This window comes from Ursus arctos, unplaced genomic scaffold (assembly GCF_023065955.2).
Source record: "Ursus arctos isolate Adak ecotype North America unplaced genomic scaffold, UrsArc2.0 scaffold_4, whole genome shotgun sequence".
NCBI classification, from domain to species: Eukaryota; Metazoa; Chordata; class Mammalia; order Carnivora; family Ursidae; genus Ursus; species Ursus arctos.
Window position 1 is genome coordinate 26605493 of NW_026623056.1, and position 115660 is coordinate 26721152.

The following is a 115660-nucleotide window of genomic DNA, read 5'->3' on the forward strand; positions in this document are numbered from 1 at the left end:
CCCTGGGGGACGAAGACAAGGGCCTGGGGACGTACTGGGCAAAATCCCAATCCAAGCAGCTTCATGGCAAACTGCCTGTGGCCACCCCACGTCCTTCTCCCCACTTCCTTCCTGGCAGTTTGGCTCAGGACGGCAATGTGCCCAGCCACAAAGATTCACTGCGGGTGACGCCACCCAGTTCTGGCTGGTGAAGCCTCAGCGCAAGTTCCAGGGTAGGGATTTCAGGAAGGCATTTTAAAAGGAACAGGGCTAGCACAGGCTTTGCCCCTTCCGGCCCAGAAAGCAGAGGCGAAGCCCGGAAAACGGAGCAGCCATCTTGCCATGTGAGGCAGCAAGCAAACAGAGGAAGAGCGGTGAGCAGAGCAAAGGAGAAAGACCGAAACCCTAGGGTCAAGCGGTGACACCCAGGCCTAGACTGGCCTAATCCAGTTCCCTGACTGCTAATCCAGGGTTCTGTTGTTTTGGCTGAAAGTATTCCTGACTGATAGCCATGGTAAGTGTGGAAAGTCCACAAGATGGGCCCCTGGGACTTGTCCTGGCTTTGGAACAAACTGTGTGACTCAGGGAAAGTCATGGGCCCTCTCTGCGCCCCTGTTTCTTCATCTGTGGGGATGGATCACGCAGTCTTCAGGGTCTCTTTATGTTCTGGGGCTCAGAATCAAGACCCAGAGCCTCTTCTAGGTGAAAGGTCTGGGCATAAGGTCGAGACTCCAGTGACAGGGCAGGAAGTCACCTTGGGAATGGTGACATTCTGGGGTCTTATGGGTGGCCAGCCAAAGGGAGATACTAAAAGAATAAGGGGCACCTGGTGTCTCAGTTTGTTAAGCATCTGACTCTTGAGGTCGGGTCATGATCTCAAGGTCATGAGATTGACCCCTGCCCGAGTCGGCCCGGTGCTGGGCATGGAACCTGCTTAAGATTCTCTCTCTCTGGGGCACGTGGGTGACTCAGGTGGGCATCAACTCGAGGCATCTCTCTCTTTCTCAAATAATAAGTCTTAAAAAAAAATAGATTTAAAAAACTGGCCTTGACCGACTAAGATTTAGGTGAAAGTCTGTTCATGGAGTAAGTACCCCCAACAGCCCTCCAGCCCTGCTTCCTCCCGCCAAGCCCATGAGAATTGTCTGTCACCCTCTGGTTCTCTGTGATCTCTCCCCTACCATCTGTGAGCCTTGTCCTCTTCGATCCCACGTCCCGGCCCTAGTGCTGTGGACAAGAACGAGTAACAGCATGAATCCACGGAGAACCGAGCCCAGACCTCCCTCCTGGCAGGCGCTCCGCTGCTCCCCTGGCAGGCCTCACCCGAGTTTCCTCAGCCCCTGCCTGGCCCATTTGCCTCCCTGAGGGCAGATCTAAGCCCCTCGGAGTTGCAGGCCATCAGAAGCCCCACCAGGCTCTGGCAGCACTGATTCTTGTAGACTGGCCGTGTCCTTAGAGTTGGACTTGGAATTTCGCAGCTCAGGAAGCAAGGGCGCATCCCTGCCTCTTCCCCAGGGCTGTGCAACGGTAAAGGGGCATTCCCGAGCCCATGTGTCTGCTGACCTGCAGGAGGAGCACCGGGGGAAGGCCCCTGGCCCCCAGGGAGAAGCTCCTGGAAAACAAGAATGTGCTACTGGAATGAGGCAGCAAAGTAACGGCCAGGGCTGTGGGAAATTTTCTGTAAGATCGGCAAGCTAGGATGTGCCCGAAGACGGTCGGTGGACCTGTAATAGCATTCGACCTAGAGTTTTTGTGCTAGCAAAATAGTGGAAACAATCTAAATGCCCTGCCGGATTGGGTTGGATCAATAAAAGATGGTACGTGCTTTTATTTGCAAGGAAATACAATGGATAGTCTGCAGCCATTAAATAAGGGATAGAGCTATATTTACTGATGTGGAAAGATTCCCATGACATATTGTTGAGTAAAAAGAGCAGGTTATGAAACAGTATATGATCCCATTATAAAACCACACGTACACACACACACACACACACAGAGCCGTCTGGAAATCTGTTCACCAAACTGTTAACAGTATCTCCAGTTGGTGGAATTTAGGGTAATTTTTACTTCTTTAAACTCTGTATTTTACATTTAAAGCATTCAAGATAACTAATCATTTTCACTTGGGAATGAATACGTAACAAGCAAACAAAAAACAAGATAAAACCTTCCCCTGTCTCGATCACAGTCTTGAGGCTTCCTGTCTCCTCATCGCGTGCATACAGCTGTGAGGTGACCCCACCAGGAAGCCGCGCAGGGCTGCCGAGGGAGCCAGGCTTGGAGCCATGCAGACCTGGATGTGGCTCTACCACGAGCCGTGAGACCTCCAAGAAGCCACTTAACCGTTCAGAGCCTCCACTTCCTCCAGGAGAGTCTCTTCTTGGGCTGGTGGGGAGCCGTGCCTAAGAGGCAGGTCAAGAGCCCACATGGTCTTCTGGACAGGACAGAGTGAGGCCCCTGCCGGCCCTGGCCAACCCAGGAACTCAAACCCAAGGCCTCACCGACCAGAAACAGAAGCCTTAAGCATCAGACATTCGTATGATTGTTGGGATTGAAGTGTGCACCGTAGTTTTGACCTTTCCAATGGCTGCAACTGCGTGTGACCCTGAGCCCACAGCTTCCTGCCAGGCTGTGGATAGGCATGGAGGGAAGAAAGGGAAGTCTGTGAGGCCAAGGTCATCCTGAAGGACGTAGATGAAAATCCAAGCTCAGCGGGGCCAGCTGCAGGTGCCCTGGCATCAGAACGCACCGGCGAGGAGAAGGGCTGAGGGGCAGGGGTGAGGCTGAACCAGGGGGCCTGGGCCCCGGATCAAGCAGGCTGCCTTAGGCAAGGTGGGCTGCAGAAAATCTCCTCGAGCCCCTCCCTCCACCCACCACCCTCGATTATTCACACTCTTGGCTCCAAGGAACTCCCATCCCACCCAAACCCATCCGAAGCTCAGGGCTGATGTCGGATGCTGGAATGGGAAGGACCTCAGTGAGTCAGCTTGTCCAGTCCGTTTGTCCCATGCCCTGCTGTTTCGGGACCAAGGCCTGTAGGAGACACGGCTTCCTCCTGACGGGGGCTTGGCTCCAGGCTCAAACTCAGAGTCTGGCTCCCGGCTCTGGCTCACAGGACACCATGGACAGCGACCTGCACCCACCAGTGCATCCCCTGCCGCAAGCACCCCACCCAGTCCACCCCTGGGAGAGTGTGTACCTGGGCTCCTCACTGCCAGCTCACCCCAGGAGACCGGCACCAAAACCCTATTTTGGAGGCCATTCCTCGGATCTTCCCGGCACCACTGACCACTGTCATAGGTTGAGTTCCCCAGAAAACACACTCTGGGACAGAGATGTGGGTGCAAGTCTATCGGAGAGTGCTTTCCAGCAGGGACCGCGAATCTGGAATGGGCCGAGAGGAGTGGAAATGCAACGCAGTAGCAGGGGAGACCCCAGCCGATCCTGCAGGGAGGCACGAGTGCCGAGTGCCGTTTATACCCCTACCTCGACCACCCAGCGGATGCAGGTTCAGGGAGAGGGGGCACGACACAGAAGGGAAGCGATGTGCCCAAGATCTCATGGAGTAAAGGATGGAACGAATTCGAATCCAGATGGCCAAAGCCCACGGTTTAATCCCAATAATCATGTGAATGGCGAACACTTACGGGTGTGTTTACTGTGCTGGACATTGTACTGGACACCATCTGTAAGTTACACGGTCCACCTCCCAACCCTCAGAAGCAGAGCCATAGTTGACAGACAAAGAAACCCAGCCTCGGAAATGATAAGTAACTTGCTCATGGTCATTCAGCTGATAAGCGGGGATTTGAGCCCAGGCAGTTTGATCCCAGAGCCACTACATGATAAGGCCACAGTGACAAACTGGACCCTTGTGCCTTGCCCAGGGGCTTGTAGATAACAGGCATTTTTTTGAGTGTTTTTTCGGAGAGGAGAGCATGGTGAACCTTGACCTCCACAAGCCGTCCACTGGTGTGCAGACAGCCCACGGAGGAGGCTGAGCCTGCCTGGGGGCTGTGCTGCCCCACAGCCTCCCTGCTCTAAGCCCTCACGGTCCCCCAGGCTCAGGGAGTGCACCCGGGCTGGAGGAGCCCAGCTCATAGCCCAGGTCTGCGGAGAGCCCGTAGAGGAGCGCCAGCCAGGAAGCTAGGGCTTCAGCCCCAGGATCTCCGCAGAGCCCTGCCTAGACTCTAGGCACCTCGGTGTCCTGAGCTGTAAACAGAGGATCGTTCCTATCATCACCCCTGTATTGCCCCACCGGGTCTCTTTGAGAAGGCTGCCGAAGAAAAACGATTATAATACGCAGTGCAAACACCGCCAGCCCCAACAGAAGTTAGCCTTTGACAGCCGGCTACCCCACATTCCTCAGAGCAGTGTGAGTCCGCCCTGTGCGGGTGGGTGGAACCCAGAGCCTCGTGTCCAGAGCCCGCAGCTGCACAGCGGGAGCAAGCCTGGCTCTTCCCCGCCCCGCCCGCTGACCTGTCTCTCTTTGGGAAGGGTCTGCCTCCCCAAACAGCTCTTTACGGCAGAGACTGAGGCTGCCCTCTGCCCAGTGCATGCCCAGGGCCAAGCTTCACCTAGAATATAGCTGGGATCCAATAAGGGATTTGCTGGGGGAATGAGTGAATGAGATAAGATGTTAATTTTGCATTCTGGAAGGCGGATGCTCCCAGGGGAGCTCCAGGAGTGCTCAGTGGCCTGGTCCTCCCTGGCAACCCCCAGACTGTGGCGCTGAGAAAGAAAGGGTTACTGTTGGCATTGGGGGCTGGCCAGTGTCCACCCCTGTCCTGACGATCAGTCACCAATGTTCCTCAGCATCTCGTCTTCTCCCTCGCAGGGGAGCTATTAGTATTGCCTCCATTCTACGGGACAGGCAGGGGGAGGCTTTGAGAATCAAGGGGCTCAGTGGGATGTGAACGCAGGCCCAGCCAGCCGAAGAGCACATGGGGGCAAGTCCGCAAGGGTCAGACCACACTCCGAGTGAAGCTGCCCCCCCACCCCCACCCCCGTGCTGCCTGGGCGGCCTGCCTGCAGCCTGCAGGACAGCCCGGCCAAAGTCCGGGTGCAATCACCCTTATCTCCCGTGCTCCAGATCTCCTTCATCTCCTCAGGGCCCTGGTCAGGTGGGCCCCTGACCCAGAGCAGGAGGCCGGGGTCAGCGCTTGTCAGAGCCTGCACTCGCCACTGATAACAGAAGTGCTGGCCCAGCTGAGGTTAGAGACGGGTGGAGGATGGGGCTTATCTCGGAGAGGTAGGAATTCCGAAGCAAAGCTTTTTCAGGCTGCTGGATGCTCAGCGGAGCTCCACTCAGGGCATAAGGTCCCTTCCTCCCCTTGCAGGGGGTCCCAAGAGCCGAGAGCAGCTTCTGCCTGCAGATCTGCTCTGCCATCAGCCCTCCTGGCTGGGGCGTCTCTGGCCCCACGGCGGAGAGTGGAGATGGCTCCAGGCTGATCCTCGCCCCAGCTCCTAAGACCCAGAGGGCAGTTTAAGCTGATTTCTTCCAGTAAGACGCCAGCTCTGAATGAGTGCGTGCGCGAGCACCCGTGCATACGTTACAGATGCACGTCACAGACACCTGTTTCCAGCCTTCCTCCTGCAGCAGGACAGAGGAGCGGGGTCCTGCCCAGCAGAGGACGACAAGAAACGTCCTCACCCAAGACCACAACTTTTGAAGCTCTCACTCTTCTCCCTATTCCCATTTCCATCAGAGGCCAAACAACCTTTTATTTATTTTTTTTCAAGATTTATTTATTTACTTGAGAGAGAATTCTTGAGCAGACTCCTCGATGAGCACAGAGCCTGACACGGGGCTTGATCCCAGGACCCTGAGATCATGACCTCAGCCGAAATCAAGAGTTGGCCATGTGACCAGCTGAGCCACCCAGGCGCCCCTAAACCACCTTTTAAAAGCCAGGCTTCCTTGATTCCTGCCCCGACCTCCGATGTCCTCCAAGGCTGAGAAGGACCCCCAAGGGGCGGGGTGGCGGTGGTTGATGGAAATGCATCTGCTTTGCACAGTCGCCTCTTAGTCACCTTTGTATTTTTTTATTACAGTAAAATATACACATAAAAACTTGCCATTTCAACCATTTTTAAGTGTGCAGTTCTGTGGCAGTGATCACGTTCACATTGCTCAGCAACCATCACCACCATCCGTGTCCAGAAGTTTGCCATCTTCCCAACTGAAACTCCATGAACATTACACACTAACTGTCCATTTCCCTCTCCCCCCAGCCTCTGGGAACCGCCATGCGACCTCCTGCCTCTGTGAATTTGACTACTCTCGTCACCGTCTGTAAGTGGAACCATACAGTGTTTGTCCTTCTGTGACCAGCGTGCAGCATTCAAGGTTCATGCATACGGGAGCATGTTGCAGAATTTCCTTCCATTCTAAGGGTAAATAATATTGCATCGTATGTAGATAATACAGTTTGCCTGTCCATTCAGCTGTCGGTGGGTCCTTGGGTTGTTTCCACCTTTTAGTCATCGTGAATAATGCCGCTGTGAACACGGGTGTGCAAATCTCTCTTCGAGACCCTGCTTTCAACTATTTTGGGTGTGGACCCAGAAGTGGAATGGCTGGATCATATGGCAATTCTATGTTTAAGTTTTTGAGAAATCACCCCACTGTTTCCACAGCGGCTGCCATCAGTCCGCATTGCCACCAGTCATGCACAATGGTTCTAATTTCTCCACATCTTCTCCAACACTTGTTACTTTTTTTCCTCTCTTTTTCTTTTTTGGAAGAGCCATCCCAGTGGGTGTGAAGTGCTGTCTCATTGTGGTTGGATTTGCATCTCCCTGATGGGGTGTTGAGCCTCTTTTCCTGTGCTTACTGGCCATTTGTATATCTTCTTTGGAAAAATGTCTATTCAAGTCCTTTGGCAATTTTACATTTGCAAAAAACTCCGTTTTTTGATGGAGTTTGCCAAGTTGCCATTTGGGACCATTTCTCTCTGAGGTTTCTTGCTGGACCTGCTCCCCTCCCATACCTTCCTGTGGGAACAGGAGGTGAGGGGGAGAGGGAGCCGCAGGAAGAACCCTCACCCACCTGGGTAGCTGGCCTGGAGGATTTCACACTTACTGCTTACAAAATCCGGAGGCTCATGTTGAGCTGGAGTCAGGTTCTGGAAGGCTCCAGCTTAGCAGGTGGGGCTCCCCCAAGACAGACAGATGCAGTTTGAAGGGACTTTGCCTGGGCTGGGAGGGCAGCTGACCCGGTGCCTGGTGCCAGGAATGGGCAGTGCCCACCTCTTGAGCTGCCTTCGGGGCCCCAGTTACTTACGATTTTGTGGGGGAGAATTTCCTGTCCGCAGGCCACATGATCACTAGAATCATTTACACAGGCACGAACCTTTCTGCTGATAGGCAAGATTTGCAATCAGGTTTGTGTGCAGAAAGGACAGGGCTGAGCTTATCATGGGCCTCAGCTCGGAGTTGAACACCATCAGCCCCAAGGCCTTCTCCTCTTTTACTTATTTATCACCTCCCTTTATCCCTTGGCCCAGTTCCCAGGGGACCCCTCCCCAACCCCACCATGGGCATCCGTTCTGATATGTTTGAGGGGTATCCTTGCATCTTTGTAAAGCAGGCATGTTTTCATATGCATGTAACTTTAACTAACCAACCTTGTCCCCGACAAATAAATCTCATTCTCCTACTCACTTGATCTTTCATTTAACACTGTTTTAAAAATCAATCCATATCCATTGTGTGTTTCGATGTCAGAGGATTCCATCCTGCCTTTCGCCTCCGGGAGAGGGAGACCGGTGCCTCCATCTCTTGATACACCTTCACTTTCAAGATTATTAACTGAGTCAATCAAATCATCTGTATCTTTGCTTCCATACATCTCTTCCTGAGGAGGTGGCTTCATTATAATCCAACTATGGGGCACCTGGGCAGCCCAGCTGGTTAAGTGTGCAGCACTCGATTTCAGCTCAGGTCATGATCCCAGGGTCGTGGGATCGAGCCTCGTGTTTGGCTCTGCGCTCAGCGGGGCGTCTGCTTAAGATTCTCTCCTTCTCCCTCTCTCTCTGCCCCTCCCCACCACCCACCCCAAGCACTTGTGCTCTCTCTCTCTAAAATACATCCTTTTTCAAAAGATTTTATTTATTTTAGGGGCACCTGGGTGGCTCAGTTGGTTAAGCATCTGCCTTCAGTGCAGGTCATGATCCCAGGGTCCTGGGATGGAGCCCCGCATTGGGTTCCCTGCTGAGCAGGGACTCTGGGATCATGACCTGCATCAAAGGCATACGCTTAACCGACTGAGCCACCCAGGTGCCCCTAAAATAACGAAATCTTTTTCAAAAAATCCAACTGCAATTGTTGAGCTCTTTCTTCTTATAACTCCGTCAGTTGCTCCTTCATATATTTTAAAACTATTGTTCGATGCATATGTCTGGGGCCATTTTGCTGTGTGTTATATCCCTCTTTGGTAATATGATGGTTTTTACCTTGAATTATATCTTGTTAGGTATTAATATTGCTACTCCAACTTTCTTTGGTTTGTATTTACCTGATGTATCTCTGTTTCTCTCAGTCTCTTTTCAATTTTTCTTTTTGTTTTAAGTGTGTCCCTTGCAGTCAAGGTATCAACACTAAGAGTTTCTGTCTAGATATCTACGGCCTTTATGTATATTATAATTAGTGACATTGTATTTGTAATTATTGTTAATGCTGCTATATTAGGACTTCTTTCTTTTTTTTTTTTTTTAAGATTTTATTTATTTATTTGACAGAGAGGGACAGCCAGCGAGAGAGGGACAGCCAGCGAGAGAGGGACAGCCAGCGAGAGAGGGAACACAAGCAGGGGGAGTGGGAGAGGAAGAAGCAGGCTGCCAGCGGAGGAGCCTGATGCAGGGCTCGATCCCAGAACGCCGGGATCACGCCCTGAGCCACCCAGGCGCCCCCAGGACTTATTTCTATCTTATTTTGTATATTCTATTTACCATACATTTTATTGTTGGTTTTTCCTTTCCTCCCTTCGATTAAATAGTCCAATTTTTTTCCTGCTGATTTGAAAGCCTTTTTTTATAACCATGTAAAATACACACCTGTGAGTGACTGAATAAATAAATGGGAGGAAAGGGACAAATCTTCCTTACAGAAGAATTTCAAATAATAGATGTAGAAGGAATGAGTGAAATAGAACATCACCATTAGTATACTAGTAATAATTCCTGCAGGTAAGACCCACAAATAAAGGCTCGTGTTAGTGAGCCAAACTCTAAGGAGAAGCAGGATATTTGCATAGACTCCAAGTATCGGTGTTGGGCTCTGCACTCAGCGGGGAGTCTGCTTGAAGATTCTCTCCCTCTGCCCCTCCCCCACTCTCCCTCTCTCTCTCAAATAAATAATAAATCTTTTAAAAAAACCAAATCCTTGACCAGTATTCTGCAAAAGTCAAGATCATGAAAAACAAGGAAAAACTGAGATACAATCTCAGGTGTAGGAATCTGAAGAGTCATGAAGACTCAGTACATCACAGTATCCTGATGGGATCCTGGAACAGATAGTGAGTGAAATCTGAATAAAATCTGCGGTTTAGTGAAGAGTGTTGCACTGACGTTAATTTCTTAGTTTTGGTAACTACGCCGTGGTCACGTAAGATGTTAGCCCGAAGGGTCGCTGTGTACCTGTTCTGTCTACAATTCTTCTGCGAATGTGAAGTTATTTCTAAATAAAAGTTTCAGACTACAACCATATATGAAAAGTTTAAAGCAATCACAGAGGTGAGATAATGAAGTAGTCAGAGTTTATCAGACATGAACAGATTTTTAAAATATTTTTGAAATGAACATCTAATTCTCATAATAAAATACCAATCAGGCACAAAGAAAGAACAGGGGACCTGGGAGTAAATAAACTAACAAAAAGCAACATGGAGACAAGCAGAGGGGAAACATAAAGAAGGCACTGAGTAAGAGACAGGAAGGTGAGAGGACAATGCTCTAATAAATTCTATGTGCCTAACCAGAACCTCAAGAATGGAGAATAGTGAGAATGAAGGGGAAAAAGTATTTAAAGAGCAAATGGCGTTGAGATCCTTAGAACTGGTAGAAAACATTATATCAGAGATCTAGGAAGGAAAACAGGATATACTTAGTAGGATAAATGAAAATAAATCCATACACAGCTCAGTAAAACCGAAAACTGAAAACAAAAAGAGAAGGATACGATGGTAAAGACAGCCAGAAAAAACAGGTCACCTGCAAAGAACAATCAGGAAGACAGCCAACTTCTCAACAGCAGAAGTCAGAAGGTGGTGAATACAATCTTGAGAATAGAGATACAAAGTAACTGTCAATGTAGCATTATGAACTCTGAGAGCCTATCTTCCAAGTTTGAGGGTGGTAAAAATTGAGAATTTACCATCAAGAGACCTGCACTGCAGGGGAAACATGATCTCAGAAGAGCAGTGTAAGACAGAAGATAAAGGAGGGAACGATGAGTAAACGCATGGAAATAATATATATAAAACCAAACCTTGTCTTTAAAAATAATAAGAATAGTCATTGTTATGGAAATTAGGGAATTGCACTCCTCAGAGATTGCCCTGATTGAGAAAACCACCAACAACATAGGAAAATACTCATTTCCTCCTCTCTCTGACAACCTATTGCCAGACTTTATGATTTTTCCTAAACAAATACGTAAAAATGGTACCTCAGTGAGTTCTAATTTACATTTCTCTTAGTATGAATCTGTTGCTATGTCCATGATTCCTTCCTCGTTTTTTGACTTTGCCTGTGACTATGTTGTGTTTTGCATAGTGAATTTCTTTTCTTGTATGTAGCGCTGTTCTCTCCTTTTCTCTCAAGGCTTACAGGTGCTGTGCCATACTGAGAAGTGTTCCCATGCCCAAAGTTATTTTTTCATTCTCCCATTGCTGCTTCAGTATTTTGTGGTTTCATCTTTTAACAATTACATATTTGGTCGGTCTCGGAATTATTTTGCTGGGACGTAGAGGGCATGGATAGAACCCTGCTTTTCAGATGACCGTCCTGTTTGCCCAGCAGTTTCGTATTGAATAGTTTCCCTCCACTGATTTGAAACTTTGTCATATCCTGAATTCCCTTGTATTCGAATTCTATTCCTGTACTTTCTCTTCTGTTCCACTGATCTGTCTATTGCTGGCCCAGCATCACACTAGTTTAATTATTTTAGCTCGATAAGATAAGACATTTTAATCTCTAATAAATCTGGTCCTGGATAGTCTTAGTTGTTTGGTTACCAAGAAAAGCTCCTGTTGCTATTTTTATGGGACTCCTTAAAATTATACAACCTAGAATAAATGGACTTTCTAAAAATGAGCTGTCTTTCCATTTGTTCAGATCATCTTTTGTATCCCTTAGTAGAATTTTAAAATTTTATTCATAAATGTACTGCATAAATCTCATTAGGTTTATTCCCAGCTGTTTCATTTTGGGGGTGTTATTGTTTGTTTCTGTTATTGTTTTTGTTAGTATATGTAGATTATTTTCTTCCATTAGTTTTTAAACTAGTTGTTTGTAAATGTGAAATCTATAGTTTCTGATTATTTTTAAAAGATTTTATTTTATTTATTTTTTAAATATTTATTCGTTTAGAGAGAGAAAGAGAGAGTGTGCAGAGAGACAGAGGGGGAGGGAGGGGGATAAGCAGACTCCATGCTGAGCGTGGAGCCCAACATGGGGTGGATCCCACCACCCTGAGATCATGACCTGAGCCCAAACCAAGAGTTGGACGCTCAATCAACTGAGTCACCCACGTGCCCCTAAAGATTTTATTTTTAAGTAATCGCTATACCCAATGTGGGGCCCCAACTCAACCCCAAGATTGAGAGTTGCACGCTCTACCGATCAAGCCAGCCAGACACCCCACTGAATACTAATTTTAAATCCAACGTCTTACTGAACCATTTTGCTGTATGTAATACTTTCTTCTTAATTCATAGATTTTTTTTTTTAGAGCGATTTTAGGTTCACAGGAAAACTGAATGGAATGTATAGAGTCCCCACAAACCCTCTGCTCCTCCCCTCCCCCAGCACACCCAGCCTCTCTCACCATCAATCTCTTACATCAGAATGGTTCATTTTTTGTAAGTGATGAACCAACATTGACATGCTATCAACCAAGGCCCATAGTTTACATTAGGGGGTCACTCTGTGTGTTGTATATTCTCTGGGTTTTGACAGATGTATGATGACATGTATCTATCTTATAATATCATACGGAACAGTTTCCCTGCCCTAAAAATCCTATAAATACCTATTCATCCCTCCCTCCCTCCCCAGCAGCCCTAGGAAACACTGATCGTTTCACTATTCCTGTAGTTTGGCCTTTCTGAGAACGCTATACAGTTGCCTTCTCAGGTTGGCTTCCTTCACTTTGCAATACGCATTTCAGCTCCCTCTGTGTCTTTTCATGGCTCGAGAGCTCATTTCTTTTTAGCTCTGGATAACATTCCGTTGTCTGGGTATGCCACAGTTTGCGGACCCGTCCACCTAGTGAAGGATATCTTGGCTGTTTCCAAGTGTTGGCAATGACAAACAAAGCTGCTATGAACGTCCACGTGCAGCTTTTTATGTGGTATATTTTAACTCGTTTGGGTAAATACCAAGGGGCACAACTGCTGGATTGTACCGTAAGACTTTGTTTAGTTTTGTAAGGAACCACCAGACTGTCCTCCAGAGTGGCCGTTCCATTTTGCATTCCCACCAGCAATGAATGAGATTTCCTGCCGCCTTACATCCTCGCCAGCATTTGGTGTTTAATACGTTTTGAGTCAGATCTTTCGGGTTTTCCAGGTATAAAATTATGCCATCTGCAAATAACAATAATGGTTCCTCCTCCTCTCTGATTTCTGTAGCTCTATGTTCTACTCGTATCAAATCATATTGGGTTATTACATCCATAAAAATGTTAAATAACAGCTGTAAAAAGGGACATATCTCTCTTGTTCCTGACTTCAAGTTGGGGCGAGCTTCTAGTGTGTCCCATTAAGGACAATGCTGCCTTTGATACCAAAATAAAGATCCGTTATCATGTTACTGAAGTATACACCCATTCCTACTGTATGAAGGGTGTTCATCAAGATGAAACTGTTGAAATGTCAGCAGTTAGGGCGGTGATCATGATTTTTCTCTTTAGATCTATTAGTATGGTAAATTATATGCATAGATTTCCTAATATGAAACCATTTTTATATTTCTCGAAGATAGCCACTTTTTAAGAAATCCACTTGAGTTCTTCACACACAAACTTTTTCATCTGAACTCTTGTCTCTGAAAAAACAATGTTAAATGCACAAATATGGAAAAGCTAGTCATCAAGTGCTCCTATTCCTTCAACAGATCCAAGTTCATCTATAGATGAAAAACCCGGGGTCCCTTTGGCTGGAGAGCCATGGACAGATGGCCCAAAGGACCTCCCCCCCACACATACAAATATGTAGCCTTGCTTAGCTTTAGGTCAGATAGGATGGGCTCTTTTGCCTGAGGACTTGCACCCCCCACCCCGGTCCAGAAGTATGGAGCCAGGAGCCTCACCCAGCCTTCAGGTGAGCCACTCCCACGTCTTAGGTTCACCAGTCAATTCTGTTAATGATCTGAGATCTTTCTGTTTCTCAACTTCTTTCACAATGCTGGGGGGTACAAGGCCGGCATCCCTCGTGAGAGAGAGAGGGAACGGGAAGCAAGGAACAGAGGTCAGGGTCATCTGGGCATGGTGTGTAGAATGTAGAATGGGGGACCTCTGCTTCTGCAAATGAGATCCCGTGATCACCAGCCTATGACTTCTCTGTGTGTCTGGCTCTGTCCTTAACTCTGACGCTCTCTTTCTGGCTCTCTCTTTCCAGTTTGGATGGGTCCTTTGACCCCCGAAGAGTCTAGCAGCAATTCCTAGCTGGCAGCGAGTTCTCCACAGGCTCAAACAGGGACACAGCCCAATTTTCCTAAAAGCTTCAGGGGGCGAGTTCCTAAAAAGGCTCAGGGTATAGCTGAGACAAAACCTAAACGAGGGGTGCCTGGGTGGCTCAGTCAGTTAAGCATCTGTCTTGGGCTCAGGTCATGATCCCAGGGTGCCGGGATCGAGTCCACATCCAGCTCCCTGCTCAGCGGGAAGTCTGCTTCTCCCTCTGTCCCTCCCCATTGCTCATGATCTCTCTCTCTTTCACGTACTCTCTCTCGTTCTCAAATAAATAAATAAATAAATAAATAAATAAATAATTAAAATCTTAAAAAAAAAAAGGCAAAATGAAACAGCCTAGGGCAAAACGCATTGCAAGCTTAAGGTAGAACTATATGAAACGGCTGATAATTGGTTGGTTTTGACCTACAAAAAAAACTGTGGTTCAAACCCAAAAGCTGCCTTGGAGAAGGAAATAGTCACAGACTCAAATCTGTGGTGCCACCCAGTGGTCAGAGCGGATAAACAGAACTCGTTTCCTGAACGATGATGGTTAACTGCAGGACTACAGGGTAACGTTCCGGGGGCTCTCACTACATGCTGCGATCAGGAGCTTTACATGAGTGATTATGCAACGCTACTACGGTTTATGGCAATAATTACTTATTTTGATATGCTACAAAGAGCTCTTCTGTAGTGGGCGATAGGTATTTATCCCCATTGTAGAGGTGGGGAAAATGAGGCCCAGGGGACTGAAGTGAGTAAAGCAAGATCGCACAGCTGATCACCCAGGTTTGAGCTGAGTCTTGACTTGGAGTCACGCGCTTCACATTCGGCGGTTTCCCTTCCTATTTTAGAGAGAAGATGAGGCTCCCGCGCTGGAGATACAAATCGTCGGAGGTCCCAGCTTGGGCTGTTCCACGTACACACTCCCGAATGTCTGAGTACTTTGTATCACACAGGAGCAGAAGATGTTAATAGAACCAAGACAGGCCGTTAATTAGTAGTTTTTAAAAACCGTATTAAAAATAGTTCATTAAGGGGCTTCTGGGTGGCTCAAGGCGTTGAGCATTCCGCTGCTGATTTTGGCTCAGGTCACGATCCAAGATCCTGCCTGGGGAGTCTGCTTTTCCCACTCCTGCTGCCCCTCCCCACCGCTCATGTGCTCTCTCTCTCTCAAATAAATAAATAAAATCTTTTAAAAAAGGAAACTTTAAAAAAGAGTAGTTCATTAAAAAAGAAAACTGTATGCTAAAAAGAACATTGATCAAGTAATTGTCAGCTTAGTGAAGTTTGCTTTGGAAAATTCTCTGTCCAAACATTAACCAGTATTTGTGTAATTCAGATTAAATGTGTTGATTCAAATCTTCACTGGGGATAAGAATGTCCTCTGGACCAAACAGTATATCCAAATGGCAAGATCCAAACATTCCTTCCCCTGATGCCGGGGCTGCTTCCTCCCATCCTGTGAGACGCGTGGGCGCAGGAGAATGAGCTGCTTTGTTAGGTAGCTGAGGACATGGCAGAGGACACAGGACATCCGCCATCGCTGAAGGCTTGCGAGCTGGGTGCAAGAGTCAGGAGGACGCCGGGACAGCCAGAGAGAGGAATCATCAGCCTGCTCAGGGTCACACACCTCGCTGGCACCGGAGCCAGCTCATTCCCCAGGCACCGACTCCGGCCCCTCGAGGACCTGGGGAGCACTGCAACACAGCTGACCTGCCACTTTCGAGTCAGGAAAACCAAGGAGGACCTGCGCCAAGACCTCAGCTATTCCTGAGCCTGCACAACCTGAGAACTTTGGTCCCACCCCATGCGGACCAAGAACAGAGGAAACGAAGATAGTTTCCGCACAGGTGCTACTACGCCTGCCTTCCAGTTTCCCACAGAATCTAGTCCTGTTTCAAGATGGAGGCACGGAGGAGGAGGGAGATGGAAGAGGAGGGCGGACAAAGGAAGAGGCAGGGGACTGGAGAACAGGAAGATGGGAGGCGGAGCCCTGACCCAGAGAAGAGAGGGCTTCAGCCTTACTCCATTACATCTTCGGGCTTAGGAAAGGCTCTCATACCGGCTGCTGTTTCTCATGTAAGCTTTTGGTGTCCATCTGAACTTCGTAAACTGTACATGTATATTACTTTGATTAAAAACGTACAGTAAAGCAGGAAAGACTTCAATGAGACACAAAGAAACTGAAGGATGACAAAGTATTACCCTGGCAGCTAGAGAGCCAAACATCCCCGCGGCAGACAGTACCTTCCAGCTGCTGGACCACAGCGGGAGACATGAACCCAGGTCTCGTCTTGCCCTGACAGTGTTCCCATGGATCCACCACTGTCTTCCAGTGGTTCTTAGCCTTTGTAGGGTCCCGGGCCCTCTTGGGGTTTTTGGTTTTGTTTTTTTGTGTTTTTTTAAAGCAGATTTATTAAGATATAATTTACATAACATAGAGTTCACCCATTTAAAGTGTGCAATGTAATAGTTTTTGGTATATTAGAGCCCTTCCCCCCTTGCCCACTGACCCACAGCGGACTGTGACAACCAGGGAGAAATAAACCTTTATTATGGTAAGGCACTGAGATTCGGGGGTTGTTTGTTACGGCATTTAGCCTCCCCTGACTAATTTGGCTCCACCTTTGGAGAAACTGCCTTTACCTCCTGGAGCTCAGTTTCCTCATCTGAAAATGAGGGGTTCAAAATAGGGGTTTTCTGGGGCGCCTGGGTGGCACAGCGGTTAAGCATCTGCCTTCGGCTCAGGGCGTGATCCCGGTGTTGTGGGATCGAGCCCCACATCAGGCTCCTCCGCTGTGAGCCTGCTTCTTCCTCTCCCACTCCCCCTGCTTGTGTTCCCTCTCTTGCTGGCTGTCTCTCTCTCTGTCGAATAAATAAATAAAATCTTTAAAAAAAAAAATAGGGGTTTTCTTGGGTGCATTTCAGCTGTAACATTCCATTTATAAATTGTGTGGTTATTTCCACGTGGTTTAAAACTCTGCAAGGACTAATTATAGAATTTCTCAACTATAATAAGGAGTAAGCTCTCCACTTACAGAAGCGTTGTGCTCCAAAAGACCAGGCCCGGGACCCTTTTGAAACTAGAAACCATTCTGTGCCCCAGGAAAAATAATACCGATACATGCATACACACGAAACTCCCTATATAATTTCCTGGGTTCAGAGGCCTCAAGTTAGAAACCACTGTTCCCCGTGCTGATGGACAACCAGACCGTTTTTCCAATTCCGAACCTTTTTTTCTGAGCTTCAAAAGTTCAACTACCTTCCGCACACCTTCCTGGAAATCTCCCAAGTGCCAGGTAGCCAAAAACAAACTTATTAAAATCTTCCCCCTAAATCTGCTCCACCTCCTGTATTCCCTGTCTAGAGACTAGAACCTTCATTCACCAGTTGCCTAAGTCTCCAAGACCTACCATCATCCTGGACCAGTGGTCCTCAATGGTGCCTGAGAAGCTGGATATCCACGTGGGGGGTGGGTGGTAAAAATGAACCTTAATCCTTACCTCCCATCGTATATGAAAATTAAAATTAATTTGAATGTATTATAGACCTAAGTAAAAAGCTAAAACTATACAATTCTAGGAGAATATCTTTGTGACCTCATCTTAAGGTAGGCAAAGATTTCCCAGGGCAAAACAACATAAACCACCAAGAAAAATTTTTGATAAATTGGACACAGTCATAATTAGAAACTGGCTTTTTACCTTTAAGAAAATGCAGAAATGGACTACAATGGACTTTCATGCGTTGCTGGTGGTAATATTACAATAGTATAACTGGGGCTCCTGGGTAGCTCAGTCGGTTAAGCGCCGAATCTTGATTTTGGCTCAAGTCGTGAGTTGGAGCCGGCCCTGGGTTGAGGTCCCCGCTGGGCATGGAGCCTTTTTGGGATCCTCTCCCTCTCCCCACCCCCACCAGCCTCACATGCGCTCTCTCTCTAAAATGAAATAGTATACCCACTTTGAAAAACAGTTTGGCAGTATAGAGAGCGAGATGGGGTCACTCATGTCAAGCAAGGGCCTGTGTCAAGCAATGACGCAAGCCATTAAGGGTATTGCAGCTAGGAGGTGTTGCTGAGACCAGCAACACCTGAGGCCCCAGAACAGATAACGAGCGGAAGCAGAGGAAGTCTGCAGGAGCCCGGCACATGAAATCCCTTTGAAAGGGGAAGGATTTTAGCAGCAAACTGTCAGACTCTTCAGACCTGACTTCTATGTCTGATCACTTAAAAAAGGCAGCTCCTGCCCAAGCCTCCCCCCGATTGATCTCCCTTCGGAACTGAGATCCATCACTGCTGGAACATCAGAAGCAGTAAGTGCGGAGAGCTGGCCCAGACCAGCCCCAGGCCTTATCTCAACTGCGCGCCCACAGACGGACTTCCCGGTTGGTTTGTTTACTTCCTACCCCCATCTGTTATCTTGCTTGTTGTGTGGCTTGTCCTGTGCTCTGCTCTGTGTGCTGTGTGAGAAGCCAGGTTTAATCACATGGTGAAATGTCATTGAGCTTGGAATCCTGAACCCGCTTTATAATTGTTAACCTTGCTTTATGATTGAAAAAAGCTGACATTGTGGAAACACACAACTCCTGTGTGTGCCTTCGTAGTGTGCTCATGACACACAGCTTCCTCGAAAGTTAACGACGCTGTACGACCAAGCCATCCCAGCCACTGCAGGTGTTTTACCCGTAAGTCCACACAAGGACTTTTGTTCAAAAGATTTATTTATTTATTTGAGAGAGAGCATGCGCGAGCAGGGGAAGAAACAGAGGAAGAGGAAGAGACACAGACTCCCCACTGGGTGCAGAGTCCAACATGGGACACCCAGCTGACCGTGCCACCCAAGCGCCCCCACAAAAAGATTTTCATAGGAATTTTTAAGGCAGTTTTATTCACTAAATCTCAAAACCAGAAACAGTCCAGATGTCCAGCAATAACCCAAATGTCCTTTAGCATCGTCAGAGGATACCTCCCCACCAGCCCAGCTGGGCCTCCCCAATCCACCCACCAATGTCCAAATGGATAAGCAGCTTGTGGTATATGCACCCAATTGGGTACTACTCTCCCATGAAAGGAGGGAACTACCGATACACACAACCACGTGGGTGAGTCTCAGAAGCATTGTGCTGAGTGAGAAGAAGCCAGGCACAAAAGACCACATCCTGTATGGTTCAATTTCTATGAAATTCCAGGTTAAAGAAAGTATAGAGATAGAAATCAGATGCGTGGTTGTCTGAGGCCAGGGAAGAGACGGTAAAGGATTGGCTGCAATGGGGCAGAAGGGAACTTTCTGGGTAATGGAAACGTGCTATATCTTGAACTGGGAGAGTGGTTAGCCTGCTGTTTTCATCTGTCAAAAATTATAGAACTGTATACAGTATGTAAAATTTCTGGTATTTACTGTATGTAAACGATATCTCAAAGTAGGGTTTTTGTTTTGTTTTTTAACGAGAGAGCTGCTGTGAAGCATTAAGGAGCACGCAGGTGAAGGGATTCTGCTAAAGACCTTCCCAAAAGCATTTGATTTGGAAAAGGAGGGAGGCTCTCTTCTTTGCCCCGCCGGCCTCAACCGGGAGGGTTAGTGAAACATTCCGCCCGCTAGGGGGCAGTGTCGCAGCCAGCCAGCCACCACCGCGCGTTTACAGCCCTCCCCCTCCCCCCCGCCGGCGTCCGCAGTGGCCGGGAGGCGGTGAGACCCCCAGGACGCGCCGAGCTCCGCCCCGCAGCCCGCGGGTGGGAGGTGCTCTCCCCCGCGGGGGCCGGTAGAGGTGGTGCCCGCGGCGCGTCCTGCGCGGACGGGGCCTGCGCGGTGCGGCCCCACGCCCTCCGCCCAGCCCCCCTGCGGCCCAACCGCCGGCTTGCAGTCCCGCGCCCGAACCTGCAAGCTCTGCTCGGCCAGCTCCGGGGGCCTGGCGTCCAAGAGAGGAGCCTGGGTTCCCGGGCACACGATGACCCCCCCTCCAGCCCTGGCTGTCGGGCAACGTGGAGCCAGCCCTCTGGCCTCGACTGGAGGAATGCAGGAGGGGAGGAGGGGGAAGCGGCGCCCGCCGCGGGACTGCTTCCAGGGTGGAAGGCGCCGCAGCGCGCGGCTGCCGGGACCGAGCTGCGTCCCGGCTGAAACCGACCCTGCCTCTCTGGCGCCGCTTTTGCGACAAGGCCCGCAGAAGAGGCGGCGGCGCCTCTTTCCTCCCGCACCTTCTTCTCAAGCAGCCTTAGCAAATCCCCACCGACACAGAACACACAAATTGTCATTTTGAAGGACAAAAGAAGTGTGGCCTAGAGATGTTGTGTTTCACTGTCCCTCGTGCTAAAAAAAGCTCCCCAGGCGTGGCGCGCCAAGTAGGGGGCAGCTAGGGGAATGAGCCGGAATGCGGGGAGGGGAGAGCTCAATCACTTCCCGGCGTGCCAAGGCCCCGGGGACACCTGGACCCTCCGTAATCACCTTCCGCCGTGGCCACAGCCCACCCCGGGACCTCGGGACGCACTTGGGCGGCCCCGCCCGCCGGCGCACTCGTCTCCAGCCCTCTCCGCCCCGCCTGGCGCACTGCGTGGAGCGCCTAGTTCCCCGGCCCCGCAGAGCGGCGGCTGCGTTGAGGACACACCGCACCCCTCGCGCCCTCTGGTCGAGGCGGCTCGGGGCCCACCCCCAGTGCAGGCCCTCGGGGCGGGGCGGACGCCGCCAGCGCCGCAGGTGCAGCCCAGAGGCCGCGCGCGGGTGAGTCGGCCCGAGAGCTCCAGAAGAGTTGATGGGGGTCAGGGAGGCAGGAGGGCAAGGCAGGGAGGACGCGCAGCTGCTTCCCCTCCTATTTTGCTAGCTGCCAAGAGACCGGCAGATGCTCGAGACTGGTGAGGCGGGCAGGGGAGCCCACATTACCGCGGGCAGTTCCCCCCAGACCCGGGTCTGTGGGCTCAGCACTGACCTGCCCCAGCCTAGGGGAGACAGGAGGCTTGCGGTGACGCTTTCTCAGGAAAGGGGCGAGAGGCCGTGAGTATTCTTAGAGTGCTAGCTTTGGATCCAGGCAGAGGCCTAGGCTTGAATTCTCTCCCGGTACCAGCTGGTGTTCTTGGGTGGTTCTGCAACTTTACTGAGCCTCACTTTCCTCATCTATAAAATGGGAATATCATGCTACCTCCCAGGGTCCCCGTGAGGACGAACCCTGCCGCGGCAAAGTGCTGAGCACTAAGTCTGTGATAGATCTGCATTAATTCAGCGGAAAAGAATCTCCACTTCCGGCCTTGCCGAGTGCACTTCAGGTCATGCCTGCCGTTTCACAGACTGGGAGGATGGGCTCCTTGCCCAGGAGTCGCATGGGGGCAGGGACAAGGGCAAAAGCTTGTCCAGGATGCTGCAGGCAACCCTGCGGGCGAGCACCTACTGCTCGGGTTGGTGGCAGTCTGGACCTTGGCGGGGTAGGGGCATGGTGAACATAGAATATGACAAAGATAGTTGCAGTGTCCTTAAGGAGGACATCCCTCCCCGTTACTTCTGAATGTCATTCTTCACCCTCACACTTCCGCCTCATAAAACTGGGAACCGCTGTCAGAATTAGTAACACCTAGTCCCCACTACAGAGCAGAGTTCCCATTTTGCAGATGGGAGCCCCGCGGTCACAGTTAATAGATACATGCCACACAGTGGAGACACCTACCTGTCTTCCACCCTTCCTTAGGTGTTCAGGGCTGTGTGTTGCATTCCCTGTTCACGAAAGGAGAAGGGGCATGTTTGGCTACGGGGGAAGGAAGAAGCCAGAGTTAGGCCTTCCTGTGCTTCCAGGGTGGGGCGCCCTGCACGGCTTACTGTGGCCATCAGGGTCGGTATGAGGATGAATTCGACGCCAAGGCAAATGGGCTCAGGAGAGCCACTCTTCCCCTCTGGCCCTGGATGGACCTCAGAGTTTGGAACCAGATCTTGGCCTTGAGGAACGTGGTCCTTGTGCGTCTCATCGGAAGGTGCCTTTGGCTGTTGCGCAGGGGCCGCCTCCTCTGACGCTCGCGGCCCTGCTGTCGTTAAAACCTGTTCCAAACGCTGGAACCCCAGAAGGGGCCGAACCGTGGGATCACTCCCTGCACACACACCCCCCCCCCCCGCACACACACTCCCGTAAAGCAGCGCCCCAGAGCTTTGTGAGGGAGCTTGAAGGTAGGGACACTCCTTGTTAGAAGCCACCATACAATGGCTACCTTTGTGGACCACGCTGACTCCCAGCTATGTCCCCGGGGCCGACACGGTGCCTCGCACACAGTGGGCGCCTGCGGGGGGGGGGGCACAGAGAGCCGGCTCCGCCCTCTGACTTAGCGAGAAGGACAAGTGTCTCCGCACAGCCGCGGCTCGCGGGAGCCGTGCGGCCTCCCTTCCCGTCCTCTCGCCCCTTTGAAGCGATCTCTTCCCTGGCTTCCCCCCTGCGCCCGGCGCGGTGGTTTCCGCTTCGCAGTACCCCTGCCACCGAGATGGTCTCTCCCTGCTGCCTGCCTTCCCGCAACCCCCGCACCCGCGCTGGGATGCCCCTGTCTGTGGTTATCCGCGCCCGCTCCCCCGCCGCACAAAGCTCCGTGGCTCTGGGCGCCGTCCCTTTATTCTAGAACCTGCCGCTCCACTGCCCTCCTGGAGACAGTCACCCCGCCCCCCATCCCCCCAACCCTCTCTCCATCCCCGTCCTGGAGAGGGCCACCCAGCCGTGGCCGCGGGACTGGCTCTCCACGCGGGTAGCTTAGTGTGCTCCTGTGCAGGCATGAGCAGCCTCGTGTCCTGATTGGGTTTAGGTGAGTAGTGGCCACACCCCATGGTGTTGGCTCCGCCCCCTAGCTCACCGGGACCCAGGGACCGGTCCTGCAGCCTCGCCTCTGCCTGGGGAGTCGCAGGGGAGCCGCGCTCGGGTCTTTCTGGAGAACTTCCCGCACCTGTTAAGTTCAGTGCCCTGTTATGTTGTCACCTCCTCTGGGGACCCCCAACTCTGTCCTTGACCCTGGCCACACAGGAGACCCATCAGGTGGATTTGAGGGGCTGAGATAGGTAAGAACGGATCCCAGACCTGGGGGAATCTCAACCAGACAGGGCTGAGAAGCAACCAGACGGCGCCAGGGGTTGGTGCACCGGGAAACATGGAGTTCTCTGGAAATGAGATTGGGGAGGGCTTCTAGGGGATCTCAGCAGTTGAAGCAAAATGAATAATGAAAGAAGCTGTTGTGTTTGTTTTTTCTCTTTTTTAAAAAAAGATTTTATTTACTTATTTGTCAGAGAGAGAGCACAAGCAGGGGGAGCAGCAGGCAGAGAGAGAAGCCGGCTCACTGCCAGGCAAGGAGCACCATGCAGGACTCAATCCCAGGACCCTGGGATCATGACCTGAGCCGCAGATGATTAACTGATTAACCGACTGAGCCACCCAGGCACCCCTGTGTTTGTTTTTTCATGTCTTCACAACAGCCCTGAGGTAGGTACTGTGGTTAACTTCATTTTACACATTGAGTGCCCTTTCGCCATGAGCAAGTGACAGCAAGGATTTGAAACTGGGCCTAGGATGCCAAAGAGGGTTTTAACCTTTATATTATAAGCACATCCGGCAAAGGAAGCAATGTGAGCAAAGACACTGGGGTGAGAAGGCAGGACAGAAGAGGTGACTACAGAAACAGGTAATGTTTCTGAAGTGCCAAGTTCTGTTCGCACAGGGGTGAGAGTGGGGCTGGTGGGGACTGGCGGGCCTTGTAAGCCAACTGTTACCAGTTGGTAAAGCATGCCACTCTTGATTGTCGGGTCGTGAGTTCAGTGAGTTTGAGCCCCACTTTGGGTGTGGAGATGGAAGGAAAGGAAAGGAGGGAGGGAGGAAAGTAGGTTAGTATCACTTAGTGAAGGGGTGAAGAAGGAAGATGACCTCTGAATTTCTGGACTGAATAATTGGACAAACTGTCGTTCCCCCTGCTGCAGGGGATGTGGGGGCAGGGCCGGTGCATGGGAAAGGGATGAGTTCTGGTTGGCTGCCCTGTGTTTGAGGTGGGGGCAGAAGCCTAACAGGCAGTGGCTCAGGGCTCCGGAGCCAAACAGACTGGGTCCAGTGCCTACATTCATCAACCTACTAGTTCTGTCACGTTGGGCAAAAAACTTGATCTCTTTAAACCTGTTAATTCATCTGTAAGATAGGAACAGTAATAGAATTTTAGGGTTGGTATAAAATGAGACAATGTACAGTGTCTGGAACATAGTAAGTATCGAAAAATGGCAACGGTATTATCATGGTTGTTATGATGTAATATCAGTAAATCCGAAGCTCAGAGAAGTAGCAATTTCAGAAGTCATCAAATGGAAATTGAAACCATGAGAAGAAATGAGATGACCCAAAAAGACTGTAGATGCTGAGAAGGGTGGAAGTTGAAGGCCAGGAGCACTGACATTTCGGGGGTAGACAGAGGAAGAGCAGCTGGAAAATAAATGGTTAGAGAAACAGGAGGAAAGCCACCAGAGCTTGGTGCTGTGGAAGCCACATGTAGGAGCCGCACAGCTGATCCTCTGTCTTCCTTCCTCGTCCCTAACAAGCCTGATGCTGTTAGGGTAAGCACCCTCTGAATTCTGTGCGTCTCAGAGGAGGTAGCCCTCAGCCCCAGCTCCAAACCAGGAGGTCGGTCGCCATTGGTAATCCCATTGTCCTTGCCACTGATTGGTTTGTGAAGTGTATTTGATCCTTTCTGGCCAATGGCACTTGGTGGAAAGTCAACTGAGGGACTTCTGGAAAAGATTTCTTTGATTAAAAAAAAAAAAGGTGTCTGTGAAGATCAAAACCGCAAGGAGATACCACTTCATACTCACTAGGTTGACTAGAATCAAAAAGCCAGATAACATCACATGTTGGCCAGGATGTGGGGAATTTAGAACCCGTACACACTGCCGGTGTGACCGTAAAAAGGAACAGCCACTTGGAAAACAGTCTTGCAGCTCCTCAAACAATTAAATGTAGGGTTCCACATGGCCCAGCAATGCTACTCTTCGGTATATACCCAGGAAAATGGAAAAGTTATGTCCCACAGAAACTTATACACAGATATTTACAGGAGCATTATTCGTAATAGCCAAAAGGTGGAAACAACTCAAATGTTCATCCGCAGATGAATGGATACGCAGAATGTGCTCCGTCCATATGATGGAATTGTATTTGGCCACAGTCACGGTTCTGACACAGGCTGTAACGTGAGTGGACTTTGGAAAACATTATTTTCAGTGAGAGAAGCCAGCCACGAAAGGCCACATACTGCATGATTCTCTTCAGGGGAAGGTCCAGAACAGGGAAATCTGTGGAGAGAAAGCAGGAGATAGTGGTTGCTTAGGGCTGAGGTGGTGGCAGGGGGATGGGAGACGATTAAGTAAATGGTGCGTTTTCTTTAGAACACCAGAATGTTGTAAAATTGACAGGGGCGATGGTCGCACATATCTGTGAATGTATTAAAAGCTATTGAACACTTTTTAAAAAAGATTTTATTCATTTATTTATGTGTTTATTTGAGAGAGAGAGGAGAGGCACAAGCAGACTGCTGAGCGCAGAGCCCAATGCGGGGCTGGATCCCATGATCCTAAAACCATGACCTGAGCCAAAATCAAGACTCAGAGGCTTAACTGACCCAGCCACCCGGGCACCCCTGAATTAAACACTTTTAATGGGTGAGTTGTGTGTTAATTACATCGCAGTAAAACTGTTTCAAAAGAAGCAACAACAGGGGCACCTGGGTGGCACAGTCGTTAAGCGTCTGCCTTCGGCTCAGGGCGTAATCCCGGCATTATGGGATCGAGCCCCACATCAGGCTCCTCTGCTGTGAGCCTGCTTCTTCCTCTCCCACTCCCCCTGCTTGTGTTCCCTCTCTCCCTGGCTGTCTCTCTCTCTGTTGAATAAATAAATAAAATCTTTAAAAAAAAAAAAAAGAAGCAACAACAAAAGCGATACACAAAGAATCTCCAGACTCTTCCTGTCAGTGTCGTCGTGTGTGACGGAATGGCCCAGACTGATGGTCCTGCTGCCAGCACGAGGATGGTGTCCACATAAAGAGACGGGCTGGAATCGTAAGGATCCCTGGGAAGTAGCAAAGGAGCCCCATCAGCACCGGGCTCTGGCGGTCTTGTCATATGATCTGAAGAACTGTTTGAGCCTGTCTGAGTCAGCGTTTTTGTCGTCGATATTGTGTGCAAACAATTAGAAACTGTCATCACCACAGGGTTTCATATAGGGGAGCAGCTGCTTAAAAATTTGGGAGGTGCCGGAGGGTCAGGGTCTAGCCAGCCTCCAGAAGTGACTTCTAGACCACTGCGGAACTGACCCACTGTAGGCGCTACTACCTCTGTGGCCCTATCGGGGGAGGCGACACAGGACACCACCACCGGAACTAGTGACTTCAAGAGCACAGTGCTGTGCTTGCGGCACAAGGATCAGGCAGCCGTGGCCAAACCACCACAGCTCCTGCCAGCACCCAAGGAGCTGGCGAACTAACATAGAACACTATGTCAGGAAACTTACCCACTGGGGAGCCTGGGTGGCTCAGTCAGTTAAGCGTCTGCCTGCAGCTCAGGTCATGATCCCAGGGGCCTGGGATCGAGCCTTGAGTTTGGCTCCCTGCTTGGCAGGGGAGTCTGCTTCCCCTCTTCTGCCTGTGCCGCTCCCCTGCTTGTGCTCCCTCTGTCTGTCTGTCAGGTAAATGAAAGAAAGAAAAAAGGAAGGAAGGAAGGAAGGAAGGAAGGAAGGAAGGAAGGAAGGAAGGAAGAAAGAAAGAAAGAAAGAGAAAGAACAGAAGAAAGAAAGAAAGGGAGAAAGGGAGAGGGAGGGAGGAAGGAAGGAAAGATGGAAGGAAGGAAGGAAAGAAAGAAAGAAAAGAAAGAAAGGAAAAAACTTACCCATCACCTTGACCTTACTTGTCAGAAGAAAACAGCAGGAGGGAGGATGGCTTTCACTTGGCTTCTACATCCCAGATCTCTCCCATCTAATGACCAACCTCTCTGCTCCTTATTCCTGCTTCCCTCTCAGACCTTCTCTCTACCATCATTTTTCCTTTTGCCTAATTATATATATAATATATCCTTTAGAATTTTCTGAGGGTCTGCTTGTGAAGATCTTTCAGTTTTGGTTTGCCAGAAAATATCTTTGTTTTACCCTCATTCTTAAGAAAAACTTTTGGATGTGGAAGATAGACTGCTAGTTATTTTCTTCATTTTCTTTTCCCCCCATTATGTATGTATGTATGTTCTTGTGGGAGAGAGGGTAGCATGTGTCTGGACCCTTCTACTGTTCCCTTTCCCCACAGGGTAGACCCAACTGTGGGCTGGGGCCTGGTGCCCAGAAGGTCCAGAAGAAGGGTGCCAAGGGGCCCTTTGATGTGGAGGCACTGGATGAAAGCAGAATGAGATGTGTGGTCCAGATGGAAAAGCAGGTGAGTACGGGATGGTGTTGCTGGTGTGGCAGAGCTGGTTGACTGAGAAGCTCTGGAAGGCTGCGGGGACAAGCACAAGGGGAGGCTGCACTTCTCAGAGCCATGGCCCAGCGCTCCCGCTGCCCAGGAGGCCTAAGCAGGGCCCAGGTGTCCCCTGCTGCCAGTGCAGAGTTATTTTCTTTTAGCAAAGGAATATTCTCATCCTTGAGGGCTTGTTGCCTACAGCCACCCCCGATAGCACATGGCCAGAGTTCAGTATGGGAAATCGAAGCCAGCACAAAAGGAATTTATACAGGGAGTAAAAATCATCAGGTGCATTGGAAGAATGGGCTGCAGTTGGGGCCTCCGGGGAAGGCTCTCTGAACATCCAGAAGTAACTCACTAGAGTTGTGTGACAATCGGGCAGGTGTAAAGGCTCCCTTGGAACTCGGTCAAATTTAGTTGCTGAGAATCAGGACAGCACCCCAACCGCAGTTGCGTCTCTGTTCCCACAAAGCTGGGGACAGACACTGGAAAGCTGCTGCAGGAAAAACTCCATGTCTCCATGATCTTGTTTGCCCAGAGAAGACAATGCCAGCTGCAGAAATACAGCCTGACTCACAGCAGCTTTCCCAATTCTTTTTTTTTTTTTTTAAGATTTTATTTATTTATTAGAGAGAGAGCGAGCAAGTGAGCATGAGTGGTGGGGAGGGGCAGAGGGAGAGGGAGAAGCAGATTCCCCGCTGAGCAGGGAACCCAGTGTGGGACTTGACCTGAGCCAAGGCAGACTGAGCCACCCAGGCGCCCCTGCTTTCTCAATTCTTAAAACCTAATTTGCATAACCCAACTTCAAGGGGATCTACAAAAGGTAGCTTTTTGTTTCCCAGCCTTTTATTGTGGGAAGGCACTGTAGGTGATAGGAATCGTGAAGGGCTCCCTGTTGTCAGATGGCATGCAAGGTAGGGGCCTGAAGTGGCCACTGGGTTTGACAACCAGAAGAGCAAGGAGGCCCTTGAGGGGGCTGTGTCAGCACAGTGGAGGTGGGCAAAACCAGACTGTCTCGGATAGAAGGGCCAACAAGACGCGAGGAGCAGATTCAGTGAATGCGGATGGTGTAAGGGATCCAGTGCAGGGCAGCGGAGAGAGGGATACAGGGTAGAGGGCACGTCAGCTTCAGAGAGAGTTGTGGCTGGTTGTTTTTCGACGAATTGTAGAGAATCAGACATGTTTACAATGAAGGGAAGTTGCCAGGTGCAGGGAACAGAGTGAGCAAGGAGATACGGAACGGACGGAGAGACTGTGGCTAGTGGGAGGGGATGCTTGTAGTGTATGGAAAGACGCTCGTGATATTTTGCTAAGTGACAGAAGCATATAAAGCAAACATTGTGTGTTTCCTTTCCTGTTTAAAAGTATATTAGATGCGCTAAAACTCCTCACTGAATTGTGAAACAGCCCTCATAGAGACGAAACTCAATTCCATGGTTGCATGCGGTACCCCCGAGATGGAGCAGCCCAGCCAATGGCATGGGCATGGGCAGGGAGTGTGGGAACAAGAGGGGCTGCGTAAGAGAGGGCTTGGCTGGGATGGTTTGAAGCAGACATATACGGTTGTAGGCCGCAAGGCCACGGGCTGGCTTTTTCCCTAGGCCTCATGTTCAAGTCATTATCCCAATGGTCCCATGATCTCCCATCCTCTCATACACTGAGGGGCAGCCTGCTGGCAGTTCTAGAACCAGCTTCAGAGGCCTAGTCATAGTGTCTCCCCATCCCACCTACCTTCAGTAATTGTGGAAACACCCAGATTCCCCATAGTAGTTTGGGGCCACATCCTGAAAAAGCACTGATGTGATTACAGCACGGTCCCCTTACGTTTCCTATTTTCCCTCAAATAATGACCACAAGATTCACTGACCAAGGCTGACCCTTAAGTGCATGACTTCCCTGAAAATAACTTGACACCGTTTAAACTAACTTAGCTCTTCACAGTCCCCATCTTACCTCTCAACACGGTTATTTCTTATGCCAACCCCTCTCTCTCTACATATAAATACGAAATAACAATTCATATATAATCTATCCTGTATTATTGTATGTGCATTCCAAGTCTCGGACTATTGCTAATCATTATTGGCCCCAGGTTTTGGGGTTTTTTTCTTGTGGGGGAGGTGGTGCCTAGTCATGTGAATTCAGGCTGAAAAGCTATATTGAGGGTAGGCTCGTGGTGGCACATTCCCAGGAGAGAACCTGTGCCCCCCCCCCCAGTCTGATTAGCATTAGATTCCAAGACAGGCAGTTTTTCTTGCAGTCTTCTGTATTATTTATACAAAATCGATTATAATAAATATAGTAATATGTGAGCTGAACCAAAGGTTAGGAATGCCAAGGCACCAGACCAAGGGCCCAGAGAGGTATGCAGAGCCTGGAAGCCAGATCTGGACTAAGGACATCTGCAAAACCGAGTGCATGTGAGCATGGGCTTTTGTGATCTCTCAGGACTGGCAGGACAGAAGATAAATAAATCCTGAAGCCCACTCAAGAGAGAAGCCCAACAGGAGAAACTCTCAAAGCCGGGACTCCAGAGGACGGCATTCTCAATATAAAGGGGGTCTAGAAATAAACCATTCCGTCCCCAAAGGCCTGTAAGGAAAACTGCCTTTCTTGGCTCCTGGGGCTAATCGAATCAGGGTGCAGGTGGGGGAATCTCTGTTTCTGAGATTGTAACCACGAGCCTGCCCTCATACAGATTTTCAGCCTGAATTCACATGGTTAGGCACCGCCTTCCCTAAAAGAAAACAGAAACAAAAACCTGGAGCCAATACTATGATCAGAATTGGTCCCAGACTTTTGATGCCCTCAGGTACCTGACAGAGCGAGTGTAAATGCTTTTCAGTGGCATTCGGAAATCTGCCTTCATTCCTGGCCTCAGGTAATTCCCGCACGTTATGTCCAAGGATAAATAAAATAAAATAATTTGGTAAGTATCGAAGTAACGGGGCACGATGAGTGAGAACCAGCAGAAACAAGACAGCAGTGTCAGACCTAAAAAACCTTTAGAGGTTGCGATGATCAGACCTAGTGTATCAAATAAGTATGCTTAATGTAATATAATAAACAAACAAACAAATAAATAAAATATGAAAATATGACCAAAGAGCAACAAATGTGGGAAAAACTGAACAACTCATAGGAAAGAAAAATATAAAATTGAAATGTAAAACTCAATAGGCTTTTTAAAAAAGATTTTATTTATTTATTCGAGAAAAGAGAGAGAGCGTGAGTGTGCACAAGTGGGAGGGAGGAGCAGAGGGAGAGGGAGAAGCAGACTCCCCACTGAGCAGGGAGCCCAACGCTGGGCTCCATCCCAGGACCCTGGGATCATGACATGACTTGAGCCGAAGGCAGATGCTTAACCAACTGAGCCACCCAGGCGACCCTCAATAGACAGGTTTAATAGCTGGTTAAATACAGCTGAACGGATGATTAGGCATGTGGGATACAACAGAGGAAGTTGTGATATAGCCCAGATAAAGATGTAGAAAATATAAAGTAGGAGTTTTTAACACAGAAGACAGACCAACAAAGGCTACCATACATTTAATCACACTTCCAGAGGGAGAATAAATAAAAAAGAAGAGGTAATATTTAAAAAAAATAATGGAAGATTACTATCTACAGATGGAAAAGGACCCTTATCCACATAGTCAGGAAGCCAAAAAAGTTCCCTATTATGCTAAACAGAAATGCACACCCAGAATCATAACACCGTGAAAGCACAGAACATAGTGTATTGAATGTTACAGTACTGGCCACCGCTGGCAGCCCTGGGGCGCCCTGTCCCCGGATGAATTGCCATTGAAAGGCGATGCCAAGGAGACTGAGGAGCTAGAGGAGGAAGATGGCGAGGAACTAGATGAGATCCTGTTGGAGATACTCGGGGGATTAACAGAGATGTTCCCAGAGAGGGTCCCGTCGGGGGCTGGAGCCGCTTTTGATCTCTCTCGTCTTTGTGGCTCAAAAACTGTGCAGATTTCCCAGGGCCTCCTTGTGGATTGGGACCACCTCCTTCATGATCCCGGTTCTCCCCCTTGTCCGTGAGCCTGAGAAGTTGCAGATGGAGCAGCAGTGGTGGCAGCAAGGCCAGGTACTTTGCAGGGCCTGACATAGGGCTCTCAGGGGGCGTGTCAGGGCTCCACCTTCACTTCCTGGAAAGATCTAGATTGTTACCACTCTAGGACTTGTCTTGGTGGGACAAGTTTGAAAATTCAGCAGTGTTGGAACTGCTGATTATTTGGATTCTTTTTTTTAACCTTTGGCACATTAATCTGCCTACACCCAGTGTGGAGAATTCTCCCCAGTGTCTCATGGAGACCCCCAACTTGCAACTGCACTCTCCATGCTGTCGCATCTCTTCTGTCCTCACGCTGATAGCAGAGCGCAGCAATGCAGACGGGAACTCCAGCTGTGGCCAGCCCACCTCTTTCACCAAGTAACTCGTGACGTGACGGGAAGATCTCCTTGCTATGCCTTCGTGGCACTGGATCTGACGCCACTGGGAAGGACGTACCCCCGGCCATTTGTGTTGTTAAGCATGGTGATGTCGGGAAGGGCCACGCACACAGTATGAAATACAAAATGCGTTACAGCTGTTGTTGTAAACCAGCCACTGTCAATTTCTGTGCTGGAAAGGAGGGAGGGCTGGCGGCAGTTTTAACCACAGAGTGGGTGGGGACTGTGGAGGACAGAGCCGGTGGGGACTGTGGAGGACAGTGCAGGAGCTCATTTTCTCTGCCCATTTTGGCTGTTAGAGACCTGTGTGTGTGTGTGTCTAAAACAGAAAACAAGTGCTCAATGTTTGTATTTAAATATTAAAAATGATTCCAACAGAAAAAATAAAATAACAAATAAATATTAAAATGATATACTAGTAAATGCTACATAAAAGAAAACTCATATAACTATATTAATATCAGAGAAAATATTTTAGGGACAAAAAATTAGAGATAAAAAGATAACTGTAGAGGGGCGTCTGGGTGGCTCAGTCGGCTACGCATCCAACTCTTGATTTCAGTTCAGGTCATGATCTCAGCGTCATGAGATCGAGCTCCGTATCTGGGCTCGGCGCTCAGAGGGGAGTCTGCTTGAGATTCTCTTCCTCCCTCTCCCCCCACCCCCCATGTGAGCGCTCTCTCTCTAAAATAAATAAATAAATAAATAAATAAATAAATAAATAAATAAATCTTTATTTAAAAAAGATAACTGTATAATGATATAATGTTCAATTTTTCCAGTAAGGTGCAATAATTCTAAACTTATATAAAAACAATGACGTAGCTTTAAAAATGAGCTAAAATGACAAAATTACAAGGAAAATTAGACAAGTTCACTACCACATGAGCTATTTCAACCCACATTTCTGTGATTTGTAGAATAAGCAGTGGAAAGTTATTAAGGCTGTTAAAGGTGTGAGCAACACAATGAACAAACTTGACCTAAGGAACATGTGTGGAACTCTATATCCAGTAACGAGGATACGTGGTGTTTTCAAGCACCCATGGAATGTCTACAAAAATGGTGGTGGGGGGGAGGGATGAATAGGCAATGCACAGAGGATTTGTAGGGCAGTGAACATGCTCTTTACAATTCTATAATGGTAGGTACGTCATTCTACATTTATTCAGACCTATAGAATGTTCAACATCAAGAGTGAACTGTGATGTAAACTGTGGGCTTCGGGTGATGATGTGTCAAGGTGGGTTCATCAGTTACAACAAATATACCCCCACTCTAGTGGGGGATGTTGATAATGGGGTGCTACGCGTGTGGGGGGAGGGGGGATATATGGGACATCTCTATAACCGTCCTCTCAATTTTGCAGTGAACATAAAACTGCTATAAAAAATAGTCTTGATCAAAAAAATTAAATTCTTCAACCATAAAGCATTAGTCAAAGAAGAAATTACAATGGAAGTTTTACCAACTAGGGTCCTTGGGTTCTCGGAGCAACAGAAATTTACTAGAGGCCAAAAGGAAGTTCCAGGCAAGGTTTTTATGGGGGTTTGTGCTTCAGCACCAGGGAGACAGCACAAAGGAAAATGTTCTTCATGCCAGCTCTCCAAACAAAAGCAGGGGAAGGTTTTTAAGGAGATTGTGGCAGGAAAGGAGTGACGTCTGAGTATGCAGGGCGGAGGGAGACACAGGAAGTCGTGTGTGCGCACACAGTGGGAAGGACGTGCTTCCTTATGCCTTGTATGTCTCATTAGTACGTTAAATCTGTACCCCTGGGTGTGGTTTGCAGTATTATAATGAGGGGGAAGGTCAGCGATAGGCCGCGCGGACTAGCTGGAACCCTTCCTTTGGTAGGCATCCTGCTTCTGCATTCCTGCAAGATACCCTAGTCAAGAGGCGTAGGGTCTCAGGGGCGCCTGGGTAGCTCAGTGGTTAAGCGTCTGCCTTCGGCTCAGGGCCTGATCCCAGAGTTCTGGGATCGAGCCCTGCATAGGGCTCCCTGCTCCACTGGGAGCCTGCTTCTTTCTCTCCCACTCCCGCTGCTTGTGTTCCCTCTCTCGCTGGCTGTCTCTCTCTCTGATAAATAAATAAAATCTTAAAAAAAAAAAAAAAAAGGCATAGGGTCTCAGCTATCAAGGAACACTGGATTTCCTGCTCAGGATTGAGGGGACCCCAGTCCAGTCCCTGCTCTGTCTCAGAAAACATTTATAACCAAAGGTGATGGAAATATGAAAATATTATATAGCATAACTTGTAAGATGCACTGAATACTGTATTTAAAGAAAAATGTATTATCTTAAATATTTCTCATAGAAAAGAGGTTCAAAAATTAATAAGCTTAAAAGTTAAAGGCTCAAAATTGATGCGCTAAGTGTCCGTATCAAAAGGTTTGAAAAGAACAGCAAAATAATCCTCCAAAAAAGTAAACAGAAGGAAAAAATAAAGATAAGAAAAATTAATTAAAAGGAGATTTAAAAAAAGAGATGAACAAAGCCAGAAGTCAATTTTTCTTTTTTCTTTTTTTTTTTTTTTTAAGATTTTATTTATTTATTCGACAGAGAGCGAGCACAAGCAGGCAGTGTGGCAGGCAGAGGGAGAGGGAGAAGCAGGCTCTCCCCTGAGCAAGGAGCCCGACGTGGGGCTCAATCCCAGGACCCTGAGATGATGACCTGAGCCAAAGGCAGACGCTTAACTGACTGAGTCACCCAGGTGCCTCACAATTTTTCAAAAAGATTCATGAAGTTGACAAAATGCTGGTGAAAAGGATCAAGAAACAGAAAGCATAAGAAACCAACACTATAGAAATAGAAATGAGTTAAGAATACAAAGCCACAAATTGGAAGAGTATTTGTCATGCAGTAAATATAAAGAATATATAAAGAATTCCTACACAGAATAAGAAAAAATGGTCAGAAGGAATTCCACAGAAGAAACAAAAATGTTCCACAAGCATTTGAAAAGGTGTTCCACCACATTAGTGATCAGGGAAATGCATGTAAATACCCACAAGATTCACAAATCGAACTGTTGGACAATCCCAGGCATACTGCAGTGGGCACTGCGGTATCTGCTGGCCGGCAGGACCTCTGGAAAACCCTGGGCATTGCTGAATGAAGTTAGGAGTACGCGTGCCCAAGACTCGGGGATTCCATTTCTAGGTATGTAGTTCAGAGAACTGTTGTATAAGAATGTTTGTAGCAGCATTCTCAGGAATAGAGAAGGTTTTCAACACCTGGAGATGCTCTGGCATTTAAACAGCAGTCAGAAGGGTAAATAAATTTTAGTATGTTCATCCAGGGGAATACCTGGGATCCTGACCTGAGCCGAAGGCAGACGTTTAACCGACTGAGTCAATCAGGCATCCCTCAGTTGACTCTAAATAAGGGAGGTTTTTCTAGATAACCTGTGTAGACCTGATGGAATCGGTTGAAAGGACTTGAGAAGGAGCCAAGGGGTTCTTGAGTAAGAAACGTCACTCTGTGGACCGCAGCTTCATCTCCTGCCCCACAGCGGCCTGCCCTTCCTAGTGCCCTGTAGATTTCAGACTTGCCCAGCCAGCCCCCAGTGCATATGCCAGTTGCTTGCATAAATCTTTATGTGTATCTCCCACTTGTTCTCTGTCTCTGGCTGAACGCTGACTAATACCGTGTTAGGTCAGTGGTTCCAGAGGAACAGAATCTCATGAGTTTTCTAAATAGAGGTTCTGGGTTTTCTGGAATTGGTTCTCCAGACTGATCAGATTTATTTTTTTTAAGATTATTTGTTTATTTGAGAGAGAGAGAGAGAGCATGAGCAGGGAGGAGAGGCAGAGGGAGAAGCAGACTCCCCGGTGAGCAGGGAGCCCAGTGTGGGGCTTGATCCCAGGACCCCGAGATCATGACCTGAGCCCAAGGCAGTCGCTTCACCAACTGAGCCACCCAGGCGCCCCTAGGCCGATTCTATTTAAAGGCACTAATGACTCTATCTCAGGTGGCAGAGAGGGCACTGGTAGTCCATGGAGTGATGTGGTGTTAGAGATACCCCAGACAAGGTTTTGGGTGACCATGTATATGAGGCCTTTGCTGGGCTTCTAATTTCCAGCTCACAGTCCTCATAAAATGACCTTTGTGTGCCCTGAAAGAGACCCTTATCTCCTGTTACTTGCAGCACTGAAATTGCTGAAAACCAAACCCATAATCTCATCATGCGAGCTGCTGAATTACAGTGCACTTTGAATCCCAGCCTGGAAGGAAAAAGGGCACGTGAGTGGGCACAGAGGCGCAAGCCCTTGGCTTCCGGGGTCCCCAACAGTTATGATGCACTTTGAATCCCAGCCCGGAAGGAAAGTTAAAGTGAGGACACGTGAGTGGGCACAGAGGCAGAAGCCCTTGGCTGCTGGGGTCCCCAACAGACCGGTTCGGCCACTCGCTGCTGACTAAATCCAAAGGCAGACAGACAACTGGTGGTGAGACAGGAAAGGAATTTATTCCAGGAAGGCCAAGCCCGGGAAGACATTGGACTATGCAGGTGGGCAGGAAAGGTCAGGTCGATCATTGTCTTGGGGTCAGTCACATGGGGCTTGCTGGCTCAGGGCAATCCTTAGTGCTCAAAGGGGTAGGTTTGCTTCCCCTCAGGGGATGCTTTGCGCACACGGTGTTTTGCCTGAGTTAAGAGATAAGCTGGAAAGAAGAATTAAACAGTGATGACGTACAAACTACAGTCAAAGTGGAGGAAATGGAAGTTCTCTCTCGGGCGTTGCTTGGGGAGGAATGGGACCCTTGCTTGCATCCCAGCACCAAGTTTGGCCTCATCTTATCTCTGAAAGTCAGGATATTCATTCACTGGCTCTGGAGAAAGAATCTGTACAATTCAGTCCAAAAGCTGGAGCAGAGACTGCAAAAGTTCTTTCAGACTCCTTGAGGTGTTGGTGACAGGCCCCTTGTCAGCATCTGCCGGATTCCTGCTGTTCTGTGTTCTGTGGCTTCACCCCCTCTCATCTCCTCTGCTATGACATATTCCACCCGAGGACAACAGCTGTTTAAGGTCAGGCTTTACAATATCAAAGCCAGGAAACAGTCGCCCTGCGTATTCTCGGAGGGAGGCAGAGGGGGGACGAGGCGCTGCTGTCGGAGCTCCAGGCCCAGCACGCCATGCGCTCACGTTCCTACTGACCTCCGAGTGGGGGGAGTAAGAGTCCCCGTGAGAGGCAGCGCCTTCCGGTGCTCAGGCTGCTGTCACAGAACGCCACAGACCGGGTGGCTTATAAACAACAGAAATCTCTCACCGTTCTGGAGGCTGAAGTCCAAAATCAAGGCGCCGGCATGGTGGGGGCCCTCTTCCGGGCACACGGCCAGCACCTTTCCCCTGTGTCCTCCCGTGATTGAAGGGGTGAGCGAGTTCTGGGGGGTCTTTTATAAGAACACTCATCCCACTCAGGAGGGCTCCGTCCCGAAGGCCTCACCTTTCTCACACCGTCGCGTCCGCCGTTGCGATTGCCACCTGTGAGTGGGCGGGGCACGCACAGACCACGGCAGTGAGTTCTCGTCACCTTCCAGAGGTGTGAAGGTTGGAGGGAGTGACGGGAGCCAGTGGGGTCAAATGTAGTTTATTTTTGCGGGGAAATGGATGGAATGCATTGAGGTGGCAAAGTTTCCAGAGACAGGCTGCCAGGCTTGCCTGTGGACAGGGGCTGGTGAACAGGATGGGGCTGGGAGACCCGTGTTTGGAGGCCGCCCTAAATCCTATCTGCAGACACCGTATTTAGACACTTAGCAAATATGATTAGCAAGTAACCAGGTCATTCAACAGAGGCCTCAGTTTCCCTTTATGTAAAATGGAGATAGTAAGGGGCGTCTGGATGGCTCCGTCCGTGCCGCGTCTGCCTTCGGCTCAGATCATGATCCCAGGGATCCCAGGGTCCTGGGATCGAGTCCCGCATCAAGCTCCCCGCTCAACAGGGTGTCTGCCTCTTCCTCTGCCTGCCACTCCCTCTGCTTGTGCTCTTTCTCTCTCTCTGACAAATAAATAAATAAAATCTTTAAAAAAAAATGGCGATAATAAGACCCACGGCCAGACTGTGGAACGGATGAGACCCGCACCTGAAGTCCCTGCTACTTGGTGGGCCCTTGTAAATAGCAGCTGTTATTGTATGTAGACCCGTTTTTAGTTTGTTCAGACAACGGAACGTATTATAAATCATCGTCTAACAACTGACAAATGCTATCCTCAGCAGGAGCAGATCCGTGGAAACAGCATCTGTCGCGACTGAGAAGCCATTCCAGGCTCGTGGCGCGGGGTCCGGGCAGCGGTTTGATCTGAGGATGGCACTGCGGGCGCTGTGGGGCAGCCTCGGCCTGCTCCGCCTGCTGTGGTGCCTCCTGCCGCAGACGGGCTATGTGCACCCAGATGAGTTCTTCCAGTCACCCGAGGTCATGGCAGGTAAGCTCCCTGTGTGCGCTTAAGATAAGCTGCAGCGAAGTCTGGGTTGCGGCTGTTGAATACTCGGTGAGAAGAGAGAGACTCCGTGTGGTGGAGCAGCAAATCCATGTGCTTCTCTGGAGTAACAACTTGGGAGTGGGGATTTCACATCTCCTTCCTGACCCGTGACATTGACCTTCTGGACGATACTAATGAAATGCCAGCCTCTGATGTTTTCCTCCCTGGACCAACAGTACAGGTTATTCAGAATGAAAGCTGGTTCAGACTTCTCAGTGGAAAGATTTTAGAGTTGGGCTGCCTGGGTGCTTAGGGAAGCTTACACAGGGCTATGGTCTGAGATACCGAAACTTTTCTTCTCTAGGTTCATCTGAGGGGTGAAGGAATCCAGGCCTGGAATGCTCACTTGTTAGAATTTATCTGTGAAGGGGTGTAGGATACATCATCAGGATGGTTGCCAGGGACTGTGAGGCTTTCCAGATGCTGTGGGCACATGGTTTCCTCCTCATGGTTCAAAATGGCTGCTTGAGCTCCAGCCATCAAGTCTAAAGCCAAGTCTTTCCAGCCACTGAAGAAGAGATGGGCATGCCTGCTCTAAAGAGAGGGCATATATTTTTTAAAATTATTTTTAAGTAATCTCTACACCCAATGTAGGGCTCAAACTTACAACTCCAAGATCAAGAGTCACATGCTACTCCAACTGAGCAAGCCAGACACCCCTTCAAGGGCATATTTTGAATGTCACATACTTTTTGCTCATTTCCATCCCATTGGTCAAAATGTATTATGTGAACACACCTAGCTACAAAGGATGCTGAAAAATAGTCTCTATATCTGACCAAATGCCCAAGGAAAGAGACTAAGGAAGGAAGGAACCAATGGATATTGGGGAGACTTGCAGCTGGCCCTGCCATAGGGCTAGATTTGTTTCTTCAGGTGAGCGTTCCAGTCTTTGCCAGAGTGTTTTTAACCTGAGCCAGTGAAAAAAAAAAGGAGCCAGATTGACCTGACCTTGATTTTGTTTCCCTTTCACCTTCTTCTTTCTTTTGTTTTAAGGATTCATTCATTCATTCATTCATTCATTTTAGACAGAGGTCGGGGGGAGGGGCAGAGGGAGAGAGAATCTCAAGCAGACTCCCCGCTGAGCACAGAGCCTGAAGCAGGGCTGGATCTCACGACCCTGAGTTCATGACTTGAACCAAAATCGAGAGCTGGATGCTTGAAGGACTGAGCCACCCAGGTGCCTCTCCGTTTCACCTTCTGACATAGAAAGAGAAAACGGCCAAGAGGCCGGAGGAATAAGTAGAAGTAAAGAGCCCTAAGCAGCCAGCAGTGCTACCAAGCCTGAGATGTGGGGCTTGGAGCTGAGATACAGAAATTAAGAGCTGGGCCCGCTTACCCCCACCCCTCAGAGCTCTGAGACACTGCAGCACAGGGGCCCAGACCAGCCCCAGGCAGCCCAGCAGGTTTTTAATTACATAAATACTGCTGGAATACGTTCTTCAAAACATCTTAAGTATCTCAGACAACACCTTCAAACGGTAACCACAATCGCACACTCCCTGCCCCGGTCTCACGCACCGTCCTGAATAACAATCAGCATCCCAGGGATGGGTTTTTGACCCTGACTTTCGAGGCTTTAGCACTCCACAGAGAGGGCGGGAGCCTCCCCCTGCCCCTCCCCACCCCTGCCCAGGGCACATGGTCCCCTCACTTCCCAGGCGTGGTTCCCCCAGCCCCCTTCACAGGGAGATGTCTGAAGGGCTGAGCTCCCCTGTATTCATTTCAGAAGCCAGGTATGGGCTCTCAGCTCAGGGTGTCACAGGGCTGAGATCAAGGTCTGGGCTGCGCTGCGGACTTATCTGGAAGCCATGGGGGAGAACCTGTTCAAAGTTCATCCTCTCTCTTGCACAAATCTGGGTTATTGCCACTGTGGGCCTAGAGGCCACCCTCGTTCCTGGCCAGCAACGACGCCTCAAATCCTCATGGTTCGAATCTCTGACGTCCTCTCCTGCCGCCCGCTGAGAGCATGCCCCGCTTTTAAAGGGCTCGTGTAGTCCCAGCAGGCCCACACTGGGTTACCCCCCATCTCATGGTCGCCGAGCCCTGCAACATCACCTAATCACAGGAGTAAAACCCGTCGTGTCCCGAGTCCCCGGGGTTGTGCCAGGCGCGCCCGTGAGGGGCTGGGGGCACTTGGGGCCGTATCCCCTGAGCACGGACCTGGCTCACCTCCGCTTCTCTGTGCGCAGAGGACATCCTGGGCGTCGAAGCCGCGCGGCCTTGGGAGTTCCACCCCAGCAGCTCCTGCCGCTCGGTGCTCTTCCCCCTGCTGACCTCCGGCTGCGCCTTCTGGCTGCTCAGGCTGTGGGAACAGTGGGGGCCGTGGCCCGGCCCGGTGAGTGGCTACGTGCTGCTGGTGGGGCCCCGACTCCTCCTCACTGCCCTCTCCTTTGCCCTGGACGTGGCCGTGTACCACCTGGCCCCGCTGTGGGGGGCGGAGCGCTGGAACGCCCTGGTCCTGCTGTCCGGTTCCTACGTCACCCTGGTCTTCTACACCAGGACCTTCTCCAACGCCATCGAAGGACTGCTCTTTGCAGGGCTGCTGGTGCTGGTGTCCCCCCGGTTAGCTGGGAGCCCCCCACCCAGGAAGCCTGCTCCGGGCCCGTGGTGGCACAGCTGGCTCCTCGGGGGCATCGTGGCTGCCGGCTTCTTCAACCGGCCCACGTTTCTGGCTTTTGCTCTGGTCCCACTCTTCCTCTGGAGCACCTGTGGGGCCGCAGACCCTGGCTTCAAGTCGCTGGCGAAGAAGGCCCTGGCACTGCTCCCAGGGGTGAGCCTCGTGGCGGCGGTGTTTGTGGCCGTGGACAGCTGGTATTTCTCCAGTCCGTCTAGATCCAGTACCCTTGTTCTTACACCTGCCAACTTCCTGTACTACAACCTGGACCCTCAGAACCTGGCGAGGCATGGCACACATTTGCGGCTCACTCACCTGGCAGTCAATGGTTTTCTGCTCTTCGGGACGCTGCATGCCCGGGCCCTGCGGGCGGCGTGGCAACAGCTGCAAGCCTGCCTCTGGGCCTTCGCACAAATGGGCTTCCTGAGGGCTCTGTGGCGCCGGAGCCTGCTGTCTGGCCCCCGGTCTCCCCTCCTGCTCTTCTACTTCATGCCTCTGGCCCTGCTATCTGCCTTTAGCCACCAGGAGGCCCGGTTCCTGATCCCCCTCCTGGTCCCCCTCGTCCTGCTTTGTAGTCCACAGGCCCAACCTGTGACCTGCAAGGGCCCCCTGGTCCTCTTCAATGTCCTGGGCGCTCTCTTCTTTGGCTGCCTGCACCAGGGGGGCCTAGTGCCCGGCCTGGGGCACCTGGAACAAGTGGTTCATGCCCCCGCACCCCCAAGCCTACCCACCCACTACACACTCCTCTTCACCCACACCTACATGCCCCCCCGGCACCTCCTCCACCTCCCGGGCCCGGGCTCGCCCGTGGAGGTGGTGGACATGGCTGGGACTGAGGACCAGGTCCTGTGCCAAGCCCTGAACAACTTCACCAGACAACCAGCCTGCCAGGTGGCGGGTGGGCCGTGGCTCTGCCGCCTTTTTGTGGTGACCCCTGGCACCGCCAGGCCTGCCATGGAGAAGTGCCACTTTCCTCTCAAGAGCGAGACACTCTTGTTTCCCCACTTGACCCTGGAAGACCCACCAGCCCTGTCCTCTCTGCTGAGTGGGGCTTGGAGGGACCATCTCAGCCTTCACATCTTGGAACTGGGGGAGAAGCCTGACAATGTGACAGAAAAGCCACTGCCCACGATTCAGCCATAGGTGAAGGCACCACTCCACTTCCTGTGTGGGTAGCTGGGCTGGAACAGAGCCCTGATTCTCTTCCTTTCCTTTCCCTTCCAGAATTCCCACTACTGCCTCTCCTGTGCATAGGCTTTGGCTGCTCTGCCTTCTGGGTAAGCTGGCACCCTTTTCCCCTTAAAGACCAAAGATCTGACCAGTCACAATTCTGATGCCGGGGTCCCCAAAGAACCTGGTGAGCCAGTGTCTGGTGAACAGCCTCATGTCTGTTCCTGCCCTATCCCTCCTAGCCACTGTGAGGTTTTGCTATGTAATAGCACCTGGTTATGAAAAGAGAGAGATCTGCTGATAACATTCCTGGACGATCTCTCTCAAACCTTCCAGGATGCCTTACCTCTTGCCGTCATAACTCTCCAGCTTCCTAGATCACCGGGAAGGAAGCAGCATGGTGATGTAGAGAGAGCAGGCCGCTCAGATTCCAAAGACCCGAGTTCTAGTCCCTGGTCTGCCTGCCACTCACTGGCTGTGTGATCTTCAGAGAGCCCCTTCCCCTCACTAGCCTCAGTTTCCAATCTGTACAATGGGTAAAAGCATCTCTGAGGTGTCTGCCAGCTAACACCGTGTCATGCCTTGGTCTGCAGTGCATGTCCCCTGGCTAAACAGGCATATCTGTCCCAAAGCTCTTTATTTTATTTTATTTTTTTTAAAAGATTTTATTTATTTATTAGACAGAGATAGAGACAACCAGCGAGAGAGGGAACACAAGCAGGGGGAGTGGGAGAGGAAGAAGCAGGCTCATAGCGGAGGAGCCTGACGTGGGGCTCGATCCCATAACGCCGGGATCACGCCCTGAGCCGAAGGCAGATGCTTAACCGCTGTGCCACCCAGGCGCCCCCCAAAGCTCTTTAAGCAGTGTGGGTGTGTGGGGGGGGTATTTAATGGCACTCTGGTGGCTGCTGTCTCAGCGTTTGGTTATTACCAAAACAGGGAGTTCTGGAACTTTTCTCCCCACTCTCTTCTACGCCTGTCCCTGAGAGAGGGGGTGGGACCCTTCTGCGTCTCACCCTTTAAGAATCATTCTCCCGGATCGGGGAGCCCGGGTGTTCTCCCTCCTCAGCCTGCCCGAGTGGGAATGGACAGCACATAATGCTGTTAGGAGCGGGCTACTTCTTAAATGCGGTCTGGTCACGCTCTAAGCTCAGAGCCCCTGTCAGAAACCTCTTCACAGGATGGAGAGCAAACCCCATGCCAAACCAGCACCTGCCGCTCTGGTGAAAGCCATCACAGCCCCAGGCGGGGTGCTCCCCACATCTAAGGGTGCCCCTACCAATCCACTGGGAGCGTGGGGAGCTGCAGCACTCAGCCTGTCTGCGTTCTCCTTCCTCAAATGCCTACCCCCTCCTGAGAATAACAGGCACCCAGGCCACAGAAATCAGTGAGCTGGAAATCGGTAGAGCGCCGGAGACCAAACCAACGCTAATGACCAAGCCTGAGCACTCTTCTAGTCCTGCCTTCTGCGGGCTAAGGTTTGGGTCCACTCGGAGCAATGGCCCTCCCAGTCGTGCTGCTCTGTGGCTGCTGCTGATCTCGGTGCCACGGCCTCCTCATGACTCCAACCCCAAGGAAGACGAGGGTCAGTGATATGCTGGTAAATGATTAGCAACCCATTCTCTGTGGGCAGAAAAGCCCCCATTTGTAGCACTGGCTGATTTCCGTGGCATAAATACTCCCACCTTGCTGATTGCAAACTACCGAAATGCTGCTACTGAACTCCAAGTTGGGAGGAGATGCCAATGATCTGCTCTCAGGAGCCGATAGAAGTTGGCTCCAGCAAACTACTGGACATTTCCCTCTTTTACATTCTGTAGAACCCATTCATGTCAATGCATTGCTCTTGTAGTTTATGTTTCTATGAACCTCTGATTTGTCTTCCTATCCCTAGTGCTTAGCATCATCTCTGGCACACAGTAAGCACTTACTGTTTACTCTGCAGCCAAAGATGGCTTTTCTGCCCAAGTGCCATCTTGGAGACACCCGACTCTAGGGTCCCAAACTTGTTTGGGTCTCTTGGGACTTTTGCCTCTCCCCTCCCCCAGTTGGACCCACAATCTCAGAATTCCCTGGAGGATTTCCAGGGACTTGGTTGTAGCAGTCCATGTAGATTGCTGATGGTCTGACCTCTAATAAATTTGCCCATAAAGCGTTGGTATCTAGGTCTGTGTAGCGTCGAGGGGTGAATCTGAATTGTCCTGCAAGATAGCAGGATGAGTTGCTTCCCTGCTTCACTTTCTGGCAGAACTTAGAAAAACTTGAAAAGCATGCTGGGAGATTGCCACTGGGGGTGGTGGAAAGAATTTGATGTTTCTTTAGTAATAGGGTAACTGGTGGGATGGCAAGCCAGTGTCTACAGTCAATGGAGGCTTCTCCAGTAAAGCAGGAGCACCCAAGCCACCTGGAGCTGGAGCAGAAAGGACCCAGTTTTCCCTCTCTGCTCCGACTCCCTCTACAAAAATGGAGGGAGCTTAGTTCTTACCCACTTCTTCTGTGAGAAACAACTGCCCCCTTTTCTTGCTTTCTCTAGCAGTTGATGACCAGTTTGTCCAGTAGCTTCATTGCTTCCTGCACCGCTTCCCTTTTTGTCCCTGCCAGTCTGGAAAAAGACCTACCATCGAGTGTGCTTACCTATGTTGAGGGTAGGGAGTTGGGCTGGGGACTGCTAATATTCTGCCACTGAGGTCCAGAGACCAAGGAGTGGGATTGAGGCCACTGTGGCAGAAAGGCCATAGAAGGAAGCAGCTCCTCAGACTCCTCACTGCCAGCCTCAAGGGAGAATCCAGAGTGGCCTCTGGTCTGGGAGGAGTATTTGTCCTTTGATAGGACGCAAGGGTCAGATGCCAAATCAGGACTGTGGTCACTAGGAGAGTGGGACTTTGGGCCTGAGAGGATTAAACAGCAGCACCTCTGATGGGATGACTGGGATGGGATAGCAAATTATAAGTATGAACATTAGGAATGTTACTTTAGCTTCTCCACCCCCACTGGTCGTCCCCCCGGCCCTATCTAGCTCCCTCTCTGTAACTATCAGAAAGGCCAGGATATAAATTCTGGTTGGTCACCAGCCTGAAAGCAGCTCCTGTGGCTTTAAGCTTTCTAGATTGCACAATGAACTGTGGAGCCTAATTAGAGGCGATCTGAAATTCAGTCAGAAGCCTCAAAATGACAAGGCATTTCTGTATACCACGGATTTCCTACTCATGAGTCCATCGGCTGTCTTGATTGTAATCCAGACCCTCTAAAACTGGTAATAGGAATCCAGGTAGCTTGTTCCGTACTAGACAGTTCTAACGCCCAATGGTGATAACGGGGTCGGGGAGGTGGAGGCAGGCATTGAAGGTCAGGGCAAATGCTGCAGAGACTTGTGGTTAAGGACTAGGCCCTGGAGTCAAACTCATGTATTCACATCCCGACTCTGTAAGGATGCAGCCTACACTTCCTCATATCAAAGTGACTGTAAGGAGTGCGAGAGCCCACACGGAGTGCAATTAGCAAGTGCCAGCACAGAGTACGCACTCCAAATGCGTTAACTAGTATTACCACGGGCCTGGAGCCCCCAGGAACCCTAACCCATCTCGCCGGAGAAGCACCACACTCACACCCATTACTCGGCTCACACATTTAATCAGAGGATTTGGCAGCTGTGTTTTTCCATCCATGCTGTCCCCTGGAAGAAGCGCGCTGCTCTCTCAGTGCAGAGGCAGCATCACTGAACACGAGCTTTAGTCCCATTCGCAGAGGGCAGACTCCTTCGGGCTGTGGTTCGGGTCATGGCTCTCTGTACGCGGTGTGTCGGGGCCGGGACTTGGGGGCTTTCTTCGCACCGTGCCCAGTCCGATCACACGGCTTCACCGGGGATGTCGGTTAGGCCTGGGATCCCTGATGAATGAGACTCTAAGGCCGACAGTCTGACTCCGGATTCAAAGCCGTGCACAGTGCCCAGGATGATCGCTTAGCGCCGAGGCCCGTGCCGAGTCCAGAAGGGAAAACCGGCGACCCTGGCCCGGCCCAGCCTGGGTTTAGGGGTTAGCGCCCGGGCCCCTCTGGCTACCTGGCGGTGACCCCGGGCGTTCTCGGAGGCCGCGGCGCAGCTCCTGAGTGAAGGTGTCTCTGAAGCGGGCAGCGCGGCGACCTAGCGAGCCCGCGGGCCCAGCCGCGAGGGCTCGAAGACGCCGGGCTGCGTCCTGGCCGCGCAGCTGGGCCTGCATCAGCGCGAAGGCCGTGAGCTGCGCCGCACGCCGGATGGGCTTGGACTCGGACAGACGCTCCACCAGCTGCGGACTGTGCAGCAGGGCGGCCAAGAGCCGCCGAAGTACCATCCTCGAAGCGACCCGGAACCCGGAGCACGCCGCTCTCGCTTCCGACGGGTGACGAATAAAGACGGACCACGTCTGCGCCCGCGCCGACCGGTGACGACACTGCTGCGCTTGGATTGGTTCACAGGATGCCCACCTTCTGCAGCCGCCTCCGCGCATTTCCGCTTCCGCCACCGCCGCGGCAGCCTCGTTGTTCCTGGAGTGGCGGCGTCTTCGTGCACTGCTCTGCACTATGTCCGGCGGCCTTCTGAAGGCGCTGCGCAGCGACTCCTACGTGGAGCTGAGCCAATACCGGGACCAGCACTTCCGGGTGAGGGAGGCCGGGCCGCGAGAAGGGAAGGCCCGGGGCCAGAACGCTGAGAATCGGCTTGCTCTTGTCTCATTGTGTCGTTTGCCGTTCTTTGGTTTCCCGACGCGAAGTGAGGCCCCGGTGCCTGCTGGGGAACGGAGCTGAAAGGGCGTTTGGATACCACTGAATCCCCTTATCTCGTAGAGAATTTGAGCCTCGCTTTCCCATTCCCTTGCATCTGCTCCCTTTCCCAGGCCAGTGCAGAGGGGTTGCAGTGGCGGTAGTAGTGGTGGCTTGGCATTTGCACAGGCTGTACCTCGGAAAGGTGACTTTGTGATATGAGGGGCAGGGGTGTCCTTTTGACATCTGAAGTATGGGGAAAGGGGGCGTCTTCCTGAACCAGATACTTTTTATTACTTTTTAATTTTAAATTAGATCAGCCCTGTGGCGCGTGGAGCCCTTTCCTTCCTTGGTCTAGTAGAACGGTCCTACAAAGTTCTACGCGGTGGCTGGGAGACACAAAGTTGAGCCTTGACTCCAACGTAGGGAGTCCTTGGAGTGGGCAGGTGGACTGTCCAAGCTAGGCACTTTAAGAGTCTAGGTGTCAAGTTCAGAGAACTGCTGGGTTTCAGAAGAGGGAGGTTTTAGTTTGGCCCATGTCATTGTAGATTATGTGGAAAAAGGGAAGGCAGCAAATATTCGAGGTCGGTTGTCCAGTATCAGCAAAAGCGGGGACGAGGTGGAGCGACACTCGTCATCCAGTGATTATTAGGTAACTTTTATTGAGTGCTGTTGCTTAAAACTGCTAAGTCCTAGAGGGAGAGGGAAGACAGTTTTCGCACCCTAAGAGTTTATAATTTTCCAGTAGGGATTGTAAATGGCGGCAAGTAATCGTAATCTAGGGCAGAAATGGTGACGGGAAAGGGAATCCTGTGAGGATTCAGAAAAGGGAGACGGCTTGTGACGGGAAAGGAAAGGAGAGGCGCGGGTACAAGAGGGTGGGCGTGGAGAGCGTGCACAACGTGTTAGCGGGTTAGGGAAAAGGAAATTTTGTTTAAGGCCAAATGAGGAAGACCTGAAATTCATTCACTAAGGCAGTAAATGCTTACTGTATGCCAAGCAAGGTTTATCACTTCTATCACTTTTACAGTTCTCATTACTTTAGAAAGTTCCACATCATTACCATCTTGAAATGCAGTCTAAGGCCTGTGGCTTTATTTAGATAGTAGTAAGATGCTGTCATGAGGAACTCCTGGTGTTCCCTGAATGGAACCTTCAGTAAGGACTTACACCACAGTTGGCTTCAGCTTTGGCTGTTTGTTTGGATTACTTACACGTGTGAGAAAAGTGGGACAAAAGAAAAGGCCACCACCTGGTAATTTTAATAAATCATTAACAGCAGTGATGCAAATAAGGTGGATCTACTTTATGTAATGTCTCATTCCAAAGTTCTGAAAACTTGTTTTTAATGTAGAAAGACTACTGCCCTGTGGACTTTTTAAGGAAGTATGGGATTGGGCATAAGACTGGTTTTGGGGGTTGTGGGGAGAGACTAGGTTTGGATTCCAGCTGCTACTACTGAGTAGCTATATGACCTCGAACAAGTTACTTAACTGTCTTCTCAGGTGTAAAGTAAGGTTACTTTACTTTATGAAGGTCTGCCCCTTCGTTCACTTCTGAGAGTTAAATGCAATTTCATACATGGAAGCCTCTGACCTGCAATCCCTTGATTCTCCCTAAAGGAACATGTACCTATTTCTTGTGTATGAGACCTTTTATATTCATACTTTAAAAAAATATGTATCTATTTTGGAGCATATCCTTCACGTTCTGTACCTTTTTTCCCTATGGTCATTACCGTCTCAGGTGTTCTGTATAACTGCATGTGCATGTACATTTTTCTTGGGGCTGCATAGTTTTATATTTATTGATGTACCGTAATTTATTTCATCATTTCCCTTTTGATGCGATTTCCTTTAGATGGTTTCTCTATCCCTCCGTTCTGGCACTGAATGTGATCACATGAGACCTGTTAGTCTGAGCTCTGTGGTCCAAAGCTTTCAGAGACAAATAACGCAAAGCCTTGGTCTCAGAGTGAAGGAGACTGGATCAGCATTATATATGGAGTAGTAAGTGAAGAAGGGAGGACTCTTGGGAAAGTGCTCTGGGGGCCTGAGTGTAGGTCTATTCAGCTACTTTCCAAACTGGAATACCGCTGTATGGTTGCTGAGAGCCTTAACCTGAGAGCCTGAGAGCAGGTCAGGAGGTAGGCCTTCTATTTAGTTAGCATTTGTCCTCCCCAATGTGGAGGTCGGAAGAGAAGGTCTGAGGACGACCACCTGGTTTCTGTGCAGGCATGTAAAATACCATATCTAGCCCATGATGAGCCCCAGGGATTGTCAGGTGGGTTGGCTGAAGCCCACTTATATTCCTGTCTCTGGCTTCGTCCTGTCTTCGAAATTAGGAAGCCTGTCAAGAACCTAAGTTCTCGGGGCACCTGGGTGGCTCAGGCAGTGAAGCGTCTGCCTTCAGCTCAGGTCATGATCCCAGGGTCCTGGGATTGAGTTCTGCATCAGGCTCCCTGCTCAGCGGGGGTCTGCTTCTCCCTCTGCCCCTTCCCCTGCTCGTGTGCATGTGAGCCCTCACTTGCTCTCTCACCCTCTCTCTTGCTCTCAAAAAAATTAGTAAATTAAAAAAAAAAAAGTAAGGGAATCTTTTTATTTAAAAAAAAAATGTAAGCTCTCGTTTTTAGTGATTACTGTATTTTCTCCTAAACTCAGAAAAATATATGCGCATGTAATCTATCTAGACAGTTGTTTTGAACATTCTCTGTGGCAATATTATGAGGGATACCCTATCTCTGAAAATCCATTTATTTTTCACTACAAAAAAGTCCATTTTAGTATATGGGTTCAAGGTCTGGAAGTTAAGCTCCGGCAACGGGAGAAGGTTCCGGTGCTGAGGCTATGGAGTGGGCAGAGAAGAGGCATGCGGTTTGCATGGCGGTACCGCGCAGGAGGGCTACATGCAACGTGACTCTTAAACTGAAAGCAGTCGGGACCTGCAGAAGTGTGTCCAAGAGTGTGAACACCCCTCTCTCTCTATCTCTTTGGCAAGGGATTTGTGGTAGACTGGAATGATGAGAGAAGCTGGCTCCCAGATTAGAATTAATGACAGTTTTTGCCATACTTGGGAATACTATTTAAGCAGGACTCTTCTCAGATTGTGTTGCTTAACTTTGTCTTTATTTGCTATTCTAGGGTGACAATGAAGAACAGGAAAAATTACTGAAGAAGAGCTGTACGTTGTATGTTGGAAATCTTTCCTTTTACACAACCGAAGAACAAATCTATGAACTCTTCAGCAAAAGTGGCGACATAAAGAAAATCATTATGGGCCTGGATAAGATGAAGAAAACAGCATGTGGGTTCTGCTTTGTGGAGTATCCTTCCTGTGTGTCTGGCGTAGCTGTTGGGTGAGGGGGGGGCGAAGAGTGGTTACTTTAAAAAAATGAGGGAGGCCGTCCACTAATTAATATCCCTATCCTTCTACCTCTCCTCCTTTCATCTACTTCTTACCTTCTGCCCAATGTGTCTACACTCCCGTGTTGCGAAAGCTGTTAACATTTACATTCTGTTCTGAAATCCATGGTTTATAATAGATTCTTTAAGAAATAATCTTTTGAAAATACAAGCTTATGGTGTTTACAGGAGTACAAAGGGTACAGTGAAAATCTCTGTACCGTTCTAAATCCAGACGGTTACCAGTCTCGGTGTCTTTCCAGCAGCGATCCTGTGGATGCGTGGTGCATACCGCATGCACTGTTTTTTTCCTCCACCTTAGAGATTGTTTTATGTTAGCACATATAGGTCTACCTCTTTTTCAAATGGCTATATAGTATTTCGTTATGTAGATGTATATAGCTTGATTTTATGTGAGGTCAAAACCAAACTGTTGTCTTCCTGGAAATTCTGTAAATATTGGACCTGCTGGATTTTTTGCTTGGGGTTTTTTTTCTCCTAACGTTTTCTTTTTTGGTCCTTTTGTTTTATATTCTAAGAAATTTCCCAGACCTCATGTAACATGTTTAAAAAATTTTTGTTTGTGCCCCAAATTACCTGGGTATTTTTTTTCTTTTTGGAGGGTTGTATTTATGCTGTAAATTTTCCTTAAATGTCTGGTGATCCCTGGGTTCCCAGTCATAATTAGGAAAAAGAAGGCTAACTTTGTGGACCCAGGCAGATCTGTCTTAAGTTGCTGCTTTGCTTTTGGTATATGTGGGCTTCCCAGATGCCAGAATGAAAAGGGATTTATGTTGCCTTACTACTGTCAAAGACACTGCCCTATAGGGTTTCTCCAGACAGTTTGTTCGGAACTCTGTCGTTCTATTTTTATTTGCCTGGGTTTAAATGCCTTCCTGCTAGCAGGTCATCTTCCTACATACAGACTTTTAATTAAACCCTGTTTGCTGTCTCCTTCTCTAACCTCCTTCAAGAATATTTCAAACTGTGACTTTGTTTCATCCGTTAGCACTCTTCCTTCACCTTTCTTGAACCTCTGGTTTGTTGATGGCCTCTTCTAGTCTTTGGGTGTATGTATCTTTTCTGTCATTCTAATGGGGTCTTGAAAAGGAAATGAGAAATGTGCTCACTCTGTCGGCTTGAACTAGAAGCCCTACTTTCAAACCTGTTCCAAACTTTTGATTTTTGGGTCTGATTTCTGGGCTCTGCAAGCTTTTTCCGTTCTCCCTTCAAACACAAGGGACAAGAATGCCCCGATTTTACATTCGCCTCAGGTGACAGCAGCATCAAAGTTGACAGGATATGAGGCGAACAGTGAGAACAGACAAAGCAAATCCACCTTGTAGGTAATACTCAGGCTCTGAGAACTGAGATGCTTTTGCATTTGTTTTTTGTGTCACAGATCCACAGTCATAACAACAGATGATTGCCAAGAGAGGCTGCCATTGCCAGTGTTTTTTCTCACTTTGCCCTTTTATCATGTCATTTATCCAGCAAAAAAATTACTGAATGCCCATTATGTGCTAGGCATCGTGCAGGTGTTGGACACTGGAATTTCAGCAAGTGCTTCCCTACCTGTGTAGTTGAAGACGTAGGGAAAAAGTAGGGATCGGCATTTCCCTGAACCCAGCTAATGATCATAATTGCTTAGATTTTTATTGTCACCCCAAAGATACATTGAGTGGATCTGATTAAATAGGTTTGGAAACAACTAACCTGAGTGATAGGATATGGAGTCTTTCCTTCTAATGAAGTGCAGTGGCAGTTCCGTATGCACTGTAACCTTCTCTTTTTATTAAGGTTGTTGAATATACAGTTCCAGATTTGGATGCTTTTGTTTCCTTGGATAGGAAGTGTGCAGTTTGTGCTCCAAACCCGCACTGTGAACGTATTTATACTTTACAAACCAAAATATGCGGACAGTGGGACCAAATAATTATCAACAGGATTATCCAGGAAATCACCACCAGTAGCCTTGGATAAATCAGTTGACTGTCTAACTGCTTCTGGACTAACCTCAAACAGGCTTGTGCAAACCGAGTTACTGTCTCTGAAATCCATCTGGTTGGATTCATTTTTGTACTCTTAACAACTCCGCTTCATTTAGGTGTTGCCTCCTGTATTCCCAAAAATGTTGGAGAAATGCTATATAGTATTCCTTAATACTTACCCTTAAGATACTATTCAAGAGCAGATGCAGAAAATGCCATGAGGTACATAAATGGAACTCGTCTGGATGACCGGATCATTCGCACGGACTGGGACGCAGGCTTTAAGGAGGGCAGGCAGTATGGCCGTGGGAGATCTGGGGGCCAGGTATGCAGGAAGGTTCTCTTGGCTCAGTCTTTCCCTGGTTATTTCAGTCCTAGTGACAAGGGCTTTGTCAGGTTGTGTTTGCTGTGCCTGTAATTCTGTGCCTGTAATCTTAGCTTGAAATGAATCTGAAAACTATCCATTAGGATTGGTAAATTATAGATTCTATACATTTTGACAAGCAATCATTATTGGACTTCTGCTAGGGGCTATTTTGTACCTGTAAGTGTCTAGAACAAAAGGATAATGCACTGAAATAAGTTTTAAGTTTTTAATTTGAAAATAGCCTAATTTAAGTACTTACTCTTTGGAATGTGCTACTTTTGAATGCTGGTGAGTTATGAGCATGATGTTATATAATAAATAACTTTTAGGTGGCACCTGGCTGGCTCAGTTGGTAGAGCATGTGACTCTTGATCTCGGGGTCATGAGTTCAAGCCTCATGTTGGGCATAGAGTTTTATTTATTATTAAGTAAGCAAACAAAACCCTTAGGTAATCTTAATTTTGTAAGGCAGTTGAGCTTTATATCGTTGCTCAAAAAATTATTTCCTGCTTGAATGTTCACATTATGACACCTGAAAAGGCTAAACAGTTGACCTGCTGGTATGTTTGCGGGAGGCATATTCATTACACCAGTCGTCTCTATAATGTAACTTTTATGTTCTTTTCAATTAAGGTACGAGATGAGTATCGGCAGGACTATGATGCTGGCAGAGGCGGCTATGGAAAACTGGCCCAAAACCAGTGAGTGGTGAGAGCCCCATCATGAAAACTCACTCCTTTGGCCTGTTGAATTTGCTGTGCATTACCCAAGGTCTGCAAACCTGCCCACTTTTACCATGCTTTGATCAAGGTGTCTACTGAGCTGGAAGCCTTTTCATGGTTTTCCTTTGAAAACTATTAAAGGACAGAATCCAAAAGAATGCCTTTATTCTGTAGTCGTAGAATCTAGGCCCTTAGGTTGCCAGAATGATTTTATGTCACCAGGTCAGAATTTGCGTTCGTGGCAACAATTCTGATATATCAGCCCAAGACACCAGACTTCTTTTAGGAAGGTGGAAAATTTTAAAAATTGATAAAGGTTCATGGTCTTCATTGGGGCCTTAAAATTTTTTAAGTTTGCGAGAAATAAAAATGTAATAAATAGGGTTTTGCTATATTGTATAACTTTGCTCTGAATTAGTAAGATGTTTGACAACTGAGTTTTATTTTCCGTGTTGAGTTCTAATCTCTAAAGGCAAACTTAGAGGAGTCAAGGGAACTTCCTAAATTGTTGATGCGGAAGTAAGCCTTAGACTGTCCTAAGAGATACCACCAGCTTATGTGCTGTATGTACTAAGACTAGTATTTACTGTACGCATTTTTCAAAAGATGTGTTCAAGATTCATTTTCAGAGTGATCTCAGGAATGGACTAGGTTTAAAAAAGAGCTTGAAAATCAAGAGAACGCTTACCAAGAACAATCAGAATTACTTCCCACAGGAAGTGTGTTTCAGCCAGTTTTCATTTGAAGTCTGTCTTGTTTTTCCCTAGTTGTGCTTACCGAGTTTCAGAGCCTGCATAGTGAGCGGATAGTCTCTGCAGTGAAGGGGGTCTGCAAAATTTATTTTGCATTTGTAAGGCACAAGGTGATTTCTCTAATATATATGAACTATTGCTCATTAAACTGTTGGTCTAATATAATTTTCCCTTATATAAGTGAAATTTTTTTCATCTAGCAACAGTATCTCCTAACTTCCACTAGTTTCTGAAAGTTGGGGCTGAAGTATCTCAGTGTGAACATCTTTCACATTACAGTAAGTACAGGTTCTCTGAGTTCAAGCTGATTATTTGGGTTATTATTAAAAGCTAAGTGCTTAGGAAAGAACCATTTGCAGATGTTTAATGAGGATATCATTTTGAAAATTTCTTTTGCACTGTAGTTTGAATTAATATTTTATAATTTTGTAGTAAAATGTAACTCAGATTTCTACAGGCCTTAAAAACATAGTGGTTCTTGTTTGAATTGTCAGACCAAGTCGTCATTGTCTCTGCCCACTACCTCACCTATAAAGAGTGACACTGGAACTCTTACTCTGGAATACTTATGAGTAAGGTGAATCTGCATGTTCATTTTGATTTGACAGTTACCTAATATGGTAGCCACTAGCGATGCTCAGAGAACACTGCCATCACTGCAGAAAATTCTGTTGGGCAGTGTTATTTAAGGGTAGGCTGCTTAGAGCCTACACTGGTCACTGTTCATAAATGAGCCTTGCCATGACAGGAGCATCCCTTTGAGAAACTACTCACCAAACAAACAGTACATGTTATTCAAGAGAACACACATTTATAAAGGCATTTAGTTTATTTTTCAAAAAAATATTTTTGCTAGAAGGTTTGAGTAATTTTACATGATCACAATCTTTAAATAAATTCTTTTTCTGACCAAAAGGTACCATTTAAGTGAACAGCTTATCTAGGCCTGTTTTTGTAACACCCAAATACAATTAGCACTTCTCTGATGGTATATTCCCTAGGTCTTAATTATCTATAGGCCAGGAGGCAGAGCCTCACACAGAAAAGCAGGTGCTTTACAACTGCTGATTAGTTCGGTTTCTTAACATAATTAAGCAGAGCAGGTAGTCAGTATATTCAGTTCACACTATTAACACGCCTGAAGGGCCTGATTCACCCAGAGCTCTCCCAGTCAGCACTTTTGACCCAGGGAAGCAGTGAACCAAAACTGCAGAGAAAAAGGGCAGCTTTAGACTAGTGCTGGCTGTGTCCCAGGCAGAGCTGTTGTTCTGTCCCAGCTACGGATCTAGCATGACCGGTGGCACTCATGCTCAGTGATAAGTAGAAAATACAACCAAAACGAAAAAGTGATTTGGGCAGCACCTGCTGCTTTTTCCCTTCCTTAAGAGAACTCAACTAAAAGTTGAACTAAATCTACATTCATTGCTATAGATTTAACATAAGGACAATCACTGGAAAGAAAGACCTACAGACTAGTAAGTTTATCGATGGACAGGACTGGGCACGGCTTGAAGGCACGTTGTAAGCAGCTTTTAGTTTGTACAAGGCCTGCACTCAACCCCAAAAGCATAAGGGCTGCCCACCTTGTGGGCACCCAAACAATTCCATCCCAAGCTAGTGACAATAAAACAATGCCTGCCTCTTCCACCAGCAGCCCAGACTACACTTCAAAAATGTCTTTGTTGCAAGGAAGAAATTATCGCAAACATCAGGACAAAGGCCCTTCTGATGTAGGGCTTGGGCTAAATAGAGGTTCACACCTAATCACGAGCATAGGGAGAAAAGCGACTATGTGCTAAAATCCAAGTTTCATGAACAGAGAAACATTCTGAACCAGATTCTTAAAATACTTGACATTTAGGCAAAAGCATGCTGGACAGTGCACCTCAAGCTGCCTTATTAAACTGTAAGTGAAAGGGAAGCTGGCCTTGGACAGTTCACTTTAGTTACCTATGCGCGCCCCTGCTTGCCTCAGTGCCCAGAGGGTGACCATTTCTCAGACTAGAGGAAACAGCAACTCAGGTTTTGGGCATGAAGATTCAGAACACAGTTCTGTGTGTCCTTTCTACGTGCCTGGTTCTGTCAGTGAGGAGGTGAGCTGGAGCTCCAAGGGTTAAGATACTGTGAATCCACAGCCTAGCTATACTGGCTACTTTGTATAACTACCTCCCTCCCCCCAACAGTTTGGCAAATGTCTTAGGTGCAGATCTGGAAAAAATCTCACATTTGCATAATTAGAAAACCTCAAGACGATATCCTCCCCACTTAAACTGTCATCTTTGCTAATGCTGACATAATCCTAACTGTAGCAGCATAAAGTGCCTCTGATCTCAGTAAGAAATACTGACCTGGTTTTACATTAAGTCCAGAGGGCTCTGGAGAGCGCTGGGGCTCTTTACAGTGTAAACACTGGTGTTGGTGCTTGGAATGTCTGGGGTGGGAACTGCGTGTAAACGTGTTCGGACTATACCCTCAACTGCTGGCAGCCTCACCTTCGGGCCAAGTTAAACTGCATGTTTTAGCTTTTTATTTTCAATACCCCACACCTAACCAGGCATAATGCCACGTATCTTCTGTCATTTACTTGGTATTCTCTGTAAGCTTCTGAGATTCTTACATACACCTTTGTGTTTTTCCTGCCCCAGTTCAGAAAAGATAATTGGGTAATTTAACATGCATCTTTCCGGATTCCCTTTCCTTTCAAATATCATAAAAGGCTAGAATAAAGATGCAAGATCCATTACTTTAATCCTACTGCAGCTAAGCATAAGGACAGGGTCACTTCTGCTCTCCTCCGGAAGATGAGGTTGACAGAAGTGAAAAAAAGGACTCCAGCGCTGGAGTCTCAGGGCTGGTCAAGAGAGGCCAAATGAGGAGCCCGCACGCTGCTCAGATCACTAGAGGTAAGAGCAAAACAAACATCAACTTCTGCTGTGCTCCCGTGCGGTCAAATCTTGTTACCCTTCCCTTCTCTCCTCCCCACCCATCTACAGAAGACCTGGTCAGTCTTCTGTTCTGAAAATTTATATTTTAAACACCCTTGGAAAAAAAAGGTGTTTGGCGAATCTTAATTTCTTCCATACGGGAGACCACACAAGGATAATGACAACTTGTAAAGTACTTAGGCTGAATTCTCACGTGTTTGACCACTAGAGTTTAATGGATATTAACATTTTTAATGGGCCAAAACCAAAAATCCAGAGAATTCAGTGTTCCAGCAAAAGCCTTTATAAGATTTAGGCATTTGTTATAATTCTTCTTAAAGCCAAGATAGAAATTTTTCATGTGTTAATATAACTGGATCCCCAAAGTTGTCTTTTTCTCACACCTTAACCCCTCCCAGAGTAGGCACTGGGCTTCTTAAGTGCGCCTCTGTAACAGAGCACACCAATCAGGTTTCGGCCACTTTCTTCTCACCCTTCAAAAGGAATGCGACTCACTTGGAAAGAAAAGTCAGTGGAAGGTGCAGCAGGTAAAACAGGACTGGCTTTGTCAAAACCACCACTCCTAGCTACCCTTTACGCCCCAGGGAACACCTATCATTCTCAGAGTTATGTTGTATTGAAAACATCCTGCACTTTTAGGTTCTGGGATTAAATTTGAAACCTGTATTCAGTTCACGTCTAACTAAGTTTCAAAAGCCGCACCAAATCTACTAGGCTTTTTTTTTTTTTTTAATACTCTGCACTGCATGCTCTGTCTATATGCATGCGTTTGGATAATAAATATTAAATATGGGGGGAAACACACGGAATCCATAAAATTAAAAATGAAACCAAACTGAACATTAAAAAATAGTACACGGCAGCTAGAGAAATGAATAGGGCAAAAAACAAATTTGAGGTAACAATAGTGGCCCAACACCACTGATCTGAAATATCTGTAAAAATTCAAATAAGTGTTTGGAGATTCAAGTAACAAACCATCTGCTTCAACTTGGTCAGACCTCCCAGAGTCCCTGCTGAGTTTCAGTCCATGAGCCGGCACTCACACAGCTCCTTGTAAATCCTCTTCCGCACTCGGGGCATGTCCTCTTGGGAAAACTGGAAAGGCTGCTCTAAGGCGAGGCACTTGCAGTACTGCAAAGGTCCCAGAAACACTTAAGTGGCGTGTGGAGCTAGGGAGCAGCCCAGTGTATTTTCCCAGATGCAGACCTAATGGAATAGGGTCTAAGGCAGCATTTTAAAGTTTGGTTGTAAAACACATCACTTTTAAGACATTTACCTCCAAATTATAGTCACCTTTCCCGGTAAGTTTATGGCTTGGGGTCTCCCCTCTTTCCCCACACAAGACTGTGAGGAGCAGAAACTGAGGAAGAGGCTCCAGCTCTCCTAAAGGTGTAGTGTGCGGAGACGGCAGCTAGGCCAAACGTGGTCTTTAAGTGAGAACCTCAGTTTGTTTATAAACCCCAGACATTCATGAGCCAGAGGAATGAGCCCATCTTTCATGATCTTTGCGAATCTCTAAGCTCATGAATTATATACAATTTCCTTTATAAATATAATGTCTAACAATTTTCAGTAGCCCTTTAAGACCACTAACGGAACACACAGCAGGAGAATGCAGTTTTTGAATGTGGCCCTTATTTAAAATCTAATTAGTTTTTACTCTGTGGTTAAAGACCACTTGCCAGTGGTTTAAAAAATGTAGTTCTGCAAATGCCAATACAGATTACAATACAGATTCAGGTCAGTCTCTAGTGTGCCTTATGAATAACCTCTGATAAGAGGTGGATACCAGTTGTTCATTCTTGGCTTGAGAAGGTGCTGCTTCTAATGGTAACATCTGAAAGTGCAGAAACTACATACTCCCAGCAACAAAGGAAGGGAAGGAAGGAGGAAATACCGTTACCTGTTCCTAGTGCCCGGTACATACCACAGGGGCTCCCATCTGTCTAAGCCCAACAGATTAATTCACACATCCTAAATTCTGGAAAAACATATTTCTTTACCTGGAGCACAAAGACTCCACAGTCACTGTCATTTTTCTGTTGTGGAATACACTAAAGAGAAAGACAAAACGATCATTAAAATAAAACCCAAGTACTTGTCTTCAGATAATTTGTTTTTATGGAAAAATGAGCAAGAAACAAATCTGTCTCTGTCCAAGACAGCTGGTGGACTGGTATATACCTTCGTATTTAAAGTAAGGGATTTTATGGAGGCATCTAGCTGCATTGGAAGAGCAAGCAACCAACTAATTTACAGAACATTTTGCCTAAACGGGAGAGACAGGAAACCAAAATCCTATTTTAAAACTTCCATTTGGATAACTAGTTTTGCTGGCAGATTATTGACAATGGAATCAAAACAGATCAAAAAGCATATGCCTGGACTCTGAATACTTAGTAACAATCCTGCTGAGCAGTCTCCACTTTTTATCTCCTACTATACAATTCTCATAAAGCAGTAGGCTTCCAGAAGAACTGCTTATGTATTCTGCCTTAAGTGGGAGTATGAAAGATCCTGACTAAATTTAGACTACCTGGATATTCTAGTTGGGTAAATTTTAAAAAGTTATAAGTTCAGTTCTGGTTTAAACTAAAAGACTAGGTTATTAAAAGAAAATTTCATGCTTAGTTTAAAACTTAGCATTTGGTACAGTTCAAGGGTGAACAAATATATCTGGTCCTTTTGAGTTTGGCTTAAAGTTTGTTTCAAGACTCTGCCTCTTTAAGACCGTGTTCAGTGATCCAGACAGACCTGAGGTCAAGGACTTGACTCTGGTTCTGATGGCCTTTGGGGAAGGTCACACCTAGGCTTCAGTTTTCTCATCTACAGAATAAAGACGATGCTCATCCCTAAATGAACCACCGGCCTACCTCACAGGTTGTAAGGATCAAATGAGATCACACATGCAAAAACACTCCGAAAACAATAAAGCAGTGACCATAAAAAAGAAGACACTGGTATGTGCAACAGCAATGAGAAGACGTGCCTGGGCACCTTGCCCCACGTAGAGCCTGAGTATCTACAGGGCAAACATAGTGCTGCTTTCAGACTGAAACACCCAAGGCACTGTCTTCCCCAAGTGCCTGGTAAGAAGCCCAGTGCACTTGCTCCCTCAGTGGGTCCAAATGTCCATTTCAGCATTTCTCTGGGTCTATGTGAGTCATCTGGAAATAAGAGGCAAGAGGCAGGTGCCACCAAAAGAAAAAAAGTTACATACCTATTTTTTTCTTTCTTTCCCCCCAATATTGCAACCATATTGTTAGCAGCTGCCCCAAGGATGAGTAAATGAGTAAAGCTGTTCCCCGCAAGCACTGGGAAACTAAGCGGGTAGACAATCAATACTGAACGGAGGTTTACTGTAAGCTGCCTCCCTGCAGCCTCCAGACTCACTGGTATCTCCCATGATCAGTCTTAAAATGCTCCTTAAAGACACCACCCCTACGATGACTCCATCCCCTTCACATGCCTGAGTGTTCATTTTTGTCACATACTTACCTTTGTAACAGCAGTCTGCCAACCCTGAAGAAATTCAGGTCTATTTTTTTCTCTGGCTTCAGTCAGCAAATACTTTCTTATATTCTGGTTAAAAAGAAACCACAACACAGATGCTGTGTTCCATCAGTTGGTGAAAAATGGAACCTGCCCACAGCAGACAGAAGCAAAGGAGGAGGCTGTGGCCCAACCACTGGGCAAAGTCTGCGTTAAAGAGTTTAAAGCTGAATTTCATTTCCAACCTTTCACTTCACAGTGACTCAGACCTTCTGTACTCAGGTATGCGTTTAGGCTGTGGACACCCGTATATGTTTTAATTAGAACTTTTTATAAGCTGGTGAGCCTTTTTCAGCAGTAAGCCAACTTGCTGAATTTGAAATTTAAATAAATATTGGCAAGACAAAAAGTCTTGATTACTGCCAATGCTCAATACAAAGAAGGAACCCTTGGCAGAAATCAATAACTGGAACTAAATGAACAACATTCCCAGGCTTAGATATACTCTGTATTTTGAGCATAGGTATCACGCAGTTTCTAGAATATACTGAAACCCATTCTGGATACTAAATACACCCAAGTCCACTGCTACCAAGATGAAGCCTATCAGTGTTTCAGACTTTCCCTTATGCCCTCTACATCCATGCCTCTCTCTTTGCATCTCTTCTAAGGGTGAAGTGAGAGGTTACAGGACTTAAGCTAATCCCCCTGAAGGTGAAGAAGTATGTTCACATATGTATCTGTGTTTATGCACACACGCATGTATGCACACGCACACATAGTACACCGTATCATTCTGCAACTTGCCTTTTAAAACCCAATGTGTCTTGGAGATCTTTCCATGTTAGGACATGGAAATCTATATATTTTTTTAACTGCTATGGTCAGTTCAACAGTATGAATATACTGTAGTGTATTTAGCTATTCTGTTGGTAGAGCTAAATTTAAGTGGTTTTGACTTTTCACTGTCAGTAATGCTATAGTGACTCCTGGTACATGGCCTATCACCGTGCACATACATACACAAGCATTTTTATGGAGTAGATACCAAGAAACAGAACTGGTGTGCAACAGGATATACTTTTTTTTTTTAAGGTAGGCTCCACACCCAGCATGGGGCTTGAACTCCTAGGCCTGAGATGATGAGTGTGTACTCCACTGACTGAGCTAGCCAGATGCCCGTAGGACATACATCTTTTACAAATTTATAAGACACTTAGAACTGATCAGAATTTCAGTTCCCCCAGGTGGCTTGCTATATCAATTCATACACTGCATCAGAAAATATGAAAGCTGGTTTCCAAACACTTGAATACCATCGACCTTCCTAATAGGTAAAAGATGGAGCCCTGATGTAGTTTTAATTTGCATTTCCCATATTTCTGGTAAGACTGAGCATCTATCCATGTGTTGAAAGGTTATTTGTATTTTTCTTAAAATTTACTTAGTTTAACCTTTGTCCACTTCTATTAAATCCTTTTATTCATTTGTAGGAGTTGGGTAGTGATTATTATATAGGTCACAAACATTTTCTCCAGGTCTACCCTTATCTTTGAATTTTATGGCATACAGAAGTTTTAAGTTATGATATGGTCCAGTTTATCAGTCTGTTCTTTCATGTCTTTTTTGCTTTTATGGTTCTATGTAAGAAATCCTTCCCTAAATCCAAGAACTTAACATCTTCTGTATTTTATCCTAACTTTTACAGTTTTACGTTTTATATTTAGGTAATTATTTTATGTGGAATTTGTTTTATAAATAGTATGAGGAGCTGTATTTTACTTTTCCAAATAGACAGTTGCTTTTCACAACGGCATATATTGAATAGCCTGACTCTTCCCAATTTTATCATATACCAGGTTCCCTCGTATACATGAGTTATTTCTGGATTCTCTGTGCTGTTCCACCAATCCACTTGCCTATTCCTAAGCCGACAGAAATACAGTTTTAATTATTAAAACTGTGTGTGATGATTTGATACCTAGTAGTCCAAGGATTCCTTCCTTCACTGTTCATGCCATGAATTCTGCAATATGGATTTTAGGATGAGCTTATCAGGTTTCATTCAAAATCCTCTTGGAAAACTGATTAGGACAAATGGGTATATATTAGTTTGAGGAGAACTGATCTCTTTCCAATACTGAGTCTACCTATCTTTCCATCTGCTCAAAGTTCCTTTAAATATAGGGTTTTCATCTTAACTTCCACAGTTTTTGCTAGGATATACTCCTGGGCAGTTTACATCTTTGTTGGTTTTGAAAATGGAATCTTCTGTCTTCAGTTAAATTTTCTAGCTGGTCCTTGCTAGTGAAAACTTTGTTTTGTTTTGCCTCCCACCATCTTGTTGAACTCCCGCTAGCTGAGTTCTCATATCTTGCCAGTTGATTCTCTTCATTATAATTCATTCTGCGTAAGTTATTTTGAAGATACAAGCCAATTTTAGCTCTAAGAGAAACCAAAGAAAACGATTTCTACCCATATTCAAAATGTAGCTTTATGGGAAGGCAGGAAAATATGTGACAAAATCCAAATAAGGGATGTATCTCAGAGGGGGGGATCCAGATCACAGACAGCTACCTCCCCCAACCTGGAGATTCCTCTTGTCGTAGTCCTTTTCTCTGCCAATATTTTAGAGGGTTTTCATGACAGAAACTGATCCTCTAGGAGACTGACTTCTGCTATTCTAAGATACTATTTGATCACAAGGTAAATGAAAAAACACAGGCAGTATATTAACTTACCTCTACACAAAACTTAAAATGAATGCCTTGGGAATCATAAAATGAAATAATTCGATTAGAGAGTGTCACGGTAATGAGAGACCAGTGGACTTCCAGGTGAATAGGAATCAACAGAAGACTCTTTTTAAACAAATCCACCTGATTAAAAAAAAAGAAGAAGAAATGCAGCCATCACCACAGACTATGCAAAACAACAGTGGCAGCAGCTTCCATTTACTGACCTTTGACCTGCCCATGGCCATAAAAGCAGAAAGTGGTGAAGCCAGAATTTGAACCCAGGTCCGAATCTAAAGCCCATGCTTGTAACTACTAAGCCACAACACACAGTAAGAAAACTAAAGATCTAGAAAGCACCATTTCGCATTTAACCTGATACACCTGTGCATAACCTTTTCAAGTAGTTAACATTACTTATTTTTATGCTTAATTTTCTTGTGTACATATTTGACCTTGACTCAATTCTTATTTAGAAAGGAATCATGATATTAGAAAACAGCACAGACTATAAGCCTTCTTTTTATAGACTCCACATTATAATTAAGATCATGGGCTCGGAAGTAAGTCTGGTCAAGTTCAAATTGAGCCTCTTCCACTTACTGACAAGATGACTTTGGCAACTTTTGTAGCTTCTTTGTGCCTTGATTTCCTCAACTATAAACTACAGATAACAGTATCTACCTTATGAAGCTCTTGAGAGTGATAATACAAGTAAAATGTTTAAAACTGCTTCCACACATTGTATGTAGCCAGTGAATCTTAACTATTACCATTATCACTACCTCAGGTCTCCCAGATGTCAAAATTGAGAAAAATATCCTTAATAATTCTTTACACGTCCTTTACAGTCTAGAAATATTTATTCTTCCACTCAAAATCCCAGTTGTGGATTAGATGATAAAGTAGTAGGTGCTCAATAAACATCTGTAAAAAAAGTGAATGAATTTCTTTTTTTCAGATATTTTTTGAGAGTTGTTTTTTTTTTTAACCGATTCCTTGGGTTAAAACAATCACAAGGCTATTATGAACTACATCAGATTCTTAGAAGGTGTTTCTCCAGCCTTCCTTGCTTTCTGATATTCAGATAATGTTCTGTTCTAAATGAATCTTCTACTAGTCAGCATGACCTTGGAGCAAAGCATTCTACTTTTCCAATTTCTGCATCCATAAACCTGAGAAGTGGGGTGAATGGAAGGGAATATGAGGACAGTTGGTCCCTTCCAATGCATAAATTGTGAGTATCTAAAACAAGGAATCACATCTCAAATACAGTATTAAATGAGACCAAATTTACATTCTTCTCAAACTTTTTAATTTAAAAAAATTTTAAATAAAAATTAGAAAATACAGATAAAAAATACACTTCGGTGTGTATCTTTCCAGATTATTTTTCTTTTTAATACATTTTCTCACACAACTTTTTCTTTCCTCAAAGATTTTGAGAGAGCGTGCATGTGAGAACATGAATGAGGTGAGGGGCAGAGGGAAAGGGAGAATCTCAAGCAGACTCTGTGCCAAGCACAGAGCCCAACGCGGGGCTCCATCTCACGACCCTGAGAGATAATGACCTGAGCTGAAACCGAGTCGGACGCTTAACTAAGCCACCCAGGCGCACCCCCCCTTTATACATATAATGAAGAATGATATGTGTGGAAGATGATACTGTTGATCCCAGTTACTTGTTGCCCTCCCTATAAAAGGAGGACACAGAACTGCCTGATACTCTGTAGCTTCACTCTCCCTCCCAGGTGAAGAATGTAGTCCTGTGATTTGCTTTAACCCATGCTCTGTAAACAAAAGTGACCTTCCGTCATGATCAAGCTGAAACTTCAAGAGCCATCATGTGGCCCTGAGACTGTTACGTCTCAAGACTGGTGTACTGTTCCTTCAGTCTGCGTTCCATTTAAGGAATAAAGATGAAAAACCGTAGGAACATCTCCTTAGATGCAGGAAAAGCATTTGATAAAACTCAACATCCACTTAAGACTAAAAAACTCTCAGCAAACTAGGAATAAGAGCAAAACTTTAACCTGATAAAGAGTATCTACAAAAAAAACCCTACAGGGGCACCTGGGTGACTCAGTCGAGTGTCTCTTGGTTTCGACTCAGGTCATGATCTCCTGGGTCGTGGGACTGAGCCCTGTGCTGGGCTCTGCACTCAGCAGGGATTTTCTCCCTCTACCCCTCCCCCAACTCGCACATGCTCTCTAAAATAAATTAAAACAACAACCACCTTATAACTGACATCATAAATAGTAGGGAAAGACTGATTGCTTTTCTCCTAAGACAGAACAAGGCAAAGCTGTTCTAACAGAAGTCCCAGCCAGTGCAATGAGGCAAGAAAAAAATGGCGGACAGTTTAGAATGGAAGAAATAAAACACTACTTACAGACAGGATTATCTATGAAAATCTAACAATCTACAAAAAAGCTCCTAGAGGAGGGGCGCCTGGGTGGCTCAGCTGGTTAAGCGGCTGACTTGATTTCAGCTCAGGTCATGATCTTACGGTTGTGGGATTGAGCCCTGCGTGGGGGTGGGGCTTCGTGCTCAGCAGAGAGTCTGCTTGAGATTCTCTCTCCTCCCTCTGCCCCTCCCCCAGCACACACATGTTCCCTAAAATAAATAAATCTTAAAAAAGCAAAAAAGCTCCTAGAACCAGTGAGGGAGTCTGGTAAGGTCAATGGATATGAGGTTAATTCACAGCAAACAACTGGAAGATAACATTTTAAAAATTCTGTTTATAGCAGTTTCAGAAATATGAAATCCTTAGGGTTATATATTTTTTAAATATGTGCAAGACCTGTGTACTAAGAATTATAAAATACTGCTGAGGAAAATTAAAGAGCCAAAATAAAGGGAACATATACCACATACATGGACTGGAGGACTTAATATTGCTACAATGTTTATTCTCCCCAAATGAACATATCAACAGAATCCCAATCATAATCCAGCAGATTTTCTTTAAAAAACATAGACTGACAAGTTAATTCTAAAATTTATATGAAAATGCAAAGAACCCAGAATTCCCAAAATATTCTGGAAAAAGGATAAAGCTGGCCAACTTAAACTGATTTCAAGACCTACTATAAAGATACAGTAATCAAGACAGTGTGGTATTAGCATTAAGAACAGAGATCAATGGAAGAGAATATAAAGTGCAGAAGTAGACCCATACATATGTGGTCAGCTGACTTTCTACCATGGTGCCAAAGCAATTAAACTAGGAAAGAGAAGTCTTTTCAATGCCAATGACACTGGAACAACTGGATATCCATATGGAGAAATCCTCAAAATTGAAGATCTTCATCAAAACATATGGTTAAAATAAGTAGAAAAGCCATAGACTGAGAGAAATCACAAAACCTAGACCTGACAAAGGATTTCTATCCCGAACAGTAATAAGCCTCTCTTTACTACGTATCTTTTCATTTATATCACCCACCCATTTTTCTATTTAGTTGGTGGCATCCTTGTCTTATCCATTTGTATAAGCCCTTCATATATTAAGAAAATTAGTTTGTGACATTAATGGCAGTTTTTCCCCCAGTTTGTCTTTGTACATTACTCCTGTTTTACATTTGGGGTTTTTTTTGAGGAAAAAAATGCTGGGGGGAGGGGTCCAGGGGGCAGGACGGGGCAGAGGGAAAGAATCTTAAGCAAGCTCCATGCCCAGCACAGAGCCTGACCTCAGGACTTGATCTCACAACCCTGAGACCATGACCTGAGCAGAAATCAAGAGTGGGGTGCTTAATCAACTGAGCCACCCAGGTGCCCCTAAACTGCTATTTTAAATAGTTATTTTTCCTGTTAGCGACTTAATCCATTTTTCTTTTATAAACTTTTAAGTTGGTCACAGAATAGACTTAGTTACCCTGACATTATTTTTAAAAAGTTCTTTTATGGATTTTCTTAGTACTTTTCTTAGTACTTCATTGTTTTATTTTTGTTGCATTCAAATCCTCGATCATTCTGTAATTTATCTTGATGTAATCTAATTTAGTGAGTACTTAATTCTTCCATTTTTCATTTTTTCTTTAATGATAAAGGCATTTATGGCCATTAACTTTCTTCTCATACCAGTTTTCATTATGTTCCAGTGTGCTTGTAAGATGTATTCCCCCTTTCCATCCCTTTTTAGACAGTTGGCATATAATTTTTTATTTTTAGATTCAAGTGTTACATATCCAGTAATATGCATTACCTGTAAAAATTTCAAATTAAGATTTTTTTGGGCCGCCTTTTATTTTTTTTAATAATTTTTTATTATGTTATGTTAGTCACCATACAGTACATCCTTAGTTTTTGATGTAGTGTTCCATGATTCATTATTTGCGTATAACACCCAGTGCTCCATGCAATACGTGCCCTCCTTATTACCCATCACCGGCCTATCCCAATCCCCCACTCCCCTCCCCTCTGAAGCCCTCAGTTTGGCCGCCTTTATTTTTGACTGAATTGTGATCGAAGAGTAACATAGGTAATAATTTTCTATGTGGCCAAATGCATTATCAATTTTTACAAAATCTAGTATATATCTACTTTACCAAATGTAGTACTGGTTGTATTATTTTTATTTATGATTTTATTTTATATCAACCTGATCTGTCCAACTATGAGAGGTCTCCTGCTATCACTGTTTTATCAAGGTCTCCTTCTGTAATTTTGTTATATTTCTATATTGAAATTTTATCACACAGCTTTTCACCTTAATATCTACCTCATCTGCTCCTAATACTGCCATTCCTTCTTGTTTACCACTCCTTTCTTTTGGTTTATGTTTGCCTCGTACCTCTTTAACTGCCACTTTATTTTCAACCTTTCTTGTTCATTTTGTGTTTATTTGTTATATGCAGCATATACAGGCATACCTCAGAGATACTGTGACTTCGGTTCCAGACCACTGAAATACAGTGAGTCAAATGAGTTTTTTGGCTTCCCAGGGCATATGAAGCCTATTTACAGAAACTGGAGTCTATTAAGTATGCAGCATTATATCTAAAAAAAAACAATATACATACCTTAATTTAAAAATACTGCTAAAAATGCCAACCATCATCAGTGCTAACTTGCTCTCAGCGAGCCGTAATCTTTTGCTGGGGAGGGTCTGGTCTTGCCTCAATGTTGATGGCTCCTGACTGATCAAGGTGGTAGCGTACTGAAGGTTGGGTGGCTGTGGCAATTTCTTAAAATCAGGTAACAATGAAGTTTACAGCATCGATAGAATCTTCCTTTCACAAACAATTCCTCTGTAGCATGTGACGCTACTTGATAGCATTTACCCACAGAACTTTCAGAACTAGAGTCAGTTCTCTCAAACCCTGCTGCTGCTTTATCAACTAAGTTTATGTCATATTGTAAATCCTTGTCATTTCAGCAATTTTCATGGCATCTTCACCAAAAGTAGATTCCATCTCAAGAAACCACTTTCTTTGCTCATTCATAAGAAGCAATTCCTCGGGACGCCTGGGTGGCTCAATGGTTAAGCATCTGTCTTTGGCTCAGGTCATGATCTCAGGGTCCTGGGATCCAGCCCCGCATCAGGCTCCCTGCTCAGTGGGGAGTCTACTTCTCCCTCTGCCCCTCCCCTCTGCTTGTGTGCACTCTCTTCTAATAAAATCTTTTAAAAAATTAAAACAAAAACAGCTCCTCATCTGTTCAAGTTTTATCATGAGATTGCAGCAATTCAGTCACATCTTCAGGCTCCTTTTTTTTTTTTTTTTTTAAGATTTTATTTATCTATTTGAGAGAATGCGTGCAAGTAGGGGGAGGGGCATGGGCGGAGAGTCTCAAGCAGACTCTGTGCTAAGCACAGAGCCAGATGTGGGGCTCAATCTCATGACCCTGAGATCATGCTTAACCGAGCCCACCACCCAGGTGCTCCATTCAGGCTCCACTTCTAACTCTAGTTCTCTTGCTATTTCCCCCACATCTGTGGTTAGTTCTTCCACTAACATCTTGAACCCCTCAAAGTCATCCATGAGAGTCATCCATGGAATAATCTTATTCCAAACTCCTGTTTATGTTTCTATTTTGACCTCTTCCCATGAATCACAAATGTTCTTAATGGCATCTAGAATGGTGAATCCTTTCCAGAATATTTTCAGTTTACTTTGCCCAGATCCATCTGAGGAATCTGTCTATGGCAGCTACAGCCTTATGAGATGTATTTCTTACATAATATGACTTGCAAGTTGAAATTACTCCTCGATCCATGGGCTGCAGAATGGAGTTTATGCAAGCATTAAAACCACAGTCTTGCTGGACAGCTCTATCAGAGCTCTTAGGTAATCAGGTGTGTTGCCAATGAGCAGTCTTATTTTGAAAGGAATCTTTCTGTGAAGTAGTTCTCAACAGTGAGCTTAAAATAGTCAGTGAGCCATGTTGTAAACAGATGTGCTGTCATCCAGGCTTTGCTGTTCCATTTATAGAGCAGAGGGGGAGTAGATTTAGTGTAATTCTTAAAGGCCCTTCGATTTTCAGGATGGTCAGTGAGCACTGGCTTCAACTTCAAGTCACCAGCTGCAATAACCCCCCCCAACAAGAAAGCCAGCCTGTCCTCTGAAGCCAAGTATTTTGACTTCTCTTCTTTAGCTATGAAGGTCCTAGATGGCATCTTCTGCCAATAGAAGGCTGTTTCATCTGCATTGAAAATCTGCTGCTTAGTGTGGCCACCGTCATGAATTATCTGAGCTAGATCTTCTGGAGAACTTGCTGCAGCTTCTCCATCAGCACCTGCTGCCTCCCCTTACACTTTTATGTTATGGAGATGACTTCTTTCCTTAAATCTCATGAACCCACCTCTGCTAGCTTCCAACTTTTCTTCTGCAGCTTCCTCACCTCTCTCAGCCTTCCTAGAATTGAAGAGAGTTAGGGTCTTGCACAAGATTAGGCTTTGGCTTAAAGGAGTGTTGTGTGTGGTTTGATCCTCTATCCAGACAACTAAAACTTTTGTTGTATCAGCAATAAGCCTGTTTTCACTTTGTTGTCATGCATGTGTTCACTGGAGTAGCAATTTTTATTTCCTTCGAGAACTTTTCTTCTGTGTTCACAACTTGGCTGTTTGGCACAAAAGGCCTAGATTTCAACCTGTCTTGGCTTTCGACATGCCTTCCTTACTAAGCTTAATCATTTGTAGCTTCTGATTTAAAGTGAGAGACACATGATTCTTCATTTCACGTGAACATTTAGAGGGTTAATTTCACTTGAACACACTGTGGTGTTACTGGCCTAACTTCAGTATTGCTGCATCTAGGGAATAGGGAGGCTCAAGGAGAGGGAGAGAGATGGGGGAACAGCCAGTGGGTGGGACAGTCAGAACACACATAACATTTATTAAGTTTGCCATCTTACATGGGTACAGTTCATGGCACCCAAGACAATTATAATAGGAACAAAGATCACAGATCATTATAAGAAATAAAAAAGTTTGAAATACTGCAAGAATTGCCAAAATGTGACATAAAGACACAATGTGAGCAAATGCCGTTGGAAACACGGTGCCAGCAGACTTAGCTGATGTGGCGCTGCCACAAACCGATTTGTAAAAAACGCAGTATCTGTGAAGCACAATAAAAGAAGTGTGCCTGATTGTGGCTATACCACTGGATGGGCTGCGGTGGTGTTTATACAGGAGAAATTAAGGATAACTGCTAGGGGACTGTTCAAATTAAAAATATATACCCATATGGTGGGATGCTATTTAACCAAGAAGAGTGATGTAGATGAGGAAAGATAATCATATACTGTACCTGGAAGTCATCTTTCACATTTCGTTCTCCTTCATCCCCATAACCAATCTATCACCCAAATCCTATTATTTTTACTTCCCAGATCATACTCATATTTACACGCATATCCCATCTGTCCTACCATTCTAATCCAAAGTACCATCAATGGTACTTGACAATGGCCTTCTGTTCTACCCACATCAGCTTTGCTCCCACACTCACCCATCTTCTTCAGTGCTGCTAGAGCAAAGACTACCCACTGGATGATGTCACCTAAAACCTTTCAATAGATTCCTGTACATTTAGGATAAAATTAAAAACCTAGACCTTAAGGTCCTACATCTCTGATCGGGCTACTTCACACTGCTCTCTTCTTTGCTCTCTGCGTTCCGACTACACCAGCTGCTTCACATGCTTCTACCATCGTAATAAGATGATTGTCACTGCGTGTTTACCATGCGCTTAATGGTTTACACAAATTATTTCATTTAATCCTCTCAACAAGGTAAATAGTCAGGATACTACCACTTGACAGATGAGGAAACTGAAGCTTGGAGGAATTCAACAATCTGCCCAAGGTCTTACAACTTGTTAAGTGGCTGGACTAGGATCTAAACCCAGCTCTGAGTCCTAAGTTCATTCTGTCTATTCCCCCAGATTTGCACTCTTTAACCATGTTTCATTTATCTTGGCGTAACTGATGATGTTTTGCACATATTACCAAAATAGCAATATTTAATCAGGTGTTTGTACTTAGCAAAAAACTACTTCCATTAATTAAGACTTCCTCTTAATTTCTGTAACCCATCCGGTATAAAAAAGTGAAATGCTACAGGATCTCTAGACCTATGACTGGAATTTGAACTCACTGGTAATCTTGTCAAAATATCAAAAATAGAATATAAACAGGCTTTAAAGTAGTATTTCTGGCATTAGTCAGTAGCTACAGAGAGAAATTAAAGTTGGGAGGAGCCCTAGGGATTACTCTGATTTATCATTTTGTTTTATAAATAGCATTCTAAAGCCCAGAAAAATGGTCTTGTCCAACCTGCACAGCAAGCTAACAGCAATGCTGGAACCGTGAACTTCCAGCCCAGTGCTTTCAGTTAGAGAATATTCCAATCAACTAGATACACTCAGAATTTTACTACTATCTTGTGTTTCAAACAATAAGATGTAAAAAACAAAAACAAAAACACACCCCAGAACTATTGTATTAAAAACAACTATCACATTAAAGAGGTTTTTTTTTTTAAGAGTCTGCTTCTAATTAATATCAGATTGGCATTAAAGTTGTTATCCTCCTGCTCAAAGTGGCTTCTCTGTATTTCAAATTTAGAATCAAAAAGAAATAAAGGGAATACCTTTTTAGTCCATCTTTTTACTCCATTATATCCTTTGGTTACGAGCTGTCTGTGAAAAAAGCTGTTGAAGAAGTGAACCTAGAAGAGACATGGAATATAAGCACCCAGATTATATTAAACTGTGCCCAGATTTAACTTCAAAAGAAAATGGAAATTAAAAAACCCTTTTATGTAAGATAGACCAAAAGGTGAGGAAAAGTTTTTCTATAGAAAATACGTTACATGATTCACAGAAGATTCTGTTCCAAATTTTCTTAGAACAACTATGTTCTATGGTCAGAACTGGAATGGGACAGTAATCACCTGAATCTAATCAAGCAGAGAAGCAACCTGACACATCTCTCCAAATCTTGTGATAAAACTGAAAGAGGTTAAGAAAGAATGAGATAACATTACACCTTGAACTCAAGGGATATGGATTACAAAACTAACCCCCTCTTAAGGATGTGGATTTGCAGACTTCTGCTGTCATAACAACTATAAAAAGGCCTTAACACGATCATTTCTAGCACTGAAAGAATTACCCTGGTCATATGAAACATCACATCCTGGCTTAGAATTTCTGACTTATAAATTAGGACCAGCTCATCTGAGATAATAGACATCTCGTGGTCTTAAAGTGTTCACTCAGTAACTCTGACTCATTTGAGATGAAAAACTTCCTCTAACTGAGGTTCTCAGGGTGTGGTCACCAGATCCACAGTATCGGCAACACCTGGGAACTTGCTAAAATGCAAATTTTCAGGCCCCACCCCAGACTAATGAAGAAACTGAGGGTGGAGCTCAGCAGTCTGGTAATGATAAACCTTCCAGAAGATCCTAATGCACATTTGTTTTTAGACCTCTGCAGCTTAAGATATCAATAAAAAGAGTTTGTAGTAGCTGTTTCTAGAGCAGTGATTCTCAAACTCCGTGTGCATCAGAATCCGGAGAGCTTGTTAAAAAACAGATTACTGGGCCCCACCTCCAGTTTCTGATTCAGGAGGGGTGGGGTTAGAGTTCAAAATTTTGCATCTCTAGTAAATTCCTAGGTAATGCTGATGCTACTGGTCTGGGGACTACACTTTGAGAACCACTGCCTTAGATAAGTATCCTTTTAAATCCAATAATGGTTCAGAATTATATGTAGAAGTAATGAAGGTAAATTATATGCCTGAAATTAACACTTTTATGTTAAAAATCATCTATATATGTTTAGGTTTAAACCTGCTGGTGATAAGAGAACTTTACATAAAAGAATCCAACAGACTAGCCTCACAATTCCAATTTAAAATGGAAAACAGATTTGTGATTTTAAGTGGGAAGTTATATGACATTTTGTCTATATTCATACAGTGTTGGAATCTCAGATGCATTATATTTATGTCTTTAAACTATTAGATTTATAAAAGCTTATAAACTACTTGGAAAGGTTCTGTATGCTGAAATCAAAGGCTGCCCATCAGGCAATCTGAATACTCAGAAAAATTAACAAATTAAAAAAATAATTTTAATAGTAACTAAGCTCTTACAGGAATTTTAGAGTTTAAGGAGGGTTCGTATTTTGGGTTTTTGTTTTAATTTTTTATTGTTTACAAATTTTTTTTAAAGATTTTATTTACTTATTTGACATGGGGGCGGAGGAGAGCAAGCATAAGCGGGGGGGCAGCGGGCAGAGGGAGAAGCAGGCTCCCCACTGAGCAAGGAGCCCGATGTGGGGCTCGATCCCAGGATCCTGGGATCACAACCGGAGCCGAAGGCAGCAGCTGCTTAACTGACTGAGCCACCCAGGTGCCCCAGGTTTGTTTGTATTTGAACACAGTATCAAAGATTAATCCAAAAAAAGTGATAATACTTTACTTCATCTTTAAAGAGAATAAAACTTTAAGTTAAATTTAAAAGCTTAAAGCAAATAATATATTCCTTTTGTGTATCTCCCCACTGTTAAAAAAAGAGACAACAAGCTCAAAATGGAGTCTAACTTAGTGTTGACTTAGGCTTAGCCCATGTCACCAAACCCAAAATACCTAACCTAATTGCAACTTCAGCTTCTCCCAGGACTGTAGTCTTAATAGAATTACTGGGTCAGCACTACTGAGGTAATCTGCCAGTTAGACCCCGTCTTCCCCTAGAGGAAGGTGACTTTGCTGCAATCAATCTCTTTGCTAGTAACTTCCTTGTCCTGCCCCCTTCTGCCTTGTAAGTCTTGCATTTTGTACAGTTCTTCAAAGCTCCATTTTACCTGTTAGTGAGATGCTGCCCAGTTCATGAATCATTTGAATAAAGCCAGTAAGATTTTTAAATATACTCAGTTGACATTTGTTTCTTAACACCATTTTTTTAAAAAGCCTCATTGGGGCGCCTGGCTGGCTCAGTCAGTGGAGCATGCAACTCTTGATGTTAGGTCAGGAGTTCGATCCCTATGTTTGGCACAGAGATTACTTAAAAATAAAATCTTAAAAAAAAAAAAAAAAGTCTCCTGAAAAATCAACATACCCACTTTGAAACAAATATGCAGGAAAACGCTGGCATCTGACTTTCTTATACAGAAATATTTTATAAAATTTCTGCCCAACCCTACCACCTGAATAAGACAAAATCGAACCCTTTTAAAAATCTAAGGAATATTAAGGATGCCTGGGTGGCTCAGTCGGTTAGGCATCTGCCTTTGGCTCAGGTCATGATCCGAGAATCCTGGGATGGAGCCCCGAATCGGGCTCCTTGCTCAGCAGGGAACCTGCTTCTCCCTCTGCCTGCCATTCCCTCTGCTTCTCTGACAAATAAATAAAAAATCTTAAAAAAAAAAAAGAAAAATCTAAGGAATATCAAGTAATTACATAAGTTTAAAAAAACCTCATTTTAATAACACAGGGATTCTCTCTCCTAGAAGAAAAGTAACTTTTCACTTACTTTGTCTGGGACAGCATCCATTATCAGCTCACCATACATATTAATGACCTATAAAAAGTCAACATAAAACCAGCTTACTAACCCTATACAATTCATAACATCCCACACAGAATGAGTAACACTGACAATGTTAACATTTGGATACTGGGGTTGGTGAATGAGTCACTTCAGAAAGGGTAAAGAATCTCTGATTCCAAAAGATAACTGTGAGGCCAACCGAAAGGTTAATTATATTTTATGGTCCAACATCCTCTGCAACTTTTCCACACCAAAAACGTACAGTACACTAACCTGGTCATTCAGCCAGTTCTGACCGTCCAGAGTGGCCAGATCATCCATATCCAGCATGTGCTTATTGTAGAAGATGCGGAAGTTGCATTTTTGATGTCTGGCCCGATAGTTTGTTATTTCTCTATTGATAAATGGTTTTCTGAAAAAGAAAGATTTTGTAAGAAAAGAAACATGAGTTCCACTCAATTTATTGCTAAGTATCTTCTTTTTTAATGAAGAGAAAAGTCATATATGCCAACAATTTTATTTTCAAGGGCTTAACTTGGCATCATTGACTAACCTATTAGAAAAGTCTTCATTAAAGACGTCTTTTAATCTTCCAAGGACATCTTTTTCACTGAGTGGGACCAAACTGCCATACTTCTTCATAACCTCATCTAGGAATCCTTAAATAAAGGCAGAAAATTACAATGGAAAAAACATTTCCAGAAAATGAAAAAGTTATCCTTCCAATATTTAACCTATACAAAACACTTACCACACATTTAACCTATATTACTATATATTATACTATAAAGAAATCTTTTAAAAGTTACATTTTGTGAAGGATAAAATCAAATAGACCAGGCCCTCACCATTCCAATCTAAAGAGAAATGCTGGCAGGTATCATTTCACATTGGCTTTTTAAGCTACTGATGCATTGTTACAGAGGGAATAGCTACAGCTAAAATGAAAGACTAGCATCCTTCAATAGCTTAACCTTGAAGACGAATTCTGTCTCCTGAAGAGTGAAATCTAAAGGGTTTAATCACCTGGTTAAATGTGTATCACATTTGGTAGCTGAAGGACTTACCTTTTTAAAAATCACAATCACAATTTAATTGTTGGGATTACTGTCACTGTATTATTTGGTAAATGTGTGTAAATTTCACACTTCATAGCAAGCAACAAATTCTAAGGCATTTTTAATATCATACAATTTGGTGGAGTTATTATACTTCTGACACCGAATAACCCTGTAAGGTGAACTTAACTGGGTAACAGCTGGGGAGGCACATTTTAAGAGGGGAAACAAAGGGTGACCTCTTGGCCAGGATATGGGATAGTCTTCAGGTGGCTTCCAAGAGGATCCACTGAAGAAACATATCTAAAAAGGTCCTAGGAAATAAAACCAGGACACTATTTCTAAGAAAATGCAAAGAAGCCGAGGGAAGGGTAAGAGGCTCTCAAAAGTGCTGACGTGACTAGTGGTATTTACTCACTGATGCTGAATGAGGAGAGCAACAACCTAGTTGACCATCAGTCTGACAAGCCCACTGAATTAAGATGGGAAGAATGGATACTGTTAGCCACTTACTTCACCCAGCTCCCTTTTCCCTTTCTAACTTCGAGAATGGCTTCTGGTACACATTGATACAAAATGGACAAAAAAGAGCACAACAAAGTAACTGTCCCAGGAATGGAATGGTATATTTTGTGGGTTTTTCTGAGGGAGGGGCAGACAAAGGTGTGAAAAACCTATCTTCCTTCTGTTAGTCTCCCACCAGAAGGCTCCCAATTTGAAAGGCTTAAGAGCAAAGATCAGGATATAGTAAACAGGAAAGACTTGCTTGTTTATGCCTGGTTCTGGTCTGGGCTTTAAGCATACAGAGATAGAAAGGGAATCCCTTGTTGCAGCTTGATAAGAGTAGGAAGTAAAGCTTTAGGGTTTCTAAACTAGGAATAGAGCACGTATTTGCCTATAAGTGTTACAAGATCCTGCAGTTATCTAAGAACAGCCTCGTGTCTACTGGCAAGAATGAACCCAAACAGAAGATAAGGAATCCCAACATTTGAGGAACAAATTTTATACAAAATAATGCACCTAATAACAAAAGATTAAACTTTAGGCCCAGCAGCCTTAATTTTCCTCTACCAAGGGGATATGGACCCCAATTACAAACTAGTATCACAGGAAAGAGGTGTCCTTGTTAACAATGTTACTATCTATGGATAGTAGTGTTTTGGGGATTTTAAGTTATTATATTTTTCCCCCTCTTTACCTGTATTTTTGTTTTCACTTTCAGATGATAAACATGGATTTCTAATGCAGTAGAAAGGCCCTGCCTGCATCTTCAAGGAGAACCCTAGGAAAACCCTTCACTGAGATAAACACATCTCACTGGGACCAGAAGTAAAATGGCAGTCAAATAGCACTATCATAAAGCAAGCACAAATACATCTCATTTCATCCTTTTAACTACCCTGTGTTAGATAGCATCCCTACTTTACAAATGAAGATAGGAAACTTAGGGAGGTTAAGGAACTTTCCCAAGGACCCTTAACTAGCATATGGCAGAGCGAGGATTCTGACTGTGGTCATGTGGTTATATGACCACAGAAAGTGAACCATTAACTATTATGCTATGCTACATCCAAAGCAGGACACACCTATTATCTTTTCTCTACAAAAGCAGCTTGTTCTTCACCTCATCTTTCCCTTTTAACACCTACTGGCAAGAATCAGCCAGAAAACTTCTTAAAATGAGAATTAAATCCATTACTCTTTATCCACCTGCATTCACCAAATGAACCAGAAAGGAAAAATGCTCTGGAATACACAACTTCTCTTACTCCCAAAGTGCTAAAATTTCAATGTGACCAAGAAACAAAGGATAAATGTTAGGAAAAAATGAAAGAACAAAAACTACAATTCAAATTTTGAGTCCACCCTGCAAGTACAAAAGGTAGTATATGGCTCTTTTCCTCACTGGCTGCTTGAAGCTTGGCCACCAGCATGAATGACACAGTAACTCCCAGGACCAGGAAGTTCATGATCAACCTACTACATCAGCAGAAACAAATGGTCATTGATGTTCTTCACCCCAGAAAGGCAACAGTAGCTAAGACAGAAATTCGGCAAACACTAGCCAAAATGTACACGACCACACCAGATGTCAACTTTCTATTTGAATTTAGAACCCATTTTGGTGGTGGCAAGACAACTGGCTTTGGTAGAATTTATGATTCCTTGGATTATGCAAAGACAAATGAACCCAAACAGACTTGCAAGACATGGCCTTAGGAGAAGAAAAAAACCTCAAGGAAACAGCAAAAGAAACACAAGAACAAAATGAAAAAAGTCAGGGGGGCAGCAAAAGTAAATGTTGGTGCTGGCAAAAAGGAGTGGATTCTGCAGTGACTCTATCTGTGGTGACTGTGCAGATTTGTCATGAGAGGATTAATAAACTAAGAACTTAAAACAAAAAACCCCCACAAAAGGTAATATGAAAAACAAAACCTGAGGTGTTATTTCAGAAGTTAAATTGCTCATGTTAAACCAACTGTGTTGGACAGTTTTTTCTTGAGGCAACTGCCAGGTCACATCCCACCGTGAATGTGGAATGGGGGTCACTGTGTTGGGCATACGAGAAATGTAACCACTTGGTTCTCCCAATAAAATACAATACCCATGTCAGAAAGGTCCCATCAGAAACATGGAAGGCATGGGGCACCTGACTGGCTCAGTCGGTAGAGCGTGCAACTCTTGATCTTGGGTTGTAGGTTTGAGCCCCACATTGGGTGTGGAGACCACTTAAAAACAGATTCTTAAATAAAGTAAAATAAGAAAGGCATGAAATATCTAAGACTAAACTTAAGGAATGTACAAACCTAAGTGAAAAGCACGAAATTCTAGTAAAGGACATAGGTCAATAAATGGAGTAATTCTTTGTTTTTAGACAGGAAAATTCAATATAATGAATGCAGTTTTCCCTAAATTAGTCCAAAAATTAATGCAATACCAATCAAAAGCCATTATTTTTATTTAACTGAAAAAAAGAAATCTTGGGACCAAAATGTGAGAAATTCCCAGAAATTTTTGAAAAGGATTAAAGAGGAGAGGTGAAAAAGGAGAGCAAGAGAGGAGAAGGAAGGCCTAGTACCATCAAATTATAAAACTGCTGTAATTAAAGCAGACTAGCGATAGCATAGAAATTCTAAGAGACTGGGGCACCTGGGGGGCTCAGTCGTTAAGCGTCTGCCTTCAGCTCAGGTCATGATCCCAGGGTCCTGGGACTGAGCCCCGCATCGGGCTCCCAGCTCAGTGGAAAGCCTGCTTCTCACTCTCCCACTCCCCTTGCTTGTGTTCGCTCTCTCGCTGTGTCTCTGTCAAATAAATAAAATCTTAAAAAAATAAATTCTGAGAGACTGGGAGCAATTCATAACCATGGGGAAAAGAAGAATTACTCAATAAACAGTATTAGAACTATTAACTAAATATTTTATTTACAGCTGGAATTCATTTTGATGTGAAGAATGAAGTAGGGATCCATCTTTTTTTCCAAATGGCAAAATGTAAAAATGACACATTAATAGTCTAGAAGAAAATAGGGTTGAACATTTTTATAACCTTGAAATGGCAACAAGCTTTAATTTTAAAATTAAATTAATTTTAAATTTTATGACTTGTTATATATACGTACAGGATTTTAACATTTATGGAGTCAGACTGGTATACTGCTTCTGAGTCTCCTATCATGATTTAACATGTATTGTCAATGTGAGATTATAAAATGGTCTCTTAGATTTAACAGTTTTATTGAGCTGTGATTCTCATCCACAAAAAAAAAAATCACTCCTAAAGTGTACAATTTTTTTTTTGTATATTCAGAGCTGTGCAACCATTACTACCACCTAATTCAAGAACATTTGCGGGCTGCTTGGGTGGCGCAGTCGTTAAGCGTCTGCCTTCGGCTCAGGGCGTGATCCCGGCGTTATGGGATCGAGCCCCACATCAGGCTCCTCCGCTATGAGCCTGCTTCTTCCTCTCCCACTCCCCCTGCTTGTGTTCCCTCTCTCGCTGGCTTGGCTATCTCTGTTAAATAAATAAATAAAATCTAAAAACAAAAAACAAAAAAAACCCCACAACAACAACAACAAAAAACAAACGAACAAAAAAAATCATTTGCGTTACTGCACTAAGAAAATGTGTACTTGTTACCAGTCACTCCTCACTGCTCCCTCTCTCCAGCCCCTGGCAACTATTAACCTAGTTTCTGTATCTCTGTATTTGTCTACTCTGGACATTTCAAATCAATAGAATTATATAGTATGTGGCCTTTTGTGCCTGGCTTTTTTCACTTAGCACATTTTCAAGGTTCATCCACACTGTGTACAAGGTTTGCGTGTCTGTATTTGTTTCTAATTAAATTTTTAATCCATCTGGAATATACTGACATAGGAATCTATTTCTTTTCCTTCCAAAACCAACTTCATTAAATATTTAATACAATGATGAAACAATGAGTAAACTGAAGTACAACTGGTTCATGATAAAAATATTAATCCCTGCAGTGAGCATAATGTGCAGTTATATTGGAGAAGAACCGGCATTCAGCGTACCACGGAACTTAGTATTAGTGAACGCTACAGAAGTCAGTTAAAGGAGCATCTACTACTGACTGTCCCACACTGATTCCTATTCTAATTGCTCTATTAATCCTGATTACTCAGGTTCCTTTATTTGTTGAATTTGTCCTTTTCATTGCGCTGGCTTTCCTCAGATGTTTGGTGATTGATTGTGGGCTTCTCTCTATTTGGGTAATTTGCTGATGTGGGGGGGCTATGACGGGCAGTAGCTATTGCTCTGCCTTGAACTCTTCATAGTGGGCATGGAACTGCTAAGCAAACCCCCAAAATGGTTCTTCTTTTCTCCTTTAACCTATTAAGATAATTACTTTACAGATCACCAAGTGTGCATTCTGTAAAAATTCCTACTTCCTCATACCACATATATTTACGCATATATGCCAGAGTCAATGTATCAGTTGCTTTTGGAAGTGCTACATCTCTAAGTTAACTGGTATCTGTGTGTAAATGCTCACATTTTCAGGTTTATGTATCATATCATGGTTCTGCTAACTTTATAGTGGAGAAATTTGTCTTTCCTTATTCTAGGATAGTATAAACATCAGAAATAGTTTTGTTTTGTTTTTAAAAGATTGCTAGGACTCTACTTTGTGTCTTTTTGTAGAGAAAAACTTTATATACATACTTAATGGTTAGGAAAACAAAGTGTTCAGAATTGTTTAAACTACCAACAAGTAATGCTCCTAACTCCCCAGTAAAAGCCCTTTATATTAGTTTGATAGGGGTGCCTGGGTAGCTCAGCTGGTTAGGCATCTGACTCTTGTTTTGCTCGGGTTGTGGGATCAAGCCCCATGTTGGGCTCCATGCTCAACTGGGATTCTGGGTCCCCTCTCACTTTGCCCCTCTGCACATGTGTGCGTGCATGCACACTCTAAAATACATAAATCATTTTAAAAATTAAAAACAATATCTTTTCAGATATGAGGTATACAAATGCACGTGCACATATACATATACTTACCCCACACGTATGCATCTCTCAACAAAATGGCATCATTCTGTTTTGCAACTTGCTTTTTTCACTTTATATATATACCTTTCAGTTTCAAAATATAGATTTTTTTTTAACAGCTTCATAGTATAATATTGCCTGGATGTGCCGTAACTTATATTTCCATAGAAAATTTTTTTAGTTGTCTCCAGTTTTTCTACCACCAGGACAATACTGTAAGTAATATCCCTGTACAAATATATTCATATCTGGGATAAACTCCAAGAATGCGGAATGGGTCAGACTGATACTGCCACACTGGCTTCCAAAAATGTTTACATCAGCTTACTCACGGGGCAGATTTTGACGAGAAGACTTTTTAACGTAGGACACAAAAACTTGAAGCCATAAAGACAGATAAGTTACACAATGAAGAATTGATAATTTCCTTTAAGCAAAATTACCACACACAAAGTCAGGGTACTTTTACCTTTGGGGAAGGAAAAACTTAAAACTCTTATGACATTTAATTTTTTTTTAAGATCTTATTATTCATTTGACAGAAAGACCACAAGCAGGGGAAGCAGCAGGCAGAGGGAGAAGCAAATTCCCCACTGGGCAGGGAGCCCAATGCAGGGCTCGATCCCAGGATCCAGACAGAGATCATGACCCGAGCCAAAAGCTGAGCCACCCAGGCACCCCTCTTATAACATTTATAATTAAAATTTAACATTTTAGAATGATGCTAAGGTCCAGGAAGGTAGGAACCAGTGTTTCCCGCTCACTGCCACATTCTTAGAACTAGCACAGTGCCTGCCATACAGGAAATTCTCATATACCAAATAAATAAAATAGAAATAACCCAATCCAATAGAAAAACAGGCAAAATTATATACAAACAAAAAATGGCCAAGTAACACAGAAAAAGATGTTCGAACTTTAAACTCAAAAATGCGAATCAAAACAAAACAAAAAAAACAAAGACAAACAAAACACAAATGAAAACAACTCTTGGGGCACCTGGGTGGCTCAGTCGGTTAAGCATCTGACTCTTGATTTCGGCGTGGGTCCTGATCTCAGTGTTGTGGGACTGAGCCCCACATCAGGCTCCACACTCAGTGAGGAATCCGCTTGACATGCTTGCTCTCCCTCTGCCCCACCCCCACCATGCACACAGGCACAACCTCTCTCAAATAAATAAATAAAATCTTAAAAATAACCCCAAACTCTCATGATCTAGAAGATTAGTAAAGTTTAACAAGTGTAAACTGGTTCAACTTTTTGGAAGGTAATTTCACAGTTCTCTTAAAATTTTAAGTGTGTTCTTTCACCATCAATTCCACCACCAAGAGTTAACTTACAGAAAAAATTGCTTATGTATATAGAATTAATTCCGTTGAACCATCATTTATAGATGGAAACTGGAAGCAACACAAATGTCTATCAACCAAGACTTAAATTATGGAACACTTAGGTCATACAGCAATATAGAAAGCTTCAGAGAGGAACGTCTAAGTGCTTTCAGGGAAATCTGTGTGTGGAAGGAAAAAACAGGACTCTCCTAGAAAAGATAATGGACAGCAACTGTGGGCTGGAGGTTGGGGGAGAATAAAGGAAGAGTGCATACCAGAAAGGCAGATTGACAGCTGCTCATCATCCACTGGAGAGGCTTTCTGACTGTTCTTCCCACCTCCGGCTTGATTTTCTAGTTTGAGTCCACTGCATGTCAGGGGAGCCTCCAGTGGACTTTTACAGTAAGGGTGGTCCAGCAACTTAGAACTAAGAATGTTCTGCTTGAGAGATCCATCCTCATCCATCTGGCATGAGCTCTCATTCTGAACAGTCTTTTCAGACACAGGCCCATCTACACTACTCACAGATTGATCTGCCCCACACACTGACAGTTCTACTCTGTCATCACTGACAGCACTTGTCCGATTTTCCTGACCCAGAGTCATGACTTCTCTTTCGGTTTCCGAGATAAACATGTTACTAGAATGATGTTCTGGTAAGGGGATGTCATGAATCAGCTCTGTACACTCCCACTTGGGAGAGGAACAGGGTGACTGGTCCCAGGTATATGTGGCACTGCCATTCTGTTGGTCAGGGAATGCTTCATCTAAACTAAGCTCCTTGTCCAAGAAAGGGCTTCCTTTAGTGTGGCCATCAGGCACATGAGAGTTCTTTCCTTTCACCACAGCACTGCTGTCCATATCTGGAAAGTACGGTTGATGACGACAAGAAGGGTCTTTAGGTTCTGGGGAAAGGAATGGGCTGCAACTGCCACCCTCACCGTTTTCCCTAAGGGTCTCTTGATGGTCCCCAGTGACCTGCACCCAGCTTCGCTGGGCTTTTTTTAGCTTGCAAACTTTGCTTTTTGTTCTGAAGTGCTGGGATCTGAGAATCCTGTACCGAAATCTAATCATGGATAATTTCTCATACATCATAAAAGGAGATACTTTTATTCTTCTATGTTGGTTAAGTTGAAACTTTTTTGGAATCAGGGGTCCCCCATTCCTGTGGTGCTCCAGACCTTGGTAGCAGCCATAACAAAAGCGCTTTCTCTTATGGTTGCTCAAGGTGACCACAATTGTGCCACTCTCACCTGGACTTTGGCTCTCCCCATTGAACTTCATAGGAAAGTCAGAAGCTTGTGGCTCCGTCCTAGGTCTGTGACCATTGGCCTGACCTAAAATATTATTTGCTGGTAAGTCAGCAACTGCCTTCAAGACACTTTTCTCTCCACAGTATTCATGGTCAGAGTTCTTTGCTGAGGACAGCAGCCTCTCTGCTTGAAGTCTTAGGAGGGTCCTTGAGGAGGAAATGAAGTGTTCAGAGTCTTTTCTTTTCACTTTAGAGGACAGAGTACTAACATTTTGAGCAGCCACACTGGACTTTGTCTTAGGAAAAAAAGGTGCATCCTGGATCCACGTTTTCCGGATTTGAAGGGCCTTCTTTCTGCATTGGAAATGCCTCAAATGCCTGCTCCATGTAATCGGCCTTCCCAATTTGCCTTTCAGAATGCATAAGTGTTGGGGAAAGCAGAACTTCTTAAAACCTCCAAACCCTGTATTCCATTTCTCAGAAAAGGCTAAATGGATTCCTTTCCTCCATAGAATTTTCTTCTGTTTTTTCATTTTTCTGATGCATAATGAGATCCTGATGAAGCTGAGAAAGAGAAGAGAAAGAAAAGTTACACTTCTACCCTAAAAAGTCATAAAGATATAATCACAACCATATAAGCTGCAAAATTCAAAGAAAAAGAAGAGCATACGAAATTCAATTTAGACTATAAGACACAAGGGTGCCTGAGTGGCTCAGTCCGTTAAGCGACTACCTTCAGCTGGGGTCATGATCCCTGGGATTGAGCCCCATGTCAGGCTCCCTGCTCAGTCTGGAGTCCGCCTCTACCCCCTGCCCCCCGCCCCACTTGCTCTCTCAAATAAATAAAATCTTTAAAAAAAAATTTTTTTTTTAAATAACACTATCAGACACAATGAAATCCTTACCTGATTAAGGTTTTCCCCATAGTGAAAACTGGAAGACATGAATACTCTTCACATGACCCCCATTTAGTACAGTTGCCTCTGACAGAAATAAATTTCAAGAATCATTTCCATCAGTTTCTGACAGACAGGGTAGGGAAGCAGAAGAGAATCTTTAAGTGTTGGCACTGCTTCTCATTAACTAAGTGACTAAGTCACCCAAATTCTGTGTTCTCATTTGTAAACTGAGGGATGGGGAAGGGGGGGGAACCACATACCACTTAAGGCTGATTCCATATTGAAACACTTCATTCTACACATCAAATTTTAGAAAGGGCAGGTACTTTCTGCTGACATCCAGAGGCAGATATGCAATAAATGCATTCAAGAGCAGTATCTCAAGAGGGAGACCAACCTCCTTTTTGTCAGTCAGTCAAAAACTTTGACTATGCAGGGACAAGAGTCTATCAGGCGCTTTCACGCAGTAGGGTTCTGGCTCTCAAGTGAATTTAAGTAAAAAAGCATGTGCGTGCACGAACACACACACGCACGCTCTGGTAACATACTTATTAGGAATGGTAGATGAAAATGACAGTCAAGGGATGCCTGGGTGGTTCAGTCAGTTAAGCGTCTGCCTTCAGCTCAGGATCCCGGGATCCTGGGATCGAGTCCCACAATGGGCTCCTTGCTCAGTGGGGAGTCTACTTCTCCCTCTGCCTGCCACTCCCCTTGGTTGTACTTGCTCGCTCTGACAAATAAATAAAATCTTAAAAAAAAAAAAAAATGACAGGCAAAACCAAACAGGATTTCTCCTCAGATTTAATAAGATCTAGTATTACTGAAGGCTCTTCAGTGTAGAAAGAAAGGTGCCAGCCGCTAGAGATGGGATAGAAGAAATACTAGACTATGAATCAAAAAACCAGTAGTCTAATTTCAGCTTGCTAAAAACTTTTTAAAATATTTTATTTATTTATTTGTCAGAGAGAGAGCACACAAGCAGGGGGAGCTGGAGGCAGAGGGAGAAGCAGGCTCCCCGCTGAGCAGCGAGCCTGATGTGGGGCTCAATCCCAGGACCCTGGGATCATGACGTGAGCCAAAGGCAGACGCTTAACCGAATGAGCCACCCAGGCGTCCCTAAGCTTGCTAATAACTTGTTAAGAAAAGTTGTATTACCTTTCTGTGTATCAGTTTTCTCTGGGGGGGAGGGGAGGACTGAGCACAGGTTTACCTCCGTTCCCTCTCTAAATCCCATTAAGATGACAGAAACGGGATTTTAAGAAAGGCAAAAATTCTCAAGGATAAAGAAAATTAAAAAGGGGACAAGAATAATACAATTTTTAAAGAAGAAAGCACACAACTGAGCGATCACAGACTCGGCAAGCCAAAAGAGTGAAAAACATAAGCCAGCAGTAGGGGAAGCCCAAAAGCAAGTCACAGGACCTCAGAAAGGCTCGGGAACTGGAAGCAACAATACTCATGAAGGGCAAGATAAAAAGGGAGTTCAAAAAAAGAGGACTGGTTTAAAGTCTGAGTAAGAAGCAGTTAGATCCCAAGATGCGCATCCTCCTTCCACTCGAGGTTTTACTTTCTGGGGAGGATGAACCAGGACAGTCAGGCACATCGTGCACAACTGAGGGCGGGGTACAACAGCATATAGGACTTTATACAGTGAGTTCCCTCCCCAGCCCCTTTCCACATTTGGCTCCCAGAAAAAAGGTTTATAGCCCCAAGGAGGAGATCAGCCCTGGGGAACAGATACTGATATTTGGGGATGCTTCAACTAAACAAGCTTGCACACCCTATAGTGTACCCCAAAGTTTAAGAAGCAGTGAGACCCCAAATCCCTCCCCCCAACTCCACATAGCAAGAAACTGCCCCTTCACTACCCAAGTCTGGAAGTTTATTCTTCAGAAAGAGTAAAACTGAAGCTCTGCAGCCAGGGGGATTCCAGGCATCATATGAAGATGGAATTATACACTGAATATATGAACCCCAACACTTTCCCCCTCATATCTCAGAACCCTGGTAGTTTGTCTTACCCATCCAAGTAGGAGATTAGAAGATTCTTCTCCAGAGAATCTGATCAGTCCACAAGACAATACATAAATACAGATATCCACCCAAAATGGCCCAGGATGGTGCAGAGTGCACCCCAAAGTTGACAAGTCCCACGACAGGCCCAGAATTTCCAAACAACCTTAGCGGTTATTCTTTAAAATAAGAGGATAAACAAGATTCACCAGATTTCTAAGCTTGAAAAGTGGGCCAAAACAAACATCATATAAGTTCTTGCTTTTTTTTTTAGAGAAGTCAACTTGAAATAACTAAGGGGGGGGGGAGAGTTATTGTTTAATCGGTACAGAGTTTCAGTTTAAGACAACAGAAAAGGTTCTGAAGATGGACTGTGGCCATGGCTGCACAACAATGTGAATGTATTTAATGCCACTGAACTGTATACCTAAAAGCGCCTGGGTGGCTCAGTTGTTAAGCGTCTGCCTTCGGCTCGGCTCATGATCTCAGGGTCCTGGGATCAAGTCCCGCACCGGGCTCCCTGCTCAGTGAGGAGCCTGCTTCTCCCTCTCCTGCTCCCCCTGTTTGTGTTCCCTCTCTCACTCTTTCTCTGTCAAATAAATAAATAAAATCTTTAAAAAATAAAAATAAAAATGATTAAAATGGTAAATGTTATGCTACAAATATTTTATCACTAAAAAAACAAGAGGCAAGAAAAAAACTAACACTATCTACAAAGGAAAAAAAAATACATCCACTGGGAGAGAAAGAAAAGAATAGGCTGTTATATTTTTTTAACGAACAATCAAAAACAATAAAGAGACCTTGGAAATTTAAAATAGCAGAATTAAAAAACTCAATAGAGAATAAAGGGCTCGGGCACCTGGGTGGCTCAGTCAATGAAGCATCCTTTTCAGCTCAGGTCATGATCTCAGAGTCGTGGGATCAAGCCCCGCTGTCAGGGTTTATCCCTCTCCCTCCGCTCCTCCTCCAGCTCGCTCGCTCTCTCTCTCTTGCTCTCTCAAATAAGTAAAATTTTTTTAAAGGAGGGGGAGGGTGCCTGGGTGACTGTCGGTTGGGCGACCAACTTGATTTTGGTTCAGGTCATGATCTCGGTGGTGAGATCAAGCCCTACATCAGGCTCCATGCTCAGTGCAGAGTCTGCTTGAGGGTCTTTCTCTTCCTCTCTGCTCCTGCCCACCCCCCTGCATGTGCTCTCTCTCTAAAAATAAATAATAAATCTTAAGAGAAAATAAAACAAAAAAAGCCTGATGGAAAAAACGGGAAAAAGACATAAGGAGACAATTCACAAATAAAGATTTTTTTTTCAAAGATTTTATTTATTTGACAGAGAGAGAGACAGCCAGCAAGAGAGGGAACACAGGCAGGGGGAGTGGGAGAGGAAGAAGCAGGCTCCTAGCCGAGGAGCCCAATGTGGGGCTCGATCCCAGAACACTGGGATCACGCCCTGAGCCAAAGGCAGACACCCAACGACTGAGCCACCCAGGCGCCCCACACAAAGATTTTTATCTTTCAACTTCACTCAAAAAAATGGGCCAAGGGAGGGTTGGGGAGTTGCCCAAAATGGGTGGAGGAGGTCAAAAAGGTACGAACTTCTAGTTATAAAGTCAGTCAGTCTTGGGGCTATAATGCACAGCAGGGTGACTACAGCTAATAATGTTGTACTGTGTGTCTGAACGTTGCTAAGAGAATAAATCTTAAAACTCATCACAAGAAAAAAAAACTTGGTTACCATGTGGTGGATGTTAACTAGACTTATTACAGTGATGGTTTTGCAATGTATACAAATAGCAAATCATGTTTTACAACTGAAACAGATACAATGCTATACGTTAATTATACCTCAGTACTAACACTGGCAAAAACTATGACATCACATTCTGTTGGTGGGAGAAAAGAAACTTTCATACTTCGCTGATAGGAATACAAACTAATAAAATCCTTTTGGAAGGGAATTTGGTAATATCTAACAAAACCAGATACGCATTCACCTTTTAATCCAGCAACCCCACTTTTAGTAATTTATCCATAAGATACACCTCCAATAATAATGAAAATACATAATACAAGGTTATTCACCACATTGTAATTGCAAAATACTGAAAACCTAAAGGACAGTAGTTGAATAAAGTATGGTTCTTCCACACAATGAGTGAGGCTATAAAAGAATAAAGATAGGGGCATCTGGCTGGCTCAGTCGGTAGGGCATGCAACTCTTAATCTTGCGGTTGTGAGTTCAAGCCTCACATTGGGTTTAAAGATTACTCAAAAAAGTTTTTTTTAAAAAGAATAAAGAGAAACTCTATGAACTAATATGGAATGATTTCCAGGTTAGGTGAAAAAAGCAAAGTTCAAATCAGTATCGATAGTGTGCCACAGCCAACTGCAGGCTCAGGGAGTTCACGAAACCACCCTCAGGTCTGATCATGTGCCAGAAGGACTCACAGAACCCTCTGAAAGCTAGTATATTCACAGTTATGGCTTATGAAAGCTGAAGAATATGGATTAAAATCGGCCAAGTGGAGAAGCACACAGGGCAGAGTCAAGAGAAGTAACAAGTTGGAGCTTCCAGTCGTCCTCTTACCATGGAGCCGGGACAGCTTTACTCTCCTGACGGAAGCGTGTGGCAATACCGCCAGCCACGAAGGCTCACCTGAGCCTTGATAGCCAGAGTTTTTATTGGGGTTTTTAGGCATAAATGATTGCCCACATGACTGAGCTCAGTCTTTCAGCCCCTCTGGAGATCCACTGATGCCAAAGTCATTACCCTAAATCATACCGTTGGTCTTTCTGACACATTCAATCCCCATCCTAAATCACACTGTCTGTTAGACTGCTGGTGATCCAAGGCCCCCAGGCAAATACAGACATTTCTTATCAGGCATGACAGTCCAAGGGCTTAGAGATTACCTCCCAGAAGCCAAGGGTAAAGGATTTCTTTTGGGGCAAGTTTAAATTCTTTACCAAGCAGCCACCTTTCATAAAAGAAAAAATAAGAAAATCAACACGTCTCTGCCCTTCTGTGCCCCCCCCCAAAAAAAGACAAAACAAAATACAAATACAAACACGAGGAGGATAAACCAGAAACTAATGAGAACAGTAACTTAAAGGGCATGGTAGATGTGAATGGGATGAAAAAAACGAGGAACAGGAAAATGGTAGAGGGAGGAGAGAATAGTGGCACTTCTCTAAATATGCCTGTTTGAAAAGTTCTGACTTTTACAACCATGTTAATGCTTCATATAATTAAAAATATATACAAATAATTAAAATTAAGATCAACCAGAATGCAAGAGGAATCCAAAATGAAATGCAAATAACAAATGAACCTAACTGTATGACAAATAGATAACCTAACTACAGTGAAAAAAATAGAGGAAGGAAAAATCAGCCAAATTTTAGAAGACATTTTGACTGTATAGGACTAGAATCAAAAGGACTGTGTACAAATACTGTCCTATAGGGGTGCCTAGGTGGCTCAGTCGGTTAAGCGTCTGCCTTCCACTAGGGTCACAATCCCAGGACCCTGGGATTGAGCCCTGAGTCAGGCTCCCTGCTCAATGGGGAGTCTGCTTCTCCCTCTCCCGCTCCCTCTGCTTGTGCTCTGTCAAATAAATAAAATCTTTAAAAAAAATAAATATTTTTTAAAAAATAAAATAAATAAAAAATAAGAGAACAACTAGAATATAAAGAGAACTAGCCCTACAATACTGTTAAAAGGTAGGGGAGTTGCTGGGACTCTGAGTTGAAGGGACTAGCAAATGCCAATTTACAATCTCCCCTCCACCCTGATGGCTTGGATGGGGTCAGGGTCTGGGCATTCTAACTAGCTTACTGCCTCAGTGAGCCCCAGGCTCCTGGCCTACACCAGCCCAGCCATCCCACCAGAGTACCCTCTGTGCAGACAGTTCCAGAACACCCCAGCTTACACCCACTTCAGTTTCAGCTGTTCTACCAGAGCACCTTCTGTGCAGAAAGCACAGGGACTGCACTAGCCATGCCCACTTCAGTTTCAGCTGGCCTGCCTGGTACCCTCCGCACAAACAGCCCAGGACTCCCCTGGCCTACACCCACGTCAGCTTCAGCTGTCTTGCCAGGGGCCCCTCTGTGCAAAAAGCCTCAGGACCACCCCAGGCATGCCCACTTCAGCTCTGGCCATGCCACCAGGGCAGCGCCAGTACAGAGTGCACCACAACCCCCAGCCCCACCAACCACAGCTCTAGGCAGTCAGCAAGTCACCAGGCACACACAGTCTACACAGGGAACACCATATTCAAGACCATTCCTTCAAGTTTAGAAGTAGCTGTTCTGCCCAACTCAGAAGCAAACACAGAAAGTCAAGCAAAATGAGACGGAGGAATATGCTCCAAGCAAAAGAACGAGACAAAAGCTCAAAAAAAGAACTAAATGAAACAGAAATAAGCAATATGTCTGATAAAGAGTTGAAAGTAATTATCTTAAAGACGCTCAATGAACTGGAGAGAAGAGTGAAAGAACTCAGTGAAAACTTCCAACAAGGATATAGAAAATATAAAAAAGAACCAATCAAAGTTGAAGAATACAGTAAAACTGAAATGAAAACTATAGTAGAGGGAATCAACAGTAAATCAGTGGATGAGAAGAAATGATCAACAATCTGGAAGACAAGGTAATAGAAAGTACCCAAGCTGAAAAGGAAAAACGAAAAAAATTTTTAATGAGGTACATTAAGCAATCTCTTGGACAATATTAAGTGAACACTCACATTATAGGGGCCCCAGAATGAGAAGAGAGACAGAAGGGGGCAGAAAACTTATTTGAAGAAATAATACCTTAAAACTTTCCTAACTAGGGGAAGGAAACAGACACCCAGGTTTAGGAAAAATAGAGTTCCAAACAAGATGAAGCCAAGGAGGTCCACACCATAACACATAACCAAAATGTCAAAGTTTAAAGATAAAGAGAGAATTTTAAAAGCAAGAGAAAAGCAAAAAGTTACATACAAAGGAAACACTATGAGGTTATTGGCTGAGTTTTCAACAGAAACTTTGCAGGCCAGGGGTGCCTGGGTGGCTCAGTTGGTTAAGCATCTGCCTTCAGCTGAGGTCACAATCCCAGGGTCCCTGCTGAGCAGGGAGCCTGCTTCTCCCTCTCCCTGCCGCTCCCCCTGCTTGTGCTCTCTCTCTCTCTCTCTCTCTGTCAAATAAATAAAAAAATAAAACCTTAAAAAAAATAAGATTTTATTTATTTATTTGACAGAGCAGAAGCAGGGGGAGCGGCAGGCAGAGGGAGAAGGAGAAGCAGACTCCCCACTGAGTAGAAAGCCTGACATGGGGCTTGATCCCAGGACCCTGGGATCATCACCTGAGGAAGGCAGACACAGCCAACTGAGCCACCCAGGTGCCCCCCCAAAATAACATCTTTAAAAAAAGAAAAAACAAAAAAACAAAACTTTGCAGGCCAGCGTGTAGAAAGGAAAAAACCTAGATCCAAGAATTTATTTGGCAAGATGATCATTCAGAATTAAGAAAGTTTCTGAAACAAAAGTTAAAGGAGTTCATCACCACTAAACTGGCCTTACAAGAAATGTTAGACACTTCTTTAAGTGGAAAAGAAAAGGCAATAATTAGATGTAAGAAAATAATGAATTAAAAGATGTAAAATATGAAAACATGTGCATAAGATGTGAAGGGGGAATAAAACAAGTTCTTTTAGAATGTGTCTGAACTTAAATGACCCTCAACTTAATACATGTTCACTGCTATATACTTAGGATATACTTATATATGAATCTCATGATACATACCCAAAACCTATAACAGATACACAAAAAAATAAAGAGAAAGAAAGCCAAATAGAACACTACAGGGGCGCCTGGGTGGCGCAGTCATTAAGCGTCTGCCTTCGGCTCAGGGCGTGATCCTGGCGTTCTGGGATCGAGCCCCACATCGGGCTCCTCCGCTAGGAGCCTGCTTCTTCCTCTCCCACTCCCCCTGCTTGTGTTCCCTCTCTCGCTGGCTGTCTCTGTCAAATAAAAAAAAAAAAAAAAAAAAAAAAAAACACTACAGAAGTCACCAATCACAAAGAGAGCAAGAGAAGAAACAGAACTACAAAAATCAGAGAACAATTTAAAAAATGGCAATAAATACATATTTACCAATAATTATTTTAAATGTAAATGGTCTAAATGCTCCAAACAAGACACAAGATGGCAGAAAACAAACAAACAAACAAACAAGACCCACCTATATGCTGCCTACAAGAGACTCACTTCAGACCTAAAAACACAGACAGGGGTGCCTGGGTGGCTCAATTGGTTAGGTGTCCAGATCTTGGTTTCGGCTCAGGTCATAATCTTGGGGTCGAGCCCCAGGTAGGGCTCTACGCTCAGCAAGGAATCTGCTTGAGATGCTTTCCTCTTCCCTCTCCATACACTCCTTCCCTCCATTCACTCTCTCAAATAAAATCTTTAAAAAGAAAAAAAAAAAAAAGACATACACAGGGACGCCTGGATGGCTCAGTCAGTTAGGGAACAACTCTTGGTTTTGACTCAGGTCATGATGTCAGGGTCGTGAGATCAAGCCCCACGCCAGGTTCTACATTCAGTCTCTGAGTCTGCTTGAGATTCTCTCCCCCTCTTCCTCTGCCCCTCCCTCTGTTCATGCTCTCTCTCAAATAAAAATCTTAAAAAGAAAAATTTAAAAAAGACATATACAAACTGAAAGTGAAGGGATGGAAAAAGATATTCAATGCAAATGGAAGTGGGAGGGGAAAGAAAAAAAAAAAGCCAGGGTAGCAACACTTATATCAGACAAAATAGATGTTAAAACAAAGACGGTAACAAGAGACAAAGAAGGGCATTACATAATGATAAGCACCAATCCCAACATAGCATATAACAATTGTAAATGTCTATGCATCCAATACTGGAGCACTTAAATACATAAAGCAAACATAACAGACATAAGGGAAGAAACGGGCCGTAATACAATAATAGTAGGAGACTTTAACACCCCTACTTACATCAACGGATAGATCATCCAGGCAGACAATCAATAAGGAAACGATGTCTTTGAATGACACATTACACCACAGGTACATAACTGATATTCACTGAACATTCCACCCCAAAACAACAGAATACACATTTTTTCAAGTGCACATGGAACATTCTCCAGGAGAGATTACGTGTTAAGCCACAAAACAAGTCTCAATAAATTTAAGAAGACTGAAATCCTATCATGCATCTTTTGCAACCAGAATGGACAGCATGAAACTAGAAATCTATCACAAAAAAGAAAATGGAAAAGGGGTACCTGGCTGGCTCAGTCAGAAGAGAATGTGGCTCTTGATCTTGGGGTTGAGTTCGAGCCCCATGCTGGGTGTGTTTTAGAAAGAAAGAAAGAAAAGAAAGAAAAGAAAAGAAAAGAAAAGAAAAGAAAAGAAAAGAAAAGAAAAGAAAGAAAGAAAAAAAAAAAAAGGAAAAACACAAACATGTGGAGGTTAAACAACATGCTACTAAACACCCAAGAGGTGAACAAAGAAATCAAAGAAGATGGGGCACCGGGGTGGCTCAGTTGGTTAAGCATCTACGTTTGGCTCAGGTCATGATCCCGGGGTCCCGAGACTGAGCCCCACATTGGGCTCCCTGCTCAGTGCGGAGCCTGTTTCTCCCTCGCCCTCTGTAGCTCCCCCAGCTTGTGTACACTCACTGTCAAATAAATAAAATCTCTAAAAAAAAATTTTAAATAAATAAATAAATAAATAAAAGAAGACACCAAAAAATACATGAAAACAAATGAAAATAAAAACACACTGGTCCAAAATCTTTGGGACACAGTAAAAGCAGTTCTAAAAGAGAAATTTATAGTAATACAGGCCTCCCTCAAGAAACAAAAAATATCTCAAACAATTTAATCCTATACCTACAGGAACTAGAAAAAGAAGAACAAAACCCATAATGAGTAGAAGAATGGAAATAATAAAGAACAGAACAGAAATAAATGAAAAGAGGCAAAAAACAAAACAGATCAATGAAGGGTGCCTGCCTGACTCAGCTGGCAGAGTACGTGACTCCTGATCTCGGGATCATGAGTTTCAGCCCCACGTCGGGGGCGGGGGAGGTAGAGATTACATAAAAAAATAATATCTTAAGGATAAAAAAAGTGACCAAAGTTAAAAAATATATAAAGATCAATGAAACCAAGAGCTGGTTCTTGGTAAGATGAATAAAATTGATAAGCCTTTAGCCAGACTCCTTAATCAAAAAGAAAGAGAAAATCTGAACAGACCAATTACTACTAACACAATTAAATTGGTAATCAAAAACTACCAACAAAAAGTCCAGAACCAGATGGATTCACAGGTGAATTCTACCATTTTTTTAAAAGATTTATTTATTTGAGAGAGAGACAGAGAGCACAGGCATGAGCACACATGTGAATGGGGGAAGAGGCAGAGGGAAAAAGTCTTCAGACTCCCCACTGAGTGTGAAGCCCAGCACGGGGCTTGATCTCATGACCCATGAGACCATGACGTGTGCTGAAACCAAGAGTTGAACGCTCAACCCACTGGGCCACTAAAGCACCCCCTACCAACCATTTAAAGAAGACTTACTACCTATTCTCAAGATATTTCAAAAAATACAAGAGGAAGTAAATTTCCAAATACATTCTACGAAGCCAGCATTACCCTGATAATGCAAAACCAGACAAAGATACCCCAAAAAGAAAACTACAGGCCAGGGCACCTGGGTGGCTCAGTCGGTTAAGCGTCTGCCTTCAGCTCAGGTCATGATCCTGGGGTCCTGGGATCAAGCCCGCATCAGGTTCCCTGCTCAGCGGGGAGTCTGCTTCTCCCTCCCCCCCGCCTGCTCATCTTCCCGCTCTGCGCTCTCTCTCACACTCACATTCATGCGTGCTCTTCTCCTGCTCACTCTCAAATAAAATCTTAAAAAAGAAAAAAAAAAAGAGCACGAGAGAGAAGAAAAAGATAACTATAGGCCAATATCCCTGATGAACATAGTTGCAAAAATCCTCAACAAAATATTAGCAAACTGCGTTCAAGAATATGCTAAAAAGGGACTCCTGGGTGGCTCAGTTAAGTGTCTGCCTACGGCTCAGGTCATGATCTCAGCATCCTGGCACTGAGCCCCACATCGGGCTCCCTGCTCAGTAGGGAGCCTGCCACTCCCCCTGCTTGTGTTCTCTCTCTCTCTGACAAATAAAATCTTTAAAAAAAAAAAAAAGAAGAAGAAGAAGACGATACAAACAGGACAACTGGGTGGCTCAGTCAGTTGAGCCTTTGCCTTCGGCTCAGGTCATGATCCCAGGGTCCTGGAATAGAGTCCAGCACTGGGCTCCTTGCTCAGCAGGGAGTCTGCTTCTCCCTCTGCCTGCTGCTCCCCTTGCTTGTGCACATGTGCTCTCTCTCTCTGACAAATAAACTCTTAAAAAAAAAAAGAATATGATAAAAGGGAGGCGCCTGGGTAGCTCAGTTGATTAAGTGAATATCCTGATCTCAAATCAGGTCCTGATCTCATGAGTCATGAGATTGAGCCCCACAACAGGGTCTGTGCTCAGTAGGAGTCTGCTTGGATATTTTCTCCGTCTGCCCTTCCCCAATACATCCACATGCTCTCTTGCCCTCTCTCTCTCTCAAATAAAAAAGAAAAGGAAAGGAAAGTGAAAAGGAAAAGAAAGGAAAGGAAGAAAGAAAGAATGAATACATACAGGGGTGCCTGGGTGGCTCAGTCAGTTAAGAGTCTGCCTTTGGCCCAGGTCATGATCACAGGGTCCTGGGATCAAGTCCCACATGGGGCTCCCTGCTCAGTGGGTAGTCTGCTTCTCCCTCTCCCTCTGCCCTTACCCTCTGCTCATGCCCTCTCTCACTCAAATAAAATCTTTAAAAAAATACGATAAAAGGATCATTCAGCATGATCAAATCGAATGGATTCTGGGGAGGCAAGGATAGTTCCAATATTTGCAAATCAATCAACATGATAAACCTCATTAGCAAAAAGAAGGACAAAAATATGACCATCTCAATAAAGAACAAGGATCTGACAAAATTCAACACCTTTTCATGATAAAAACTCTCAACAAAGTGGGTTTAGAGAACATACCAGAACATTATAACAGCCATACATGAAAAACCCACACCTAACATCAACTCAATGGTGAAAAACCGAGAGCTTTTCCTTAAGATCAGGAAAAAGACAAGAATGTCCAGTCTCACCACTTTTCTTCAACACAGTACTGTTAATTCCTAGTCACAGCAATTACACAAATAAAAGACATCCATATTTGTAAAGAAGAAGTTAACTATTTGCAGATGACATAATACTATACAGAGAAAATACTGAAGACTCCACCAAAAAGCTTTTAAAATAAATGAATTCAGTAACTTTGCAGGATACAAAATTAACACACAGAAATCAGCTGTATTTTTGTTCACTAATAACAAAGTAGCAGAAAGAGAAATTAAAACGTTTACAAGTGCATCAAAAAGAATTCCTAGAAATAAACTTAACCAAGGAGGTGAAAGACCTTACTGTGAAAACTGTAAAACACTGATGAAAGAAATTGAAAATGACACAAATGGAAAGGTATGCTATGCTCATGTATTCAAAGAATATTAAAATGTCCATACTATCCAAAGCAATCTATAGATTCAGTGCAATCCTTATCAAAATACCAACAGCATTTTTCACAGAACTATAACAAATAACAGTAAAGTTTGCATGGAACTACAAAAGACCCTGAATAGCCAGAGCAATTCTGATAAAGAAGTCAGAGGTATCACAATCCTGGATTTCAAGATATACTACAAAGCTGTAGTGATCAAAACAGTATGACACCAGCACGAAAATAGATCAATGGAACAGAATCAGGAGCCTAGAAATAAACCCATGCTTATATGGCCAATTAACCTACAACAAAAGAAATGAGAACATACAATGGGGGGGGGGGGAGTCTCTTCAATAAACGGTGCTGGGAAAACTGGAGAGCCACATGCAAAAGAATGAAACTGGATTACTTTCTTAGACCATACACAATAATTAACTCAGAATGGATTAAAGACCTAAACGTGAGATCTGAAACCATAAAACTCCTAGGAGAAAACATAGGCAGTAATTTTTTTGACATCAGCCATAGCAACATTTTTCTAGATATGTCTCTTAAGGTAAGGGAAACAAAGGCAAAAATAAACTACTGGAACTGTACTGAAATAAAAAGCCTTTGCACAACAAAGGAAACCATCAACAAAACGTAAAGGCAACCTCCTGAATGGGAGAAGATATTTGCAAATGAAATATCTGAAAATGCCCAACATCATTAATCATCAGGGAGATATAAATCAAAACCACAATGACATATCACCTTACACCTCTCAGAATGGCTAGGAAAAAAACAAACAAGCAATAACAAGTGTTGGTAAGGATGTGGAGAAAAAGGAACCATCATGTACTGTTGGTGGGAGTGTAAATTGGTACAGGCACTGTAGAAAACGTATAAAAATTCCCCCCAAAATTAAAAATAGAACTACAATATAATCCAGTAATTCCTCTACTGGGTAAACACCCAAAGAAAATAAAAACACTATTTGAAAAGATATAGGCACCCCTATAATAAGAGCATTATTTACAATAACCAAGACAGAAAGCAACTCAAGTGTCCCATCAGTAGACGGACAAAGAAGTAGTCTGTATATACGTGTACACAGAGACACACAAAAATATTACTCAGTCATAAAAAAAGAATGAAGTTTTGCCATTTGTGATGACATGGATGGGCCTGGGGGTATTATGCTACGTGAAATAAGTCAGACAAAAAGACAAACGCCACATGATTTCACTTATATGTGGAATCGAAAAAGCAAAACAAACGAAAAAGCAGAAACAGACTCATAAACACAGAGAACAAACTGATGGTTAACAGAGGGGAGGGGAGTCAAGGAATAAGAAATATGGGTAAAGGGGAGTGGGAAACACAGGTGTCCAGTTACGCAAAGAATCACTCATGGGAATAAAAGGTACAGCATAGGGAACAGTTCATGGTAGTATAATAGCGACATATGGTGATAGATGTTAGCTAGGTACACCGGTGAGCACCGCATAACATGTAAACTTGAATTACTGTGTTGTGCACCTGAAACTAATGTAACACTGTGTGTCAACTATACTTCAATTAAAAATTAATATAAAATATATATATTGGGCTCCCCACTCAGTGGGGAGTCTGCTTCTCCCTCTGCCCCTGCCCCTGCTATCACTCTCTCTCTCATGTAAGTAAAATCTTTTAAAATATTAATTTAAAAATATAAAAATACATATTTACATATAAACCTATTTATATAATTTACATATAAATTTACTCTTAATGTTTAATATAACTATGAATTTATAATATATAATTCATGTATTTATATATTACATAAATATATTTATGTAAATGTTTTTATTTGCATATAAAATCAAGAATAAGATTGGCAATGATCTTAATAGCAAGATCATAAACTAGAAAAGAAGGTATTAATGCTTTCAAAAGTCTGAGGGAAAATTACTTTCAACATAGAACTTGCAACTCAGCCAAATCACCGACCAAAACTGAGGATAGAAATAAGGTTTTCAGAGACATAAATTACCAAAATATAGAACTACCATGCATCTTTTTCTCAGGGAACCACAGCAGAAGGTACTCTGACAAAATGAGGGAGTAAATCAAGAAAGACCCGAGACCCAGGAAATGAGATCCAAAACAATATGCAGGCTAGAGAAATACTAAAGAAAATGGCAAAGAAAGATCACAAAGTGAAAACTGTGTCTCAGGCCTAGAGAACCACCAATCCAGAAGAGGTCAAAAGGATTTGAGAGAGAGGTTTCCAAAAATGTGAAACTGATAGAATTACTAAAGGGTCTGAATGCAAAGACAGAGGAGATACAACTGGAAGGCAGTTTGAAGATAAATTAGTAATAAGTACAGAGAACACTGAACTAAAAAGACTACTAACTTCAGGGACAAGAAAAAGTTGTACAAGAAAGAAAAAACAGGGGCACCTGGGTGGCTCAGTCAGTTAAGCGTCTGCCTTTGGCTTAGGTCACGATCCCAGTGCCCTGGGATCAAGCCCCACATGGGGCTCCCTGCTCAATAGGGAGTCTGCTTCTCTCTCCCTCTCTGCCGCTCCCCCTGCTCATTCTCTCTCTCAAATAAATAAAATCTTAAAAAAAAAAAAAAGGAAAAACAATCATTGTGAATCACTGAGTAATACATAGCTTAGCTGTAACTACCATTTACATAATTATAAAAAGGTAAACACTGATCTAATCCAATGGTTCTCAACCAGATACCCCATATCTACCTCAACCCAACATTTGGAAATATGTGGGAAATTCTTAATTGTTAAAATGAATTCAGGCTGGAATTGATATTTAGTGCCTGGTGTAATGCCAACTATCATGTAACAGGATAATGAAGAACGGCCTCATCCAAAATGACAATACTGCCCCAATTTAGAAAAATTGCTTCTAGCCAAAATTACGGTATCATTATACAATGAGGACAGGTGGGCGATAGATAAGATGTATACATGTATTTAGAAGTGTGGAGCACATGTGAATGAGAGCTAAATCTTTATCTTCCATACATAACAGATAAACCTAAAACTAGGAAATCAAAGGTAACATTAAAAAAAGGGTAATTTAGGGGTGCCTGGCTGGCTCAGTTGGAAGAGCATACAACTCTTGATCTCAGGGTTGTGAGCTCAAGCCCCACGTTGGATGTAGAGATTACTTAAACTCCTTAGGGGCCCCTGGGTAGCACAGTCAGGTAAGCGTCTGACTCAGTTTCAGCTCAGGTCGTGATCCCGGGGTCACTGGGTCAAGCCCGATGTTGGGCTCTGAGCTCAGCAAAGAGTCTGCTGGAGTTTCTCCCTCTCCCTCCGCCCCTCCCCACATGCAAGTGCTGTCTCTAAAGCGAATAAATCTTTTAAAAAAATAAATCTTTAAAAAAATAAAATAAGGTAATTTAGGGACATGCTGTTTATACCAAAAGAAGAGCTCAAAGACTTGAAAGAGGCTGCCACTGGCAAACAGGAAATGGTGGCAAGGGGCAGGATTCTGGGAACTAAGTCAGGAAAGAGGGCTAGAGGGTTCTCCTTCAGAATATATTTTTCTATTCAGTCCTTTTATAAAGCACTGTACCCCATCCTCACCTAGGCATGGTTCTCCCAGTCCAGAGACTGTTTTACCCTCTCCACAACACATACTAAATCTTTAGTCATCTTGTTTTTATGCAGAGAGAAGAAAATGTCAGATCTGGATTTTTCTTTCTTTCCTTTTTTTTCTCAAGTAGACTTTACTTATTTGAGAGATAGAATGAGAGAGAGAGAACATGAGAGGGGGGAGGGTCAGAGGGAGAAACAGGCTCCCCGATGAGCAGGGAGCCTGATACGGGACTTGATACCAGGGCTCCAGGATCATGACCTGAGCCGAAGGCAGTCACTTAACCAACTGAGCCACCCAGGCGCCCTGGAAGTATTTTTCTTAAAATGACTTTCAGAGGTGCCTGTGTGGTACAGTTAAGCGGCTGACTCTTGGTTTTGGCTCAGGTCATGACCTTCAGGTCGTGAGACTAAGCCCTGCAACAGGCTCTGTGCTCAGCACAAAATCGGCTTGAGATTCTCTCTCCCTCTACCCCTCCTGCTCACGCATGCTCTTTCTCTCTGAAATAAATAAATCTTTGAAAAATTAAAAAAAAAAGACTTTCAATCACAATTTTTTTGGTCTCACTTTCACCTTCACTTCCACAGTATATGACACCACTAATCCTGAAACTTTTAAACACAAATATTGCTACTTGTTGGCTCTCTCCACTTGTTGCTTTAGGATTCAGCTTTCTCAAGTCCGCTAACCAGTTACCACTAATCTTTTCTGCTTTCCAGCTTCCAGAATGTTGTTATGTTATTCTCACTGCTCCTATTCTTTGTCATCTGGGGGGAAAACAAAAACAAAACAAAAAAACCTAACAAAAACAATTCTACGGCTTTTTAAGTAAGTTCTATGCCCAACATGAGGCTTGAACTCACCACCCCAAGATCAGGTCACATGTTCTACTGACTGAGCCAGCCAGAGACCCCTCACTTCTCTACAGTTTTAATGGAGTTTTCAGGCTGGTGTGGAATTAAATATGTACATTCAACCCAATTTCTTTACCATAATACACTGCTAAATGAAAAAAAAAAAGTTGCTAAACAATATGTAGCAGCCCATTTTTGTTAAAAAAAAAATGTGTATTTTGAGTATTGATAGAGGAAAAAAGGGCTAAAATAATTTACACCAGGGGCTCAGCCACAGGGTGGCTCAGTCAAGTGTCTGACTCTCGGTTTCATCTCGGGTCATGATCTCAGGATCACGAGATCGAGCTCTGCACGTCTGCTTGACATTCTCTCTCTCCCTTTGCCCCCCCCCCACAAATAAATCTTAAAAAAATAAAAAATAAAAGAATTTACACTAAACGCTTTAGGCCCACAACTCCTAAACTGTGTGCCAAGGTACCCTGGGGTTCTGCAGTAACCTCACAAGGATGTCACAAAGTATTCTAAATCAGAGGGAAAAATTATATTCTTTATCTGTCATACCTGTCAAGCACTCCACAAACTACCAGTTTAATATAGTTCAGTTTCAAATTATATCCTGGTATAGTCCTTTTGGTGACATCATATCTTTGCAAAGCTGGGTTTTTGTTGGTTGCTGTGATGATTAAAAAAAAAGAAAAAATACTGTGCAAAAATCAGTTTGGAACAGGAAATATGGGTGGCAGTGTCTAATGGTCCCAAGGTTTCAGAAGTTCTGTAGTGCCCAACAAGTGCATTAAGTAATTGTGGTTATTTAAGAATGAAATAAAAAAAACTACATTGTCTTTCAATTTATGTGTATTTTTTTAAACGACTGTTAGGTTGTTAGGACACACTTATTAAGTTGTTTAGATCTAATTACCTAAAGCATTACTAATTACATAATGAACTACTAGACCTAAGGGCACTATGAAAAAGACATTAAGGGGGCAGTGAACAAAGAAAGTTTGGCAACCTCTGGTTTAGGGTACTATATTTTACTTTACTTCTTTATCAATGGAAAAAGACATTTAAAATAAACTTTTTTTTTTTTTTACGATTTTATTTGAGAGGAGAGACAGAGAGAGATAGCAAGAACGAGCATGAGCGGGGAGGAGAGGGAGAAGAAGACTCCCACGAAGTAGGGAACCCAACGCAGGATTCAATCTGAGGACCCCAAGATCATGACCTGAGCTGAAGGCAGACCATTAACCAACTGAGCCACCCAGGTGCCCCTAAAATAAACTTCTTAATATGAAATTCAAATACGCTCTCATTGTGTACTACCAACATAAAAGGAGATTTGGAATTTATTATTCTCAATACTTAAAGTTAATATAATCACTGGAAAATCTTATTAATAAGATGTTTATTCTATAAAAACACACACATGGGACGCCTGGGTGGCTCAGTTGGTTAAGCATCTGACTTCAGCTCAGGTCATGATCTCAGGGTTCTGGGATCAAGCCCAGGTCGGGCTCTGCTCCCAGCAGGGTGTCGGGTTTCTCCTCTACCCCTCCCCCCAATTGTGCTCTCTCTTTCAAATAAATATAAAAATCTTTAACACACACACACACACACACACACAGAGCTGCATAATTATTAGTCCATAACAAATCTTGATTGAAGAAGGGGGAAGAAAGCATATAAGATCTTAAAAATCCTGCCCAAATTTGAGAAACTATCCGGACTGTACATTAAAAAGTACTCTAACATATTTCTGGTGGTAGTTATATCAACCAATAATGCTAAAATTGTAAAAATATGCAAACATCTTTTAAATTTCAAATCAAGGGGCGCCTGCGTGGCTCAGTCGTTTAGCATCTGCCTTCGGCTCAAGTCATGATCCCAGGTTCCTGGGATCAAGCCCTGCATGGAGCCCGCATTGGGCTTCCCGCTCAGCAGGAAGCCTGCTTCTCCCTCTCCCACTCCCCCTGCTCGCGTTCCCTCTCTCACTCTCTCTGTGAAATAAATAAATAAAACCTTAAAAAATAATTTAAAAATTTCAGTAAATGAGTTTTTATAAACATGATGACATCTGAACATTCGAAAAATTATTATAGTCTAATGGGAGAGTCATTTGAACAGATATTCACAAACGTGATGAACAGAAGATAACATTCAGAGTATATGCGACAAAAGGGTCAGGGAAGACCTTTCTGAAGAAATTATTTTTAAGCTGAGACAAAGGATGAGAAAGAGTTAGTAGGTGAAGGGAACAGATCAACAAAAGCCCAGGAGAGGGAATGTAGTATTCAAAGGAACTGAAAGAAACTTCAGTATCACTTAAAGGAGAACCTGGAAAGGTAGGCAAGGAATAGAAAAGCAAAATTAATGATGCCGCTACTTAACATAAAGGTAGTGTCAAACCACTAAAAGACAAAGAGGGGCACAAGACCTGATTTATATACTTAAAAAAAGCTCATTCCACCTGCCGTGTGCAGAATGGCTGGGAGAAGGCCACAGCAAAGAACACCTGTCAGAAGGCTGTTACAGGTAAATGTAGGCAAGGTACAACAGCCACTAAGATTAGGGGAAAATGGAGACAAACAGCCAAGTGAATCAATCTTGAGACTTTTCAGGAGACTGTATGTGGGGGTAAGAGTTTTGGTATAAACTACTGGGTAGATGGTGGCATAATTTATATGAAACAAATGGAGAAAAACTGGAGGAAGGTTATACTGGCTAAGCCTTTAGTTTTAGACATGTTAGATTTGAGGTGACCGTAGGAAATCCAAGTGGACATACACTAGTGGATATACAGGTCAGGAAGTCTAAAAAGAGGATATCACAGGAATTCCACTTTAAGCCATCAGCGTATAGTAACTAAAGCTACAGAAGCTGGCAAGATCACCCAGGGAGAATCTGTAAGAGGCAGAAGCAAATGCAGTATTCTAAGGAACTCTAGGATGTAAGGTAAAGGAAGAAGACTACTTAGCAAAGGGAAGTGAGAAGAAATGAACAGGGAAAGAGGTAGAAAATCAGGTTAGTGTGGTGTCAGGAAAGCTAGAGGAAGTTTCTAGAAGGAGGGAAACAGTCAAAGGCTACTGAGAAGTCAATCGAGATAAGGACTGGGTGCCTGGCTGGCTCAGTCAGTAGAGCATGAGACTCTTGAACTCAGGGTCATGAGTTCGGGCTGCACGTAGGGCATGGAGATCACTTCAAAAAAAAAAAAAAAAGATAAGGATTTAAAAAGTCTCCATTTGATTCTGATGACATTTTTAGGGGAAATTTTAGTAGAACGAAGAGGATAAAACCAAGATGAAGTAAAGACCACAACATATAAAACTGCTCAAGAAGCCCAAGTAAAGGGGCGCCTGGGTGGCACAGCGGTTAAGCGTCTGCCTTTGGCTCAGGGCGTGATCCCAGCGTTCTGGGATCGAGCCCCACATCAGGCTTCTCTGCTATGAGCCTGCTTCTTCCTCTCCCACTCCCCCTGCTTGTGTTCCCTCTCTCGCTGGCTGTCTCTATCTCTGTCAAATAAATAAATAAAATCTTAAAAAAAAAAAAAAAAAAGAAGCCCAAGTAAATAGGAGAAAGACCAGGTAGGGTTTTTTTTTTTTTTTTAAATGGAGACAGTTGTACATATTTAAATGCTGATAGTGTACTTTACTTATGGAAAAAGATGGCAGACTGAACATGTTTTACTCTTACTCCCTCCTAAATCCCATTAAGATGAAAGTAAAGTATTATTTTAACTTCATTTTTTAAGATAGAATTTATATACAATGAAATGTACAGGTCAAAGAGTTTTGGGTTTTTTGTTGTTTTTTTTAAGCATACGTACACAAAACGGAGAGAGGACAACAAAACCTTTTGGAGGTTGGAATGCAGATTGACTTAGACTGAAGACAGTTAAAAAAAAAAAAAGACCGAAGAAAGTTAATCTCAAGCTTGCAATGAGGAAAGCAATCCAATTTATACAACAGTGCCTCAAACAGGTCAGAAAATGGCAGCAGCAGGTTCCATAAAAGGTTATGAACATGGTGCTAAAAACCAGATTGGCCAAATCATTTAGATGCCCTCCTACTCTCCACAAAAACCAGCCAACTACCCCTATCCCACCCTTGCAGAAGCATGGAGCATTATTTTCTATACTAGAACAGTGCTGCCCAATACAACATCTGCAACGACAGAAATAGTTTATATCTGCGGTAGCCTCTAGACACATACAGTTACGGTAGCCTCTAGACACATACAGTTACGGTAGCCTCTAGACACATACAGTTACTGACCACTTGAGATATGTCTAATGCAAATGAGGAACTTATTCTTTAATTTTAATTATTAAATTTAAGTTGCTACATGTGGCTACTGGCTACCATATTGGACACTGCAGCTCTAGAGGGTAAAACAATGAATTCCTAGACTGGAAAACATCTGGTCCAGTTGAGAATGAGGGTATCATATTGAAAAGAACTGATTAAATGAACATAAGTGGAGTTTACACACTAAGGGCTAAGACCTCTATCCCAGACTGCTGGAAGCCAGTTTATAAGCTGCAAGCAGAAGATCTGAAGATTCTTTTTTGAGGAATCTAACTCACTCAAGAGGAAAGCCAAAGATACTGCTACTGAAGGTTCTCCAATAAAAGAGTCCATCAGTACACCCTAAAATCCACAAATCCCAAGCATGCACTCAGAGCACATGTAATTAAAACTAAAAGCAATCTCTGTAGGGGGTCCCTCTACATATCGCTCCAGTATTCTTGGCACTGCTGTTGTGTTCATGTTCACCAAATACCAACATTTGTTCAAATATAAAATACATACACAAGGAAAACAAAAATGAGCTTTCAGGGGCGCCTGGGTGGCTCAGTCAGTTAAGCGATCTGCCTTGTCTCAGGTCACAATCCCAGGGTCTTGGGATCAAACCCCGCATCGGGCTCCCTGCTCAGCAGGGAGTCTGCTTCTCCCTCAGCCTCTCCCCCTGGCTTGTGCTTTCTCTCTTGCTCACTTGCTTTCTAAAATAAATAAATAAAATTTTATTTTAAAAAAATGAGCTTTCAACTTTTATGAGATACTGACTCTAAGACAGCCCTAAGTCTGAACAATCCTTAAAGGACCCAATATTTGGGTAAAAGTTTGCAGTGCAGCCACTGTACTTAACTCAAGCACCACTATGGAAAAGTTCTTTTCAGCAGAGGTAATAAGACAATCATAGCTGTTGGACAGCAAATAAATAGGGGTGGGGTTACCCAACCCAGAAAAATGAATGAATGAATGGCTTACAGTAGGAAACAAGATTTTTTTCCACTAAAGATTTATTTATTCTAGAGAAGCAGCACGAGCAGAGGGACAGCAAGAGAGAATTTCAAGCAGACTCCATGCTGAGGGTGGACCCTGATATGGGGCTCAATCAGAGGACCGTGAGATCAAGACCTGAGCCAAAACCAGGAGCTAGGTGTGCTTGACCAACTGAGCCACCCAGACGGCCTCCAGTGGGCATCTTAACACTTTTCATGTGCGTTTTTAGCTTAAGCTAAATTTTTGCCCCTCATACAAAAAAACTCAGGATAACTTCCTCTCAATCACACTCAAAGTTGGCTCCACCCTCTGCCAGTCACCTGAGGCCAAATACACCTTGGGCTTGGGCTACAGGAAATAAGATTAAAAACAATAAAAACAAAAAAATAATGCCCACTGGCATCAGGGAACATGAATGAACCATAAAAAAGACCAAGACTGAGAACTGGAAACTTATACATTTATAGTCCCTATAATGGGACTGGTAATACTTCCATCACATTCAGTCACTAGATAAAAAGTAGATTAAGTATCCAGTTTTGGTCTCAAGTCCTCATAGACACAGAAGACTGCCTCAAGGACCAGCAAATGACTTTCACTAGGTCTTCAAGTTATTACCCTCACCCTGCCTCTGTTTCTATGTCAAATCTGTAGTATCAGTTCAGATTAAAATTGGGACCCTGGGTCCACATTTATCCTTTTTAAGTACCTCTACTTGAAAAGTTTGCTCTGTCAGATTCTGAAACAGAGCAATTTTTAAAGCCTCAGAATTAGGGTATTTCAGGCATAAAAATAAAAAATTTAGAAACTCAGTGACTTGGCTTTTCATCTCAGACACATATCATATGTTTCTCTAGACTCAAATTCATGGACCACGTATTTATTAACATGGTTTGTTTATTTTAATTATTTATTTATTTATGTAATGTCTACACCCAATGTGGGACTCGAACTCATGACCCCAAGATCAAGAGTCACATGCTTTACCAAGCCAGCTGGGCACCCTGTTAACATGCTTTTTTAAAAATCAGCAAGTTTAGAATACCCTTTGTCATCCGGTTGTAGAAAGGTAACATACTATAAACAGGGTCACTTTTAGAAAATAATTCAGCATCCTCCTCTGGAGGATTTGCAAAGTAGGGTCCATTTCCGGTTCTACTAATAACACAGAATAGGAATACTAGAGCACTGAGGAGGTTATTGAAGAATAATTTGAGAATAAGTGTATCTCCGTAAAAGAGAATGTTCAACTCTGCCTGATGGCCTATTACCTCAGTAATTCTGAAAACAGTACCAAAGAAATTGATATTAAGATATATACATATATATATCTCATACATATATATACATATATGTATCATGAGGCTTTTCCTCTGTAAGAAAAGTATATGTACATATGAAGCACTGTTACCACCTATCAGTTGATCCTTTCCAGGCATCTACCGAATTCTTTAAATCAGTGGCACATTACAACTAGACCAAGAAAAAAAAAAGGACTAAAAATTCAAGGACAAGCTTAAATACTGAAAGCCTCTAGTCAAATTAGGTGTTTATAGGCACTTAGAGACCTTCAGAGCCCAGTTCTCAAACTGCATTCCCCTGGAAGCTGACTACTGATACAAAGCAGTCATGCATACCAGGATGGAGGAAGGGGTTTTAAAATAATTTTAAAAAACAACCAAAACAAACAAACAAAAAAAAAAACAACCTGTGTATACTGCACTGGGTTTATAAGCCAAAACAAAAGCAAAATTTTCTTAAATTGAATTTTTCCATAGTTTATGAAAGCTTGGCATAAAAGCCTAATAAAAAGCTGATGTACAAAGTGATATAACCTTTATATACTTATGCCAAAAACAAACCTAAGCAACATTTAGTCAGAAATTGTATAGTAAAATCTAATACTTTCATCAAAGAGCTTCAAGAAGTTTTAACGGATTGGAAACTACAAAAACAGAATTATACTGAGCTACTGATTTACGGGACTTATCTTCTGGGCTCAAAGTGGTACAAAACCTGAAAGAGTACTACTGATTCAAGTAAAGTTATTTGTTAAGGGCATTATACTTCGTCTTGGAGCCTGTTCATCAACTAATATGTGAAACCTGCTCTACATCTGGGTTTTCAAAACATGAGTATCACCTGAGAAGCTATTTAAATACCACAAATACCCACGTCACACTTCAGATCTACTGAGGTAGGGCCCAGGCACCTAGAGTTTTGTATTAATCCCCCAAATGATTCCGATGCCCAGCCAGGTTTTGGAACCACTAGATTAGATGACCCTCAAGGTCCCTTTTGTGTCCATGAGTTAAAATTCCCAATTGTCAATTCTGTACCAAAGGAACTGGAGATTGCACTTGGCTACATAATGCATGGCAGCCATCATCATCATGTTCCACTGAGGAAAGGAAAGCATCCTTAATTTGTCTGACCAAGCAACTGTAAGAACAGGTGCTACTCACTCAAATCACCTGAATGCATATCCACTCCCTTCCCCCCCAAACACTCCTCTAACATCAGGTCTATTAAACTTCAGAGTGGTGTATGTTTTACTCTCTCCAATACAGAAAAAGGCAGCTCCTCAGATTAACTCATAACTGTAATGTCCAGCCACTCAAAGGTCAAGTTCTTGTATTTATTCTCTGCACATTTTCAATTAAGATGAAGTGTTAACTGAACTCTGTTATAAGCACAGTGCAGGGGTCCTCAGAAATATGTGCAAAGAATTCCTTGGAAAGCGGGCCAAGGTGTAAATGAAGCCCCTCCAGCTTTTCTTCCTAGAAAGGGCCCGCTGGGCAAAACTATCATTAGGAAGAAGCAAAATTGATTTAAGTTATTCCTCATATACCAATAATGTTTTAATAAATATGAGACATCTGGGTGGCTAGGAGAGTCTGACCTCTCCCTAATGCTGCCCAACCCAAAGCAGAGACTGCAGTTAGGTTCTAATCACACACCCTTCTCCATACCAAGCTTAGTTATTCTGCGTAAAAGACATAATTAGGAACCTACCATTAAGTGTCCAGGATATTCTTAAATCTAAAACATTTAATGACTGATGTTCTGCTTTTTTCACTCTACTTCATTCTTCCAATTTATATAGAAGAAAGCGCCCCCTTTACGTGTGGTTAAAAATGTCGAAGTATCTAGCACGAGATTAAAACCACTACCAAATGGCAGGCTAAGATTTTAACTCAGCTCTTCCGACTCTTAAATACAAAACCCTCATTTCCCACATCCTCTCCGCGTCCCTCCTCCCCCAACAGAGTGGCCCAGCGCAACGGGGATTGATACTGCCTAGCATAGATAGAAAAATAGAATGCCTGGTAGAAAACCAGAAAGCCTGACAGAAAACAAGCTTCCCACCACCCTAGTGTTTAATTGTGCCATACCCATTCACTACAACAAGGTCCCAGGAGTATGAGGCGACGGAACCAAACGCAGGAAGGAAACAGAACGGTCCGAACAAATATAAAGCCTTGGCTTCCAAAACGGCAGTAGCGGGAGGACCTCAAACAGCAGCTCTACCTTTCAAACCTTTCCCCGGCCTCAGGAGGAGCGGCCGGGGGCGCTAGCTTTCTTTGCTTCTGCGTCGTACAGTTCAGAATGGGGAAAAAAAGGGGAGGACAGCGGTGTCTTGGGACGAGCTCCCTGACGCCCCCAGAAAAGCACAGCAGCGCCCAGAGAGAAATGTGCTGCCTCCGGTTCGGACGTGGGGGGAGGGCAGCGCTTGAGGCCTCCAGGCCGGGGTGCTGAGCTGGCGCGCACTGGCGCGGGAATGACCAGCCAGCCCGGTCCGTAAGTCATTGCGATTTGACACCCGGGCGGCTGCTTACCTACGTCCCTCGCTGACGGCACCTGCCGCACCGCGGATCGAGATACTGCGGCAGCTCGGCCTGCGGCCCCGCCTTCGCCAGTTCTACGGAACCCCGTCAATGAGGAGGTGCCCGGCCTGCTCGCAGCGGCCACAGCCACCGAGCTTCCTTTGGAGCCGCCGCCGCGACGCCGGCGCTCACTGATATCGTCACCTCCTTCCGTACCCTTACGCCTTAGCCCCGCCCGTGCATCTTGCGGCGAGCGGAAGAGAGAGCTGCGGCCCGGCGCTGGGGCGTGGCTCCGCCTTCTCTCCGCTTCCGGCGGCGCAGTTCCCCGCTTCCAGGGTTTTCCGGCCGGCGCTCCCAGCTCGCCCCCCGGTATCTTACTCGTGTCTCCCTCCGAGCGTGGGAGATTGGTGGGAACGGAGATCTAGAAATGGCAGAGGCTGGATGGGGCGGATTTGAGACTTCTGTTCAGCCCCCTCTCAACTTTTTAACTCCGAAAGGACTAAGGCCGACCACAGCTGCTATATGGCCGCTCACTCCGCTAAATCCCTTTTCCCTTTTGCCAAGAGCGAAAGGGCACCTTCCTGCGCTAGATGCGCTTTGAGGCCTGGCCCCGGGTTTGGTTTCCGTTTTTCCCGTGATCTTACCCGTTGTTACAGTAATGTGTGTCTTATAACTGTGCTCCATCTCTCTACTGAGAACACTTAGCTGGAGGGCAGAGCCCGGACTTACGCACGTTGTAGTCCCAGCACCAAACAGTGACTGCCTACAAGTGCTTGCTTAGTAGGTCTGTGCAGTAGAACTGTTACCTTCTTTCTCATGAGAGAGGAAAGTGGCTTCAGCCTGATATGTTGAAGCACTATTCACTCAACACACGTTTTTTGAGCATAAACATGTAGTCTTTAGCTTGCAAGCCTTCAGTCTACTTGTGGGGAGTCATTTTTCTGTCCTGACAGAAAACAATAGATTTATAGTGGAACATGAATTCAATTTTGGGCATTCGATTCGGAATAGGAGGAAGATGAGTATAATTGAATATCTAGGGTGGGGTGCTTTGGGCCTTGCGCCCCAGGTGGGAAATCCTCAGCTCTTCAATTATAGTTTTTCCTTCGTTCTCTATCTCCTTTCCTCTGGGATTGCAACTACATATGTAAGATTCTTTGACCTTATTCACCGTGTGTTTTAACACTTTGTACCATCTTGTCTATTTCACTTGATGCTTCAGTTTGAATATTTTCTACTGTCCTATCTTTGAGTGTCCTAATTCTCTCTTCTGTGATCCTCAGTCATCTGTCAAATCTATACACTGAGTTCTTAATTTTTAATACTGTATTTTCAGTTTTTTGACTTTTTAATAAGTTTTAGATTCCAGTTATTTGTTGAAAGTCTCCATTTGTTCATTTTGTTAATCATTTCTTCTGTTTTATCTTGTCACAGTTTTTTGTTTGTTTTGTTTTTTTTTCCCCCTCAGTTCTTGTTTGCTAACTTCATCATTTTGGTCATCTGTTGGTCTGGTTCGGTGGTTCATTATTCTCTCTTGATTATCTGTCACATTTTCCTGCCACTTCACATGTTTGGTAACATTTTCTTATGTGCCAGACAGTGCGTATAAAAGAATTATAGAGCCACCACATTATCATCTACCAGTGAGGATTCCCCCTTCCCTCTGCTAGGTTGATAGAGGGGCTGGTCATCACAGTCTAATCAGGGATTGAGAGGAGTCTTGGCAAGGTTGCCCTCTTAAATTCATCCTACCTCTAGTGCTTCCCTCAGGGGCAGCCCAAGCTTTTGATAGAAAATCTCTTGTCTCCTCAGCCCTGAAAGACTACAGTGTTTCTGGTTCATTCCTCTAGGGCTTTGAGCTTAGCTCTTTAGCCTCCAACCAATTCTGCTTCAAAATATGAGAAATGTCGGGGCACCTGGGTGGCTCAGTTGGTCAAGCACCCAACTCTTGATTTCAGCTCAGGTGATGATCTCGGGGTGGTGGGATAGAGCTCCCCACTCGGCATGGAGCCTGCTTAAGATTCTCAGGGAGCCTGGATGATTCAGTTGGTTAAGCATCTGCCTTTGGCTCAGGTCATGATCTCAGGGTCCTAGGATCGAGCCCTGCACTGGGCTCTCTGCTCCGTGGGGACCCTGCTTCTCCTCTCCCTCTGCCTGCTACTCTGCCTACCTGTGCACCCTCTTTCTCTCTAAAAATAAATAAATAAATAAATAAATAAATAAATAAATAAATAACAGTTTTTAAAAAGATGAGAAATGACTTGAGGGTCAGATTAACCATGTGATTGAGGAGACCATGTCCCTCTAATGGGGTATAGTTTGCTAAGCACCATGACTTTTTAAAAGTTTTGGCTGAGGGGCAGCTGGGTGGCTCAGTCGGTGAGCATCCAACTCTTGGTTACAGCTCAGGTCATGATCTCAGGGTCATGAGATCCTGCCCTGTGTCAGGCTCTGCGTTCGGCGTGGAGTCTGCTTGGGATTCTCTCCCTCTCCCTCCCCCTCTACCCCTCTCCACACTCATGTGCTATAAATTGATTAATTAATTAAAATAAAATAAACTCTTTAAAGTTTTGGCTCAGTTCCACAACCTCCCAAGCAGGTCTCAAACTCAGAAAATGCCCCACATGGAAAACCAGTCATGCACTGGGGCTCTCCTACTTTCCAGTCAGTCCCAGTAGCCTGCTAAAAGTTTCTCTGGGTTTTCTTTGCCCCCATAAGATTCCCACTGCCTAGGTTAAGACTGATCCTCAGCCTGTACCTAAAATCAGCAAATGTTTCCAGGAAAAAAAGCCCACAAAAAAACAGCTAGTGATTATCAATTCACCTTAGAAGGGCTTTCCCCTCTCTGGAACTTTTGTTTACCTAAAATTAAGTAATAAGTCCTTACTTCACAGCTCTCCAATATATTTTAAACTATGATATTTTTAACTTATTCTGCATTTCTTTAGGTTGTTGAAGCAGGAACATTGTCCTCCTACTATATCCTATTTGGAAGCAAAAATCACTTGTAAAAACTCTGTCATATCATGTCTACAGTGCCCAAGGGTATAAATGATACCTTCTGTTTTAACCATAATTCTCACATTTCTTTAGACTTAGACATTTATCTAAATTCATTCCTTACTACAAGACCTTTTCTCCATAATTTTTGCATCCATGATTTGGTTGACTTAAATTTGTCCTCTAGGAGATTTTTTTTAGGAGTTTTTTTTTTAATTTTTAAATTTAAATTCAATTTAGTTAACATATACTGCATTATTAGTTTCAGGGGTAAAATTTAGTGATTCATCTGTTGCGTATAATACCCCATGCTCATTACATCAAGTGCCCTCCTTAATGCCCATCACCCAATTATCCCTTCCCCCCACCCACTTCCCCTCCAGCAACCCTCAGTTTGTTCCCTATAGTTAAGAGTCTCTTATGGTTTGCTTCCCTCTCTGTTTTCATCTTATTTTGCTTTTCGTTCCCTTCCCCTATGTTCATCTGTTTTGTTTCTTAAATTCCACATATGAGTGAAATCATATGGTATTTGTCTTTCTCCGACAGATTTCTTTTTTTAATAAATAACCATAATTGGGACAACCTGGGTAGCTCTGTGGCTTAGGTGTCTGCCTTTGGCTCAGGTCATGATCTCAGGGTCCTGGGATCGAGCCCTGCATCAGGATCCCTGCTCAGCAGGGAGTCTGCTCCTCCCTCTCTCTCTTCCCTTCCTCCTGTTCATGCTCTCTCTCTCTCTAATAAATAAATAAAATCTTAAAAAATAAAGTGTTATTGTTTTATCTCTTACATGTACATCTATGATCCACTTGGAATTCATATGGGCATATAGGGTAAGGGTGTTCATCTTCATTCTTTTGCGTGTGGATATTCAGTTGTTCCAGTGCCGTATGTTGACAAGACTGTTCTTTCCCTTATTGAATTGTCTTGGCACCCTTGTCAAAAATCAACTGACCACAAAGGTGAAGATTGATTTGGGGCCTCTAAATTTTATCCCATTGATCTTATGTCTATTTTATGCCATTACCACACTTTATTGATTACTGTTCCTTCTGTATATTGTTCTTGCATCCTGAAACTTTGCTGAATTCACTTATTCTAATATTTTTGTATTTGTGTGAATTCCTTAGGATTTTCTTCTTGTAAGATCATGTCATCTGAAAATGAACATAGTTTTATTTCTTTCTATAGATAGATGCATTTTATTTCTTTTTCTTGCATAATAACCCTGGCTAGACCATCAAGTACAAAGTCGAGTAGAAGTGGCAAG

The 115660-nt window shown here is 44.4% G+C and overlaps 4 protein-coding genes, 1 long non-coding RNA gene, 1 other non-coding gene and 1 pseudogene across 20 annotated transcripts; 5 read left to right on the forward strand and 2 right to left on the reverse strand.

Moving 5' to 3' along the window:
* The first annotated feature begins 253 nt into the window (after window positions 1–253).
* LOC130542635 (uncharacterized) lies at window positions 254–16780 on the forward strand. Its single transcript, XR_008957308.1, has 3 exons — window positions 254–493; window positions 6217–6378; window positions 14730–16780. It is a non-coding gene; the product is annotated as an uncharacterized LOC130542635 (long non-coding RNA).
* A 2895-nt stretch (window positions 16781–19675) lies between these two features.
* Window positions 19676–44174, forward strand: PIGZ (phosphatidylinositol glycan anchor biosynthesis class Z). 3 transcript variants are annotated; one of them, XM_048214780.2, is made up of 5 exons: window positions 19676–20591; window positions 23112–23304; window positions 27146–27271; window positions 37965–38173; window positions 40423–44174. In XM_048214780.2, exons 4-5 carry the CDS (start codon window positions 38056–38058, stop codon window positions 41988–41990), a joined length of 1686 nt encoding a protein of 561 aa, XP_048070737.1. In that variant the 5' UTR covers window positions 19676–20591; window positions 23112–23304; window positions 27146–27271; window positions 37965–38055; the 3' UTR covers window positions 41991–44174. The 3 variants fall into 3 exon arrangements, with proteins under 3 accessions (XP_048070737.1, XP_048070738.1, XP_048070739.1); XM_048214781.2 differs by having other exon boundaries at window positions 37968–38173; XM_048214782.2 differs by having other exon boundaries at window positions 20590–20861.
* A 1459-nt stretch (window positions 44175–45633) lies between these two features.
* Window positions 45634–46412, reverse strand: NCBP2AS2 (NCBP2 antisense 2 (head to head)). The gene has a single exon (XM_026495944.4). It carries the CDS (start codon window positions 46340–46342, stop codon window positions 46043–46045), a length of 300 nt encoding a protein of 99 aa, XP_026351729.2. The 5' UTR covers window positions 46343–46412; the 3' UTR covers window positions 45634–46042.
* Window positions 46413–46450: 38 nt separating this feature from the next.
* NCBP2 (nuclear cap binding protein subunit 2) lies at window positions 46451–79552 on the forward strand. 5 transcript variants are annotated; one of them, XM_026495939.4, is made up of 5 exons: window positions 46454–46649; window positions 49889–50070; window positions 52327–52465; window positions 53141–53208; window positions 77441–79552. In XM_026495939.4, exons 1-5 carry the CDS (start codon window positions 46572–46574, stop codon window positions 77442–77444), a joined length of 471 nt encoding a protein of 156 aa, XP_026351724.1. In that variant the 5' UTR covers window positions 46454–46571; the 3' UTR covers window positions 77445–79552. The 5 variants fall into 5 exon arrangements, 4 of the variants coding, with proteins under 4 accessions (XP_026351722.1, XP_026351724.1, XP_057162868.1 ...); XR_008957397.1 differs by having other exon boundaries at window positions 46495–46649; window positions 53141–53278; XM_057306885.1 differs by having other exon boundaries at window positions 46495–46649; window positions 53141–53215.
* Window positions 52842–52914, forward strand: TRNAK-CUU (transfer RNA lysine (anticodon CUU)). Its single transcript has one exon. It is a non-coding gene; the product is annotated as a tRNA-Lys (tRNA).
* On the reverse strand, window positions 54792–111627 carry SENP5 (SUMO specific peptidase 5). Of its 9 annotated transcripts, none has more exons than XM_044382980.3 (11): window positions 111406–111610; window positions 83342–84882; window positions 75714–75819; window positions 75434–75572; window positions 75143–75190; window positions 72254–72331; window positions 63163–63300; window positions 60428–60511; window positions 58933–58983; window positions 57973–58060; window positions 54792–56878 (listed from the first exon to the last, which is right to left on the reverse strand). In XM_044382980.3, exons 2-11 carry the CDS (start codon window positions 84849–84851, stop codon window positions 56871–56873), a joined length of 2250 nt encoding a protein of 749 aa, XP_044238915.2. In that variant the 5' UTR covers window positions 84852–84882; window positions 111406–111610; the 3' UTR covers window positions 54792–56870. The 9 variants fall into 9 exon arrangements, 7 of the variants coding, with proteins under 7 accessions (XP_044238915.2, XP_057162865.1, XP_026351720.2 ...); XM_057306882.1 differs by adding an exon at window positions 94526–94587 and having other exon boundaries at window positions 54792–58060; window positions 111406–111594; XM_026495935.4 differs by having other exon boundaries at window positions 54792–58060; window positions 111406–111627.
* On the forward strand, window positions 78151–78623 carry LOC113253155 (40S ribosomal protein S24-like; annotated as a pseudogene).
* Window positions 111628–115660: the final 4033 nt, after the last annotated feature.

What these genes read in the sequence shown, in the direction of transcription:
- PIGZ (XM_048214780.2), top strand. Translation starts at nt 38,056, where the DNA reads ATGGCACTGCGGGCGCTGTGGGGCAGCCTCGGCCTGCTCCGCCTGCTG. An exon ending in GTCACCCGAGGTCATGGCAG is followed by an intron (nt 38,174 to 40,422) that starts GTAAGCTCCCTG and finishes CTCTGTGCGCAG; the next exon opens with AGGACATCCTGGGCGTCGAA.
- NCBP2AS2 (XM_026495944.4), bottom strand. Translation starts at nt 46,342, where the DNA reads ATGGTACTTCGGCGGCTCTTGGCCGCCCTGCTGCACAGTCCGCAGCTG.
- NCBP2 (XM_026495937.4), top strand. Translation starts at nt 46,572, where the DNA reads ATGTCCGGCGGCCTTCTGAAGGCGCTGCGCAGCGACTCCTACGTGGAG. An exon ending in ACCGGGACCAGCACTTCCGG is followed by an intron (nt 46,650 to 49,888) that starts GTGAGGGAGGCC and finishes TTGCTATTCTAG; the next exon opens with GGTGACAATGAAGAACAGGA. An exon ending in GTGGGAGATCTGGGGGCCAG is followed by an intron (nt 52,466 to 53,140) that starts GTATGCAGGAAG and finishes TTTTCAATTAAG; the next exon opens with GTACGAGATGAGTATCGGCA.
- SENP5 (XM_026495935.4), bottom strand. Translation starts at nt 84,851, where the DNA reads ATGAAAAAACAGAAGAAAATTCTATGGAGGAAAGGAATCCATTTAGCC. An exon ending in AGAACTGGCTGAATGACCAG is followed by an intron (nt 75,191 to 75,433) that starts GTTAGTGTACTG and finishes GACTTTTTATAG; the next exon opens with GTCATTAATATGTATGGTGA. An exon ending in TAAAAAGATGGACTAAAAAG is followed by an intron (nt 63,301 to 72,253) that starts GTATTCCCTTTA and finishes TTTTTTAATCAG; the next exon opens with GTGGATTTGTTTAAAAAGAG.